We start from the raw sequence: 123,304 nt of genomic DNA on the forward strand, positions 1-123,304 counted from the left end.
GTTGGGGTTGTCAGCATTTGTAGGCCTGGTGATTCTTTTGGATGTGGAATAATTAAAGTATGCTTGTTGACCTGATGACAAAATGAAAAATATAAACACAAACAGTATGCTACATTTGAGTATATGTTACCAAGTAAAAAGGAATGGAAGCAAAGACCTGCGATGTATACTGGCTCCTTGGCTCCACAGGACACACAGCGGTCTGCACTCTCCACTGCAGAGAATTCCACCAAGGCCTGACGCTTGAATGGCATCATCATCACATAACTGAAAACATACGCACAAACACCTGGATAAGACATGGACTGCTGAAAACTGTCTCCCCTTTATACAAGTTCCTTTGACGGGTCACTCTGGCAGCTATACTGCAGTTTTCTAATCTTATAAACAGCACATTTGTACAATGACTGAAACCAGCTTGTTGAATGAACAATGGGCTGTGAGGTGACTCATGACCATTGATTAATAATCATGAGTCCCATTCACAGAGAGTTGGGGAATGGCTGCAATCACAGCATTGTAAGATGGTGACAGATGTACCCTTAGGCCCCCTCCTCGATTCAGAGATGGTCTTTCCCTTTTCACGTAAATGGCCTCCTTGACTCAAACCAGCGTTGCTTCCTGTCCAGGATGTTACATCCTCATCATTGAAAGAGTGTCCACTGGCCTGTAGTGTGAATAGACTGCAGAGTCCTGGCCTGACGAGGTGGCTCTTCTGTGTTCTGCCATCCTCTTCGCCAGAGGTTGTTTGGTTTCCCCGATGTATAAATCATTGTCCTGGCACTTAACAGCATGTTATGTTACTATGTTACTATGTTACTATGTTACTCTGTTTGTGTCGGGGGACCCGATTCTTGGGGTGGACCGGTTTTTGGTGCAGTGTGTTTTGGGGTTTAAAAGCCACAGGGACGAATTGAGGATCAAAGCCAGAAACTTTAAGATGTTATAGGTGACAGAGTTGATCATACAGACAGTCGGTCTTAAAGGTGCACCCTGTTTATGTATCTTCGGTAAACTGTACAGACTTAGTGTAGCTTCCCCTGGGTACAGCCTGCTGTATGAGGTCCGGTCAATAGCCTTGTCTTGTTCTAATTGCTTCAGACACCCTCTTCCTGTAACCACTTCCTAGGTCCCCCTTTAGGGGCTCATAAGTATTTTTGTCACTGAGCAAAGACAAAATTTTCTCAGGAACATTTTGTCACTTTGTCTGGTTTAGCAAAGGTTGGGGAAACCTGCAGTCAGCTGAGCCTGAAGAAGTCACTTAGATAAGTGACAAAATGTTTCTCCCACTGAAAACGTCCAGATGAACAGAATCAACCTTTTGAGACTTACTTACCTGGATGACTAAGCATGCACCAAGACACTGTAAGCTTCAAGTCTCCCCACAACAGTATCATTAGAAGGCATAGCATATATCTTCACTAGTATTAAGATGATACCTAGCTTTATCTATCCATTAGGCTAGATAATACACATCAGTTAAACTGAAGAATGGTCATAAAGACATGGGTGACCTCGAATTTCCTGCTTTTAAATCCAGATAACATGGACGTTATTGTACTTGGCACCCAAAATCTTAACCAAATGCCTTCTCTGGACGACGTTACCTTGGCACCCCTTCACAGACAACGTCCAGAATCAACTTTCTGGGATTCTGGAAAGAATATTCACAGAAACAGCCCAGAAATAGTTATGACAACTTTTTAGCATGATACTCAAAAAGAACAAAGGTCAGAATTGCTGCCATCATCACTGATCTAAAAGAAGTAATTGATGCTGTTTGAGGACGCTTATAAGGCCATTTCCAAACAGCATGAAGTCCATCATTCCACAATCAGAAAAATTATTCACAAATTGAAAAAAATTGAAGACAACTGGCAGTCTTTCCAGTCTTCCAGATCCATCCATCCATCCATCCATCCATCCATCCTCATCCGCTTTATCCGAGGCCAGGTCGCGGGGGCAGCAGCCTAAGCAAAGAGGCCCAGACCTCCCTCTCCCCAGCCACCTCCTCCAGCTTATCCGGGGGAACACCAAGGCGTTCCCAGGCCAGCCGAGAGATATAATCTCTCCAGCGTGTCCTGGGTCTGCCCCGGGGCCTCCTCCCGGTGGGACATGCCTGGAACACCTCACCCAGGAGGCGCCCAGGAGGCATCCTTGTCAGATGCCCGAACCACCTCAGCTGGCTCCTTTCGATGTGGAGCAGCAGCTGCTCTACTCTGAGCCCCTCCCGGATGGCCGAACTTCTCACCCTATCTCTAAGGGAGAGGCCAGCCACCCTTCGGAGGAAACTTGCTTGTATTCGCGATCTCGTTCTTTCAGTCACTACCCACAGTTCATGGCCATAAGTGAGGGTAGAGACGTAGATCGACCGGTAAATTGAGAGCTTCGCTTTTACACTCAGCTCCCTCTTCACCATGACGGACCGGTGCAGCGTCCGCATTACTGCAGCTGCAGCCCCAATCCGTCTGTCGATCTCCGGCTCCCTTCTCCCATCACTCGCAAACAAGACCCCGAGATACTTGAACTCCTCCACTTGGGGCAGGAACTCATCCCCCCCTTGAATCGCTACCTTATCGTGGGTTTGTGTGTCCCAGGGATCCCAGGGGCTATGTTGTCTGGGGGCTTTTGCCCCCTGGTAGGGTCTCCCATGGCAAATTGGTCCTGGGTGAGGGACCAGACAAAGAGCGATTCAGAAGACCCTTATGAAGAGAACATCGAGGGAACAGTTTACCCTGCCCGGGATAGGGTTACCGGGGCCCCGCCCTGGAGCCAGGCCCGGGGAGGGTGCCCGAGGGCGAGCATCTGGTGGCCGGGCCTTAGTCCATGGGGCCTGGCCGGGCACAGCCCGAAGAGGAGACATGGGCCCATCCTCCCGCAGGCCCACCACCCGCAGGAGGCGCCATAGGGGTCGGGTGCATTGTGTACCAGGTGGCGGCCAGGAGCGGAGGCCCTGGTGGACTGACCCCCGGCTGCCAAGACTGGCAATAGGGACAGTCTTCCAGATGTATCTGCAAATTCACCCCAACGTCAGACTGTGCAGTTCTCAGAGAAACTGCAAAAACCCAAGGGCTACATCTCAGACTCTGCAGGCTTCAGAACACATGTTACATGATTCAGTTCATGACAGTCCTATCAGACTGTCATGAAAAGACTGTATAATTATAGCTTGGAGTGATGATTTGGGCTACTTTTGCAACCACAGTAGCTGAGCACTTTGGAAATAATTGAGACCACAAAACCCCTCTGTATGTCAAAGTATTGTATAATCAAATAAAAGGCCATCTGACCAACAGCTGAAGTTTAGTCAAAATTGGGTCATGCAGAACAACAACAGATATGTTACTGCTGTAGATAGGGGATGGCTGAAAAAAGAAAGGTCTTAAGACGTTGCAATGGTTCAGTCACTATCCAGAGCAATGCTGGAGCCCCGTCAAAGTGACCATCAGTTTTAATATGATATGTAAATACTGTAGTAGTTTTCTGACAAATGCATGCAGTTAAATTGTTGAAACAGTGTAGTTTCTAAAATGAAACCAATGAGCAGTTCCTTTTGAAACACCTGTGATTTTCTCTGTTGAATATTTATTATTGCTCATTAATTACACAAAAGTCTTTCCTATCTGATTACCTGATTAATCAATGGAGAAATCCCCAGAATACTCAATGACTAAAATAATCGATACCTGCAATCATCAAATGCATTCAAGGACACTTTCAAGTTTCAGATATCTTCAAAGCAGAAACACTCGAATAGTGTACACACTAGTTGCTGTCTCACCATATGGGTCCAAACTTTTCCAGGGCATCTATCAGGTCTGCCTCCACCACAGCCTCACACAGACCCCGAACGTGCACCACGGGACTGGGAGAGATACGATGGGAGTCCTCGCCATTATCCTGGAACACACACAGCCAGTCAGCCACAGTTATTCAATGATAGATGGACTGGTTCTTATATAATGCCTTGCCTCGGAAAAGGCCCATCTAGAGGAACACAATTAAAAATTCTGTATCTGATAACCCTTCAAATACAGCAGACGTTGTGTAAAAATGTACAATTTATCATCGGACAGAGACATCCTGCATTTAGTGCCTAAACCTGACCAAATTGATATAAAGATTAAATACAAATATTTCACAAACTGCTGTGAGACCACGTTGAACATTTCACGTGTTTCCTTTCTGGAAGTAAAAGACTGAAGAGTGATATGAGGAAGTAAAATGTGTTGTTGTTGCTGATTGTTTTGCCCGTCATTTAGTCAATAGGCCTATTACCAAATTGAATAATGAACTACAACAAGTTTAATTCAAATTCAATTTTATTTGCATAGAAAAAGTCTATTAGCACAAAGTGAGTGAGAAAGGTGACTGAAGAAGAAACACTCAATGCATCATGGGAGTCCCCCAGCAGCCTACGTCTATTGCAGCATAACTAAGGAAGGATTCAGGGTCACCTGGTCCAGCCCTAACTATATGCTTTAGCAAAAAGGAAAGTTTGAAGCCTAATCTTAAAAGTAGAGATAGTGTCTGTCTCCTGAATCCAAACTGGAAGCTGGTTCCACAGAAGATGAGTCTGAAAGCTGAAGGCTCTGCCTCCCTTCTACTTTTAAATACCTTAGGGACAACAAGTAAGTGCGAGAGTGAAGTGTTCTCTTGGGTGATAGAGTACTATAAGGTCTATCTCAATTTAGAAGCCTATATTAGAGGTTATCCAGGTCTTTGTCTTTAATACATTTCTGCAATTAGGAGGTAACACATACCTCCTAATTGCTATGTGTTATCTGGCATTATAGACCGATAAAGCTGGGTGTCATCTGCATAGCAGTGAAAATGTATGGTATGCCTTCTAATGACACCGTCAAAAGAAAACACTGAATAATGTAAACAAAACTGGGCCTAGCACTGAACCCTGTGGAACTCCATAATTAACCTCAATATGTGACTCTACATGAAAAAAGGAGTCTATCGGATAAATGTGATACAAACCACTGCAGCGCAGTACCTGTAATACCTACAGCATGTTCTAATCGCTCTAATAGGATATTATGGTCGACAGTATCGAACGTTGCACTGAGGTCTAGCAGGACAAGCACAGAGATGAGTCCACTGTCAGAGGCCATAAGAAGATCATTTGTAACCTTCACTAAAGCTGTTTCTGTGCTGTGATGAGCTCTGAAACCTGACTGAAACTCTTCCAATAAGCCATTCCTCTGCAGATGATCTGCAGACAACTACTCTTTCAAGGATGTTTGATATGAAAGGAAGGTTGGAGACTGAAAGAAATCCAGAAAGAAAGAACACCGCAAATAAAAAGGCCTCCACGGCAAAGACAAACTTTCAAAAAACAGAAAGTCTAGCAAAGTGTTGCTCAAGACCAGTTTAAAAATGACAAGAAAGTCTGGCTCCTTGGAAGGAAAATATACATGAAAATGAGAAGTAGCTTAAGACTTTTACACAGTAGTGTATATAAGTGTATAAAACACCTAAAATAAAGTTTTTTAAAAGAGTGATTTTTAAAGCAAAATGATGAATTACAGCCATTTTTATATGCAGTCCCTTATATTCTGAGGCACAAAGGAAAATATATCGAGTTTTTAAATACATTGATATATTTTTATACAAGATATGAGATGTGACAATATCATTTATATCAATATAGTCTATGTTACGTTATAATTATACTTGTGGAGCCGCAAGTTTGCCTCTCTTTCGTCCACTTCTGTCTCTACGCCTCGCCTCTCTCCTTCACTGAACATGACTCCCCATCGCTTCACCTGCAAGCAACGACAGGACGGACACAGCAGCTATCAAAGAGGAGCTGCTCGGTAAAAAGAAAACATTTGGAGATTACTATTTTAGTGCTACAGCGTTACTCTGTTTAAAGGGATGTTAACGCTATAGTTGCATTACCCGGGGCTATCTGTGGTAACTCGTTAACAGAGATTTGCCGCGTTAATGCAGTTATGACGTTAACGTCATTTTAACGAGATTAACGAAATCTGAAAAATCGACAGTGCGCCTCATGTTTGAATTCTGCTTGTGCTTACTGACCTCAAACCGATTTTATGTGGTAGGAGCCTCGCGGAGTAATACATATTGTGCTTCAACGTAATATTGTTGCTAATTATTTGGCATTATTGCAGCAAACCAGCCTATGAAATGGATGAAACACATCATTACTGGGTTCCAGCGCTACACAAGGGCCACTCCGAAATCCTTGCTTCAAACATACCACCATGCCAATCAGATTACTTCTTGCATGTGAGGGTGAAGGGGTGACCCTTCTGGATAAGACAGAGAAGGTTTGCTGTGTTTGGCGAACAGTGTGGTAGTAAAACCAGGGACAAATGAAAATCGCTACTGTTAAATATTATAAATATAAAATATGTTAAATATTAATAGCAGTAATTTTTCAGAAGATACAGTAAATTAAGTAGTGTTAGTAGTGGGTGATATCATGTAAATGCTGTCATGTGTAAACATTGTCTTTTATAAACTATAAATGACATCATTGTAACTGATGTGATTTTCTTTAAAGTGGTTTTAATTAAAGAAAAAAGGCAAACATTTGTTTGTTTCTTTATTCAACTTTTGAACAGTGGGACTCAGTCAGTACATATTCAGTAAATGTACATATACATATATAGTACATATTCAGTAAATGCAAATTATTTACACAGCAGTGCACTACAGGCATAAATCTAGACCCCTAGATAAAACATTATGGGTCATTCCCACAACCCACAGCTTTACTGTGTTCCAGCAAAGTATCCAATAGCAGTGACGACTCCTCCACAGTAGCAGGTGGGATTTTTCTGTTTTGAGGACGGCTCCTTTTACCTGTCACTACAGATGGTCTGTTTATGTTTTGATTGAGAGCCTTTTTTGGGCAGCTGAAGAGGAGACGTCTATCTTATGGCCAACCTCTGGCTGTATCTTGGTCACATTACCCAGCAAACCCCAGTATGAAGGTTCATCTGTAACAGTCCTGGTGCCATCTTCAACCTTCCCTGTGATGCTCACACTGACCCATGGCTGCAATGCTGGTTCATTCAGTCTTTGAGAGTGCAGGACCTGAAACATACAAAGTTAATTTAAAGACAAGAACTATAATGAGCCAAGGCCGACACAAATGTGTTTGATCTACTTTCTAATCCATTTATCACAAATGTAACAAAGTGTTTAGAAAGTTAGCACATACATGTCATTTTTCATTTCTTTATGTGTCCATCTATAGAACGCTGCAGGTTATAGTGTAAATCTGCCTGCAGAAAATGAACCTAAAGTATGTAATGCAAGGATGTCATCACTTTAGAGATGGAGAAAGCATAAAGTTTGACTTTAAGTGACAATTATGGACACGTAATATGATAAGGAGATTCTGCAGGTCATTGATCAATGTATAAAACTAAAATAAAATTTACTTTTAGTGACACACGATACAAACACGGAAGCAAGATGTATAATTAGGATTATTTATAATAAATATGAATAAATTAGTGTAATTTCTTTAACCATAGAGAATGAATAAATCCTTCAGGACAATGTCTCATCAATGCACTGAACTCACTGTGTTATCCCTCTAACAGCCTCCACATGTTCTCACTGTAGTTTCCCCCATGAATGAATTTATGCTATCACTAATCTGAATGTTTGCAGGGAAATCAAACGCATTTTACTCGCAGTACTCGAGCTGACTTACCTTTGTTTGAATGACGACGTACTCACAAATCTTGTACCCAATCTTTGGTGAATTGGATGTGTCCCTCCAGAGATCTATAATTGCGAAACTGGTTCACCTTGCATGCGCTGACTCCACAGACAAGGTACGAGAATATGTCAGGCTACGTCAATAGCAGTTGGTCTTCGGGGTTTCTACTCCACGGCCGTATTTCAAACAGGTCCACATTTCCAATGCACGCTATTTTCTGCAAGTACCGTCTCTTTGCATCCGGACGCAAGCTGTCTCTGTACCGTCCTTTTTCTTTTAAACTGCTTTTAAGCATGTTTCTAGCAACCGTCCTTCCAATACAGTGTCTTCGTTTTGATTTGTGGCCCAGAAAAATGGCGCCACGCTCCCACAATAGCTTGCGGCGTGACTTCAACTCCAAAGCCCTACAAGGACCACAAATGGCACCTGTAAGAGACACGGTTAGGAAGCGGATTCAAACTCCAGGCTGTCGGTCACGCAGTAGAACTTGGGAACAGAGCAGCTGTGAAATCTGTGTTTGTTATTATGCTCAGTGTCTGTTAGTTTACATTTTGACTGCACAGCTTTTTGTTGTGCACAAAAACAACATAGTTTTATTTTATTTATGGAGCATTATTATTTAATAAATATTGATCATTTATTTCTGAGTAATTGTTTCATGTACATCTGCGCTGTATGTTAATAAAAGTGCCTGTGTGACATCTGGGACACAACTTTGACTAAGAACTCTCTTTTCGTATATCGCCATCCAGCTAAAGAATATCGAGATATGAATTTTGGGCCACATCAGCCACCCCTACCTACAACTTGTCTGACATAGAGTTGATTAGCCTGGAACTGATTCTGAGCAAAGTTGCATAAATCAGTCTGCTGAAAAGTTAGACCCATTAGGGTTCATTAGGATAGAGAAAAAAATCTGCCTGTTCAAAGATGAAGCTAATAATATTACTCAACAATGGTATAAAGTGTGGAATATATAAGGTTTGTTTTCACAGCCAGTGTGTGGAATGCAGGAGAAAACAATCTAAATGTAACGAACTCAAATGTCTCACCTGTCAGAGGTGCCTGGTGACAGGTTTGTATATTTGCACACAGCCGGTGCTTCAGTGTGTCAGTTTATAATGGATGAACCTACTTGCAAAACCAGTCAGTGCTGCCTGTACGAAAATTAATCAGTGGAAGTTTGAAACAGTTGGGAATATCTTAATGTTTCGCTTTGAACCAGGAAATCAGGGGTCAGTGAAGGGCAGCAGCACTGGGATAAGCCAATCATGGAAGAAAGGTTTTGCTGTCACTGCTGAATTTAGGGGTAAGTGAAAACCAGAGGACAGAGAGAGAGATTCTAGTCACATGTTCAGTTTTCTCAACGTTTTTGTATCTTGTATATTTCCTCAGACATTCTCTTGTAAATTGTAATGTGCTCCCTGCTATATTGATATCATTATCTTTCTACTATCCAACCCATCCCCCGTCCTTCCTCTTTCTGTCCTTCTCATTCACATTGACATTCCTTTTAATCTATTTATAGAGGCAGATGGCTCATCTAAGTGTTTGGAGAGGAAAAACAGGGCATGAGACTAAATTTTCTTTCTGTTGACCAGGCTGCTGGCTTCTTTCTTTCAGGCATTTGAACAATGAAGCTATTATGTCTTTAACTACATGGCATGTGAACTGTTAAGGCTTTTATGAAGAAAAACACAGAATTATCATTTCTAAACTGGGCTATGCAATATTCATAACTGTAAAGTACTTTGATACAGGATTATATGCACACCTGCAGCTTGTTTCAATAAAATATGAAATAACTATAAGTTTCTCCTCTGCAATGATTTTATTTGCCGAACACCAATCAGTACCAGTATCAGCTGCTCTCCAATGAGTCTCTAACCCTGTGGATGAACTCCAACTCCTGTTTGTAGCAACAAAGCTAAATATGCTACTAAGAATAACTTTCCAGGTTATCTTCCCACGTCTCGGTAGGAGAAAGCATACAGCATTTAAGGTCGATGTTCCCATATGTGTTTTATTTCCCAACTACTCTAACAAAGAGGTTCAGATTATTATTGAGATGCAAAATGCTTCATTGCTTTAGTGACTGCATGAAGTCTTAATAATTCACACATATACATTTTCCTTCAGTGGGTTTTCTTGATAATTACTGTTGTAGCCTAGTCTCTGCTATCCTCCTTATACTCAAACCTAACTGTTCTGAGCTTTGATTATGATCTGTTAAATAAAAAGTCCAAACTGAATCCTCAATAATGTTGCTGTTAAATGCCCTGTGTACTATTATAAAATATTAAACAAGACCAACAGAACTGCTTCACTTACTTGACAGCCTGGTTCACTTGCTTTACGTACTCTGACTGCACACTGTGGGCTCACAGCAACAGCTTCCAGATTCAGCTGCCATATCTGAAACTCCAGAGCTTTTTATTAGCTTAGCTGATGAAGAAATAATCAAGCACCACCCACGGCCGCCCGTGTTACAGGTTCTGAGTCAACTGTCCACTGAAAGGCACTCTGGGAACTTCAGATGTACCGCTATAATTGTTCAATGATTAAGACAATGTTTTTGTTCACCCCCTTTAATTAAAGCTGAGATGAGCAACACAATAGCAAAATGACATCTATAACAATGATGCTGTGATAATATTTTAGTTCATCAGATAAACAGCACATTTAACAACACTGCGTTTGTGTTTTTAAACCAGGCACCATGTTTAGTGTACCAACGAGTTTGGCCCCAGTCACTGGCAGGGTTCGGGTGATGCTTCTCCTAGTATGACATGGACTTTACTTAGTTCTAATTCAGTTCCATGCCAGTTTTGTGCACAACTGGTCCTTTGTTAATTCAACCAGCTTTGGTGCTTAGCAGCTAAGCTATCTGGCCACTCCTAATGTTCCTCTCCGTTTCTTGTTTGAATTTCTCCTTGTGTTTCTTGCCTATTACTCAAACTGATTTTGCTTGGTAATTCAATATTTTTTTTAATTTTGTTTTGGGCTCCTCACCTTTATTTGATAGCGCATTGATGATTAACAGGAAAGTAGGGGGAGAAATTGGAGGAAGATATGCAGCAAAGGGCCTTATGTCTCAGTCGAGCCTGAGCTGCTGCATTCACGTATAAGACTATTATTATTATTATTATAATTTTATATGCATACATATATATATATACAGGGAGTGCAGAATTATTAGGCAAGTTGTATTTGTGAGGAATAATGTTATTATTGAACAACAACCATGTTCTCAATGAACCCAAAAAACTCATTAATATCAAAGCTGAATGTTTTTGGAAGTAGTTTTTAGTTTGTTTTTAGTTTTAGCTATTTTAGGGGGATATCTGTGTGTGCAGGTGACTATTACTGTGCATAATTATTAGGCAACTTAACAAAAACAAATATATACCCATTTCAATTATTTATTTTTACCAGTGAAACCAATATAACATCTCCACATTCACAAATATACATTTCTGACATTCAAAAACAAAACAAAAACAAATCAGCGACCAATATAGCCACCTTTCTTTGCAAGGACACTCAAAAGCCTGCCATCCATGGATTCTGTCAGTGTTTTGATCTGTTCACCATCAACATTGCGTGCAGCAGCAACCACAGCCTCCCAGACACTGTTCAGAGAGGTGTACTGTTTTCCCTCCTTGTAAATCTCACATTTGATGATGGACCACAGGTTCTCAATGGGGTTCAGATCAGGTGAACAAGGAGGCCATGTCATTAGTTTTTCTTCTTTTATACCCTTTCTTGCAGCCACGCTGTGGAGTACTTGGACGCGTGTGATGGAGCATTGTCCTGCATGGAAATCATGTTTTTCTTGAAGGATGCAGACTTCTTCCTGTACCACTGCTTGAAGAAGGTGTCTTCCAGAAACTGGCAGTAGGACTGGGAGTTGAGCTTGACTCCATCCTCAACCCGAAAAGGCCCCACAAGCTCATCTTTGATGATACCAGCCCAAACCAGTACTCCACCTCCACCTTGCTGGCGTCTGAGTGGGACTGGAGCTCTCTGCCCTTTACCAATCCAGCCACGGGCCCATCCATCTGGCCCATCAAGACTCACTCTCATTTCATCAGTCCATAAAACCTTAGAAAAACCAGTCTTGAGATATTTCTTGGCCCAGTCTTGACGTTTCAGCTTGTGTGTCTTGTTCAGTGGTGGTCGTCTTTCAGCCTTTCTTACCTTGGCCATGTCTCTGAGTATTGCACACCTTGTGCTTTTGGGCACTCCAGTGATGTTGCAGCTCTGAAATATGGCCAAACTGGTGGCAAGTGGCATCTTGGCAGCTGCACGCTTGACTTTTCTCAGTTCATGGGCAGTTATTTGGCGCCGTGGTTTTTCCACACGCTTCTTGCGACCCTGTTGACTATTTTGAATGAAACTCTTGATTGTTCGATGATCACGCTTCAGAAGCTTTGCAATTTTGAGACTGCTGCATCCCTCTGCAAGATATCTCACTATTTTTGACTTTTCCGAGCCTGTCAAGTCCTTCTTTTGACCCATTTTGCCAAAGGAAAGGACGTTGCCTAATAATTATGCACACCTGATATAGGGTGTTGATGTCATTAGACCACACCCCTTCTACATACATATACATATATATACATATACATATATATACATATACATATATACACACATACACATATATGTACATACATATACACATATATACATACATATATACATATATATACATACATATACATACATATATACACATATATATACACATACACACCCAGCACGCCCCTGCGGGCGGTTTATCCTTCAAGCTCGGGTCCTCTACCAGAGGCCTGGGAGCTTGAGGGTCCTGCGCAGTATCTTAGCTGTTCCCAGGACTGCGCTCTTCTGGACAGAGATCTCCGATGTTGTTCCCGGGATCTGCTGGAGCCACTCGCCTAGCTTGGGAGTCACCGCACCTAGTGCTCCGATTACCACGGGGACCACCGTTACCTTCACCCTCCACATCCTCTCGAGCTCTTCTCTGAGCCCTTGGTATTTCTCCAGCTTCTCGTGTTCCTTCTTCCTGATATTGCTGTCATTCGGAACCGCTACATCAATCACTACGGCCGTCTGCTTCTGTTTGTCTACCACCACTATGTCCGGTTGGTTAGCCACCACCATTTTGTCCGTCTGTATCTGGAAGTCCCACAGGATCTTAGCTCGGTCATTCTCCACCACCCTTGGGGGCATCTCCCATTTTGACCTCGGGACTTCCAGGTTATACTCGGCACAGATGTTCCTGTACACTATGCCGGCCACTTGGTTATGGCGTTCCATGTATGCCTTGCCTGCTAGCATCTTGCACCCTGCTGTTATGTGCTGGATTGTCTCTGGGGCATCTTTACACAGCCTGCACCTGGGGTCTTGCCTGGTGTGATAGACCCCAGCCTCTATGGATCTTGTGCTCAGAGCTTGTTCTTGTGCTGCCATGATTAGTGCCTCTGTGCTGTCTTTCAGTCCAGCTTTGTCCAGCACTGGTAGGATTTCTGGATATCAGCCACCTCCTCTATCTGCCGGTGGTACATACCGTGCAGGGGCCTGTCCTTCCATGATGGTTCCTCGTCTCCCTCCTCTTTCTTGGGTTTCTGCTGCCTGAGGTATTCACTGAGCACTCGGTCAGTTGGGGCCATCTTCCCAATGTATTCTTGGATGTTCGTTGTCTCATCCTGGACTGTGGTGCTGACACTCACCAGTCCCCGGCCCCCTTCCTTCCGCTTAGCGTACAGCCTCAGGGTGCTGGACTTGGGGTGAAACCCTCCATGCATGGTAAGGAGCTTTCTTGTCTTTATGTCAGTGGCTTCTATCTCCTCCTTTGGCCAGCCTATTACCCCAGCAGGGTACCTGATCACGGGCAGGGCGTACATGTTGATGGCCCGGATCTTGTTCTTACCATTCAGCTGACTCCTCAGGACTTGCCTGACCCTCTGCAGGTACTTGGTGGTTGCAGCTTTTCCAGCGGCCTCTTCATGGTTCCCATTCGCCTGCGGGATCCCCAAGTACTTGTACCGTATTTTCACGACCATAAGACGCACTGTACTAAAAGGCGCAGTCTCAGTTATGTGTGCCATTACTGTATTTAACACACACATAAGGCGCACTGGATCATAGGGCGCATACAAGTACCGTATGCGTATTTAAAAATAAAGCGGGAGCAAACCTGAGTTCGGTACCTTACTCACATTTTTATTACCAGTAATCGTCATCATCAACAACACACAAGCATACAAGTGTGCGTATTTAAAAATAAAGCAGGAGCAAAACAAAGTTTGGTACTCACATTTTTATCATCAATCAAACCCATCGAAGTCCTCATCCTCTGTGTCTGAATTGAACAGCTGCGCTAAATCGCCATCAAACATGCCAGGTTCACTTTCTTCACCGTCAGAGTCACTTTCCGTGCCGTGCGGCTCCTCGGAAATGATGCCGGCTTTTGCGAAAGCTCGAACAACAGTGCCAGCAGACATGTTAGCCCAAGCATCTACAATCCATTCGCAAATTGTGGCGTAACTCGCCCGGCGCTGCCTTCCACTCTTGGTGAAACTGTGGTCTCCATCGGTCATCCATCGCTCCCAGGCCGCTCGCAGCCTTACTTTGAACGGGCGGTTCACACCGATGTCCAGCCGTTGGAGATCCTTTGTCAGGCCTCCCGGAATGACAGCAAGCTCACAGTTAATTTGTTTCACTAGTTTTTTCACATCGGCTGTGAGATGGGCACGCATAGAGTCACAGATTAAGAGCGATGGTGATGCGTGGAAAAAACCACCTGGTCTCCTTACATACACCTCCCTCAGCCACTCTTTCATCATTTCCTCATCCATCCAGCCCTTTTCATTTGCCTTAATGATGATTCCTGCTGGAAACTTCTCTTTAGGCAAAGTCTTTCTCTTAAAAATCACCATAGGCGGCAGTTTCTGTCCATTAGCATGGCAGCCAAGCACAACAGTAAAAGAAGACTTTTCATACCCCGTTGTGCGTATCGCTACCGTGCTGGTCCCCTTCTTCTCCACAGTGTGACTCACCGGGATGTCAAAAGTGAGCGGGACCTCGTCCATGTTTGTGATGTGGCTGGGCTGGATGTTTTTGTCGCCGATGTGTTTGCTGCAGTAGGAGCGGAAGTTGGCCAGCTTTTCCTTATAATCCGCTGGAAGTTGCTGCGCTACCGTAGTCCTGGTCCGGATGGAAAAATGGCACCGTTTCATAAAAAGTGAAAGTGAAACTGCTTTTAGCCGAATGGTGACCGTCGAAACGCTTCTCCCGCTCGTTCTTTGCTCGATGATCCACCGCTCGAGTCTTTCCTCCAACTCGAGCCACCTCGCCTTATGTCCGCGAAAACTCAGCTGCGTTTTCTTGACCTGCCGGAGCTTGTTTTCTAGCTTCCTCCATTTGCGAACCATCGATTCGTTAATCTTAAATTCTCTCGCCGCTGCTCGATTTCCATGTTCCTCCGCGTAGCTGATGGCCTTCAGTTTAAACTGTGCTTCATAAGCGTGTCTCTTTGCCATTTTCAGGGTTGCGCCCACACTTCACCCTTTAGCGTTCTCATGGTGTTCTCTACTACGTCCTCCTTACAACACACAGGGCGCACTGCGCTATAGGGCGCGCCGTACTTTTTGAAGAAAATCTAAGACTTTTAAGTGCGCCTTATGGTCGTGAAAATACGGTAACTGTCCTCTATGTCTGCAATGTTGCCTTCTGGTAGTTCAATCCCCTCAGTTCTGACTACCTTCCCTCTCTTTGTTACCATCCGACTACACTTCTCCAGTCCGAACGACATTCCAATGTCATTGCTGTATAGCCTGGTAGTGTGGATCAGTGAATCGATGTCTCGTTCACTCTTGGCATACAGCTTGATGTCATCCATGTACAGGAGGTGGCTGACAACTGCTCCGTTCCGTAGTCGGTATCCGTAGCCAGTCTTGTTAATGATCTCACTGAGGGGGTTCAGGCCTATGCAGAACAGCAGTGGGGACAGAGCATCTCCTTGGTAGATCCCGCACTTGATGGTGACTTGTGCTATGGGCTTGGAGTTGGCCTCTAGTGTTGTACGCCACATCCCCATTGAGTTCCTGATGAAGGCTCTTAGGGTCCCATTGATCTTGTACAATTCTAGGCATTCCAGTATCCAGCTGTGGGGCATTGAGTCATAGGCCTTCTTGTAATCAATCCAGGCAGTGCACAGGTTGGTCAGTCTGGTCTTGCAGTCTCGGCTGATTGTTCTGTCTACCAGTAGCTGGTGTTTTGCGCCTCTGGTATTCTTGCCAATTCCTTTCTGTGTCCCGCTCATGTATTGACCCATGTGCCTGTTCATCTTAGCCGATATGATGCCTGACAGGAGCTTCCATGTAGTACTGAGGCAGGTTATTGGTCGGTAGTTGGAGGGGACCGGTCCCTTCTTGGGGTCCTTGGGGATCAGGACCGTCCGGCCTTCAGTTAGCCATTCCGGGTGTTTCTCGTTAACTAGCAGCCAGACGCTCGTGGAGTGCAGTCAGCTTCTTTAGCCAGTAGGCATGAACCATGTCGAGACCCTTTCTTGGATATCTGCCACTGTGATGGTTACTGGACCCTGTTCAGGGAGGTCGCTGTGGTCTGCCCTCAGATCCTCTAGCCACTGAGCATTGCCGTTATGGGTTGCATCCTTCTCCCATATGCTCTTCCAGTATTGCTCCGTCTCCAGCCTTGGTGGTGCTGTTCTCTTATTGTTCCCTTGCCACTGAGAGTACACCTTTGCTGGTTCTGTGGAGAACAGCTGGTTTATTCTCCTGCCTTCTATCTCTCTGGTGTACCTCCTCAAGCGGCTGGCCAAGGCTGTGAGTCTTTGCTTGGCAGTTTCCAAGGCCTCAGGTATGGACAGCTTGCTGTATTTCTTAGGCACCTTATTTATATATATATATATAAAAAAAAAAAAACACCCAGCACGCCCCTGCGGGCGGTTTATCCTTCAAGCTCGGGTCCTCTACCAGAGGCCTGGGAGCTTGAGGGTCCTGCGCAGTATCTTAGCTGTTCCCAGGACTGCGCTCTTCTGGACAGAGATCTCCGATGTTATTCCCGGGATCTGCTGGAGCCACTCGCCTAGCTTGGGAGTCACCGCACCTAGTGCTCCGATTACCACGGGGACCACCGTTACCTTCACCCTCCACATCCTCTCGAGCTCTTCTCTGAGCCCTTGGTATTTCTCCAGCTTCTCGTGTTCCTTCTTCCTGATATTGCTGTCATTCGGAACCGCTACATCGATCACTACAGCCGTCTTCTTCTGTTTGTCTACCACCACTATGTCCGGTTGGTTAGCCACCACCATTTTGTCCGTCTGTATCTGGAAGTCCCACAGGATCTTAGCTCGGTCATTCTCCACCACCCTTGGGGGCATCTCCCATTTTGACCTCGGGACTTCCAGGTTATACTCGGCACAGATGTTCCTGTACACTATGCCGGCCACTTGGTTATGGCGTTCCATGTATGCCTTGCCTGCTAGCATCTTGCACCCTGCTGTTATGTGCTGGATTGTCTCTGGGGCATCTTTACACAGCCTGCACCTGGGGTCTTGCCTGGTGTGATAGACCCCAGCCTCTATGGATCTTGTGCTCAGAGCTTGTTCTTGTGCTGCCATGATTAGTGCCTCTGTGCTGTCTTTCAGTCCAGCTTTGTCCAGCACTGGTAGGATTTCTGGATATCAGCCACCTCCTCTATCTGCCGGTGGTACATACCGTGCAGGGCTCTGTCCTTCCATGATGGTTCCTCGTCTCCCTCCTCTTTCTTGGGTTTCTGCTGCCTGAGGTATTCACTGAGCACTCGGTCAGTTGGGGCCATCTTCCCAATGTATTCTTGGATGTTCGTTGTCTCATCCTGGACTGTGGTGCTGACACTCACCAGTCCCCGGCCCCCTTCCTTCCGCTTAGCGTACAGCCTCAGGGTGCTGGACTTGGGGTGAAACCCTCCATGCATGGTAAGGAGCTTTCTTGTCTTTATGTCAGTGGCTTCTATCTCCTCCTTTGGCCAGCCTATTACCCCAGCAGGGTACCTGATCACGGGTAGGGCGTACGTGTTGATTGCCCGGATCTTGTTCTTACCATTCAGCTGACTCCTCAGGACTTGCCTGACCCTCTGCAGGTACTTGGTGGTTGCAGCTTTTCTAGCGGCCTCTTCATGGTTCCCATTCGCCTGCGGGATCCCCATGTACTTGTAACTGTCCTCTATGTCTGCAATGTTGCCTTCTGGTAGTTCAATCCCCTCAGTTCTGACTACCTTCCCTCTCTTTGTTACCATCCGGCTACACTTCTCCAGTCCGAACGACATTCCAATGTCATTGCTGTATAGCCTGGTAGTGTGGATCAGTGAATCGATGTCTCGTTCACTCTTGGCATACAGCTTGATGTCATCCATGTACAGGAGGTGGCTGACAACTGCTCCGTTCCGTAGTCGGTATCCGTAGCCAGTCTTGTTAATGATCTCACTGAGGGGGTTCAGGCCTATGCAGAACAGCAGTGGGGACAGAGCATCTCCTTGGTAGATCCCGCACTTGATGGTGACTTGTGCTATGGGCTTGGAGTTGGCCTCCATGTGTATGTATATATACACATATATATATACATACACATATATATATACATATATACACATATATATGTGTATACATATATATGTGTATATATGTATATATGTATACATATATATATATGTATATGTATACATATGTGTATATATATATATATATATATATATATATATATATATATATATATATATATATATATATATATATATATATATATACACACATATATATATAGAGTTTAACTGGGAAACATGTCACGGTTCTGGGTAATGTTGACCCAGCTTTCTGTTTTTCATGCTTTGGTGTTTTTCTAGATTATTATTTATGATTTGATTTATCAGTGATACTGTTTTGATTATGATGATTATTTAGTAGACTTTGGTCAGTGTCAAGTCTGTCTCTCTCTGTCTAGTCCGTGTCTTAGTAAAGTGTGTTTTGTTTCCTGTTTTACTTTGAAGGTTCTTGTTCCTGTCTGATGTCAGTGTTCCAGCTTTGCTCTCCCTGTCTCGTTAGGTCTTATTTCTCCCAGCTGTGTCCCCCTTCTGTCTCTAATTCCTTGATGACTCCCTCAGTGTATTTAAGCCCAGTGTGTCTTTGTGTCAGCGTCACGTCGTTAACGTCTGTTCACCCTCACTTGCTGTGTGTTGATTTCCAGTCCTCCTGCATCTCAGTTTAGAGTTTTGTTTGCTTTCGTGAGTTTTGTTTTATCTTGATGTTTTGTTCCAGCAATAAAGCTGCATTTTCAGTTTAAACCTCGTTTCCTAAGAATCCTGCATTTTGGGTCCACCACCTGCCTGCCACACAGCCGACCATGACAGAACAGGCAGCCCTCTACACCCTGCTGCTAATGAAGCATACTTTGCTCATATCATGCAGGGGTGTTTCAATATAACACAGAAGGCAATTAAGCCACATGAGCATTGCTTTGATTAGAAATGTATTTATGTGTGGGAACAAATTTACAAACAATATAATCCTAAAACCCCAGTTAAACACCTAAACTCCTTAGCGATTCAGTCCACAGTTTCGTTGTTGGACTCTACTAGAACCTCCAAACAGTTTTCACTGAGCTCCTGAGACTCACCCATTCCTTCGCAGATGTTTGCAGCAGCAGTCTGCATGCCTAGGTGCTTGACCTGTGGCCACAGAAGTGACTGGAATGCCTCAACTCAATGATTTGGATGGGTCAGCGAATACTTTTGACAGTGTAGCGTAACATTTACCAACACTGTGGCTAACACTGTAACTGCATCTTACAGGCTTTTTCCACCATGTGCTGCATAGCTGCTCAAGCCCCTCGAAGACACACTCACACACACTGAGTAATAAATATCCAAATGTTTTTGTGTAATGTGTTCTTAATTGTGTGAATGCCGTAAGGCATCCACACTTTTGTGTCCCTGTTTCTCTTTATACTTTATTCTTCAGCCTTATTGTAGTTTTTCACCATTCACATTTTAAACTGCTCTTTCTGCTAATGCCAGCTGCATCTTTTTGTGCTCATAACTTTTATACTTTTGGAAATATTTAGCTTTTTATGCACTTTTTGGCCCTTTGAAATGAATGGGACCACACCACAAGTGTGATAGCTGGTTTAGCTCAGCAGAGTGAGCCATGTTGTAGCTCAGTGAGAGGAGCAGCTGGGTTTGAATCATGGCAGCATGTTTTCAGCTGACAGAATTTCAGCTTCTGCAGCTTCTTTTTACCTGACTGTTTTGCTTTGTCAATATTGCTGCTAAATGATTACAATTCTGCAAAGTTTTCATGATTTCAGCAACTTTTCCGATATCCACTTCAGCATCTTCACCTCCATTTCCAGTCTCTGAGATATCAGTGAGACGAGCAGCCACCCTGAGCCAGGCAGCGCAGGTTTGACTCCTACCCGTGGCTGTTGCCACACATCTTCCCCACTCACGCTCAGTCTGCTTTCTTAACACTCTTCAGTTTTTCAAATAAAGCTGTCTTCAGCAAACACTTTAGCTTCTACACCTCTTTTCAGCAGATAGTTGTGCTTCTTCTGCATTTTTCCACTACAAATGCAAATTCTTCTAGTGTGAAAACGTTGTTCTTAAACTGTGGATTACTAGCTAAGTGCAAATATGGCCAAAAAAGGCTAATTTTACTGTTTTAAAAAAATTCAATATTTAAGTAATGTGATACCGACCCAAAGCAGAAGCTTCTTATCTAGTCAGTACAAGGAGCGTCCCAGAAGGTTTTTCCAGCCTAAGAAGAGCCTTGAAGGCTGTTCACAGATCAGTTGTAGTTTCACCATATCCTGAGTCACTGTCAGCTGACAGCTGACAGCTGACTTCAGCATCCCTGGTTGGCCACCGAGGCTGATTTTTGACTCCTATCTAGAGTGGCCTCACCGGCCTTGCTACACAGCAAATTCAAAAGTGTTAAATGTTTTGGTGTTAATAGTCTTCTTGCAAAAGTAGAGTTAATTTTACTCTAAGCAGAGTCACATTCTTTTAATGTAACTCTGAGGTGTAAAATGATAGTAGTTAAAATCGAGTGTTAAAAATGAGTGTTTCTATGTCAAATCTGAAGGTGTTACAATGGAAACATTAACTCTTGACCTCTTAATCAGAATCAGAATCAGAATACTTTATTGATCCCTGGGGGAAATTATTTTTTGTTACAGTGCTCCATTATAAACCAACATTAAGACAAGACAGACAATACGCTAACTAAGAATAGTACAATATATACATATATATACATACATACATAAGTCACTCATAAATAAATAGCTGGAAAAGAAACATGTGTAGTTGTAGCAGCAAACAGTGTGTTAAGTGGATGCGTTGTACAGGGAGATGGCCACAGGCAGGAAAGATTTCCTGTGTCGTTCAGTGGTGCTTTTCGGTAATCTCAGTCTCTCACTGAACGAGCTCCTGTGACTGACCAGCATGTCATGGAGTGGGTGGGAGGTGTTATCCAACATTGTCTTTATCTTGGACAGCATCCGCCTCTCCGACACCACCTTGAGGGAGTCCAGCTCCATCCCCACAACTTTGCTGGCCTTACGGATCAGTTTATTGAGTCTGTTGGCATCTGCTGCCCTCAGCCTGCTCCCCCAGCATGCAGCAGCATAGAGGATCGCACTGGCCACAACAGACTCATAGAAAATCCTGAGCATTTTCTGGCAGATGTTGAAGGACCTCAGTCGCCTCAAAAAATAGAGACGACTCTGGCCCTTCCTGTAAAGTGCTGTGGTGTTTTTAGCCCAGTCCAGTTTATTGTCAATGTGAACTCCAAGGTATTTATAGTCCTCCACAATGTCAACACTGACCCCCTGGATTGAAACAGGGGTCAAGTGTTTCCTGGTCTTCCTGAAGTCCACGATCAGTTCCTTGGTCTTTGCCACGTTGAGCTGCAGATGATTCTGCTCACACACGTGACAAAGGAGTCGACCACAGCCCGGTACTCTGTCTCATCATCCCTGCTGATGCATCCAACCACCGCAGAGTCATCAGAAAACTTCTGAAGATGGAGGTCTCTGTGCAGTGGCTGAAGTCTGTGGTGTAGAGGGTGAAGAGGAAGGGGGAGAGGACAGTCCCCTGTGGTGCCCCTGTGTTGCTGATCACCTTGTCAGACACACACTGTGGGAGACGTACATATTGTGGTCTTCCTGTCAGGTAATCAACAATCCAGGACACCAGAGAAGCATCCACCTGCATCGCTGCTAACTTATCACCCAGGAGGGTCGGCCTGATGGTGTTGAAAGCACTAGAAACGTCAAAAAACATGACCCTCACAGTGCTCGCCGGCTGGTCCAGATGGGTGTAGACACGATTGAGCAGGTAGATGATGGCGTCCTCTGTTCCGAGACGAGGCTGATAAGCGAACTGAAGGGGATCCAGATGTGGTCTTACTATGGGTCGCAGCTGGTCCAGGATGAGCCTTTCCAGGGTCTTAACTCTGAACTCCTACAGGGGCTATGACACCAATAGAGTAAATTCACAGACTCCGCCCCCAGCATGGCTCCAATCGAAGCTGAAGTGAAGCCGTTTCAGAACATTTTGCTCTACATATTTGAGTTGTTTGCCATGCTTGGTAAGTCATTTTTTCAAAGATTGTTTCAATTATTTCTATTAGCTTTTACTTCTGTGGCTCTTTGGAGTTGAGACAAAGCTGTGTGAAAGGCATTAGCCATGTTGCTCGCTGATAGCATAACATTCTGTTTTAGCTAGCTGAAAGGTATTGTTTGCGGGCAAATACCACAGCCTTGAAAAAAGCTTGCATGTGAATTTTCAGTCAAACTTTTGGTCAAATACACCTAAAACAATGTCTAGAATGTGAAATGTTGGTATAATGGTGCTACTTGAAGCCTGAAAACGATCGCCCATAAAAAACACGAGCAAAAAGCAGTAGCTGACGTCCTGACTGGATTCTACGTTAGCATAGATCCCTCCAGAGTTTTGTGCACACGGTTTAGGTAAAAATGAAAAAGGTTGAGGTTTTACATTTAGTTCAGTATTACCTGTTGCCTGTGTCCTTGTCTTTTGGGAAAATACTTTACACAAGTAATGGCTCAAAGAGGATTCCTTTTTTTTTTTTTACTGTGCTGCAATTGTTTACTGGATTATTTGTGCCATTAATTAGTGTCAACTAATTTTTATTCAATCTCCACACAGGATATGCTTGTGAAGATGGAATATGGGGGAGAGCAGAAGTGCGTTGAAGTTCCACAAAGTGATGAATGAAGGACATGCATATTGTATTGAAGAAATAAGTGATGAGAATGCTGTTATTTGCATTTACCATGTCAGACCTTTTGATAAACAAAATTCTAATGAAAGTGAGAACATGTACACTGTTACATCTTTCAGAAAATGTTTTGAAATTGTGGTGCACAGTTCAGAATAAATGTTTTTCAAAAACCATTGCATCTTTTTAGTAAATGTTTATTTCCAAAAGAAATTTCTAGGAGTTCAGAACAGTAAAGTTCCCGCTTTTTAGAATGAATTAGAAGATAACTCTTACGTAGTTAAACTAAAATACTCTTTGAGAGTTAATATATAAACTCTTAACACCAAGTGTTAAATTATCAACTCCAGACAGATTTGGTGTTTAACACTAAATCAGAGTTAACGTACCAACTCTCCAAAAAGAGTTAAATTAACGCTCTCTGGTGTGGACCCATATAGACACTTTAATAGTGTTGAAGTCAAATCCGACAGTGTTAATTTGGACATGCTGGATTTGCTGTGTAACAGGCCATCATCCTCAGGTTCTCTGTTTTTACCCTCCTACCTCACAGGTTTGGCACTTACCCCGTCCTCCTACTGCCAGGCTGTCCTTCTGAGAACGTTCACTCTTTTGCTCTTGAATGATTAGTACTGTGGACTTTTACTACAGCATTACTGATGTAGATAACAAACAGCCTGCTCTTGTATAGCACCTTTTAATTTTTAAAGCTATACAAAGCAGCAGAGCTGTGGAACAACAAACTGGAACGCCATCCAGTTTAACAGAGGTTAATGTCTTTCCCAAGTACACTTGGGGAGACACAGCATATGGACAGGCTGATTACTGTTTAACTACATGAGATTAACCTGGTACAGTTTATATGTGTTTTTAAAATATTTGAATATTGTAGATCAAAGTAAAGATAAGGCTTCCTGGACAAAACTGCTTCGAACATCAACCTAAAGCACACTACAGCACAAAGTGCGACATGTTTGTATTTTTCATCTGTGGCTCCCGTCTGTTTGTTTATAATTAATGTTTTTATTACAGCGCTTTTCTTCTGTACTGCAGAGTCTGTGCTGCAGCCTGCACAACTCCCACTAAAAGCCACCATCTTCTCACTGCTCAGCCTGGAAATCACGCTCTTAGTCATCAGCGCGCGCACACACGCACACACACACACGCACACACACACACGCACACACACACGCACACACACGCACACACACACACACACACACACACACACACACACACTTTTAATTCCCCTGGCTTTGGGAATTTAAAGTGTCTTTAACAGAAAGTGAATGAGTTGTAATGTAAAATTGTAACTCCTGTTACAAGAATATAAACTTGAACAATACTACACCGAGTGATGATTCAAGGCCATAATGAAAGGCTACAGTATACTCACTTCTACCCACACACTGTACACTCCTTCAAAAAGTAATCTATTGTTGCTCTCAGTCAGTCTGGGGAGGGGATACGAGGCCATTTCCACACAATGTGAAGTCCGACTTTCTATAGTAAGAACTAACAAGTATATCAATATCAGGTATTTAAATACTTAGGATTCTCAACCTTATGGCTTTAGACTGAGTCAGAGGTGAATGTCATCACAAACCTAAAGTAGGACAGTTGCCTCTTCAGGGCTCGCAAAATTTCAAAGTCCCTGGTAGCCCTTCGGGCAGGGACTCTTCAGTTTTTGGTAGCCCAAAATAAATTTAAGTAGCCTGAATAAAAAAGAGAGCAATTTTTTGATTGATGTTTTGTTTCTGTTACAATATTATACATTAAAGTATAATATTGTAAAGGAAACAAAACATTAATCAAAAAATTGTTGAAAAACAAATGACAACATTGTATAAAAATTACAATCATCAACTCAAATACTTGGTTCTAATTGAACAGAAATGTCTATGAACTTGTAAGAACTGTGTAGGACATGAATCAGTCTGTGTCAGAGCCTGAATTTGAAATTTCCGCTGAAGTCACGGGTAAGAGACAAGTGGAACCAAGATCGAGGCCATTTGGTTTGTGAACTTTGCAAAGACTGCTACATTGTGCCAGCGGTAGTTCACTCTTTGCAACATAGTAGCTGTTCTAAACAGATTTTTCGGGTTTATTTTTAGTATGTTATTTGCAATTGGTGTTTGTTCTGGGAAAGATATTGCAGACTGAGCAATAATGCATTTCTTGCATTTCTCATGCGTTCTAATGGGGGCCTTTCTTAAAATGACTGGTCCCAGTAACAAAGGCGCTTGTCGACTCAGAAATCGAGGGAAAACCAACAACACACCCGGCAGAACATTATGTTATTTACACGGGTGCACATAAGTGGTCCGCATGTGCGCATTCGCTGTCAAAATAAAAGACGCACCAGATAAGAAGTTGCAGTGCGCGTTTGCGTCCATATAAAGGCAGTGTCTTTGTCCTAGAGTGGGATTTTCACGGCACATTCTGCACCACATCTCTGTGCGTTCATCATTTGTTTGAAGCCAGCTCACCTCCTGCAACCACTTTTCCGAGAATACGCGCTTCTTTTGTGTGTGTGTGTATGTATATATATGCGTTTAATCTTGTTCTTATTTCATTTATTGTTTCTTTTACTGGGATCCTATTTTTAGACTTTCAACTGTATACATGTGCTCTGTTCTGACTCTAATTAATGGCTGAAGCAACACACAGTAGCAGCGCATCCATTTTCTTAATCACCCTCTAATGATGAAATGACGTATGTGTAACCGTGTACGTGCATGCATACCTAAGTATTCGGAAACTAGACTACAAGCATGTAATGCTGATTACATGCAAGGTGATCCCACCTTCACTCAGAACCCAGAATGCGTGTGTGTGAATGTTCCACTCTAATACCCCCGGACGCTGTAATGGTGAGACAACGAGAAAGGAAACAGTCATATACATTACATCCTTCTACCCAATTAAAAAAAGCCCTTCTCACTTCTCTATTTACTCTGTTGGTTGTTTATCTCAGCAGAGAGCTGCATTCTTCTAACCCAGCTACCCAGCCCACACAGTCAGCAGACCACAGACCCACTTTAATAACATTTGTCAGCTTGCTGGGAGTCCTTTAGCCGACACACAGCTAATGCAGAAAAATGTTTGTTTGTTTTGTTTTTTAACATTTTAAAAACTAGGCTTGCAACAGTGAGATTTACATGAAATGATAAAAGCTAGAGTTATTCAATTATTAAAAAAGGTTTGGTCAATAATGGCATTATAGTTATTTAACACTATTACTCACTGACATGACTAGTGACTGAACTGATGTTAAAAAGTATATCTGCTTGAATTTTAAATACATTTCAACTACAAATATAGCAAAGTCAAGTCTTCCTTAGCAACAGCTTCCTTACAAATATAATGTTTCAAATAGGAGAGAAACTAATATAATCTGGCTTCATCACAATCTCACAGAAGATACTGCTGCAACGCTGGCTCCTCAATCAGCAGATACATCAAAGGCCAGACTTACTGCGGAGGCCAAATTATCAGTCTCAATACAGATGTAAGTGCAAAATTCAACAATAATGGACCGACTTGTAAATGGTGATACAAAGAACAGTGCAATGTAGCAGATCAAAAACATACAGCAGTGATGAGGCAATGAGTGATGTGCTGATATAGGTACAGCCTGTTATGTGCAATATGCCAAAATAATTCTGAGTAAACAAGCACTCTATGTATGCATTTCATATGAAAAGGAAGGAGCAGTTCATTTACTGCCTGCAAGCGTTGACAAAGCATACAATATTTTTGTAATACTGTGTCATCAGAAATATAGTTATTGGAAATGGTCTTAAAATGTTGTCTTGTCACTTTATAAAACCTGAAGTCTGTGTAACTTGTAGAAGAACATTTCCTGCCAGATTCAGGATCCGACCCTGACCGACCCAGCCTCAATAAAGGTACTGCAGTTGTGGCACATATGTATTTGTGCATATTAATTTTTAATTTCCTGCACGGTGTGTGATACTGCAGGTATTTATTATTGTTGATGGACGAGGACACACAGCCAACTGTAAGTAAACACAGAATCTGCAAACTTGTACGCTGGCGAGAGCAAGTCTTCAAATCAGATTTGATCAAGTTAAGGCACGAGGCACCTACCCAGCTCAAATACTGGAAGTCAATTCAGTTTCATTTGGTTTTTACTTATAATACACCAGATCAAAACAATCATGAAGGCAAAGGTGGAGACTGGGATAGTAGAACTTAATAAATGATGTTCACGTGGTCATGAAATGTTGCGTGATGTGGTGACCGTGGCCATGTACTGGAAAGGTTTGTACCCTACCCGATGTCTTATTTCCTGCATATTTATCATCAAATGCTTTAGATAAAAAAAATATTTTATTAGACAAAAGTAACCTGAGTAAATGCTAAATGTAATTTTAAATACTGATTGTATTTACCAAAGGGGAAAAGCCATCCAAACCTACCAGCTACCAGGCCTACCATGTTACATTTTGAATTAACTGTTTAACCATATATTTTGAAATGCTAAGTTCAAATTTGATTAGCTACAAAGCTAATTTGACAATGTGAGGTAGGCTAAACAATCAAAAAGCAACACATCATGTCACGATCTAAAATTAATTTGAGAACAAATAAGAAAAAAGTCATGACATCTATTAGTCAGGAAAATGTTACAAATCCATTTCTTCAAAGAACAACAGTGAGAGTTATTATCAAGAAAACCTGCCCAACAGTGGCTGACCCCAAGAGCCCCTCACCAAATCATCCAGGAGGTCACAGAAGAACCCAGAACAACATCCGAACAACTCAGTCAGTGTCAGTGTTCACGACTCAACCATAAGAAAGAAACTGGGCAAAAACTGGGAGAGAAAACCAACCAAACCAACCAGAAAACCAATACTGACCATAAAAAATCCAAAACAAAGGTTCATCCTCACATATTCAAAAGCCCATCTTGCTCCCCAAGACTTTGGGAAAGTTTTCAGGGGACTAATTAGAGAAAAGCAGGACTTTTTGGAAGGCTGGTGTCCCGTTACAGCTAGCATAAAACTACCCCAGCATTTTATAACAACAACATCGTACCAACAATCAAACATTGAGGTAACAGTGTGATGGCCTGGGGCTGCTTTGCTTGGAATCATGGATTCTACTCTGAAAATCCTGAAGGAGAATCTCCAGCTCCAGTTCATGGCCTGATGATGAAGAGCATTTTGGTTATGCAGCATGATCTGAAACACATCAGAAACTCCACCTTAAATGGCTTAGAAATAATAATAATAAAGCTTTGAGTTAGAGCTGGGCGATATGAGATTTCTTCATATCACGATATGTTTTTTTCATTTCAGGCGATAACGATATCTATCACGATATCAGCCAAATAACTATATTTGTAAGATTTAAATGTGCCGTTGCTCACAAGTAAAATGTGAAATAATCAGCAGCTTGTTTTTATTTAAATATTTATTTCCCATAATAAGTTCAACAGGGTAGATGTACTTAAGGAACATGAGACTTTTTCAGATAGATAAAGGCAAATATTGCAAACTACACAAAAGGCAGCCGCTAAAGCGTTTAAGTTTCAAAACAGAACAAACAAAACAGACTAAATTGTCAATTCCACTTAGAAACAAAATATTAATTCTAAAAATAAATCTTAGTTTGTTTTACAGAAGAACAGACAAAACTGACTAACTTTTGTCAATATCAAATAAACTGAGAACTAAAAGGAAATTCTCAATCTCTCCTTGTTGTATAGCTGAGCTTTTCAAACAGTTTTAACAGTTACTTTAGTCTGACAAAAGCCGAATGACGAATTAGCGCTTCCAGTCAGAGACTGAGGCTACGTCCACACGTACGCGGGTATTTTTGAAAACGGAGATTTTCCGTTTTCGTTTTAAAAAATAATCCCGTCCACACATAAAGGCAGAAATGAAGGAAAACGCTGCTATGAACATGCCAAAGCAGCAGGTGGCGCTAGATTCCTAACCGTGCCGAAATGTTGGCCAATCAGAAGTCTAGAAGCCTCGGTGGGAAAAAGTAAACAAAGCTGGGGCATAGAAGCAGAACCGAGTCGTATGTGTGGACGGACAGTAACTGTGTGTATATGTGAGCATTTAAACACTGCAGAGAGTACAATTAACAGTATTGTAGAAATTCATTTCACCGAAACAATAACGCGGCGCACAGTGTGACGCATGCACCAGTTTATTGTATTTCCAGACTTGCTTTCGGCACAATTTACAGTGCACGCTACTCTGTTTTTTGTCAGACTTGAAATAGCCGAAATACCTTCACACTACGGAACTTCTATGGCTCTTCCGTTCGACAATCTCTCCGGCGTTGGAACCATCATCTGTTTTCTCTTCGGTCACGCTCGGTTGATTTTTCTAGTCGGCACACTCATTTCCTCCATTACCCGCTGGCTGCTTCCCAAACAAACACACGTGCGGCTTGGCACTTGTGCTGTACGTTACAAGTCACGCGACGTGACGCTGCGGCTGTGATTGGTTCGGCTCTGCGCTACTTAATTTGGATTGGCTGGTCTTTTTTTTTTTTTTTTTTTTTAAGAGGTCTATCGCGATAGCTTAATTTCTCTATCGAGTAAAAGTTATATCGCGATACATATCGTTATCGTTCTATCGCCCAGCTCTACTTTGAGTGGTCTAGTGAAAAGTCCAGACTTAAATCCAATTGAGAGGCTTTAGCATGACCACAAACAATTCCATTCAGTTTTATTTATATGGTGCCAAATCACAATAACAGTTAGGGTTAGTAAGGTGCTTAAATTGGCCATTCATACTCGAAAAACGTCCAATTTGTCTGAATTCACACAACTGTGCAAAGAAAAATGGGCCAAAATTCTTCAGCGTGAAATGAATGTCTTGCCAGTTATCAGCATCACTTGAAACAAAGGGGTAAATACTTTTTCATGGCACTGTAAATATCAGATGGACTCAACATTAGCAGATACAAGAGACACTGGGTGAATAACCAAAGAGAAACCAGGACATCTGTGTTAAACCCAAATTTAGGCTTCTGAGTTTCGTGTGGGAAACGTTAACAAGTCGATGATTTGTACTGAAAAGCCAGTGACCTGAGAGGAAACCACAGCATTGCAAGGAAATACACAAATACACAACAGACACCATAGAGTGGAAAGAACCGAATATTCAACATCAAAAGTCAAACGGGACATTTTGCACATTTACCACCACACACATTTTATCGGACAATTGCTTTGGCTGAATGAACACAGGCGTCACATTGAAAAATTGGCCTGGATTTATAGCTCAGGCTCCACTGTGTCGGTGATGTCGGCGCCGACATATGTGTGACAGGTAGATGTCTCTTGGCACAGACTGCATGACAGCGCGCGCGCACATGCGCGCGGCTCGCCCGGCTCGGTGTGTGATGCTGTGCCGCAGGGTACCGTTAGGTAACATTTTTGCTCTCCTTACCCTCAGCCCTGCTCCGAATTGGCTCGCGCTCCACCGGGCCCGATTGTCTGTCGCCGACTCTCCGTTACCGGGTAGCGATCCGGAGTCCGAATCCTCTCCTTCCTCCAGCTCCTCTTCCCCCTCCTCTCTCTCATCCGCCTCCGTCTCCTCTGTTTTGAGCCGTTTAGCCGCCCTTCCGTACTCCCCTTCCTCACGCTGGCCGGCTTCTTCTGGAGTAGACATGCTCGGTGGTGGATCAGGTGGACGAAGCGACAGTGTCTGCAGCTGGTCACTCTGACACGTCCATGCCGAGAATGATCCTTTGGTACCTGTCTCGTCTCACGGGTCCTTTCCACGGATGCGTCTGTCTCTCTCCAGCGCCAGTGATTTTCTATATATATGTCCCGCCCAGTGCCTTCTGTTATTGGTGAAACTGGTCCTGCGCCTTACAGACACGGCGTGTCATTGGTCGGAATCGAGTCGTCAACCGACAGGCTCTCTCCAGGCTATGCAGAGGAGTGCACGGAGGGAGCGGAGAGGAATGGTGGGTAACATACAATGCAGGGAGAGGCAGACTGAAACCACAGAGCGCTGGAAAAAGCAGAGAGGGGGGGGGGGAGAGCATCGGTGTGAATGTGCAGCATCATGAAAGGAAAAGTCATCTTTATCCTCTGTCATGCCCGGATTACCCAGAAACATGGTGGGATTTAGGAAAACAGCTCATTGTCGCATAAACATGTTTTTAATTTCCTCACATTACATTTACATTTAGACAGGTGAAAGGTTAACCCTAACCCTTATGTAGCCCTCTGAGAGCAGCGTAACCTATCCTGACTTGGTCTCCAGCACAGGTACTGACTGAAATCCCCAAATCCAACTGAACAGCCTTTTTGTTAGACGCCTTTCCCAGTTCAATCTGTCAAAGTTCACACGTAACGGTTAGTTCCTCTAAACAAGAGCAAAAAGCGGATCTTCTCAGTTCCTATCTTGGGTATCCTTTCTGCACATAGTTCTGGTTTTGTTCCTTTTCCATTTCAACAGTAATGACAATAAGTGTGCCATTGCATAGGCACACTTAATAATAATAATTGTATTATTATCAGTAGTAGTAACACTCTATCACGTTTTCCAAACTATTTGTCAGGTCTTACTCACAAAGATTCTAATTATTATGCTGAACTCAGTCTGCTATTTTATTTTTAACTGCAAGCTTTCTGTCAGCATATCTTGAACATAACAGAAAAACTAGATAGTAAAAACAGACACCCTCATTCAGAGATATTATCAAATCATAACATCATGTCAGCACTGCCTGATGCGTCGATGTGGTCAGCAGCCTTATTTCCTGTTGCTGCATGGGAATGTACAGTCACCAACAGCCAGAGGTATTTTAATGTGTAGTCTCACCCCCGGCAGTCACTTACACACTGTTTTGGTAAGAAAAGAAGAAATGAGGTTTTACAAAAAGCCTTAACTAGTTTGAACGACAATGCCGTCGTTCAAACTAGTTATTTTAGTAAATAGTATAGGGACGGCACATTGGTGGTGATTAGAGTCTTGGACATGTCAAAGATTAGCCACCGAACTGATATGATTGGATTAGTATTTTTTGTGTAATAGCAGATACTCCCTCTCAACACCTTTGTGGTCAAAACTGCCCCATTGAAACCAAACGTTTGAATCCCTCTGCTGTTCCAGTATAAAACCACAGATTCTGTAATGTCAGCATGTCATTCTGAAAACAAAAACTAGTGATATTTGACATTTTTACTGCAATCCACCAGATTCCCCATTGTAGGCCAATGCAGGAAATTCTTGTATTTTTGCCAGTTATATTATGGAGCCGTGCGACCACCAGACTTGTATCGACGCGTGTCTGAATTAGTGAGAAGATGCGTGCATGTGTGCGTGCATGTGACGCTGTGTAAATGTGTAAACATGCACTGATCATTTCAGGGGTGAAGAAAGGTCATCTTGGAGCGATGTGCTGTGAAGTGGCGCTCGAGCAGCGACATGGCCTCCTGCCCTTGCTGCACTCTAGCATGCAGCTTGGCTGAGGGGTCATTTCATTAGTGAGCAGAGAAGAAAGACCTGCAGCAAAGAAAAGGAGAAAAAATGAAGAAACAGTTTAGTGCAGAAGAGGGTTTAGAGAAGGTCATGCAGCCTTTACCTGTCAGGGAGCTGCAGGACTCATCAGAATAAGACAAGCTTAAACGGAGAATGCATACTGCTCAGCGGAGAGCTCCACGTCTGTGAGCGCCTCTGACACTTCCCATGAACATGGAGAGGACTCAGAGGATCCTGCCCATCCTAACAGTGAGTCGACATGTCATGTCCCGATGTTTGATCTGAGGGTCTGTGAGATACGCTGTCTGTCTTGACCTTTTCTTCACTCCTGACATGATGCAGTTGATTTTGCAAAGGACAATGTCATGGTCCTGGGTCGTGTGACCCAGTGTGTTATGCTTAACCTATTTTGATGTTTATTGTTTGCTTAGGTTCTTTAAGGTAGTCCAGTCCTTTTTGTAATTATGTTACCCTTGCATTACGTCTCCCTTGCCCTTCGTGTGTTTATGTCTGTGTGTCTTGTACTGTCAAGTTCATGCTGTCAGTTATGTCACCTCCCCCTGTACTACGTCTCCCCGGTTCATGTCTCATGTTTCCTGTTTTACTTTGAAGGCCTGTCTGTGTATTCAGCTCACTCCTCCTGTCCTGTCTTTAAGTTCATGTGTGTCAGCTGTGTTCCCATGTGTGGCCACTTCCCCTGATCATCCCTCATGTGTATTTAGTCTCTGTGTTTTTTACAGTCTGTGTCGCGTCGTCTGTGTTCCCACCCTCCATGTTTCCATGCCCGGTCTGTTGCATTCTAAGTCATAGCCTTACCTTAGTTCATTCCCAGTTTAGGTTTCTGTTTAGTTATTGCTTTTGTGCTGCCCTTATTCTTGTTTGTTTCTCTTGCGTTACCAGCCACAATAAAAGGCTCGCTTTTGTTTAAAGTTCACTCCCGTCTGCTCACTTGTGTTCGCACCTGGGTCCACCACTCACACCACCGCACGGTCTGTCACAGCGGACCGTTACAGACAAGCCTACACAGGAGGCGTTCAGTGAGTGTCAGGATGAAGTGATGTGGATGTCCAAGAGATATCATACGTGGAACTTCTCTTTTTTGTTTATAGTTGTAGGAGGCAGACCACATGGTGGCCTCTTGACCTGCTCTTCAATCGCATTGATGTCTCCACCTTCAATGCTGTTGACTGCTGTGGATCCCTCCTGAAACCAGCAAAGAACATACACATGAAGGTTTTCTTAGAGGAGCTGGGGATATCCATGGTGTCCTCTGGGATCGTGCAGAGAAAACACCTGCCATGCTCAGTATCTGCTGCTGCTATAGCAGTAGAGTTACAGCCCGCTGCTCCTGCCTGCACAGAAAACAGACACTGCTGGTTCTGCACAGGCCTAAAAACAAGGTCCTTTACCAACTGCACAAAGCGTAACAAGTGCATTTGTAGAGGATTCGCAGCAGGTGAAATACTGCAGGCCTGTTGGCCTACTGCTGGGAAAAAGCACACACACACACACACACACACACACACACACACACACACACACACAGATACATATCAGATATAGATATATATGTATAGAATAGAATAGAGTAGAATAGAATAGAATAGCAATTTATTGTCATTGTGCATGTACAACAAAATTACGGGTGCTCCATCTGTGCAGGCACTTTGGAGAACAAAGTGTTTGAAGTAGTCCAAAGGACAACAACTTAAATAGCACATCCCATTTGGGATTTGGCAATAGGACACACAGAAGAGTACCAGTTGAGCAAACTGGGAAAATGGATTGGGACTGAAATCAGCTGGTCTGCAGGGTTGCTAGCTGATCTTGACTATGAAGTTTGCTAGAACAGTATTTCTGCTATGCTCAGTATCTTTTGTATGTGAGCAAAAACCATAAACCACCCTCTGTCTATGGTCTGTCTGTCTGAACGATGTAATGCCTGTGCATGCCTTCACAGCATACTGGTTTATGACCCAAAGTTTAAAGTGGGGCAGACTTGTGAAAGGGTTTCAGTTACATTCAAGAGCCAATGGTCACATTATGTGCAAATTATTTGTGATTTTCATAATTAACTAAAAAAAATAAGGCAAAATAAATAACTACTTGAATCGCTTCGCTAATACTAATGTGTACTACTGGCAAGCTACTAAAATATCTAGTTAAACTACTAGTTTAATGTCAAGTTCTCTACTCTGCACCACAGAGGTTGTGCATTAATTATAGTGACATTGTTCTTCAAGTGATCCTAATGTTTGAAAGGTGTGAGGCTGAATGAGGCTGAATGAAAGTTGTTTAAGTCGCTGGTTAAAGGCCCATGCACAACCCTGCTGCACTGTGGTTTGTAATTCCTCTCTTACTACATGTGTGCTTGGCTGCTTGCCTATGCGGTCTGAAACTAATGTCACAAACAGAATAACACAATATAGCCGAGCCATTTCCTGTTCCTCCTTGTACACACGCTTAATCATAAGTGTGTGGTCCTTCATGCAGCCTGTTTTCACACTCATGCTGTGATTCAGATCAGCTTTCAGGCAATTCAGCCTGCTGGACAAGACTAAAGCTGAAAGACGAGACTGTTAATATGATCCTTTCACTTAATACTTTTAATAGGGTGTGATTCACTTGCTCACCTACAGACACACACATTATTATTAGATGGGAAGAGGAGAGACTAATGGTTTCAGCAACTATATCAGCTAGCTTACATAAATACAAAATGTTACATGTATAATTTTAATTATTCTCATTCACATGTTGGTTGGTTGTGGCACAGCTAGTTCAGGTTTTAAATGATATGTTTGATTTCTTGTCCAAGTACAGACTATACATGAGATACATGAGAATAAACTTGCTACACAGTTGTGCTAAAGCCTGCCTGCTCAGGTCAGATGACAAAGGTGAGGATTGTAGAAAAAGTTGGGTTTGGGTGCTCAGTCAGTAAAAAAGCACTAAGTATCAAACCCTGTAAATAGGACATTCCCAAAGGCAGGCAGAGTTTTGCACTGTTCCCTCACAGTAAGATGCTCCTGGGCTAAAAACTGTGATTGTACAGATTTCCTTCATCGATGTTTGTTTGCAGGCCGAATGACTCGGGGGAAGAAGCGGTTTGTGAGTCTGGACCTGAGGAACCTGATTGACCTGAGGTGCCATCCAGAGGCGAAACAAGTACTTGGTAAGCAGGGTGCAAGGGGTCAACTATGATGGCCCCGGTTTTCCTGAGACAGGAGGAGCTAGCAATGGCCTGCAGGGGTGGCAGAGGACAGCCAGTGATTTTTTGACCAGTGTTAATTACCCTCTGTGTAGGTTTCCCGTTCTCAGTTGTGGCAGCAGCAGCTATTTTTCCTCAGGACACGGTGGAAGTGCAGCCATTGCTGTGCCTTCTTTACCAGGGTGATGGCTTTGTGGGTCTCCGGAGGCGGAGATGTGGGTGCCCAGAAATGAGAGGGGACTGGACCTGTCTGTGCCTCCTGGAGTCCACGATGAGTTCTTTTAAGCATGTTTATTTTCAGGCCATTTTCTGAGCCCCAGAACAAATTCTCTACCTCTGCCCTGTACACAGTTTCATCTCCATCAGAGATGAGCCCAACCACAGAGGTGTCATCGGCGCACTTGACGATGTTAGGCGGGTGGCAGTCACAGGTGTATATGGCGTAGTGTAAGTGAATGAGAAAACAGCCCTGTGGGGATCCGGTGCTGAGTGACAGTGAGGGGGAGAGGTGGAGGGAGAGGTTAATTGGTATTTCTAATTTGGCCATATGGGTAAAAATGAGCATAAACGCCACTATGTCCATGGGGTACCCAGCCTTTGCCCCCCTGCGTACCTGAGAATGCTAATCTGTTATCTGTATACAGAGCATCATATATAATACACAACAAAATATGATGCTGGTCAAACATTTCCAAATAAAAACAAAATAATTCTGAAGCCTAGCAACTAGCCTAAATGTAGCTTAGAGATAGATATCACGAAGAAGAACATTTTCTTTCTGTCTCTTAACAGATCCAGAATCAAGTGAACCAGTAACCTACTGGTTCTGGTACAATGTTGCTGTTGACGGGTTGCTGCTGCTCTTGCTCCTGATAGTGCTGGAGGGCGATCTCAAAACAGTAACAATAAAATGCAAAGACTGGTGACAGCGCTTGAAACCATAAGGCAACAGATTTTAAAAAGTGTAGGAAATAAAATAGACTCTGCCTGTGACTCACTCTTCCTCCTTCCATCTCCTCTCATCCATCACTCTCCACTTGCTGTCCATCTGAGAGCAAGGCACAATTTGCTATTGCATTGATCTATTATTTAATTTTCCATACTTAACAACTCTCACACCTAATCCATGATAAATTAGTGATAGAAAAATTTTATACATCCAAAACACAGTAGTTGTGTTTATTATAATTTTTTATACTTGAATACCTCTGCAATGCAATGACTGGTACATGTGTTATTGTTACCTGTGCCTTTAAACTAAATATGTTCCCTAAAACGGTGGACAGAGCTTCAGAGCCCTGACAGCTGTACCCAGTTAGCTAGCAGCTAATGACCAGCACACCTGTGCAGTTAATAAAAGGACAGGTAATGTTTGTCGCGCTGTTTCACACACAGCACGCTCATTTATTTCAATTCGCCAGTTGCAACAACCAACAGTTGACCAATGTGTGCATAAAAACCTAATACTCCTGTGTCAGAATTCTGACTTTTTTCTCAGAATTCAAGAAAAGAAGAAAAAAAAAAGACGTGCCCACTTTTTTCCCCCCCAGTGGCCCTAATCCTCTTCCGTAGTGCTATAGACTACAGTGTACGCTGTTTCATTTGCATCAGTCTGCGTCTCCCAGTTAATTTGTGTGTTTCCCCTACATCTCTGCACTGCTCAGGTGGCAAAAACTGCGCGTGGTCCTTGCGAGCTCGTTCCCGGCTCATAACCACCATGCTCTGCTGTCAGGGGCGAGTTTTGGTTATTATTCATCATGTGACTGATGACAGCCAAATCCTTGTATTTAGCAAAATTGTGATTAATACCTAAACGTTATTGTTGAAGGGCACAGACAGGACTCCACATGCACACAGGGCGCTGGTGCCTATCTACTTCTAATTACCCTCATGTGTATACATACTGCCATCTTCCTGTCAGCCTTTGTTTCATTGTATGTTGGCCTACTCGTGCTTAGTAAGTTGTTTGGATTCTTTGCATTTTTCTTTATGGACTTTGCATTCATCTGCATTAATGGTATGCCTTCAGTTAATTTAGCCTTTTTCTGCATTCACACCTTACATCCAGAGTTCAAATCACAAATGTAATGAGGATGTCTGCAGCAAAATCACTATTAACCAGAATTTGAAATTAACTGTACAGCTGGATGCTTTCAATGTGGAGGAGCAGCCCCTCCTTAATGACTGAACTGCTCACCCTATCGAAAGGCTCATCCACCCCTCATACAAAGCTCATTTTGCCCTTTGTATGTTTGTATGTGTTATTCTTATGCATTTAAAAGAACTAACAATAATTGTTTCTCAACAACAATGCTCCATCCTGTGGCAGATGGCTTCAGAACATACTGGACTCAACAATTTAGCGGCATTGGATATTAATTAAAATGTAAAACTATTAGAATAAATGACTAGTGCGTTTAATACTGAACACATCGCAAATATATAAATTTGCCCTTCAAGCTTTAATATATGCTTTACTATATTAAATATAATGTAAAAACTGAAATAAAACTACTGAAAATTAATGAATGAACAGATAAAATAAACACATGAACAAGAGGAGCCTATGGAGAATTTATAGAGCACATCTTTTCATCAAGTCTATTTACATATATAAGACATTACATGTAAAAATAACCCAGAAACATCAGAAACAACTTTTTCTTTCTTACAAAAGTCTTTTTATTAGGCAACGTTTCAGTGCAACGTACAATACAGAATACTTCAGAGTGTTCACATTATGGATTCCTCCCCGCCACAAAGAAAGAAAAAACAAACAAACAAAAAACCAAGCCCCTGCTGGCTATTCACAGACAATAGTTGTCGGTCTTTCAAAGAAGTCCAGAAAAGGAGACCACAATTTATAATTTTTTTTTAATCCACGAACTGTATATCTAATTTTTTCTAAATCCATACAAGTCATTATATCTTTTACCAATTGTGCATGTGAGGGGAGAGAAGAATATTTCCACTTGAGTAAGTTAACTCATCTGGCCAACAGTTAGTTCCAAAAGTTAGCCAATGAAGGCCAGGACCACTACATGTGAATCAGTGTACTAGGAGCACCCCTACACCTTCTACAGGTTGGGCCCATCTCTGGATATATCTGCGCCGACTTGGCCCTGGACCAGTGCACACGATGAACTATCTTAAACTGAACAATATCAAGTGCGTAGCGAGCACACACTTGATATATTGTGAACTTGGTCAAAGACAGAATCCCACAGTTCATCTGTGATATGAAAGTTAAGGTCTTGTTCCCATTTAGATTTGATGCACTATTGAAGAAAATTGTAAATTGTAAATTAAATTGCACAGAACTGATATTGTGCCCTTAGAAGTTGGTTTGACCATTAAAATTATCATATGGAGGTTTGTCTGACCCTTAAAAACTGAGCAGCTGCAATGCCAAATTTGGTAGATAGTTGAGAAAAACTTGCAAATTGTCCATCTACATATAAGTCCACAAAAGATTTAAAAAAGGATTTGGCACTCAGGATGGGAAGGCATTGAAATACATATAAAGATTTTGGAAGTAGCATCATTTTTACAGAGGTAATCCTGCAATAGTCAGCGTAGGAGGTAACAAGACGATGAAAACGAATGGATGCCGACTGGGTGAAAAAAGAAGGACGTAATCTGTGTTGCGCAGATGGAAAGAGGCAGAACGGGTGAGATTACTGATGTGAGATTTATATGATAGTGAGCTGACTAGGATGACACCAAGGCTCTTAACCTCAGTCATTCTAATTACCAGAAACCTCGAAGCACAGGCCGAGGGGGCGGTGTGGCAGAAATTTTTCACACCAGCCTATTAATTAATGAAAGACCCAGACAGACTTTTAATTCATTTGAAAGCCTGATGCTTAGCCTCGTCCACCCCAGCTGTAAAACTCAGAAACCAGTCTTACTTGTTATCATCTATCGTCCACCTGGGCCTTACACAGAGTTTCTGTCTGATTTCTCAGACTTTATATCTAATTTAGTTCTGAGCTCAGATAAAATAATTATTGTGGGTGATTTTAACATCCATGTAGATGCTAAAAATGACAGCCTCAACATGGCATTTAATCTGTTATTAGACTCAATTGGCGTCTCTCAAAATGTAAAAGAACCCACCCACCACTTTAATCACACTCTAGATCTTGTTTTAACATATGGCATAGAAACTGAACATTTAACAGTGTTTCCTGAAAACCCTCTCCTGTCTGATCATTTCCTGATAACATTTACATTTACAATAATTGATTACACAGCAGTGGAGAGTAGACTCTATCACAGTAGATGTCTTTCTGAAAGCGCTGTAACTAAGTTTAAGAATATAATCCACCCACTGTTATCATCTTCAATGCCCTGTACCAACACAGAGCAGAGCAGCTATCTGAACACTACTCCAACAGAGGTCGATCATCTTGTTAATAATTTCACCTCCTCACTACGTACGACTCTGGATACTGTAGCTCCTGTGAAAACTAAGGTCTCTAATCAGAAGTACCTGACTCCGTGGTATAATTCTCAAAGAAAATAAGAACAACCCCAGGTTTCTCTTCAGCACTGTAGCCAGGCTGACAAAAAGTCAGAGCTCTGTTGAGCCAACTATAACGTTAACGTTAACTAGTAATGACTTCATGAACTTCTTCACAAGTAAAATTTTAACCATTGAAGAAAATAAATTCTTATAAATATGCATTATGCATTAATATTGATCATTAATATGCAAATCAGCAACCACTAATCAAAGACCAGTGGTTGCTTTTACTGTGAGATTTCCATCAGTAATGGGAGACATTTAAAAGCTGATGTGTACCGTAAACCTACGCATACGGGTCAGTATTTAAGGTTGACTCTCATCATCCACTGGAGCACAAACTGGGTGTCATCAGGACGAGCAAACACAATCCCCAGTGACACAGCAGCCAGGGAGGTAGAAGAACATCACATCAGGAAGGCCCTGAGTATATGTGGTTATCCCAGCTGGACATTTGTCAAAGCTGGGAAGGCGCCAAACGTAAGCTCCAGCTGCTCCAGGAGAGAAGGACAACCGCTGCCTAAGCGAAAACCCATAGTGATCCTGTATGTGTCAGCATTTTCTAAACACTGCGTCTCTGTGGCAGTGGTAAGGTAGACCCTACAATAATACATACAGAGGAAAACCCAACACTCATATGACCCCCTATGAGCAAGCACTTTGGTGACAGTGGGAAGGAAAAACTCCCTTTTAACAGGAAGAAACCTCCGACCGGTTAATAACAAGTATGATTCAATGCAGAGAGGTCTGTTAACACATAGTGAGTAAGAAAGGTGACTGAAGAAGAAACACACAATGCATCATGGGAATCGCCCAGCAGTCTACACCTATTGCAGCATAACTAAAGGAGTACTAGTGTACGTAGTGCCGATGTGAGCCTAATCTTAAAAGTAGAGATAGTGTCTGTCTCCTGAATCCAAACTGGAAGCTGGTTCCACAGAAGAGGGGCCTGAAAACTGAAGGCTCTGCCTCCCATTCTACTTTTAAATACTCTAGGAACAACAAGTAGGCCTGCAGAGCGAGAGCGAAGTGCTCTAATAGGGTGATATGGTACTACAAGGTCATTGAGATAAGAAGATAAGATAAGATAACTCTTTGTTGTCATTGCGCAGTCATACATAGTACAATAGTACAATGAAATTGGAAAACCTGCCCACGTCGGAACTATGTACAACACAACATGACACGACACAGTAACTTAACTTAGTAATAAAATGAAGAATAAGTTTGTTTATTATTGTTATTACCCCCCCAAAAAAAGTCCAGGGAGGTAGCCAATCAGGTCAGCTGTTTGCATTGATCAGGGCTACTGCCCTGTTGTAAAAGCTGTCCTAGAGTCTGTTTGTCTGGGACCTCAGCGGCCTGAACATCTGCCAAACGGCAGCAGATTAAACATCTGGTGTCCGGGGTGTGTACAGTCCTAAGGATGCTGTCCCTATTGAAACAGCGCTAGCTGTACAGGTCCTTCAGGGAGGGAAGAGGATGTCCAATGATTTTTTAGGTCATATTAATGACTATGGATAAAGTGACTAAAGTGCCTTTTTGTGTGCCTTCGTGCAGCTGGAGAACCACACACAGATGCAGTATATCAGCACACTTTCAATGGAGCAGCTGTAGAAGACAATCAGCAGCTCCTTCTTCAGGTCCGTATTTCTGAGGATTCTCAGAAATTGGAGATGCTGTTGGGCCTGCTTCAAAACCACAGGGTTGTTAGAGCTCCATTGGAGGTCTGTTTCTATGGGCACACCCAGGAACTTGAAACTGGAGACCCTTTCCACACACTCCCCGTTAATGCTGACAGGCTGCAGCTCAGACTTCCTCCTTCTGAAGTCAACTACCAGTTCTTTTGTTTTGGTGGTATTGAGGTCCAGGTTGTTGTCTGCACACCAATCTGACAGCCTCTGAACCTCAGCTCTGCATGCTGTCTTGTCTCCCCCAGAGATGAGCCCCACCACAGTGGTGTCATCTGTGGACTTATTGACTGTGTTGTCTGGGTGGGAACTAACACAGTCGTGTGTACAGAGTGTACAGTAGGGGACTCAGTACACAGCCTTGTGGAGAGCCGGTGTTGAGGCTGAGGGCTGAGGGAAGTTGAGGCCCCACTCTAACTCTCTGTACACGGTCTGAGAGGAAGTCTCTGATCCAGCGGCAGGTGGTAAAAGGAAGTCCAATATCCAGCAGTTAGTGGATATTGTATATTGTATATTGACAGACTATTAGTCTGTCCGGGAGTATCGTATTGAAAGCAGACCTAACGTCAACAAAGAGCAGCCTGGTGCAACGCCCCTGTTGTTCCAGGTGAGAGATGGTGGTGTGGAGCGTTGTAGCAATGGCATCTTCAGTTGATCTGTTAGCTCTGTATGTGAACTGGAGCGGGTCGAGTGTGGGTGGCAGGCAGGACATGATGTGACGTCGGACCAGTTTCTCGACGCACTTCATTATAACAGGTGTTAGAGCAACTGGTCGGTAGTCGTTGAGGCTGCTAATGTTGGTCCGCTTTGGCAGTGGGACAACTGTGGCCGACTTTAGGCACGGCGGGATGCAGGACTGGGACAGTGAATTCAATTCAATTCAATTCAATTTTATTTATATAGCGCCAAATCACAACATAAGTCGCCTCAAGGGGCTTCATAGATACAGAGAAAAACCCAACAATCATATGACCCCCTATGAGCAAGCACTTTGGCAACAGTGGGAAGGAAAAACTCCCTTTTAACAGGAAGAAACCTCTGGCAGAACCAGACTCAGGGAGGGGCGGCCATCTGCTGCGACCAGTTGGGGTGCAGTGAAGTGTTGAAGATCTTAATGAAGACTCCAGCCAGCTGGTCTGCACATCAGATAATTTTTTTTTTTTAAACGTGAGACATTTTAAATGAGAATAAGAAAGTGTTTCCTTGTGCCCCCCTTTCCCTTTTAATGCCCTACATGGACCCCTGGCAACACTTTGCTAGAGCCGCCCCTGCACAGTTACCAGCTGTCAGATACTTAGAAAAGGATCCTGGTGTTATTTGTCTCTCAGAAACAGTTCATAACTTCCCTTCAACTCATTCATGTCACCTAAACCTGTTTCTCCATCACAGCTCTGATGATTCAGTAAGGACATCTCCTGGTTTCATCTTCATGTTTCCCTCTCACCACATATCCAAACCGACATCATGACCAGTAGCTTTACAGCTGTGACTCCAGCAAACATCAGCTGATACTAGAAATTAATATTAAATAAATTCTAACAACAGCTGATCAAGCTTAAACGTGCTGCTGTTGTTTAGCGCGACATCCGCTGGTTTCCTCTTTCTGGCGCAAAGTGGGCGATAAACAAACAAGAGAGAGAAGCTGATCAGCTGATCATTGATCAGTTTCATGATTGAAGTAGAAACAGGAGAGGGAGGGGGAGAGAATGAAAGGAGAAGAGGCAGCTGTGCAGCATAAACACAGAATAACTCCAGCTTTGTGTCTTTTTCATTGTAGCTGAAGTCCGGACAAACTGTTCCTTTTCACCTCAATAAGAAACACGTAATATTTTCTCTGAATACGAGACGATTCCGTTTTTTTACGGGACGGTTGGCAACTCTACTAACTAACCTTATGAACAAAATAAAGTTCAACATCAGTAACATGGCACCACCCAGCTGTATAGAAACTCCGTCATGCTAGCTAGCACGCAGTACGAAAAAGTCAGCATAACGAAAATAAACTCCACCTAAACTTGGTTCATATCTGACCCAGATGGACTGCAGGTCATAACTTCTTACCTGAAGTTCAGTTCACCTGACAGCGGCCGCTTCGGGTCTCTCCTCTTGCCTCCCTTTTCCTTCATCCACCTGCTGGCTTCCACCACTTGCTAATGTTATTGAATCTGTGGAAGCTCCGCGACAGCCACCACACGAAGTAACGAGTAACGAGCCTATCTAAATCCCAGTAACGAGTAACGCGTTCCCGGTTTTGGCATAATAACTAGTTACCGTGCTCGTTACCACAATAATAAAGTAGTTACTGTAACGCGTTACTTAATAACGCATTAGTCCCAACACTGGTCCAGCATGAAAATCATGTTTTTCTTGAAGGATGCAGACTTCTTCCTGTACCACTGCTTGAAGAAGGTGTCTTCCAGAAACTGGCAGTAGGACTGGGAGTTGAGCTTGACTCCATCCTCAACCCGAACAGGCCCCACAAGCTCATCTTTGATGATACCAGCCCAAACCAGTACTCCACCTCCACCTTGCTGGCGTCTGAGTGGGACTGGAGCTCTCTGCCCTTTACCAATCCAGCCACGGGCCCATCCATCTGGCCCATCAAGACTCACTCTCATTTCATCAGTCCATAAAACCTTAGAAAAACCAGTCTTGAGATATTTCTTGGCCCAGTCTTGACGTTTCAGCTTGTGTGTCTTGTTCAGTGGTGGTCGTCTTTCAGCCTTTCTTACCTTGGCCATGTCTCTGAGTATTGCACACCTTGTGCTTTTGGGCACTCCAGTGATGTTGCAGCTCTGAAATATGGCCAAACTGGTGGCAAGTGGCATCTTGGCAGCTGCACGCTTGACTTTTCTCAGTTCATGGGCAGTTATTTGGCGCCTTGGTTTTTCCACACGCTTCTTGCGACCCTGTTGACTATTTTGAATGAAACGCTTGATTGTTCGATGATCACGCTTCAGAAGCTTTGCAATTTTGAGACTGCTGCATCCCTCTGCAAGATATCTCACTACTTTTGACTTTTCTGAGCCTGTCAAGTCCTTCTTTTGACCCATTTTGCCAAAGGAAAGGACGTTGCCTAATAATTATGCACACCAGATATAGGGTGTTGATGTCATTAGACCACACCCCTTCTCATTACAGAGATGCACATCACCTAATATGCTTAATTGGTAGTAGGCTTTCGAGCCTATACAGCTTGGAGTAAGACAACATGCATGAAGAGGATGATGTGGACAAAATACTCATTTGCCTAATAATTCTGCACTCCCTGTACATCCACACATATGCACATAGAAAAAGCAAAAAAACAAAGCACTGAATGTGAGAAGCAGTGAGCCTTGTGTCTGTGCGTGCCACCATCTTGCTATTAAAGGGGCCTGATTATTTAAGACCTTGTATGTGAGGAGCAGGATTTTGAATTCTGGATTTAACAGGAAGCCAAAACAGGAGAAATCTGCTCTCTCGTTCTAGTCCCTGTCAGGACTCTTGCTGCAGCATTTTGGATTAGCTGAAGGCTTTTCAGGGAGGTTTTAGGACTTCCTGATAATAATGAATTACAGTCGTCCAGCCTGGAAGTAATAAATGCATGAACTAGTTTTTCAGCGTCACTCTGAGACAGGATATTTCTAATTTTAGAGATGTTGCGCAAATGGAAGAAAGCAGTCTTACATATTTGTTTGATATGTAAATGTAAATGTTATCAGGAAATGATCAGACAGGAGAGGGTTTTCAGGAAACACTGTTAAATGTTCAGTTTCTATGCCATATGTTAAAACAAGATCTAGAGTGTGATTAAAGTGGTGGGTGGGTTCTTTTACATTTTGAGAGATGCCAATTGAGTCTAATAACAGATTAAATGCCATGTTGAGGCTGTCATTTTTAGCATCTACATGGATGTTAAAATCACCCACAATAATTATTTTATCTGAGCTCAGAACTAAATTAGATATAAAGTCTGAGAAATCAGACAGAAACTCTGTGTAAGGCCCAGGTGGACGATAGATGATAACAAGTAAGACTGGTTTCTGAGTTTTACACCTGGGGTGGACGAGGCTAAGCATCAGGCTTTCAAATGAATTAAAAGTCTGTCTTGGTCTTTCATTAATTAATAGGCTGGTGTGAAAACTTGCTGCCACACCTCCCCCTCGCCCTGTGCTTCGAGGTTTCTGGTAGTTAGAATGACTCGGGGGTGTTGATTCATTTAAACTAACATAATCATCCTGCTGCAACCAGGTTTCTGTAAGGCAGAGTAAATCAATTTGTTGATCAATTATTAAGTCATGTACTAACAGAGACTTGGAGGAGAGAGACCTAATATTTAATAATCCACATTTCACTGTTTTACTCTTTGGTTCAGATGTGGATTCTTTATTGTTCTTTCTTTGTAATTGTTTATGTTTAAGTTGTTTGTTGATGGTTTTTAGTTTGTTTTTTGTCTGTTTGGGAGCTGACACAGTCTCTATGGAGATGGGTTTTTGGGGGGGGGGGTAGCAGGAGGAGAGAAGCTGCAGAGAGGCGTGTAAGACTGCAACTCTGCTTCCTGGTCCCAACTCTGGATAGTCATATTTTGGGGGGTTTAATAAATTTGTCCATATTTCTAGAAATGAGAGCTGCTCCATCCAAAGTGGGATGGATGCCGTCTCTCCTAACAAGACCAGGTTTCCTCCAGAAGGTTTGCCAATTATCTATGAAGCCCACATCGTTTCTGGGACACCACTCAGACAGCCAGCAATTTAAGGAGAACATGCGGCTAAAGATGTCACTCCTGGTCTGATTGGGGAGGGGACCAGAGAAAACTACAGAGTCCCACATTGTTTTGGCAAAGTTACACACCGATTCAATATTGATTTTAGTGACCTCCGATTGGCGTAACCGGGTGTCATTACTGCCGACGTGAATTATAATTTACGTTTACCCTTAGCCAGCAGTTTTAAATTTCCCTCAACATCGCCTGCTCTGGCTTTTGGAAGACAATTGACTATGGTTGCTGGTGTCTCTAGCTTCACATGTCTCAGAACAGAATCACCAGTTACAAGAGTTTGATCCCCGGCAGGTGTCTCGCCGAGTGGGGAAAAACGGTTAGATACAAATGACTCTGCAGTCTATTTACACCTACAGGCCAGTGGACACTCTTTCAAGGATGACGATGTAACATCCTGGACATGGAGGAACGCTGGTTTGAGCGTGGAGTCAAGGAGGCCATTTATGTGAAAGAGGAATGGAGGAGGGGGCCTAAGGGTACATCTTACAATGCTATGATTGCAGCCATTCCCCTACTCTCTGTGAATGGTACTCATAGCCATTAATCAATTGTTGTTGATCGGTGGCCATGACAATTTGCATATCAATTATCAAGAAACTGACCTCACAGCCCATTGTTCGCTATTGGTGCTGATTTCTGTCATTATGCAAATGTGCCGTTTACTGTTTGTACGTTTATACGGTTGGAAACCTGCAGTCAGCTGAGACCGAAGAAGTCACCTGGATGAGTGATGAAATGTTTCTCTCACTGAAAACTCTACATTCAGATGAACAGAATCAACCTTTCTGGGATTTCCTTACCTGGATGATTGAGCATGCATTAATACATCTATACAGAACGGGACCAGCCTACCAGTGGATTTAAACGCAGGACCTTCTTGGTGCGAGGTGACAGCAGTAACCAGCCACGATGCCAGCCTCTTCAGAGAACACATTGAAACAAAGCACCAGCACGAGAGAAATCGCTTGATCAATATTGTGTTTAATATGACAAGTATGGCACATCATCATAAATCAAATTATAACAGTTTGGTCATGTTGAACTATGAAGGTTTTTTCTTTATCTCATCAGTTCTGTGATGCTCAAACTAAAACAAGCTTAACAAAATATTGTAAAATGTTAACAAAAATTATATTCAAAATAAAAAAGCAGACTTTTAGGAAATGAAACAATCTGCTGCAAACGATGAAATTTTCTTCTTTTCTGTCTGTCAGATCAGACAGTTGTGAAGGTGTAGCGAGTTATGTGATGGTAGTTCTCTCCAGGACGCAGAAGGCAGTCAGGAAATGAAGGCTGAATACACACACACACACACACACACACACACACACACACACACACACACACACACACACACACACACACACACACACACACACACACACTCTATTTTAATTCTCATTAGTCTGTTTAACCAAACAAACAACCAAACAGCAACGAGGAAACTTGTTTTCACTGCTGTTCAGTAAGCAGTTAATGAGTGTTTGCATACTGTTTGATTTGGGGTATTGGCCAGGGTTTGATGGACTGGTGGGGTAATGTGTAGAAGTGCAACCACAGCCATCAGAGATGTGCTCAGTCAGTATGAGAGATAGAAAGAATCAGTGGTGTGACAGAAGGCTCTGCAACTTCCTATAACACACCCCAAAGAATACTTTCCAGTGTTGTGGCAGCAGTCTTCACTTTGTCTTTGACCAGGTAATAAAAACAAAAACAAACAATGGTCACCATGTAGACATAAGCATATTGATTAAGGACAGACGGAATAAATCATGAAATTACAATCAGATATTACTCAGCTGTTGGTGAAATAAAAGCAGGAAATTAATTTCCAGGCAGGTCATTATACCAAATTGGCAGTTAGATAGGATATGATAAAACAATGAACCAGATCATGAACACACTGGTCGGGTGTTCAAGGTATCTGAGCTGCTAATGTCTAGCCCACCCTCAATGCCACCGTTGTTTCTTTTGTTTTGTTTTTTCAGCCAGTCAGTTTAAGCATCTGTGCACCTTCTGTCATCAATGGAGGTGCTCTTTGTCCATATGGGTACAGACCTCATTGAGCCATACAACTGTAGTGCACAGGGCTAATGTTATCATAGGGCTTTGGAGTTGACGTCACGCCGCATTGCATTGTGGGAGCGCAGCTCCATTTTCGGGGTCTACGAATCAAAACAAACACACTGTGTTGGAACGACGACGACAAGAAACATGCTTAAAAGCAGCTCAAAAGAAAACGGACGGTATAGAGACCGATTGCGTCCAGAGGCGAAGCAGCGGTACTTGGAAAAAAATAGAGTGCATCGCAAATCTGGACCCATATGAAATACGGCAGTGGAGTAAAGACCCAGACGACTTACCGCCACTGTCCTACCCCGATATCTTCACGTATCTTGTTTGTGGAGTAAGCGCTTACACAGCGAACCAGTTTCGTAATTACAAGTCACTGGAGGCGCACATCCAATTTACAAATGGCTGGGTGCAAGATTTGGCTATTTTCAAGCCGCCAAACTCTGAGTACGTCGTCAAAGTAAGTCAGCTGGAGTGCACCGAGTGAAATAGCCATTTTCCACCCCCCACCATAATTAATGTTACACATTTATCATTTAACTGCTAAAATAACGTTATCATATTATATGCCCGTAATTGTAAAGTACATGCAAATTAACACATTGATAATCGGGCAAATTATTAACGCCAATTTGTGTCCTTCCTGTCTCATTTCATTTATTGTCTTTACATCAACCAATCAAGTCACTCCATTCGATGTTTGATCGCAATTTCTATAACTTCCGAGACGATGATATTATTCAGCTATAAAGTGTGATGTGAACATATTTAGAACTTACCGGAATGAAAATGTCTTGAGCACACCAGCTGATATCTGGAGACGTAACAGAACTTGATATCAGCTCGTCTCACGGCTGCTATCCAGGCTAGACGCCTTCGTTTGGTAATATCCGATACATGAGCTCCTTCATGTTGCTTCCAGGTTGGGAAAGCATAAAAAGACAATCCAAACTTATTCCCGTGCCGGTCGTAAGATCGAACATTGCAGCCGAGCACACAGCAAGTACGAACCATGGCTATGCTTTGGCTCCTTACTTTGACCCCCAAAATGGCAGATCGGGCCAAAATCCTTTCCACGCCCACCCCTGTGACATCACGCTCCAAAGCCCTATTATCAATATCCCAAAGTAATGCAACCTCACAACATTTCTGCAGAGGGAGTTACATGGACACTATTTCAGGTTATCCTCAGAGCTGGAATCCCAAAGGAGATTCTGAGCAGACTAATGGTTAATTACGTCTGTTTGGATGACTGTTTGTCAGTACCACACATACGGTCTGGTCGAGTTCTGAGGAAGACTTTGAAAGATCATACATGACAATGGATGCAATCAGGGAAAAGTGACTATATAAGATAAGAGATAAGATAGAACTTTATTAATCCCTCGGGTGGGTTCCTCTGGGAAATTCGACTTCCAAAAAGCACAGCAACGATATGTATGGACTGTGATACTTATGAGCTTGTCTTCTCTGACAGAGGTGTAGCAACACAGATTTCAACCTCCTAAAAGTTTGGAGAGGCAAAGCCCGTTTCTCCGAGGAGCCTGCTGAATGACTTTGGTATCTGATAAGTTGGGGCCTCAGGTGCCAGATTGCCAATCACACTTTGCTCATTTGTGATGACCAACTTATACCATCCAAGAGAGCATATGTTTGCATGCCACAACAGCATTTTGCTGTCTACCCTACCAGGAGGCATAAACCTAGATAATATATATACCTATAGACTTGCCAAAGTGTGACAATGCATTCAAGAGTTTAGAAGTCAATGAAAAGTAGGCGTGAAGGAATTAAAAACTATTCTGGAGATGGGAGCAATCAAAGAGTCTCAGACAGATGAGTCTCTAGAGAGCTCTGCAGATTAACGTGAAGGATATGTTACATGCCTATCCATGTAAGGCCAGGAAGTGAACTTGACCGAAGGCTAACTTCCATCTACAAGAGAAAAAACACAACACTGAGTTTCTATTCATCATACCTGGTTAACAGCATCAGGCCAGTTCTGCGTCTCCAGACAGAAGGAGCTGTGCTTCCTGTACCTACAACCACACTTTCCTGCGATGGAGCCATCCAGGAAGTTGGCAGTGTAGAACTGGACTCCTGGCTGGTTAGTAGAAACCTCTAAGACACGCCCACTTGCTGGGTGACAGACTCTTTAAAATGAATAAATAAATAAACAATTAAGATGAGACTTATTTGTCCTCCTTAACTTCAGTGGATGTCACATGTGTCTACAGTATGTTTTAGAAAATGACTTCTGTGTCAAACCTGGCAGCGCGTTTCTCTGTCCATGGACCTCCGGGTGATGACAAACAGAAGTTGTGGTCAAACCCTGGGCCTTGAAGTTCCTTCAGACGAGGGCCAATGAGAACTGGTTCTCTGAGGTCAAAGGGTGTGTCTTTCACCTCTCTGATCTCTCCTGTTAGTATTTAGCAAATTAATTCATGACTTCGTATCAGGAATGTTAATTAATGTCACACAATCGATTCTATAAAGGTGAATTATTGCAGTTACGAGTTATTTACTGGAGCATTAAGATATATTAAATGACAAAAAGTCCATAAGTAACATGTTTAGCAAACTAAATCATTTGCTAGTGAGCGTTCTGCACACTATCTTTGCTGTACCTAGTACTTAGCTGCATCTCGCACTACAGGCACGTTCCTCTGCTTTATCACCATTGTCCAGTGGTTTCCATCAGGAGCTTGTCTGTATCTGAAAATCCCACAGGATCTTAGCTTCGTCATTCTCATCCCCACAGTGACCTCTGGGAGGTTTCTGAATTACTGTGATAGAACGCCAGCCATACAACAAGTCCAAGAGCCAATCAAAGGCCTCCAAACATTATGTGGCCTTCACATGAGCTCACGAACGGTGGGTTTGGTTTATATAGTTAAGCACCTGCATACTAAAGAGGAAAATAACTAGAATTTGTCATTTCTGGAGAGACTGCAGTGGGATTGTAAAAATTCAAACTTGCATGTACCAGATGGGTCAGTTGTGAGAGTGCCACAAACATGGAGAGCCACACTATGGTGAGACACAGACGAAACCATCCACAAATGAAACTCAAATGAGGGAGGCAGGACATCAGAAAAGACCCACTTTTCTCTCTGTCAGTCTGTGAGAGCAGCGCTGCACCAAAATAGCTTGTTGCTGTAGACTGAACAAAAGTGTACCTAACAAAGAGGCACAGTGTTCTTTTACTGTCAGTAACATTCAGCACATAGCTCTATGCTGAACTGAGGTCAGGAGAGCGAGTTCAAAACTGATGTCTTTTTCTTTCTTTCCAAAACTGGTTGGAAAAATTAAACAGGGAGTAAACGGGAGCAGAGGATGACTGAACCAAATGGCTCCAGTTCAAAAGTTACACATCTCTGGGCTTTGAGGAAGGACTCGTTGAAAAAACGACACATGTAGCTACATCTTGAGGGTAAAATGATCACTGTAGGGTGAAAACTGTGGTCACAGCGGCAGGTTAAAGAGAAAGTTTTCAGCCGAGATTTTCTGCCTGTCTCACACTAAATCACAGGTGTTGAACTCCAGTTATGGGCTCAAAATGTGGTCGTAAATATTTTGTACTTGTAAATCAGGATTTGTATGTGTAAAAATAATTTGTGTGTGCGTAAAAAAGATTTGTGCATGGACTTAGCCAAAAAAAACCCTGCAAGTGACAAGTACGAATTTTGACCCCTATTTCTCTTCCTTTCATCTGATTGGTCAATGTCATGTCAATCACAAATGTAACAATCCAATCAGAGAACAGCTGGGTTTGGCTGCCGGAGGGGCGCTTTTTTGAACTGCAGGTCCTTGAAGGGTGATACAGTTTGGAGGATCGCTATATAAATATCCGATAGCAGCTAGGTCCCCTAACTTTCAGCAGCTGTTGAAAGGAAAAAGTTGTGCTATATCAGTGGTTAGAAATACCATTAATACTTTAGGATTAGTTTAACACAAAGTCAGGGCTGACCCAGGACCATTGCTGTGAGTCACAGTGCGCGCAGCATAAAGGTCCTTTCACATCGGACGCAGGATGTGCTGCTAATGCTAACTGCTAACTAAAAGCAAAGGATCCAGAATTTGTTGCGCTGGCTGCTGAGCTCTGTGGGTTTTTGCAGCAGCTCTACCTCTACTAGATGCACCTGCTCCTTGTCGTTTCTATCTCTGACTTTATGTCCTCTACAAGAGTTTGTTTTTTTTGCTGGTTCTTCAAATGTTCAATAAAAACATGTATGCTAATTCATAACGAAGAAAGCTTTGTAATGAAGACTGTCATTTCCAAAACACTGCCCGCCCCCACCCCGCGGTCCGCAGCGCTGTTGAAAAGGCTGTGGAAGTCCCTGTATTAAACACGTAGACCTGTGACACAAAAATCACCACACTCGGACGACCACAGACTGTTTTCCTTAGTGGTGATGAAGGAAAACGCTGGGTTGGCATGTAAAAGAGCATTTATTCCCTTCAAAGACCTGCAGTTCAAAAAAAGCGCCCCTCGACAGCCAAACCCATCTGTTCTCTGATTGGATTGTTACATTTGTGATTGACATGACATTGACCAATCAGATGAAAGGAAGAAAAATAGGGTCAAAATTCATACTTTTTTTTTTGGCTAAGTCCACACAAATCTTTTTTACGCACACACAAATTCTTTTTACACATACAAATCTTTTTTACAAGTACAAAATATTTATGACCACATTTTGAGCCCATATCCAGTCCTCGAGGGCTGCTGTCCTGAAACTTTTCCATGTGTCCCTGCTGCAACACACCTGCCACCTTCAGCATTCAGTCAAGTTCTACAGAGTCTCGCTAATGACTAGAGATGGCACGATACCACTTTTTTATGTCCGATACCGATATCATAAATTTGGATATCTGCCGATACCGATATGAATTCGATATAGTGTTTTTTGATCAATGGAACTGTTTTTTTAATATCTTGCTGCTTTTTGTATAAGTTCATACTCAAGTTTTAAAAAACAACAACAACAACACTAAAGCTATTCTGTTATACCTGTATGTAAAAAATACACTGCACCCAAAATATTTCATAGTTCAGCAAAACTGATCAATCTAATAAACTTAAACCTGCTCCATCCTTCCTATTCTGGTGTTTTAAAGAGTACTTAGCAGAAATATTAAGCAACCTAACTAATAGGGCTCTAAAACTCCCAGCAAAAAAAATAAAAAAATAGGGAACCACCCCCCACCCTCCACCTCATGATGCTTAATCGACATAATCAACTTTAATTTGATGCAGTGTGAAAAAAATGCACGGAAATAAATTATTTTTCAAGAAATATTAAATAGATTCAACATCTTTCTTCAACAGAACTGCAGACTGCACAGATAGTATCTTCCCAAAGGAAAAAATACTATAGCTTACTAGGGTATATTAGACTTAACAGTTACTATATACAGTAATGGACTTCTATACATTTTAGATCAGATGAAAACTTTGGGTGTAAGATTCGGATTATTTATTAAAAGCTAGACATTTTAAATGAGAATAAGAAAGAAAAGTATGTCTTTGTGCCCCCTTTTCCCTGTTCATGCCCTATCGGCCCCCCTGGCTAAACTTTGCTAGATCCGCCCCTGCACAGTTACAGCCGTCAGCTGTAGAAAAAGATCCTCGAGTAGAAAGTAATATTAAATACATTCTAACAACAGCTGATCAAGCTTAAACGTGCTGCTGTTGTTCAGCCGCTGGTTTCCTCTTTCTGGTGCAAAGTGGGCCAAAAACAAAGAAGAGAGACGGAGTCGCGACAGAAAAGCCGATCAGCTGATCATTAAGCAGTTTCATGATTGAAGTAGCAGCCGGAGAGAGAGGCAGTCGCTCCATATATCGCTTGTTAAGCTTAACGTGGGAATGCTTTGCAAACACTCAGAGATGAACTTACACACTTGCTTTACTTCTCTCTGGGATAACTTTGTCGGAGATGAAATGCCGGTTTGGTAGCGAGGCTACAAATACTCACAGCCGCTCTATCACGTGATGCACACTGCTGCGACGTGCTACAGTTATGAGGCGAGTTACGCCGTGTTGCAAGTTTTGAAGTTTTGTGAGGTGCTTTTCTGATATTTAATGGATTGGATTACATTTTTTATTTCTCTCCGATATCCGATCCAGTAATTTACGTCGGACCGATACCGATACGTAATATCGATCGGTCCATCTCTACTAATGACCTACTTGTATTCAAGTGTGTTGCAGCAGGGACACGTGGAAAAGTTTCAGGAGGACTGGAGTTTGACACGCCTCCCACTAATAAAAACACATACTGGAATCACTGCTTTACAACAATCCCACTAGAAAAAGAAGTTGCTGATATCCTGAAATCCTGTAAATGGCTGGACAGAGCTGAAAGCTGACAGTATAGAGAACAACCCTGGAGGCACAGGAACAAGCCCTTTCCCCCAAATCAGCAGAGGCTGGGATCTACCACAGGAAAGACCCCAGATACTGTGCAAAGATGTCCCTGAGTCGAGCACGTAACAGCACATAATGTACATTTCAAATTCCTTTAATTTTAAATATGTTTATATTGTCTATCCTGTAAAATAGTCAGATGTCTATTCATATTAATGTACAGAATTCACCTGCTTGCTGCTACTACTGCACATTCACCCAATGTATATATATATATATATATATATATATATAATGTTCTTCCTCTACCCCCCCCCCTGCACATGTAGAGGAGCGTGTCAGGTTACTTTTCACTGTGTGTTATACTTGTATAACTATGCATGTGACAAATAAAGAACCTTGAACCTTGAACCAGGGAGCGAGATGCTAACGGGCAGGGCATACGTGGAACGCCAGGAGAACATGAGAAGCTCAAGGACTGAGAGGGGAGCTAAAGAGTCAAATGGATATGTACTTTAACTGATTATAAAGTCTGCAGTCTTGTTCCCGAGACAGTGTAACTGAAGTGATTTGAAGCACCAAACTGTCAGAGACTACCAATATGCTTGTATGCTTTTGACAGATTGATTAATTCTATTTGCTTATTTAATGAGAATTTTCCTATTATATCATTCAGTTTTATATTTGACATCTGTTAAATAAACCACTTCATTCCATTGACTTTTGCAGTTAAAGAGGATTGAAGTAAATCTTTACCTGTAGGAATTGATGTGTCATCCACAGGCAGGTACGACTGTGCAGTGATGGACACCTGATGGTCGTAGATATCTGCTACACCCTGGAGCACAGATAAGATTTTTCAGATCATCTGTCATCCTCTCCATACATATAGCCACGTTACTCATCTTGATGTGAGGAGGAAGGGGTTGATCTGTCTGAGACTCAACCAACACTCACTAATACCAGAACATCCTGCCAAAATAGGCCTGCCTCCTCCTTTAACAGTTTACGAAATAAAATTGTGAAAAACTGACTGAGAGTATCAGTGTTTGATATCACGAGTTTAAGTTAATTTAGGGCAGAATGCTATTTTAGATTTCTCATTGGAATCACCTTTAAATCCATATAGTATGTAAAAGGAAATGATGTCATCAGTAAACAGGAAGCTAGATGGGAGGTTGGGTTGTATTAAAGACGGAGCTCATATGTTTTCATTGTTATATCTGTACATCGTGAAGAAGTAAAAGTGATGGTGCCTCGTAGCAGATGTTGCAGTTTAACCTTTCCCCGTGTCGTTACTGTGGATATTGGACTTTTTAACCAACAGGACTCAGAAAGTTCGGGTCAACGACTCTCTTTCCGGTCTCCGTTCCACCTCCACTGTTCTCCTGTCACTGCTGTCAGGCACTCACAACACCACGGGCCCGCTGTGCAGGAGTTTGTAGGGTGGTGTGACGGCTCCAAACTCGAACTGAACGTGAGCAAAACCAAAGACATGGACTGGCTGCTTCAGTCACCACCACCATCCATGGGAAGCCAGTGGAGGTGGTTGAGGAGTACAAATACCTGGGAACCATCTTTGACAACCTCCTGAGATTCTCTGCTAACACAGAGGAGATTCTCAGGAGGTGCCACCAACGGCTACACCTCCTCAGGAAACTCAACTCCTTTGGAGTCAGCACAGCCATCATGATGACTTTTTCCTACGCCTTCCTGGAAAGCATCATGACCTTCTCCATCAGCTGCTGGTTCCACTCCCTCAGCCTTCATACAGGAACAGACTGCAGCGCACTGCATCAGTGTGCTCTACAGTCATTGGCCTGTCAGAACTCTGGCTCAGGTTTTCAGCAACAGGCCCTCAGACAGGCAGCCTGATCATCAACGACCCCTCTCACATTCTTCACCCCGCATTTCAGTGGCTGCCCTCTGGGCGACGCCTCCGCTGAGGAGCGCCACCTTTGTCCCCTTAAGCAGCTCTGCTTTCTAACTCCAATAAGACCATTTCCCACACCAGAAACATAAACTACTCTACACTCTTTTTATACTGCCCACACTTTATTCACTTACAGTTATTTATTCAGTCACTTTAATTTAACAGCTTTGTAATTTTAAAACTGTGTATATTCTGTGTATTTATTATCTCACTCTTATTGCCTGCTTACGCCCTGTCCTTAGCTTCAACGTCATGCTGCTCTGTTGTATCTTAACTGCCCCTTGGGGATAAATAAAGTCTCTGATTCTGATTGTGTTACTGTCGTTACACCTGTGGACCAATAATCAGAGTGTGGATGTGGGCAAGGAGTTTAGAGGACTGCCCGTTCATAGCAGAGGCAACACACTGAAACCACACTTCCTAGTGGGCAAAATATTGTTTTGTAAGCCAGGAGACTAGCAGTGCCAACCACACAAACACCACTGTGCAGAGGCACCCAGAAACGTGTCCATGTCACTTACCTGTCCGGCCAGGTTGAAGTAGGAATGGTTGGTGAGGTTGATGGGGGTAGTTTTGTTAGCCTGTGCTTGGTATTCAACAGTTAGTTCTTCCCCCTGAGCAAACAAGTTCAAACTCAATATCTGTGCTGGCAAAACAAATGTCTGAGTATCACTAAACAGCAACGTCGAATTAGCTCTGCCAAAAGGAAATTTGGGATGCAGTAGTATGAATTCATAACCAGATGTGTCTACCTGCAGTGTGTAGGAGACAGAGACCTGAACTTCACCAGGATAACCCTGGTCTCCATCTGGACTGGTAAGACTCAGCTGCACACCACCTTCCACTGCTGCAGCAAGCCAGATAGCCTGCAGAAGCAAACACACATGAATCGTGGAGTACACAGGATACATAAAGTGCAGCTTACAGAGCTCAGTAAAATTCAATCTACAGCTGCCAACAAGTAGGTGTTGTGAAGTGATGGGTGTATATTTCACTCTGTGAGACCAACCCTGCTGTTTTTGATGTGTGAGGGTTTTCCTGTGGCGTGGATTACACATGTAAAAAAGGGCAGTGTGTCCAGTCTTCTTTTCAGCCATTCTTTCATTTGTTCAAATTACAGGTGGAGCCAGAAGGAACTCATCAACATGAAGAACAGAATCGGCAATGCCAAAAGCCTAAGAAGAGCTCTGTACAGTAGTTTAGTGTTAAAAGCCTGTGTCGGTCATTTTAGTCTAAACCCAGAGAAGGAAGCCCCTTAAAAAACAAAACTAGTTGAAGAATTATGGCAGGACTTCTTTGAGCAGTCTTGTAGGATTGGGGTCTAAAAGACATGAGAATTTGTGAAGAAGTTCATGAAGTCATTACTAGTTAACGTTAAAGGGATGGTTGGCTCAACAGAGCTCTGACTGTTTGTCAGCCTGGCTACAGAGCTGCAGAGAAACCTTCTTATTTTCTTCAATCAGTGATGAATAGTAAGATGTTCTGGCTTTACGGAGGGCTTTCCTATAAAGCAACAAACTATTTCTCCAAATGATGATGATCTTCTACATTTGTGACACACCATTTCCTCTCCAGCCTACGAGTCATCTGCTTTAGGCTACATGTTTTACAATTATACCACGGAGTCCAGTACTTCTGATTTAAGGGTTTTTTCACAGGAGCTACAGTATCCAGAGTCGTACGGAGTAAAGCTTAAAATTGTTAGCAGGATAATTGATGCCTGTGGGAGTCGTGTTCAGGTAGCTGCTCTGCACTGTGTGCACAAATTGTCACACATTACAAATAATGGTCAAACACTTAGCTGTGATTGGTGAAACATGTACACAGAGGGAAAACACATCATTTATACAGTTTTCCACAAATTGTGCTCCATGTTAAGATTGGAGCACAAACTAATATTAACCAGACCTCACCTTGTTGAAGCCTCGCAGGCCTCCATGCAGCGCATTTGGTCCATTGTTAAGATCCAGCTGGTACTCCTTTCCCTCAAGGACAAAACGTCCCTTTGCAATCCTGTTTGCCACACGGCCCACCACAGCGCCCAGGTACCGCTTATCTGATACATAACCTGACAACAAAGCATAATACTTCTTATTGATATATGGAAGCTGGATATTGTAGTGGTAAGACTACACACTTTTGGGGCGGGAGTCACAAGTTCGATTCCCACCCAGTACTGAAAATTCCTGAAGAACTTGATTCTGTACTGGACTCAGCCGTGAAAACTGGGGACCAGAATAAGGACCAGACTGGTGCACTCTTGCCTATTTCATGCAGACGTGTTAGCTGGATCTGTGATGAGAGGTGCAGCGATGTGCAGCATGCAATGTTGAAAAAAAACTGGAGTCCTCGAAATCAAGACAAGTGATGATGTTTCAGCTTTCGTATATTTATAGAGAAGACTTATAATGGCCGCTATTTTCTTTGTGAATCTTTGTTACATGGCAGTTTATTACAAGTACCATTAGTGTTAAAAGAGACAAAGGAAAAACTAAACACTTGACACACTGGAAAGTGGCGGTGAGACAGAGCTGCAGGCCGTACTGCTAGTGACACAATAAGTATCAGGAATATAATGTGCACGTTTCTGAAAAACACTGCTGGGCGTTGTAAGAGGTTAAGATCAGTGAGCGCATCACCAATCCAATATATTAGTGACAATCATCTCTTTACTAAACAAATAATGGGTGTTTCCAGGGGTGGGAAAAGACACAGAAAGTCTACTGCATGAGCTTCACTTTAGCCGTCGCCTGATGTTCAGATTCATGTGAAGCAAAAAACAACCCACGATCACGTCTGCCTGCACTAGAGAACCTGAACAACAGACATCACTTTCAGGAGTTTGTGCTTAAATTAACCACTTTAATCATCTCATTGCTTTTTATACAATTAAACCGGTTTATGTGCAGATAACAACACAAGTTACTTTCCCTCCTACCTTCCAGGTTATCATAGCCAAGGACTACATCCTCCATTTGTCCATCGTTCCCTCTGTAGCTCACTGATCTGATAATGGCACCTAAGGTTAGGACTTCCACCTTCACCTGAGGAGACTGGACAACCCACAGGTCCACGGCGCCCTGGCCAGGCCACTCTCCCCATGGATGATGGCTTACCTGAGTCATCTTGGAACGAGCACAGGAACAGAACATAAGCTTAAAATAATGGTTAAAATGTTACTTCACATTTAACTCAAATAAGTTTGGTCAGCTCTTACATTCCCACAGGCTCAATATATCTTGTTCTAGCTCACAATAGAGTCAGCAGTTTGTACAGAGGCTACGAACATCTGTGTGAAGCCTATTAATGCTCACTGGACTGTGCGCAAAAGAGTCAAAATACCAGCTTACAGTATTCCCACGTGTCTCTTACATACACACCAACACAGATAGTAAAACCGGTGTTGAGCCAAAAAGTGACTGTCTGCAAAAAACTGATTTCCGGTATTTACCAAAAACGGATTGTTCGTATTTAAAGTGCTATAAGTAACGTGTTGGGCTATAATATGTGAAACATATGTCAACTGCATCCCTCATGGATGACATAAAGTCTGGAGCCACAACAACATTCGTGTAACAGTAACAGCAGTGACTTTTATATAACCTTTATTTCTGCAGTAAAAAAACAAATCTCATTAACATTAACAATGTCTTTTGTAAGAGCAGCGCTGGCAGCAAATATTACGATAGTTCTGTAAAAGTATTTGAAGTGGGGATAAAGGAGCGGATTGGTTATAAAGTACAATAACACAGAGTTGTAAAGACACTTGACAAACAGATCATTTTTAATTCTACATGTAACCTCTTTGTAAACGCTGTTCACCGAAGTCTATTTACCAACATACGTGATGATATTACACGTGAAAAATACACGGAAACATTGGAAATCAGTTTTTGGCAGACAATCGCGTTCTGGCACAACAAGTTTGCTCAGTTTAGCGTATACAGGATATGACGCTCAACCTCTCTTTACAGTCAGCAGTTATTCAGCACGACACGCTCCGAGCAGCAGCAGTACACCCGCGCGTTCTTACCTTGAATACTTCACGCACTCATTACTAGACTTTGGACCTGGTCGTGTTTTCCTGCTTCCGTTACTGATGACGCAGACGCGCAATGGGTGACGTCAAAGCTACTGGGCACGCCCACGTGGCGGGCAAAAACTATGTTTTTTAGTATAATATAGATTTTTTTAACGCGTGCACGTAAACAGTCGCTCATTAATGGCGTGTATATAACAGAAGAAGTATTACTGAGAAGACTGAAAAGCTAGTCTCTGTGTCGACTTTACTCACAAACTGCCTGTAATATCAGTTCCAGCTGATATGTTTGTTAATAACACAGCTGATGCCCACAAAATGTAAGAAAAAAAACAGGACTAACGTAGCAAAGCGCTGTATTTATGTGCTAAAACCCAAATGATGGCATTCGGGTGCCAATTAAAAAAAATGGAATAATTTTTCCACAGAGGAATTTTTCAGCACTGACTTTTTACATTTATATATTGTTTAGTTTGTTTTAAATATCCATTCATCTTCATCCGCTTTATCCGAGGCCGGGTCGCGGGGGCAGCAGCCTAAGCTGTTTTAAATATTCAGGTTAAAAATAAGCCTTAATGAGGTATTTTTCAAAAAGTTACTTATTGATGATAATGTTAGTCTTTATTGATTTCATTATCATCTGCTTATGCACACATGTTGATGACTGAAAACATCTCCACCAGTTTACTCCTTGACACCTTTAAAGGTAAGAAAAATATGTATAATTGTAGCTATATTTCAATTAACCTCAGCACTCTGGAGGACGCAAAGAAGACCCGGACAGTTTACAGTGGTGTAATGACGAGCACGTCGAGCACATGGGGAAACCAAACAAGGTGCCGTGTCTGTGAAGTTTCTCAGTCATCCAGGTCATCATAGTTTAAGGAGCTTTAAGGAGCTGGACTTCTTTAAGTTGCATGAAGACGTTTCACCTCTCATCCGAGAAGCTTCTTGAGTTCTAAGGTCAAATGGTGGACAGTCCCAGATTTAAACCCAGTGGGAGTATCCCCACCCCAGTGTGTGAATGGGTGGATGACTGGATATGTAAAGCGCTTTGGGGTCCTTAGGGACTAGTAAAGCGCTATATAAATACAGGCTATTTACCATTTACCATGATCCTCTACCTAATCACATGAGCCAAGGAGTGAAAACGGGTGGCTCTGAGTCAGAATTCTCACATTGAAGGCAGAATTCTGAGGTTAAAGCCAGAATTCTGAGAAAATAGTCAGAACTATGAATAAAAAGTCAGAATTCTGACATTGAAGGCAGAATTCTGAGGTTAAAGTCAGTCCATTTTGTTCCACTTGGGTGGGGTGGGGGCTGGAGCCTATCCCGGCTGTCACAGAGCAAAAGGCACAGTCAATTTCTCACATTAAATTATCCAATAACATTTGAATAATAACAGTACTTTCTGAGAATTGTAATGTAAATACTATTTATTTAACATAAAACATCCACAAAAATACACGGAAATGAAAGCTACACAACAGTTTTTTGTAGAGAGTTTTTCCCCCTTAAAAAAATGCTGTTAAATCCAGAACTGAATTTAAAATCTTTCTCCTCAGTTACAAAGTCTTGAATAATCAATATCTTAAAAACCTCATAGTGCCATCACCCAAACAGAGCACAACAGAACACGTCTGCTCTGTTCGGGGTGAGTGTGGCTCTAGTGGTAGCATGGTATATCTGCTAGTTGAAAGGTCAGTGGTTCAATCCCCGGCTGCTTCAGTCTGCGTTCAAAAGTGTCCTTGGGCAGAATGCTGAAGTCGCTCACCAATATGTTAGACAGAAAGAACTTGTACACATAAATGTGTTGGTATCGATGGGTGAATAAGGCATGTTTGTAGTGTTGAGTGCTCAGGCAGAGTAGAAAAGCACTATATATTAAAACCTGTCCATTTACACCACTTTGGGTTTCATCATTAGTTCTTATTAACCTCTGGCTCTCTTCCACAATGTGTCTTCGTCCCCTCACCAGTCATGGCAGAGGGTTCCCTCCCCCTGAGCCTGATTCTGCCAGAGGTTTCTTCCTGTTAAAAGGCAGTTTTTTCTTCCTACTGTTGCCAAGTGCTTGCTCATAGATGGTCATCTGATTGTTGGGGTTTTTCCGCATTATTGTAGGGTCTTTATGTTATAATATAAAGCCCCTTAAGTCAGTACAGTTTAGGCTGGCTGTGGCTCAAGAGTTAGTGCATATCATTTACTTTTGGAAAGCTGAAGGCTTGATCCCTGGCTTCTCCAGTCTGTATTTTGTGTCCTTGGGTTGGAGGGTTGTCGAACTGCAGGCCTCGAGGGCCGGTGTTCTGCAGGTTTTAGATCTCACCCTGGGTCACCACACCTGAATCAAATGATTAGTTCATTACCAGCCTCTGGAGAACTTCAAGACATGTTGAGGAGGTCATTTAGCCATTTAAATCAGCTGTGTTGGATCAAGGACACATCTAAAACCTGCAGGACACCGGCCCTCGCGGCCTGCAGTTTGACGCCTGTGGGTTAGATAATGAACCCTCAGTTTCTCAGGATGCAACCATTGGAATGTGAAGCGCCTTGAGTCAGCTGTTGCTGTGACTTGGTGCTTTATAAATAAAATTGAATTGAATGTTGGAATGTCAGAAAACGTGCTTAGCCATAGATGAAAGCAGCGTATGTATAGATCCGTCAGCAGAGCTTCAGCTGTATGTTCAGTGTGTATCATGCTCTGGCCTCTTCAGAAACACAGGTCATTTCACACCAGCCAAAGAGTTGTTTCTGTTCAGTTTCTGATATTTTCTTAGATTTCAGATTTTGTTGTGTGTTGTTGTTGTTTTGCCTAAAACCCATAACATGACTGAAAAAAATGACACCGTAGAAACAAAATAGAGGAAGACACTGTATAACTTTATTGTTTTCACTCTAGAACAAAGCTTCTAAAAGGCCAAAAAAATGCCCTCCCTATAAATACAGATCTGTTCACGCATGTTGAGTGATTTGTAGTTACATCCAGAACATACTTTCACACAAATATTACATTAAACATCACAGCAAAAGTGTGCTTCACGCCCATCAGCACATTATTCACTTTATGTTGTACAGAACACACATGCTAGCCACTCCCCAAAATGACCCAGCTACAGATGCACACTGAAAAAGTGTTGCTACTACATAAGAATGTTTAGTTTATATACAAATGTTAAAAAGTGCAGTGTATTGAATATCTTCTTCACATTGTGCTTCCTTTAAAATGGATTGTAGGTATGGATATTGCTGTTATGCTCGAGCCCCATTAGTCTGTTGAGTAATCTGTAAAATTCAAAACATGGATGAGAGTAAATTCATTTAGACAGCGCCAAATCACAACAACAGTCGCCTCAAGGTACTTTATATTGTAAGGTAGACCCTACAAGAATGCAGAACAGTGACTTTGTCCAACAGGCAGTTCATTTGTTGTGTATTTTTTTTATTCTACAAATGCATCCATTTGAAATAAAATGATTTGGATCTTTTATTTAACTATATATAAATGTTTCTGTAACACTGAGCGGTATTAGCATGAGCTGTGTTGCTGATCGGACGTTCCCATCGTGCTCTGGGAAAGTCTTTATGCTACCTTTTTCTATTCTAATTTTTCTAGTTACAAAAACATGACATGACCACTAGGAAGTCTTCAATCGTAGAGCTTTTCTATAAGTCAGACAACATGACTGCAATCCTAAATATGTTAAGTGCTTCAGCCAGCACTGTGACATAACACAAACAAAATTCAAAGAAAAACCAACATCAAATGTCCTGGTATAGTTTTGCCATGGTCATCAAAGACCACGAGGACCGTGGACAGGGAGGAGCGCTGGTTTGAGCGAGGAATCAAGGAGGACATTTATGTGAAAAGGGAAAGACCATCAAGGGTACATGTGTCCCTATAAGGAGCTTGGAAAGAAAAGCATCTGGACTTCATCTTCAAGAAACTTAAAGAAGTCCAGACGTTTTTCTTCCCAAGCGCCCTAGACTACGATAGCCTGGATGACCTGAGAACCTTCACAGACATCTGTCACCATCTTACAATGCTGTGATTGCAGACATTCCCCAACTCTCTGTGAATGGTGGTCGTCGATGAGTGGTTGTTGATCAATGATCGAGAAACTGACCTCACAGCCATTGTTCATCAGTGGTGCTGGTTTCAGTCATTACACAAATGTTACTGTTTATTTTTATCGGGGAAACCTGCAGTCAGCCGAGACTGAAGACGTCACCTGGATGAGTTTCTCCGACTAACAAAAAGTGCTACGTCCAGAGGAACACAGTCAACTATCCTTACTTCGATGATTGCGCATGCATCAAGACATGTTCATCTGGGTCTTTAACTTAAGATGTAAAGCGCCTTGAGGCAACTCTCAGTTGGTGCTATATAAATAAAACTATTGAGAAGATAAATGTGATCTTTCAGAAACACACACCTCATAGCCAGAGGCTGTTCTCAGGCTCTTCCTTTGTTGCTGTTATTTGTATGTTCATCCTTCACATCTGTTGCAGTTCTTATTGGAAGAGTATATGCCATAAAGCAAGTTTTAATGTTTGAGTCCACTCATCAGAATATCACTGGTGATTTACAGACAGCCTGGTTTGATAGTAGCTGACAGGCTTATTATAAAACGTAGACTGTGTCATCTTCAACAGGTTCAACCTATCAGAAAATAAATAGAAACATCACCTCAGCTGCCACAATACAGACAAACCAGAGCATTGCACATTCACTTGTACATCACAATCTTATCCAGTAGGTCGTTTTGTTACTGGAGTAATTAAAATAAAACTACTTTAGGTCAAACAATATTGCTTCAGAATCATCACACTTCATATCACCGGCATGACAAAACAAGTTCCTTGATATCGTCAAAGTTTCTTTTAATCAGTGATGCAAACACGTCACTTCTTCACCTTCGGGATATTGAGAAAAAGGTCCGTTTGTTTGGTGAACTATTCTGGCTGCATATTCAATAACATCCGATCCATCCATTTTCTAATGCTTATCCGATTTAGGGCCGTGGTGGGTGTGAGCTTATCCCACATATGTTGAGAAGCGGGGTACACCCTGAACAGGTCACCAGTCACACAGAGACAGACAACTACGCACATGACCGATGGCCACATTAGAAGTGGCAGTTATCTAACAGCAGGGTTCTCTCTCCATACTTTGCAAAGCTGGCTGGTCAACCTGTTGAGGAATTACCATTCCCTGTTCACAAGCTGCTAGAGCCCAGCAAAGGTTTTCTTGGCTTTCTCACTGAAACGTTTACCTGACTAATATTTTCATTCTTGGTGATTTTATGATTGTTCCCTGTTAGTATCGGCTCACCAGCACGTGCGTCGGTCATACGAGCTGAGACGCTTCATTTGGTTCTTTTACTTGTCAAATCTGTGTGTACATGCAACGCTGAGGATGCTACTTTCTCTCACCACGTGCCAGCCTTTTAAAATCAAGGTTGCTGAAGTAAGAGTCGTGACCATGCTGCACTCTCTCGTTTGTGATCAGCTGGCTTGGCCCATTTGCAGAATATGTGCTGAAGTGTGAGGCTCTATCTCTACATCGGTTTAACGCTGTCTGCACTGCTGTCCTTTGAGGTCATACCGCCTTAAATGAAGGGCACTCAGTGCAGGAGAGCTTGCAGTGTCTTATGAAATTTTAACAAATATCAGGAGGCTGTCAAGGCCTCAATAGCACAAATACTCACTGGTGCATTTCCTCAGTCTGAGCATGTTCCCGCCCTAACCAGCACTGTTGGCAGCTCTTCATCTTTTTCTTGTAATTAGAACATTAACTTTGAGAATTATAAATGCTTGGTTTGTGTTCACCCAAACACATTTCTCTTCTCATCAGCTTTCTCGGCTTCAGACCAGTTCCAGTTTGTCCCATTTTTCCCCAGTGCATTTAATATGATCATTTCTACATTATTACTTATCTCTGCGTCAGGCTGGGGTCCTGTCCAGAGTGCCCCCCCGAGTATTTCAATTGTTCTTAAATTATTGGTACCGTTTACTGACATCCTACTTCCTGTGCAGCACTTGGATTAGATTACAAGCCTGGAATTGCAACGCAGAAAGAGCTTCCACTGCACCACTGTGGTGCTCGCATTCAGTGATATTCAATAACACTTTATATAACATGAACATATATTATAATAAAATCTTTGCCAATGACCGGGTACTGGAGTTACAGATATTAGCACTGAGGTTTTATTCGTAACTTTTGTGTGCCCTCCACACCTGTGCACATGCGCCTCCATCAGGTGGCTCTTAGTAAATTTCTCCATCCATCCCCTTTGGTCCAGAATACTGTAGAACTCGGTGCACCTAACATGTGTTCTCCAGTTAACTTCACCTGCCCTCTTACCCTTTCTTTTTGCTATCTTTGTGAAATGTCTACGATGTTGCTAGTCATGGTACATGACTGCCTGAGACTGGATACTTTTTCTGTGGCTATTCATTCAGTCGTTACCTTTGAGCCCCACATACATACTCATTGCAGACCATCTGATTCATAAATGTCTCATTACTACTCACAGGAAAACCTAAATAAATGAGCTTAGATGATGTCTGAATTGTGCAGTGTAAAGATAATGTTGAGCAAATCAAACACGTAACTCAAATACTCCTATAATCTGTTGCCTGCCACACATGCACACACCGGGACTAAAAAGGGCCCTTCATTTTTACAGAACAGGTGACAAGAAGCCAGTTCAATACTTTGCAATATTTGTGCAGTAAAATATCTGTCGTTTAAGTATGCCACTGAATAAGCTCGATAAATCCATTCAGCTGATGGGTCCCTGTTGCTGCAGGATGCTGGTTTAGCTGGTGTCACCCAGGAGGGTCAGTATGGAGCTGGCCTGTGAGGCAAGTTTACTGCTGCTATGATCTGTGAGTTTACTGATGCTTTCCTTCATATTCACAGAGTTCAACGCCTCCTTCATGACACCTAGAGCACACAAGAACAGAAGGAAAAGAGAAAAGTAAGAGGTTGATTGAAACAGATCAAATTATGCAGATGCACTGTAGCATATTCTCTGATCATCATTGGGTGTACAGTAGACTTTGTGTTCTTTAGAGCTTGGTTTGAATACATTACACACCTGAGTCATTCTACACCAGGAGAATCTGTGACACGCTCAAACCTGGCTCCCTAAGAATCAGCCATTTTTCTACAATAATGCTGCCGTTCTATGAAAAAGTCTTTGAAATAGCTGAGGATGCATGAAAATTCTGCTTTTTAAATTCTCTTTATTTTTTCCACCATTTAAGTACACGAGGTAGCTACACAAACATTCAGGGCTGAGAAACACATTTAGGCTGTGCAACCAAGACAACTTTGCACCAAATTGGCACCAATGTAAACACACTACTACTACTGGAAATTCAGAAAACCGAATATCTAATAACCATTTTGAATGGCCTTCGTGTCCTGTTACTATTAACATCGCTATCTGAAACACAGAGCTGAGTGACACTTGTGACGTTGTCATGGTCCCCGGGGTTGAAGGGTGTCGTCTTCATTAGGACTTCATGGTCTATTTTCTAGTCTTGTTATTTAAGTCTTCTGTTAAATTAATCACGACTTTGTGTTTATAATTACTTTCTCTTTGTCTTCAACTACATTTCCTCTCTGGTTACACTGTCTCAGTCTCCCCTTGTCCATTGTTGTCCCACATAGCTTTATATCTCCTAGCTCTGGTTTCCTGTGCTTCCTGGGTGAATGCTGCTCAGTGTCTCCTGAGCAGCGGTTGAGCAGTAACACAAGTAACGTGTTACTGTAATCCAATTACTTTTTTCACGTAATGAGTGAAGTAAAGAATCAGTATTGTAAAAAAGTAAATATATTCCTGTTACTTTCTCGTAAGCACGCTGCGTTACTAAACCGTGATTGTGTTTGTGAGAGCGTCTCATGACAGTGGCGAGCGTGCGGCGTCTGTGGCAGCAACAGACGTGTGCAGATCAACAATGGATAACATGGAGTGATGGAGAGAGTACGACCGTGCAGCGTTTACAGCGTGGACGTACTGACATAATTTTGATTCTGTAAAATGTGACAAAAACATCAGCGTCCGCCGTTCACTCTGCGTGAAAAATTAAACTTCAAATCTGAGCGAGCAGCACCCGCCGCGCTCCTGCTAAACAGCTGAACGTAGATTTAAGAGCAACAGGACTCAGTGCTGCTGAATCTTGGATTTTATTGTTTTCTTCGGGCCTCCATATTTCATACTTCCTGTAACCTGCCTGTGGGGATTTAATCTCTGTGACACTGAGCTGTAAGCTAAAAGGTGCACACGAGGTTTGCTTGCTGCATTTTTGTGGCTCCTTTGACACTGACATCACAGCTTTATCATTCTACATCCACTGGACAGAATTACTGCAATTTCTATGTGTTGCTTTAAAATCAGACACATACTGGAGTTAGCCAGGCTGCAAATGAGACCTAAAGCACTGAACTTGACCTCGACCGCTCCCACAGGATCCTCCAACATCTTCTTCAGCATGGGTAACAGGTCTGCCTCCCCAAATGGATCCTTCATAGACTCTGCATTGTTTACAGACATGCAAAAATAGGTAAACATATATTCTTTGATGGACATCATCTCTGTTCAGTATTGACATCAAACATCTTGTGTTTTGCTAAATTGCAACAGGTCATTATTGTGTTGTATTGTGTGCTGATCTGTGGAACCAGCGCTCAGTGGCACCTCTCTCTCTAAGGGGGAGCCAGGATCCCTCCCGGGCTTCTAGACTTCTGATTGGCCAACATTTCACACAGTCAGGATCTGGCATGAGCGTTTGACTTTGGTTTTAGCGTTTACACGTGGATGGAGATGTTTTTTCAAAACTGCACGTGTGGACAGGATTTAAAAAAATTTAAAACTGAAAATCTCCATTTTCAGAAATACCCCCGTGTACGTGGCCTAAGCTGAGTTGGCTGAGCGTGACTAATAACTGCATCATAAGGAGATAGTTAACATGGAGAGGAGTCTTTTTCCACTTACATTCAGATTTTCTCTTGGTGGCGGATATGATCACTGATCCAGCGGGAAGAATTTGTAACTTGGACTAATCTGAATTTTAACATGATGCAGAATTGGTGAGCATACATTATTCAACCAATTCATTAAGTCACTGATATCTGAAAAGGTAGTTGTTGATGCAGTAAGGTCAGAGAGCAGAAAACTGAGCTGCTGAGTGCTCATTAAAGATGCAAGGTGTAATCGTTTTTCTCTGGGAAGACAACACTGGACGCACAACGGTGTCAAACATTATGCATTTGTGATCAGACGTGTACAAAGTGCTTATAGAGAAGCCAAAAGTAAAACCTGTGTCCAGTGTGTGGCCACCACATGTTGCACTAAATTAAACGCCTTTGCAATGTTAAGAAATTCTGTGGTAGTGCAGTTAGAGGCACCATGAATATGTAAAGTCAGCTACCAAGATGCTTTTACCAAAATGAACAATAACAGATAAAAGAATTCATTTAAGAAATTATTGCAGGATTTGGGAGTTGATAGATTACAATATACAACAAGCTGTTTAAATAGTTCCGGGCGTTTGAGGAATGATGTGAAATTGTCCACATAGGCAATGTTTTCATTCCTGCAGCACCCTTGAACCAAATGTGCAGGTGGTCAACAGCTGAAGAGCAGTCAGAGTAATATCCTTCACACAGGCCCCAGGAGAGCAAACGGTACGGCCACCGAGCATCGCCAAGTGTTGAGCCATAGACGTGGGTAGACTCGGCCTTGAGGAGGTGGTCGATGATGAGCAGGGGCATGGCCGCATGTGAGCGCCAAGATGCAGCTGTGGCAGCAGCGACAATAGTAGTAGTACCTGGCAGAGGAAAACGGCCTGCGTGGCAGGTCTGTGGCGCCACTGCAGGGAGGCTGACACACTGGAGCTGCAGCAGCTCGTCACGCCTCCTCTGCATTCAAGTCTGTACTGGGTAGTTGTTGTTGTGTATGTGTGGCTGAGTGCAAAAGAAACAACAACTGAGAATAAAGAACAGTGTTTAAAAGTGTAGTGGTCAGGTCCGCCATGCGTCTGCTACAGCCTGGAGGAGAGAGACGGCTAGGCGTCTGTGCTGGAGCCAGGCAGCCTGGAGGAGTGTTGAAGTGGCGAGAAAGTCCGGGGGTGACACAGCTGCGACAGCCAATCCAGTGCTGAGCAGGCCATGAGAAGGAGGAGCATGTTGAGGAATGAAATTGGACCAGCATCCCTGTTGGCCAGCCATCCCATCTTCATTGTCCAAACGGTCCCCATTATCGTTGGGCTGAGCGAGGGGCATCCAGTAGCCACGGATGCTAAAGCATCATCCTGCTCTGGAGCAGACGGCCCCACAGAAGACTGAGTATGGTGGGAGACCACAGACAGCCGAGGCTTGAGGACAGAAAAAACTGACAGACAGGCTAAAAACAAAGTCAGCCTTGGTAGAAGACAAACCAAGTCAGGAGCCTTCATGGTGTGTTGATTAGCAGTGGTTGCACCGTTAACCTTGTAAAGGATGTCAAGCAGAAATTACAGTTTCAACAGCAAAAAACTTTAGAAGCCAGCAAAATATGGTTTGAAAAACAGCACAGAGGCACTAATCATAGCAGCACAGGAACAAGCCCTGAGCACTAGATCCACAGAGGCTGGGGTCTATCACACCAGGCAAGACCCCAGTGTAAAGGTGCCCCTGTGACAATCCAGCACATAACAGCAGGGTGCAAGATGCTAGCAGGCAGGGCATACATGGAACGCCATAACCATCGTGTACAGAAACATCTGTGCTGAATATGGCCTGGAGATCCTCAGGTCACACTGGGAGACGCCCCCTGGTTTTGAATACCAAGCTAAGATACTGTGGGATGTCCAGGTACAGACGGACAAACTGGGTGAGTGGCTCCAACAAATCCCAAGAATGAGTTCCGAGACCCTGTCCAGAGGAATCCTCAGTCCTGGGAATCTGGTGGAGGACCTGTGTGCGTGTAACATACAACCTGCTGGTTATGGTAAAATATTTTTAAATCCCGGGTGGGTGTGCATGGGCTGGTAGTGTTTTGACGTTTCAATCATGAGGTCATTCTATGTACAACATATTTACGTGAGCCCAAACTACTGTGATACTCTACACGTCACTCACTTCCACAGACACCAAATTACAACGTGTTGTGAACACTAACAGACAGTGTTGGGGAGTAACAGAATACATGTTAAGTATTTAAAATACAAAATATTACTGTTACAGTTACTGTTTAAAAGGTGGTATTTAGAATACAGTTACTTTGTTGAAATAAATGGATTCCACGGCGGTACTTTCCTGTTTCAGGACTGTTTGGGTTTTGTTTGTTCTGTTGTTCCAGGCGGCAGCGTTATGGTTGCCATGGTTACAGGGTGACACACACGCTCTCTGCGTCTGTGTGTTTCCTGGGTGAGAGAGCGCCTTTTTGTTGTTGTTGTTGTTGTGCTAAGCTAATAGGCCGAATGCTACAGGCATCGCCCTAAAGCATGCAGCCTGATGGGCAGTGTAGTCCGTGCTGCAGGCAGAATGGACCGCCATACCGTTATGTGTCTGTGAGCGAGGGAGGGAGAAAAAGGTACGAGCTGTCACCGAGCAGAAACGGGAGCTGGAAGCATGTAAATATAATAACAACCACTGCAGCCAAGAAGAGAGCCTGACGAGCCCAGCTGTGAGTAAGCTGTTAAGACTCGACTGTACGCCGTGTTCCTGTTTTCCTCTGAAACAATAAGCAGCCTTTCAACGCCTCTCTCTGTCTCAAACTTGACCCAGACAACAAAGTAAAGCTAGTTTTCAGCTACGAACCCGACGTATTAGCCAGCCATTAGCCTTTACTACGGTTCGGAGCCGCGGACCTTCAGTAACAGTAATAAATCACAGCAATCGTACATTCATGCAGTTGTAAACAGCATGATAATATATTAAGTAATCCAAAGTATTCAGAATACGTTACTGTCATTGAGTAACGTAACGGAATACGTTACAGAATACATTTTGGGGCATGTAATCTGTAATCTGTAGTGGAATACATTTTAAAAGTAACCTTCCCAACACTGCTAATGGAGTGCCAGGCTCTTCCTTTGATACACCAAATAATTCAAAGTCACTTCCAGACGAGACCAAACTAGTTGTCTGATAGTTTGTACTTTTTAACCAAAGCCAGTGTTGGAACGTTCCCAAATATATTCCAGAGTAATTGCTCATTCCTACCTGGAGAACCCTTCGTAGTAACACTTTGGATCCTTCTAGGATTTAGAAGCGCTGCAGAGCTTCTTGGGCCATCAGAAATCTCAGGCCCAACTTGAGAGATCTCACTAGAACTACACTCTGACATGTCTGATAAATTCAGCCGAAGAACTTGAAATTGCTTTACCAATGTCAATGGCACTTGCAATTGCCAGGGCAACCAGGGCTTCATTCTGCATGATGACATGTTCACTTGATGCCATAGAAATAAGATGCCGAATTCCATTGGCTCTGGCTACCTCACGGACAACTTCCTGTTAAAGAGAGAGAATCAGCCGATCATAAGATAATAAGTGAACATCCGACAAAGCGAGTTCGATAACCAACACAAACAAATTAGAACTTAAGCAGAGAAACATTCCCAGTAGAAGAATCTTACTCACAGAGTTCTGACTATGTCTGATGAGAGCAGCCAGCAGGCGACTGGCTTCTCCTCTGACTCCTGCATGATCCTTGGCTTCGCACCACTCCATGATCCGATCGAGTAGGTCAGCATCTCTCCCCAGCACTAACGCAGCTTCCTCTGACACACAGTGCAGCACAGGGTAGAAGACGTTTGTTTTGACAACGGTTAATAAAGACTGCCAGCTGTACATGGGGGAAAAGATGTACTGTGTATTACATTAATCGGAGTGAAGCATGAACTTTTGGTGGGTCTCCTCATGTGAAATGTAATTTTGATCCTCGCACAACATTTCTGTTGAATTAACGTCAGGTGTTTGACTTGGCGAGGTGCTTTTCCTTTGTTGTTCAGCGTTGTGTTGACGATGGCCTCGTTGATACCTTCAAATTTTCGGCCTGGATGGAAGTTTCCATACTTTAATTTCATATTTTCATTTAATTTCTTTAAACGGGCTTTCTGTTTCAGACGTGTGAAAATCTGGTAACGACTACAGAATGTGTCCCATACAGAAACCCAGAGCACTCATTATCCCAATCCCCTTCAGACCTTACACCACATGGACAGGTGTTTCACTGGATCTGCTGATACATTAGCCCCATAGTTTATTTTTGCAGGAAAGCAGTGTGTTTGTATGCTGTTTGGTGCCCAACGGTCAATAAGAGGTCTTCTACCAGAGGGAAGAATCAAAGTTATCACGTCATCAAAACTAAACAATTGTTGCTTCCAAACTGAAGCATTTTAAGCATTTTGCTCACCGTGTCCGTCCACCATCATACGCAGAGTGCCCAGCAGTTTGAACTGAACTGGGGGCATGTCCGAGCGCAGCAGCGTCTTTATTCTGTCAGTCACCCCGTCCTCCAGCATTCGCACTTTGTTGGTGGCTGGGAACACACACGTCATATTATCGACTTTCTCAGCGTTTCACTTTTACTTTATCAATTCACATTGATTTTAAGGACAAAACACATTCAGGATCATTTTAGGTTATGAAATGTACTTGAACTTGTTTCTTTTGATTGCTTAGGCAGTGGAAGCCTGTACCCGGAATGGCAAGGTTTCTGAGTGCGCTTAGTCCGGCATGTTGAACAGATACGTCTCCTTCATCTACGTGCTGCTCCAACAATGTCAGGATGTGAGGAACCACTCCGAGGTCCAGCATCTTCACACAGTTACTGTCTGACAGAAAAACAACAGTCCTCAAAACCCAACTACTTAAAAACAAACAAACATTAACATGAAGGTCATTTGGGGCTTTTCTCTCTACTGTGTAAAGCAAGAATTGGTGCACAAGTTTTAATTTTGTTATTATTTTTTATTAATTATACACACAGTCTCAAATACATGACTCGTGCAGTAGAATAACTGACTAACTGCTAGTTTGTCTGTGCCAGCAGGACTTGTGTTAGGTTTAATGTATGTGCTGTAGGTTGCCATTTAGAAAGCTAGAATGCTTCTGTTTGCTATCGAGGTAACCCACGCACATGACTACGTGCACGACATTGATAAGGGCAACAAGCAGCCTTGAGAAGAACAGATTCTACCAACAACAACCTGGCAGAGCTGCACTCCCATCATATAACCACACATTGTATAACCATGCTTGCACAGCACAATCACACTTTGTAACCAGTTATAGTAATTTCTCATAGGTAATACAGCAACATGCTTTATGAATGTTCATGTGTGTAAGCAATAAAAACAACCTGCAGGGGGAAAGCAAGTTGAAGTGGGTTGGAGACAACTGCTTCCCCCTCGCGAGTGAAAACCTGAGCTCTGTGTGACCTCGTCCCTGAGTGAGCTGTTTATCCAGCAGTATGAGGGGTAAAACTCTGACAACTTGTGTGACAGTACTCACTGGGCAGACCAATACACAAGCTACTGGACCAGAGTGAAGATCTATGAAGAACTGCAGATTTACACAACCTGGGAAGTTCTCCTGGGGCCATTTCTGTACAACTACAGATTTCTGAATCACCACTTCAAACAATTTATTCTGATATGTCCCCACTTTGTCCATGTCTGAGACCCACACTGTCCACAATGATGCAATTTTTACATTGTCTGGGGGGGGGGCTGACAAAGAAAGAAACCCAACCTTGCTCCACAACCGACACCTTCAACCGTGACTGAAAGTTGCTGCTGCCCTCATGGATGAGCCAAATGCCTTCTGGAGAAAAGGTTTATGGTCAGAAGACACAAAGATTGAGCTAAAATGTTAAGAGGCATGCTTGGAGGAGTAACGGCGAGCCTTTCAAACTGGATGTGGGCCTGAAAAAGACTGAAGTCTACCTTATCTCTCATCACATCTGAGAGTGGGTAAAAAAGTAAGAACTATTTGTATTAATGTGGATTTAATACTCAGATTTTTACCTTTATGGTTTCACAAAGGGTTAAAAAGAGGATGCACAAAATTAATATGATTTACTTTTTGCAAACGCGCATAAAGAAACTCTGTTACAGCACTTTGCATCACTGTAAACATAAAACCTTTCACCCACTCTCAGATGTAATGAGAGGTAAGCTGGGGGCACTTCAATCCCACCTTTCTTCACGGTTTGGAAAGCTCAGCTTTACTCCTCCACACATAACTCTTATCATTTCTGCACAGCAGTAGTGTAAATTAGCCTTTATACACGTAGTGTTTTGCCCATTTTAAAGAAACAGATCTTTGGGCAGCTTTCCAAGCCACTGATTTAAACCTCGTCCTCTTCCTAAAGCGCTGCCGCAGCAGGTATGGCTGGTAGGAGTGGCTCTGCAAAGCTACTCGGGTCTCGCTTTTTTTCCCTGGAGGCTAGAGGCAGTTAGAACAGCGTCCTCACTCACCGGCTCCATCCAAGCTCTGCACTGCATGCTGGGTAATGCTCATAGGATCAGAGACTGGACTTTTTAAACAGAGCGCTGATCCAGACTTCCTGTAGTGGGGTGCTGGTTCCACAGATCAACAAAACCTAAGAACACCGTACCAGCAATCCACCATGGTGCTGGCAGCGTTATGGTCTTGGGCTGTTTTGCTGCCAGTGGTAGTGGTACAAGCTGGATGGAATAATGAAGAAAGAGGACTACCTCCAATTCTGTAACTTCATCTCAGATCAGCAGCAAGACAGAAAGTTGGACACAGCCGGGTGTTCCAAAGGGACAATGATCCCAAACACATAACACGACTGGATTAGGAAAAGATAAAGCAGGCTAACAGCCCCAAACTCAGACTTGTTGAAAATTTGTGGAATACATTTCAAATCTGGATTCATCCAAGGAAACCAACCAATTTGAGTAAACTATCAATTCTGCCAAGACGATTGGTCAAATATCCATCCAGCATTATGCCAGAAGCTTGTCGATGGCTACCAAAAGCATCTGGCCGAGGTACAATATGTAAAGGGATATATAACCAAATATTAGGGTATAATTGAGTATTTTAGTATACTTTGACTCCACGTGGATTAGAAAAAAATTCAAAGTAAATTCCAACTTGTGCAGCCAATTGTTGTTTTTAAGGGTGATTAGAGATGTGTGCTCTACAACAGCGGTCCCCAACTCCCGGGACAGAGACTGGAGCTGTGTGGTTCTGGGCCGCGAGAGCTGGGGCTCAGGTGTGAGATTGGTGGTTTCCCTGGGTCTTTTCCCGTGTGTTATAAATACATTTTCTTTCTTTTGGTACCGGTACTGGTTTTATTTTGTTGCATTTATTTGCGACACCTTAAAAGCTGGTTTGTGAAAATATTGTCGGACATAAACCGGTCCGTGGCGCACAAAAGGTTGGGGACCGCTGCTGTACGAGCATTTCACCCCAGAAAAACATCACGTGATAACACTAAATACCACTGAACACAAAAAACAGTATGTTAAAGAAACTGTTAATGAATGAGAATGACTATATCGTGTTTTGATCTGTTTAAAACATCAGATTTAAAAAAACGTCCATTTCGAATTTAATGTATAAACTGTAAACTGTCTGGACAGATAGTCTGATGGAACCTTTCTGCTGAGGAAGTAGAAGAAAGTGGGTTTTTGAGATGTTTCACCCGGAAAAAAATGGGTGAAAACCAAGAAAAAGAAATCTTAAGTTATCTTAAAAAAAGTTTAGAGAGCTGTAAAGAGTGGAACTGTCTCTCCAGACTCAGTCAAAAACAGTCAAAAAGACCATGTAGTGTGTCCTTTTGACAAACATCTCACCATTCCTGGCGAAGTTGGCGATGGCCAGCGCTCCCGATAGCTGCAGTTGGGTGTTGGAGCTCTGGAGCCATGACAGAACATCCTGGTACACCAGACCTGATCCTTCACCAAAACACTTCTGCATGGACTCATCTGACACACAAACAGTCTTTTGAAAATAACTGAAAAAGCAACGTGACAAAATCACATGATTTAGATTCACATGCAGCAGTGACATTAGGTAAATCAATACACTAGTGCACCAACACCAGAGATTACATATTCGATTGGTCACAACACATTCAGTGACAAGTGCAGTGCGTTTCTTTTATTTACTAATTTTTGTTTTGTAACTCGACACAATGAACGTATTTACTGGACAATCAGAGAGAAAAATGCATCTTTCCCTGACGGTTATTAGTCCTCGTCACCAGTGATTCAAGTGTGCCTGTAATCAGTTTTAGCCAGATGATCAGACATATGTTCTACCTCCGTGCTCTTTGAGTGAAACAAAATCCAATTTTGGCACTCCCCGTTTTTTACTATTAAATGAGCCACTAAATACTTGCTAAATGTAGCTGTTTCTGAACCAATCATAGATGTTTCTTGTATAAATGCTGCATCTGCCCAATGTGATTTGAGATAAAGCAAACATCTCTTAAGCTTAATGGAATTATTAGCACCCCTGCTATGCCATGAAATTACTCTGTCCCTATATTATTAATACAGGATAATATATGTTCATATGGTATCCTTTCTTTTGTGCTTCCACTCTTTAACATACCTCTGACTTTTGCCCAGGAACAAACGTTTTCAGAAGTAACCACAAAATACCAAAATACCCCTCCCCTTGAGTAAACAACCTGTCAAACCCACCAACAAACAACACACCCCTCACTGTGATGAAATCCAGTGCTATGTGGTCATCAAACCTCATCTACAAGAACGGAGTCACAGCATGGCAGGGAAGGTCAGCGTGAGCCAAATATTCTTTGTCTGCAACTTTCTACGTGCTTTAATAATCTCACATTCTTTTTCCATGCCCTGCACCTCTGTTTTATGTTTCTCCTTCACTGCATCATCACTCGCTCACATTCCAGGAATGTCTGGAATATTCCAACGATAGTGGTGTGGTCTTTGGCTCAAGGGGCAGCGGCAGGGAGGGTGATGGAGCAGGTGGAGATGTGGTTCTAGTGAGGTCTCCTTCCCTTTTTAGTGACCTGAGACAGCAGTGAGGAGTCAGCTGCAAAGACGTCGGTGCCAAACGAAAGAAAAGTGTCTGGATCATTTACAGAGAGGTCTCAGCTGATGATCATTATCCAGAATAGGCAGAGTTAGGTCTATATATATATATTTGGACACTGACACAAGTTTGTTTTTTCCCTGTGTACCTAAACATATTCATGTTGTGAAGACTCTCAGCTTTTATTTGAAGGTATCAGCCTTTAAATTGGATGAACTCTTTAGAATTTCAGCTCTTTAACATTTGCCACTCTGGCAAATGACCAAAAACAATGGGACACTTGAGTCAAAGCCTATTTCAATGCCATGTGTGGACATTTCCTTTGTTGTTTCATTATCAACTAAGCAGGTTTGGAGTTGACTTGAGGTGGTGCTTGCATTTGGAAGATTTTGCTACGAACAGACAACATGCAGTTAGAGGAGCTCTCCATGCAGGTGACACAAGCCTCCTTAAACTGCGAAAACAGAAAACAAACACCTGAGAAATTGGTACAATATTGGCAAAACCTACAGTTTGGTAGAAAGAAATCACAGGTGAACACAACGACGCAAAAACACCTGCAGGTCCAAAGAAGACAACAGTGGTGGATGATCGCAGAATCATTGTCCATGGTGACGATTCCACAAAGAAACAGCAACTGAACGTCGCTGCAGTAAAGTCCTGGAGGCGCATTCAAAAGGAGGAAAGCCGGTGATGTCCATGAGTTCAAGGCTGCAGGCTGCCACTGCCAGCAAACGGGTTTTAATCAAGCGTTAGAAACGATTTTTTTATTTTCAGCTATTTAATTTGTCCAATTACTTTTGAGCCCCTGAAATAAAGGGATTGTGTCAAAAATGCTTTTTGTTCAACTGAATTAAAGCTGAAATTCTGCACTTCAGCTACATCTGAGTCGTTTCGTTTCACTGTGATAACGTGCAGAACAACATTGAGAAAAACGTTGTCTCCGTCCAAATACTTGTGGACCTGTATGTACACCACCTGTGCTATCAGAGGTTTGATATGGTCTGTACAGTTTTGCACCTTCTACACGTTACTTCACTCTAACAATCACAGATTAAGACACTGCTGCTCTTTCTAGCTGGTCACGCCTCTTTGATGTCTTTAGCTTCTAGCCAGCTGTTCATAATGCGACGATCTGCCTCTTCCAGTCTCTCATTTCTGTCGGCAATATCTGTGTTAACTGAACTTGTGACGTTTTCACAGCACAGACGTCCTCCTGCAGTTGTTTAAGCACACTACTGAGTTGGGACAAAGTTCAACAAAAGCATTCGATGCAATACTCCAGGCTGTTAGAACTTTCAGCGTGGTCTCTGTCACCATGCTTGCATAGCTTCTGCCCTGTTTAGCAATGCCACTCTTAGATGTCATTGAAATAAAAAGAAACCTCTCAACACTAAGGGAAACTACTTACAGACAGTAGATGCCCAATGAGAGGCAAAGCCAGGGGGAACAGAGGTTTTGCTCAGGAGCTCTGCATTATGCGAGCGTCTTGGTGAGTGGATCCCAGCGCAGTGCAATTTCAGCACTTTGTCTTCCTGTTTGTCATCTGACCACTTCTTCCTTTCAAACCTACACTAAGACAATGTTGTTGCTATGCATTACGTACCCCCTAAAAGCAGGGACACCATTAGGTTGGAGGCAATCTTGATGCTGCAGAGGTCATGTGGGTCAGACCCTCCCTGCAGACTCCGAATCATCTCGGATAAAGCTTCTGGGACTCCTGACTCTGCAAACTGTAGTTTCAGAGTATCTGGTGGCACAGAACAATTCATTTCAATTTACTCATAGAGCACCGGATCACAACAACAGTTGCCTCAGGACGACAACCCAACAAGTTTTACTGCTGTCTCCATTAATCATGAACATATGCATGAAGAAAACTAATGTTTGGACTTTATTTTGTTACTGAGCAGCACATGTGGTAAAAGTCTTTGAGTGCTTTCATAATAGGAGACACATTTTCTTAGTTCAAGTCAAGGCAATGTATTTCACAATAAATTGAAAACAATAAGCACATGCCAAGGCTGCTCTCCATCTCCCTCAAGCTTCCTACAACCCAAACTCCAGAAAAGCTGGGGCTCTGCGTAAAAAGTAGAGGAAAACCAAATACAACGGATCTGCAAATGTCGTAGACGCATTTAAACTGACATTAAAACACAGAACACTGATTTAATATTTTAGTAGCTCATGAAACGTATTAGCTCATTGTGAATTGGATGAAAGCAGCATGTTTCAAATAAGTTGGAAGTGGAGCAACAAAAGGTTCGAAAAGTACACGGTACTAAAAAGAACGTTTCACCGATCGATTAAAAACATGCCCTTACCGCTCTCTCCCAGAGAGCCCAGTATTTCCAAAATGACATGTCGGCGTTCAGCATCAGGGGCCTGTTTCAGCTGAAATATCAGTACATCTGCAACATCCAGCTGTGCCAGCGCCTCCCTTGCAGAGTCTGCAAACACATGTGGTGTGTAATCAGCTACAGAGTTAGTGACATATCATAATCACAGCAGAACAGCTGCACAGTGAATCGTTCTTTTTTCATTTCTGAAGTATTAGCCCACCTCCCTCTGGGACACCTGGATATGTTAACTGTGTAAGCTGTAATTAGTCACCCCATTAGATCACAGTAGCTAAAAAGAACTGTGGCTAAGGAGGTAGAGCAGTTCAACAGGTCAGTGCTCTGAGCAAGATACTGAACCCTAAATCTCTCCAGGTGCATGCCATATTAATACCAATACATTTGTAACGTACAGTTTGTTGAGTAGTTCGAGTGCTAAAGCATGGCTAAACTCAAATGCTAAATGCTTTCTTCTGTTAAAAGGCTTAAAAAGATTACTCTGGCCTGATGTGGTTACCACAGTGAGTGACAAAGTATTTACTGTGTCAGCCATTTATCTCTGGCATGTTGCTCACAAAAGAAAACCCTCCCTGCTTCATGTTTAGGGTTGCAGGCAGTGTTGGGTGTAACGCGTTACTGTAATTAAGTTACTTTTCCACTGAAAGAGTAGAGTAACTGATTACTGTTCATTTTTAGGTATTTCAATTACAGTTACTTACAATGTACTTGCGTTACATGGTAAAATAATTAAACTGGCTGAATATTTCATTTCAATCATTTGTCTTCTAAACGTAGAAGTAAACTCTGCCGCTTTAACATGGCTGTAGTGCAGCTGCGCGTCATTTCACACCGGTTTGCTGCACAGTCGTTTTCTACAGCGGAAGCTGTCGGACTGAAGCGAGTGGCTGTTTTTTGAGGTGGACATATTCCCGTCTCTTCACTTTTCTGAAACGAGCAGACAAGAACATTACAGTAATATGTAAAAACTATGGGCTGCTGTTCATAGCACGAGTCATCTACTGAAGCGCCTGACACGGAGCATAGACGAACACTTCTGAGCGATCCTTGTTCATCATCCATGGATAACACCGCGGCAACTCCCGCTAGGCAGCAAAACCTGATTTTACTTCAGCAGCGCAGAAAGCGTCTGAAGGTGAGCTTAAAAACGACTGCAGGCTACACTGTGGAAGAGATGCTGCCGCTGCGTACTGCAGAGTCTCCGTCTTTATTCATTATTTAAAGAGTTTAATTTCTATCGTCTGCCACTCGAGGTTTAGAGGGATTCTAAGAAGTATTTGGTTAAATTACTTATTTAGTAATTAAGTTACTTTTCTGACACAGTAATTAGATAAGTATTTAAAATACAATATTGACTAAGTAATTAGTAATGAATTACTTTTTTAAAGTAACTTACCCAACACTGGTTGCAGGCACATTAATTAAAGGCAATGCTGTAGCTGTAAAGAACATGTGTAATCACTAAAGCACTGACGATCAAACTACATCTAACAGCACTTAATACAAATAGTAAATAATCACCCATGTCTGCCAGGTTACACAAGGCCAGCAGACAGACGTTGACCAGTGGATCGTTGTCAGGATACGCCCTCATTATGGAAACGAGTCTGGGGATTACACCACTCTGGACCAACTGGTCCTGCTGGTATGCTAGGTAAAAAAGGTAGGAGACAGAGATAAGTGTTAAGGAATAAAGTGGGAGACCTCTAGATATCCATTTTTATCATTTTGTTAAAAAATGGATCTCAGAGCTTTTTCTCAGGATGCTGACAAGTTCTAAGCGTTTAACGAGAGGCAGTTCTGTGGTACACGGACTGGTTCTTATCGAGCTCAAAAATATACGTGAATGAGGTCGCTTTCTTGTTACCCGGAAGCATATGGCGCAGAGGAGCGCGCACTCAAAAACGGATCCCAACAAATTGGCGCTTTGGCGAGTACGTTTGCTGATAGTAACACCGTGTGATTCAGCTAATAACAGGGATTTCATCATTTGTGAAGCCAGGCTGAAAACACTCAGCAATCTGTGCATTCATGACTGGATGTAATACCTAGCTTAGCTGTAGCATTTGTAGCTGAGGCTTCAGCTTCTGGGTAACGAGGAAATGACGTCATTCACGTAGATTACTGATTGGCAGCGCTAACTCGAAACTTCGAGTGGCTTTTCTCAAAATTTTGAGTTAATAACTTGAAATTTTGAGTTATGGATCCTTTTTTTTTTTTTTTTTTTAGTGGCGGAAATGGGCTTCCATAGAAACTAGTACACTAAGACAGTGTACTGGCAGGCTTACTCTACACCAGTTAACCATGCTTTGAATGCTCCAGCGCACCCTGTGTAATGTTGTTGACTGTGTGCCTGCTTTTATGGCGACAGTCTCACATATTTCAAAGCATAAGTTAGCTCCTATATAACATTTCACGCTATATCAGTCCGATTATGGCAGGATCTGGACAGTTTTGGCAGTCAGGAACAAAAATAGGCATCATGCAGTTATTTTATCTTGCATAGTGCAATAATGGATGCAAAGCAACGCTGCATCTAGGAAACCTGACACATGTTCTGAAAGCAGCTCGCATGACTGATCTGTAGTTGCCTAACATGATGTAGTTACCATGACAAGAATATCATGTAGTTTGGAATTAAGATCTGTCACTCTCTGTAGCCTTCAAAAGAAATCAGACTCATCAGCACACTGAGAACGCCCTGCTGACGGAGCCAGCAGTGTCCCACCAACTCACAGTTGTCAAAGCAGATGCGCCCGATGGCCCTGCCAGAGTTCAGCAGCATTTCTTGGTCATCGCTGTTCAGATGGGGAACCAACACCTTCACCAGGCCTGCCTCGATGCATGGCTCCCTCACTGCAGCTACAACACATGCAAGGACATTAAACCTTGTAAACGCTGGTATATTTTAAATGCTATGTTGCATATGTTACTCAACAGCTATGAAGCAACCTGGTGTTTTAGTCTCATGACGCATCACTGGAGCATAAGCATTTTTTAAAAGCATCACATTTTCAGCCACTCTGTGTGGAATTTAAGTGCATTTTTTCATATCAGAAATAATATTAAAAAAAACACAACAACCTCGTACAGATAAAACGTCAACCCAGTAAGTTGAAAGTGGCACTAAACTAAACCAGTTTGGACGTTTTCTAAAGTGGCTTCATCTGTATAATCCTACACATACTGGCTTTAGGTTACTTAAAAGGGATAAAAATGTTTCCTTATACACTGCAATATATTTTTATTTGATATTTAATAATTATTGTAATTAAAAAAAAACATAGTACAAGGTCCTTAACATGAGTTAAACTGGTTTTAAGGACCTTGTAGAATCCTAAAGCTCTTCAAAGAGAACATGAGACAAGACAAAATAAGGAAGCTTATACTGTACAAACTGTTTTATGAAGCACACCCAATTTTATAGTATTCAAGTGTTCTACCTTCTCGGGCCATCTCTGCCACCACCAAAGCCACCTGGCAGCTCAGACTGCTTTTTCTCTGTAAGGCCTGAGCCAGTATGGGTAGAATACCACTTTTGGCAACGTCGATAGCAGCATCTTTCTCTGTGAATGCAAAAGTCCGTTCATTTAGAATGATAAAATTCACTGTGCAATATGTGATGTTAGTTGAAAAGTGACTCAAAAAGTTGATTCTGTTCATCTGGACGAAGCGTTTTCAGTGGGACAAATGTTTCAGCACTCAGCTGGGGGACTTCTTCAGTCTCAGCTGACTGCAGGTTTCCAACCGTAGGCTACGTCCACACTAGCCCAGATAGATTTGAAAACGCTCCGCGTCCACACTAGTGTTTTCAGTCGTTTTCACAGAGTTGTGCGTCCACACTGAAACGGCCCAAAACGCTTATGTTCCAGTCCTGCGCATGCACAAAAGCGAGTGAGAATTTGAAGAAAAGCTATCTGGAGCATGCAAACTGATATTAATCTTAAACAGGGCTGTCAAAATTGAGAGCAATCAAAACAACTGCTGTATAATGTCCTCCGCTAGCTTTAATTGGTCACTTGACTGCATCAGATGACTAAAATGTGTCATCATTTTAGAAAGTCCGCGTTTTCGAGAACGTTTTGAAAACGCTGTGGTTTTCCTTGAGGAAAACGCCGTCTCAGTGTGGACGGGAGACCAAAGCAGAGAGAAAACGATGCAGTGTGCACGTAGCCTTAGAAACGGTGCATTTGCATAATGACTGAAGCTAGCACCACTGACTAACAATGAGCCGTGAGGTCAGTTTGATGATCTTTAATATGCAAATTGTCACAACTCAATAAACATTGATCAGTGGCCATGAGTACCATTCACAGAGAGTTGGGGAAAGGCTGCAATCACAGCATTGTAAGATGGTGACAGATGTACCCTTGGCCTGACGAGGTGGCTCTTCTGTGCTGTGCCATCTGCTTTGCCAGAGGTCGTTTGGTTTCCCTGATGTATAAATCCTGGAAATCCTCCTGGCGCTTAACAGCGTACACCATGTTACTGTTTGTGCTGAGAGGACCCGATCTTCAGGGTGGACCGGTGTTTTGTGAAAATGCGTCTCAGCTGTTCCAATAGTCCTGACACATAAAGGGTCACTAAAGGTTTTCGCTTCCATCTCTCCTCGGTCGTCTGGAGCTTTCTTCAAGTGCCTTCCCAGTTGGATATTTGTCAAAACTGGGATAACCACATTCACTTAGCACATTCTTGGTATGATGTTCTTCTGCTTCCCTGGCTGCTTTGTCTGTGGGGATGGTATTCCTCTCTGATGACACCCAGTTTGTGCTCCAATGGATGATGAGAGTCAAACCTTAAATACTGATCCGTATGTGTAGGTTTATGGTACTCATTAACGTTTAAATGTCTCCCATTACTGATGGAAATCTCACAGTATAACTTAAGGCTAGCCTGCCATTTATCGACCGAGTTAATGTGATCAGTGAACTCAGCACGTCCTGAAATTTGATTTCCCCCCAGGTGTCATCCACATACCCGAACCAATGACTGGGCGGTGTGCAGGGTAGGATACCAGAGTAAAATGAGTTTGTCTCATATGCTCACCGAACAGCTGGATCTTTGCCTTCTGGAGGACTTTTGTTGCGCAGGCCCTTAACTGAAGATCTCAGTTGCAGACTTTTAGGAGTAATCCTGTTTTGGTGGCAGCTGTAGTCAGCCATCTCTCGTGCTGTTTGCTCGTACTCACGTACTAGCTTTAGGCAGTCCTTGTCAAAGTGGGTTAAAATGTCTTCATGCATGAACATTTCTCCACTCTCTGTGAATGGTACTCATGGCCACTGATCAATGTTTATGACAATTTGCATGTTAATGATCATTAAACATGGCCTAGTGGTGCTAGTTTCAGCCATTATCCAAAGGTACTGTTGATAAGGTTGGAGAAACCTGGAGTCAGCTGAGACTGAAGAAATGTTTCCCACTGAAAACGTCCAGATGAACAGAGTCAACTTCCTGGGATGTGTGTGTTATATGACTTACTCTTTTCTAGCAGCGCAGCCAGCACTGTATCCAAATGAGGCTTGAGCTCTTCTTCAATCAGCTCTGTACTCACACTAATAGCTTTTAACGCCTCACACAGAGAGTCTGCCACACACAACAAGAGTTAGCTGTTAGCTTTAGTAACACGGAAGTCAAGGTGAGCCATGCCATTTTATAGATAGCACACAACTTGAATAAGATTATGATTCTGACAACGAAGCAACTAAAAATTTGCCAACAAGATCTGGAAAATCTGTAGCACTGACAAAATAAGGAGCTGGGTTACCTTGTTACCAACACAAAATCGTAGACAGATACTGGTTAGTGGCTACCAAGCACTAAGTCCTGTATGCCTAACTTGGCATTCAGGTTTAAGTGATCCTATAATTCAATTCAGTTTAATTAAATTTTATTTATACAGCGCCAAATCCCAATAACAGTCACCGCAATGTGCTTTATATTGTAAGGTAAACCCTACTATAATATAAAAAAAAAACCCAACCCAACAATCATATGACCCCCTATGAGCAGCACTTTGGCGACAGTGGGAAGGAAAAACTCCCTTTTAACAGGAAGAAACCTCCAGCAGAACCAGGCTCAGGGAGGGGCGGGGCCATCTGCTGCGACCCGTTTATAACAGGACATTTGTTCGTATCTGTTGACAGGCTAAGCTTACAATTTGTTACATTTGGTTTTATAACCCACAACACAGCAAGGTGTTCATACACACACATAATAAATAGTGATCGTGTTACCTGACATGAAAAATAAAAAAACATACCAACGAATGGCTTCTGGAACCTTAAGAATGAAGTTTGACTGAAAACTTGTTTTGTTGGAGAAATGTTAGACTGAAATGAAAATGGTCCACTTACAGAGAGCTGAATTTAAAGACAACAAAAACCAAAGTGAAAGCATGGAATTTAATTTCATTTATATAGCGCCACAACAACAGTTACCTCAACACGCTTTATATGACAACAATACAAAGAATGCAACAATCAGAAAGCCCAGCTGTTGCACGGCAGTGAGGAAAGACATGTTTTAAAACCCCTCCTTTAACAGGAAGAAACCTCCGACAGAGCGGGGATCAGGGAGGGGCTGCCATCTGCTGCACCTGGTTGGGGATGAAGGACTGATCCTTCACAACCCAGAATGATATACAGTAGATTATACAGCTCCACAGTGAGCAGAGGGTCCGCTACAGGACGCCAGGCTCTTAGGCCACACTTATGAAGTCTGTTTCTGATTGTTTGGTCAGAGACATTCACATCCAATTAGGGCTGCTCGATTATGGCAAAAATGATAATCACGATTATTTTCACTGAAATTGAGATCACGATTATTTGACGATATTTATTTAACCCTTTAAGACCTACTATAGAACCAAGTCCACCAGAGCTTATATTATTTTTTTTACATGCTGTAGTGCCATTTGTGGGAGCATTTCAAGTTGCTATACATCAATACAACTGTTATAGCCCATATTTTAATAATATGTATGCATTAAGTCCATAGTAATTACATAAATTGCAAAAAAGTGCAATAAACTACAAAAAAAATTGAAAATCGCTTTTGTTTTGTTTACATATATTTCTACTTGGAGAAATTTAAGAGGTTTATCCCTCAAAACTTTAAATACAATAAAGTTGCAAAAAATAGTTTCCCACCACAGGAAATTTATTTTGAGTGTCTTCATAGTTTTATTTTGGAGATACAGCAATTTTTATATACTGCAGGAAAAACAAAAAACAATCCTATGCTGCAAATTTGCAAAGAAAACAGCAGGTGCATCATTTCACTGTGGGAAGTGTTACGAACAGCTGATGGAACGGCAAAGCGTGTTTCTGGAATATTATGTTTTTGTTCCTGCAAGCGCTTTTTATGCAATTTTTGCAAAGCTATATGTGGAACGAAACCGTGACCGAGGACAAGCTGATGGCATCAGATGTAAGTACAACTCCTCCGGTTTCGATTAATTGAGCAGCCCTACATCCAATGGCCTGCTGGAGGTCATTTTGTAGGACTCTGGCAGTGCTCATCCTGCTCCTTGTTGCACTGCTGACGGCTTAAAATATAAATATATAATAAAATTCAAAAATAGTGAGAAAACAGTCTGGAAAGATAAGGACTATAAACATTCAAGCTACCCTAATTAATAAAGCTTCATTATAAGCAGAAAAGACACGATGAAAAGCAGAATAATCAACAAAGCAGCAACTGAGAAAAAAGTGACAAACTGGCATTAGAGCTTTAGCCTGCGAGATTGCCGACGTCATTATCCGACAATTAAAAATGTTTTTCCTATTTTCTTCTACAAGTCTTGGCAGCGCTCTTACGGGTATTGTAGCTGATATGATGCTCCACCACATGCAGAACGTATATGAAGAAGCTGCTGGAGACCAGAGCTACTACCACTAAAAACCACACTAGAGTCCTGCCAACAACACAACTTCTTCAAGAAATCATCAGCTGAAAGTCTAACGAGGTCAGAAAGAAAAGCGTCTGGACTTCTTTCAGCTGCATGAAGACGGGACTGGGACTCTCCACCAATTGACTCTTAGAACTGAAGAAGCTTCTTGGATGAGAGGTGAAACGTCTTCAAGCAACTTAAAGAAGTCCAGAAACTTTCCAAGCTCCTTAGACTACGATGACCTGGATGACTGAGAACTTTCGCAGACATCAGCTGAAAGGTTAACAAGAACTGGGGACAAATGTTTAATTACATCAAATATCAGGAGTGAAAATCCTCCTTATTTTTAGAGTGTTTTATAGAGCTTTGTGGACTGGTGCCAGCTGAACTACCTCCAGATCAACGCCAGTAAAACCAAGGAACTGGTGGTAGACTTCCGCAGGCACAAGCATTCTCCACTGCAACCACTGAACATCCAAGGTATGGACATTGAGGCTGTGGACAGCTACAGGTACCTTGGTGTTCATCTGAACAATAGACTGGACTGGACTCATAACTCAGACGCCCTCTACAGGAAAGGGCAGAGCAGGCTGTACCTGCTGCGGAGACTCAGGTCGTTTGGAGTGGAGGGCCCACTCCTGAAGACCTTCTATGACTCTGTTGTGGCTTCTGCTATCTTTTATGGTGTGGTCTGCTGGGGCGGCAGCATCTCTGCTGGGGACAGGAAGAGACTGAACAGGGTGATCCGAAGGGCCAGCTCTGTTCTAGGATGCCCTCTGGACCCAGTGGAGGTGGTGAGTGACAGGAGAACGGCGGCTAAGCTGTCATCCCTGATGGACAACATCTCCCACCCCATGCAGCAGACTGTGACAGCACTGAGCAGCTCCTTCAGTGGGAGACTGCGGCACCCACGGTGTGGGACGGAGAGATTTCGCAGGTCTTTCCTCCCCACTGCTGTCAGACTCCACAACAAAGACTTTAACTGAACAAACACACACATCCACACATGTGCAATAACACTAAGTGCAATAATCCTTTCTGTCATCGTTGTATTTTTACTCAGTTGTATATAGTATTTGTATTTGTATTCTATTTTTATCTTATTGTATATTTATTTTATTCTACTGTATATAGTATTTTATTTTATTCTATTCTGTACAGTTGTGTAGTGTATTTATTCTTATTGTATTCTAATTTTTGCCTCATAACTTTTGCACTGTCCACTTCCTGCTGTGACAAAACAAATTTCCCACGTGTGGGACTAATAAAGGTTATCTTATCTTATCTTATCTACTATTTGCCAAATTCAGCTGAACTCCCACAACAAAATTATATTTCTCCTAATCCTGATCTTGTACAATATATAATACGACTTACATGATGCTATTTTTCCTCTTTTACCCACCAATAAACAAAGTCTTGGTTAAACTTAAACCTTTAAATAAGTATAAAGGAAACAACAGATTTTTCAGGAGCCGTCCAACACTGATGTTTCTGATGTGGTTGGATAAAGTCTGAACAGTTTACACGTGCCAGCAAAGGGCTGTGCACGCTTGCACATTTCTTCAACCAGAGGCACGGAGCATAACTCAATAACAAAGCTAAAGAGCTTCTTAAACACATACAGTCCATTTCAGTCAGACGCACACACAGAGTGCAGATGGTAATCACCTCGGCTAATCCCTATAAAGTCGATTGAAAATAGCCCGGGTGGAGGGGGCTAGGAAACGGATACACACACTTGTATGTCACGATCTAGCCCTCGTGTCCTTCTGCATGTGTAAAGACACTTATAGACTCTTCTGTGCTGAGCACTTGTTACTACAAGCCTCATTCAGCCAGTCGCACACACATTCATACAACCACTTTCTTCTATAGCGTTCATCCACACACACTCAGACGAATGAAGCGCAGGCAACTCGGCATCTTGCCCAAGGATATTTTGACATGCAGACTGCAGTAGCCAGGGAATCGATCCATCAACCTTTGGATTGGTGGACAACCAGCTGAGCAGTCAGGGCGGCACTGTGTGCATGCGTCTGTGTTAAAGCACAGGCCAACAATTTCCTAGTCAGTCTCACAATGTAATGCCAAGAAGTCCCCAGGGTGCCTATATACAAACGTGACTGCATGCATGGACACAATAACAGCAACAACTGGGAAATCCAATCCCATCAGTCCGTCCGCCACTAAATCCTGTCACTGTGATGCTCGTTGTGTTTATTCCACTGTTAGACTCCGCGGTACATTTTGGATAGTACTGGTATTATGATGGTATCTATGAGCAATGAGGACGCAAAGAAATGGTTCATGCCTCAGAGCAGCAGTCAGCAACGCCACAGACCGGAGAAGCCGCTGCACAGACGAGGCTGGTTGTTTGATTGTGTGGCTCAGCTGGTAAGTTTATGTCCATCCACTCCTGAACTGCACAGTGCTGCAATCTTACTGGCCGGTGGCACAAACAACTCACTGTTGCTGGTCTGCAGAGTGGCGCAACAGCACAGTGCACCACGCCGGCTGCAAATCGTTTTACCTTTTATACAGAGCAAGAAAGGATAGAAGCATCACACACACCGAGGATGTAGCTACTCACCAGTGTCTGTCATGGCTGCTGGCTAACTGCCTTCGCCTGCTTGCTAGCACTGAGTGCGCGTCTGTGTGCAGAGAGGCCGCCCTCCCTGATTCAGTCAGGTGTGTCCCGCCTCTCACTCTGCCTGCTTCCCTGTCCTTGCTCTTCCTCCACTAATCCTATTACCTAACTCTCCTTTTCGTTTGCCTCGCTTCACGCTGCCCTTCTCTGCTCCCACTGCGCGTGCGTTGTCTGCTCCCATCGTGTGTTCATTCTTTCTGCCTGACAAATTCAAAGTACAGGTGGTGAAAGAAAAGCTACAAACGAACAAAGACAATTATGTACAATATAACAAGCAAATCACGGTGATATTTACATATTTGATGTTTTTAAAAATATATTTCACTGTTATATATTATTGTATGTATATTTTTATCATATAAAACAAGGGACTAGTTTAGAGACTGATGGTGTAAACATGATATCACATAGAAAAGACTGACAATATCTGCGGAGTTTTTACAAATGAAATACAAATATTTCTCTTTAAATGTTTTGGGAAAACAGGCTATAACTTAAGTGCGTGTCTGTGTGCATTGCCCTTTCTGATTTTTTCTCTTTTTGCATATTTCAGATGGTCAACTTTTAATATTTGACATAAAGAACTCTTGTAAACACAAAATGCAGCGTGTGATAAAAAGGTTATCCAAACCTTCCTGACCTCGTGTGTAAAACAAAAACAAAAGCTGATTGCCCTCGAATAAATGTGTTTGTCACTCTTCATGGCAAAAAAGAAATTTGTAATAACTGGCAATGAGACTTTTTCATCACTGTACAGGAATTTTTGGCCCACTGTTCTTTACAGACGTGTTTTAGTTCACCCACTCTGGAAGGTTTGCCTGGTTAAATCATGCTTCAGTCTGATTTGTGTCCAGACTTTGACTACGCCATCCCAAATCCTCTTTTTGAGCCATTCAGAGGTGGACTTGCTGCTGTGTTTCAGATCGATCACGCTGAATAGCCCAGTGTGTTAAAGATTCATTGTCATATGCACACTAAAGAAACATGTTTCCCCCCAAATTCTTCCTTTGCTGTCTGTAACAAATACCCAAGAGGAGAAAAAACACTTATACAATAGATAAATACAATAAATGATTTAAAAACAATAGAAATAATCATAAAGGATTATACTAAATACAACAAAAAGGGGGGGGGGGGGGGGGGCAAAAAATACACATGCATATACATATATATATGTATCACCTGGATCACCAGTTGAGAAAAAAAAGAGAAAACAAGCATAAAAACCATCGTGATAATCTATGTGTATATATATATCTATGTGGTAAATGGCCTGTATTTGTATAGCGCTTTACACATCCAGTCATCCACACACTGGTGATGGCAGCTACATTAGCCACCCTGGGGCGCACTGACAGAGGCGAGGCTGCCGGACACTGGCACCACCGGGCCCTCTGACCACCACCAGTAGGCAACGGGTGAAGTATCTCGCCCAAGGACACAACGACCGAGACTGTCGGAGCCAAGGCTCGAACCGGCAACCTCCGATTACAAGGCGAACACCCAACTCTTGAGCCACGATCGCCCGATAGCATTGTGCAGCACGTAAGAGCGACAGCGCATAGTGTGCTTTGAGGTAGCAGCCAAGAAAGGTGTAGTTTGTGTCTGTGAGCACCCGTGTGTACACCTGTGAGCATGAGCACGCTTGTATTCAAAAGGTTCCTTCATGTAACGATCTGCTAGAGGGTGTGGGGGGTGTTGTGGAAGTTTTCCATTAAATAAAGCCTGCAGACGAGCGGTAGCTAACATTCTTTAATCAAACACACAAAGGACAGACAACCAAGCTTGATGAAGTCCCTGCATGACCGCGGGGCAGACGGTCAGCAGAGTCTGAGCCCAGCATGGCTCTCAGTTAAATACCTTCTCCAGGAACAAAAGGCAGGACACAGCTGTTTCACACCTCAAGGTTCACACTCCCTTGCTGCCTCCCAGAGTCCTCGAAGACACAAAAGACTCTTCCTGTGGAGTCGTCTGCTTCCCCCAACTTCCTTACTGGACCCCCCACCATTTGTCTTACTGTATGAGTGTGAGACATGTTAAAATCCAGTGGCACCAAGGTATCATACAATAAAATAATGTGATTAATACATAAGTAAAAGAAATTCCTATACAGAGGCCATAGCCCCGTCCCCCAGGGCATGAAGCAGGTATGGAGGAGATCCAGGCTCCAGACATCCAGAGGCCCCCAGAGCATGAAAGTCCAAGGAAGACCAACGGAGGGGCAACCACGCCACTCTCCTGGAAAGAGCTGAGGAGAGGCCCGGGCGAGGGGTCACCCAGCACCCACGGAGCAGAAGCCAGAGGGGGTTGCAGTGACGTGCCCCTGAGCTCCACCGGCAGCCAGCTGTGCCAGAGGGGACTGAGCCGCAGGCCCAGAGGCCGAGGGCACCCCACCCCCCAAAGGGGCCCGACCGAGCCACAGGCGCCAGGCCCCGACAAGCAGCCACCGGGAGCCGGTGCATACCTGAGTACCCAGGCGCGGACACCAAGAACCACCAAAGCACCGATGTCTGAGGGCGTCAGCCACCGGCAGGGAGAGTGGGGAGACCAGACCATATAGACACAGACATGCCTCCCCTGCACCCTGGTGACACACCTGCACCCCAAGGCCCTGCATGTGTGGGTGATTGTGGTGGAGCGGGAAGAGGGAGACAGGTGGGGGTTAGGCAAGTGGCCCCTCCCTGGGGCCAGCTCCCCCTACTGACCCCAGTAGGCACCCCCGCTCTCTGGAACCCACCAAGACCAGGGGGCCCAGGCTCATCTGGACCGGGGTCCACAGAAGCACCGCCCAGCCCCACAGAATCTGGAGCAGCCCACCCGACCCCACCACAGAGAAAACTGTACCCACCCCATCATCCACTCATCTCCCAGACTACCCAAGACAATAGACACCCAGGTTAAGTTCATTATCCTCTTCTCCTATATCTCTCCCCCACTCTCACTCTCTGGGGGAGAGTTTACATTTCGAATGCTTCAGCTTCAGGAACTGTACTGGAATCTGTGCTGCTGCAGGAACTAAAACAGGGAAGACTTAGGCTACGTTCACACTGCAGGCGAAAGCGCATCAAATCAGATTTTTTGACCCTATGCGACCCATCTATCTGATCATGGTGTGACAGTGTGAACAGCACAAATCCAATATTTTCAAATCCGATCTGGGTCACTTTCATATGTGGTGCTGAATCCGATACATATCTGATGTTTCAGAAAGCGACTGCTGTTTGATGGTCATGTTGCATTAAATCCGTCTTTTACGTCACTGACACAAGACAGACGCCAACTATCAGTGCCGGAGAAGACATCGTGAACGCTTCCTGGCCATCCGGTGTAGATGTCAGTGAAACTGTTGGGAAGACAACGTTGGAGAAACGTGAACATTTTATTTGTTCTGTATAATCTGCAGAGTCTGACAGAAATCTGCAGCTATCCTTTGAAGCACCGCTCCTCTCTAAAACAGCAATAAGGATCATTATTAGGTTATTTACATTATTAAGTCACATTAAATCCGTCTTTTACGTCACTGACACAAGACAGACGCCAATTATCAGCGCCGGAGAAGACAAACGAGAAAGCATGGTGGCGGAAACTGGAGACGGAGCGAGTCAAGGGCCACTCACTGGTTCCGACTCCATGTCCATATATACCTCTGCACCGAGGTAGCAGCCACTGCTCCAAACAAGGCCACTGTTAAAGCACGGGCTCTCTGTTTTCTCAGTGTCCTTCTTTCTCTAATGAATTTGTCAAAATTCTGTCGGTTACGACTGTGCACAAATTGATAGATTCCTGCAACAACACCTACCAGCTCTGTAGCCGCCATTTTTACTTCCGTAAACAGAGCACGTTGTGTGTGACGTCTTCTTTTGCGCATGCGGGCCGCTTTGAGGACCGTGAACCGTTCACACTAGAGCGCGTTTGCTGTCACATTTTATTTGTAGTGTGAGCAACATGACAAAAAAAATCGGATTTGATCAAAAATTGGAATTGAGCATAAAGACCTGCAGTGTGAACGTAGCCTAAGAGGCATGGCTGTGAGGATTGCCTGTTCCTGTCTATAAAGCTTAGTTTGGTTCAAAGCTGGTACAAAGGATTGTGCGTATAAGGTAATGTCCTCTGCTACCTGTTGAGTGGGCATCTGTAATCCTGACTAATGGTCAGCAGCACTTATTAGTTTTATCAGTTTCATAAAATATACTATACTAATGATTTACAACTCTGATTAATTGAATGAGTTACTATTGTCAAATACCACTGCTGCTAATAACAATAAAAATAAATAATGATGATAATAATCATGTATCAGAAGTAAAGGACCTGTCAAGACTGCGGGCAGCAGATCATGTAGAGTGCAGAGTGAGGGCAGGAAATGAACTTAACGAAAAGTGAACCATTTAATGATTCTAAAACAGTACAAAGATAAGAAAACCAATCAAAAATGAGAAACTAAAGAGAAAACCTGAACTGAAAAAACTGTAGAGGCTGGGAAACTCTGGGAACACGGATCCTGAGCGACACAGGGATAGAGGAACAGACGCTCTCACAGAGGAAACATTATATACATGTGACTAGAGTCACTAACGAAGTGGAGACATATGGGAACGCAACAAGAATATTTATTTATTATTTATGCATTTATTACTCTTCTAATGAATTCTACCCGTGTCCACCAGGGCTGGGGAGTGACCTGCAGTTTCACGCTCCTTCCACCGGATGGAGCCAGAGAGTACTTTAGCTCAGTCCTACCACTTTTTTTCCTTTTAGCTGTAATACCCTCTTTTGCACACACGGTGTCACACTCTAACAAATAAAGACCCGTGTGTACCACTTCTTCCTTTTTTCTCAGTTCTGTGGTACAGTGAGTTGAATCATTCGCCACAACTAATACAAAGCCATATCTCCATGCACGCTGGTGATTAGTGATGTGCCATACCACTGATCTCCTTTCTGATCCGATACCGAGTAAAATTCAGGGTGGTATCGATGACACTGATCCGATACCGATACTTTGTGCAAAAACTTAATGTGTTATTGTATTTCAGATTATAGCTTCGTAATGATTGCAGGACATCAGACTGCTTGTTCTTATTGTTTAATTATGAAGAATTATCATATAGAAATAAAGAACCTGAAGCTGTGTGTCGATGCTATTTGAACACACATATGTTGTCATTTAACATGTAGATACTTACCTGGACGCTTCAACAAAAACCTTCAACATTCACACTTTCCCTCGTTCACAGCAGTGCTGTGCCACACTACACATTTTGGTATCGATCCAGTACCAAGTAAATACAGGGCCAGTACTGTCGATGTGACTCAGGCAGCTAAATGGGGGAGAGTAGTGTGCCACGATTAATGAGACGAATTCTCAACTAGCAAATTGTGAAACATTTTAAACAGAAACTGGGTTTTTGGAGACCTGGAATGTTTTTGTGTCTTTCAGCACACAAAAAGCTTTGGACATTTTTCATAGTGCATGTTGGAGGTTTATTTTTCCCAAAGACATAATTAACACAGTTCAGCGGGCTACACACTGAAGGATAAAAGCAATGTATCGATCCGATACCAATACTAGTGTTGGTATCGATACTATCGATATTGATCCGCACATCTCTGGAGAAATCGGTTCAAGCTGACGCGCTCAGAAGGCACCTCCATTAAAAGCAGTGGGCCCATGGGCACTTTAGGACTTTCCATTTGGTTCTCACACTCAGGGCAGGGCGTGCACCATCGGAAAATCCGCCTGGAAAGTTATTTCCCGGTAGATTGTTAGCACCAACAACTGGGTATTTTCCTCTTGCGTGCGAGTATCACCATCAATTTTCATCACTTGGTCAAAGGCTGAGTGTAATATGTCATCACGAGACTGCTCTAGAGGAAAAGTGAAAGTGAAGGAGTGAATTACTGCAGCTGTTTCAGCGTCACATGCAGCTGAGTGCAGCAAAGTTGCTACACACTCCTATAGGTCGGGAATGCATCAAAACACACTGCCCCAACAGGTGATTAAACCCTGGCCAATGCTTTGCCAGAATTAAGGGACGCATTAGGCAGGCGCTAACTGCAGCTGTAACTCTACACGTTTGAGTTTCACAAACACGGTCAGTTCTGTACTCAGGTAAGGATCTCTCCTAGTGGTGAGACAGTTAATTAAACTCAGGTGAGCAGGAACAAAGGATGGGAAGCAAAAAAGAAAGGATCACCTCTGCAAGACAAGGGCGTGGTTCGCTGCACACTCTCACACAGACAGAGAGGGAGAGAGCAAGAGGAGAAGAGACAGAAGGGCAGAGGAGCTTTGCAACACAGTCCTCTTTGGTAACATCTGGTGGCCACAAATATGAAGAGCAGTTTGAATGTGAGTGTATCACTGAAAGCCCTGGCAGCCAAAGCCTACTGCAACATGACTAAGAGAGGATACACATTTCTTTTTATACATTTTTTTTTAGAAATTGCCCACTCTGCTGTGGACACCTTCAGTCTATATATATATATCTATATATATATATCTATATATACCCTCAGAAGGTCTGCTAGATGATGTTAATGCAGCACTACGGACGATACCTACAACCACGATTACCGACACTAACAAGCTGATCTACAATACGGCAGCAGTGATCAGTGAGATGCTTGGCTACAAGTTGAACAGCGACAAGGGGCAGTACCCTCCATGGAGAAGGAGGCTAGAGGGCAAGATCAAAGTAGCACGGAGGGAGGTTAGCCAACTAACGGAGTTGCAGAAAGGTGCGACAAATAAGGTGCATAAGAAATACAGCAAGCTGTCCATACCTGAGGCCTTGGAAACTGCCAAGCAAAGACTCACAGCCTTGGCCAGCCGCTTGAGGAGGTACACCAGAGAGATAGAAGGCAGGAGAATAAACCAGCTGTTCTCCACAGAACCAGCAAAGGTGTACTCTCAGTGGCAAGGGAACAATAAGAGAACAGCACCACCAAGGCTGGAGACGGAGCAATACTGGAAGAGCATATGGGAGAAGGATGCAACCCATAACGGCAATGCTCAGTGGCTAGGGGATCTGAGGGCAGACCACAGCGACCTCCCTGAACAGGGTCCAGTAACCATCACAGTGGCAGATATCCAAGAAAGGGTCTCCAGTATGAAGAGTTGGACAGCACCAGGGCCCAACATGGTTCACGCCTACTGGCTGAAGAAGCTGACTGCACTCCACGAGCGTCTGGCAGCACAAATGAACCAGCTGCTAGTTAACGAGGGACACCCGGAATGGCTAACTGAAGGCCGGACGGTCCTGATCCCCAAGGACCCCAAGAAGGGACCGGTCCCCTCCAACTACCGACCAATAACCTGCCTCAGTACTACATGGAAGCTCCTGTCAGGCATCATATCGGCTAAGATGAACAGGCACATGGGTCAATACATGAGCGGGACACAGAAAGGAATTGGCAAGAATACCAGAGGCGCAAAACACCAGCTACTGGTAGACAGAACAATCAGCCGAGACTGCAAAACCAGACTGACCAACCTGTGCACTGCCTGGATTGATTACAAGAAGGCCTATGACTCAATGCCCCACAGCTGGATACTGGAATGCCTAGAATTGTACAAGATCAATGGGACCCTAAGAGCCTTCATCAGGAACTCAATGGGGATGTGGCGTACAACACTAGAGGCCAACTCCAAGCCCATAGCACAAGTTACCATCAAGTGCGGGATCTACCAAGGAGATGCTCTGTCCCCACTGCTGTTCTGCATAGGCCTGAACCCCCTCAGTGAGATCATTAACAAGACTGGCTACGGATACCGACTACGGAACGGAGCAGTTGTCAGCCACCTCCTGTACATGGATGACATCAAGCTGTATGCCAAGAGTGAACGAGACATCGATTCACTGATCCACACTACCAGGCTATACAGCAATGACATTGGAATGTCGTTCGGACTGGAGAAGTGTAGTCGGATGGTAACAAAGAGAGGGAAGGTAGTCAGAACTGAGGGGATTGAACTACCAGAAGGCAACATTGCAGACATAGAGGACAGTTACAAGTACCTGGGGATCCCGCAGGCAAATGGGAACCATGAAGAGGCCGCTAGAAAGACTGCAACCACCAAGTACCTGCAGAGGGTCAGGCAAGTCCTGAGGAGTCAGCTGAATGGTAAGAACAAGATCCGGGCCATCAACACATACGCCCTGCCCGTGATCAGGTACCCTGCTGGGGTAATAGGCTGGCCAAAGGAGGAGATAGAAGCCACTGACATAAAGACAAGAAAGCTCCTTACCATGCATGGAGGGTTTCACCCCAAGTCCAGCACCCTGAGGCTGTACGCTAAGCGGAAGGAAGGGGGCCGGGGACTGGTGAGTGTCAGCACCACAGTCCAGGATGAGACAACGAACATCCAAGAATACATTGGGAAGATGGCCCCAACTGACCGAGTGCTCAGTGAATACCTCAGGCAGCAGAAACCCAAGAAAGAGGAGGGAGACGAGGAACCATCATGGAAGGACAGGCCCCTGCACGGTATGTACCACCGGCAGATAGAGGAGGTGGCTGATATCCAGAAATCCTACCAGTGGCTGGACAAAGCTGGACTGAAAGACAGCACAGAGGCACTAATCATGGCAGCACAAGAACAAGCTCTGAGCACAAGATCCATAGAGGCTTGGGTCTATCACACCAGGCAAGACCCCAGGTGCAGGCTGTGTAAAGATGCCCCAGAGACAATCCAGCACATAACAGCAGGGTGCAAGATGCTAGCAGGCAAGGCATACATGGAACGCCATAACCAAGTGGCCGGCATAGTGTACAGGAACATCTGTGCCGAGTATAACCTGGAAGTCCCGAGGTCAAAATGGGAGATGCCCCCAAGGGTGGTGGAGAATGACCGAGCTAAGATCCTGTGGGACTTCCAGATACAGACGGACAAAATGGTGGTGGCTAACCAACCGGACATAGTGGTGGTAGACAAACAGAAGAAGACGGCCGTAGTGATCGATGTAGCGGTTCCGAATGACAGCAATATCAGGAAGAAGGAACACGAGAAGCTGGAGAAATACCAAGGGCTCAGAGAAGAGCTGGAGAGGATGTGGAGGGTGAAGGTAACGGTGGTCCCCGTGGTAATCGGAGCACTAGGTGCGGTGACTCCCAAGCTAGGCGAGTGGCTCCAGCAGATCCCGGGAATAACATCGGAGATCTCTGTCCAGAAGAGCGCAGTCCTGGGAACAGCTAAGATACTGCGCAGGACCCTCAAGCTCCCAGGCCTCTGGTAGAGGACCCGAGCTTGAAGGATAAACCGCCCGCAGGGGCGTGCTGGGTGTATATATATATATATATATATATATATATATATATATATATAGAGAGAGAGAGAGAGAGAGAGAGAGAGAGAGAGAGAGAGAGATATAGAGATAGATAGACAGACAGACAGACAGACAGACAGACAGACAGACAGACAGATAGATAGATAGATAGATAGATAGATAGATAGATAGATAGATAGATAGATAGATAGATAGATAGATAGATAGATAGATAGATAGATAGATAGATAGATAGATAGATAGATAGATAGATAGATACCAAAACAGATAAAAGATTACGTTTACTTATGAACAGGTGGAAGGTCATCACTGCTTCCATGTCCCATTATGTCGCGTACTGGTTCGCTATCTCTTTCACCAAATCACCACCTAAACACACATCAGATCGTGACAATGATTCACAAGTCAGCTGATCACCTGACAGCTGAACCAAGCCTTGACACAATGCTTCTGAAGCTCAGCCTCAGCTTCAAACAGGTCATGACTATAACCTAGGTACTCCCAAGGTTTAGTATATTGTTGTGAAGTTGGAAAATGATCCTGGAAAAATTGTGAATAATATAAAGTTCGAATAATTGTCACATTGTGGTGTGATCTTGACCCGATTTTCACCAAAGTTAAATCAGCTCCAGCTGGTATTGGTATCTTGAAAAAAAAAAGTGGTCTGCTAACAGACAGACAGACAACCAAACTGAAGTGAATACATGCTCCAGCCCTTTGGGGGGAAATTACACTGACAGAATGTGTTGAAACATGTTCTGAAGTGTGTGAGCCGACGGGGAGTTAACAGGAAAGAGTTTCACCAGGGGTTTAAAGAGTGGATTTACCAGTTTTTTAACTAATGAGTAAAGTGTGTGCGTTTTCAAAATGAAATTGTAGTTTTTGTGAAAGTTTTAAAAGATTATCTAAAATACAGAAAGCAGTTTGAACGCACACTTTCCTTTAACGAGTCAGGGTTCATCTCTGATAGTGATGAACAAAGAATTATTTAGCTGTCTCTTTGTTGTTCTGAGATATTCCTCCTGCCCTCTCGTTCACACGTTCCGCTCGCAGCTATTTTCAGACAGAGAGCTTCAAAAGGCTGAAGAGTGGAGTCTGAGTACAGCCAGTCCTGCAGCTAAGGTGACATTTCAGATTATGTCTCATGATTTCCTCATATATTTTTACAGTATGACTGTATGGGTGTGTTATTTACTCTGAAAGCTGTTGTTACAAAGCTGGCACATGATACCACGCACCGTACCAGTGTTATTTGTGCTGATGCCGCCTCCCTCAGACAACAGCAGATGTTAAGACTTGTCCTGCATTCTCTCTGAACACCATGTAGACATAGACCAAGTAGAAGAGAAGCCGAGCACATACTGAGGATCGAGGAAGGCGAGGCAGAATGAGACCAAATGACTGTAGTGATGGACATCTACTTCGCCACCTTAAAAATGTTCTTCAGATTAAATTAATGTATCTTAGTGATGTGCACTCCACTTATAATCTGACATTCCTTTAGTTTTTTTTCAACGCGAGGGGTCTTGAGTACTCCATTAGGCAAAATCTGTGTTTCTATTCTGTAAAGGGCAAGTAGATGACAGCATGTTAATTTCAGCAACGCATATCGGTTGAACATTAAGATTTGACATCAGAACATTTTCACTTACAACACAAATATTTAATTCAATTTCAGGGCAAGTGGAATAAGACCGTACAGCCACCCAAGATTTAGTCTGATTGACCCAAAACCAACAATAATAATAACAAGAAAAACAGGAAAGTGATATGCTGATTAAACCTGCATTAATTGTTCTGTGTAGACAAGAAAATAGAGAAGCACAGAAAGCCTCTAGTGTGGATGCAGATCACCTGATTGAGTGGCGTGATGTTCTGGGCTGAACTCCACAGACTTACGGAGCGTGCTTGGAACATCAATAAAATACTGTAGACTGTCCAGGTCTTGTTTGCAGTCCTCCAGAGTGCTGAAGTCGAATAAAGTATGGCTAAAATCCTTATTTTTCTTATCTTCACAGGTGTCAAACTGGCAGAGAAAATTAGTGACCCATAGGGCAAAGGAATAAAACAGTCTTATCAAACTTTCTTTGAACTTTGTTGAACAGTTTTAACTGAAATTAAGCTGCAAGTCTCTACCAGCTTTGCACATCCACAGATTGTAATTTTCACCCATTCTTCTTTCCAAACTAGGTCCACTTTACTCTTTTTTTGGATGATAGATTGAACAGTGCTCTTTGAGATGTTTAAAACTTGGGGTTTGTTTTTGTTTTTATAACTTCTCCACACTTTCATCCCTGACCCCCTTAGATGTGTTCCTCAGTCTTGGTGGTGGTGCTGTTTGTTTACTAATGTTCTCTCACAAACATCTGAGGCCTTCACAGATCAGCTGGATTCATACTGGGTATCAAAGGAAGCTTAATAAATAATCACATCACATCTGTCAAACTTTTATTTGTAAAACATTTTAAACTCCCTGTAGTATTTTCCTTCCACTTCACAATTCCACAGTACTTTGTGTTGGTTTATCATGATATCCTAAACAAATACAGGTGTGTGGTAGTAATATGACTAAATGTGAGTTTTCTCCTTGGAAAGCTCCCATGGACGCCTGGGTTTTGTGACCTCCTGGATGAATCATCAGTGCAATCTTGGAGTAATTTGGTTTGGGAAGGTTCTCTTCTGTTCCAGGTTTTCTCCATTTGTGGACAGAGCTGGACTGAGTAACTGTTGGGAATCACTTTTATCTTTAAGGCTAATATCTCATAATTAGCACCACATATTTGTATTTATACTTCTTCTCTAAGGACTTTGGGGGGAAGGGTATGTCTCACTATTGAAAGCACCAGAAGGTAAACGTGATTGCAAATTGCTTGGTTGGCCTTACAAACACTGACAGCTGACCATTCCTTGATTTTCATTAGATTACCCAGTTAAATCTCTTAATGCAGCTGACTCATTCCTGGCCTTTGCGGTGAGCTCGCGCTCCAACAGAGTATAGTGTGGAAGAAATGGGGAAATGGTGGAGCTGTAAAATTGAGAATAAATGCAGCAAAGTGTGTCAGATGAACCGACGTGTTAGAAGTCAGGGCTGCAGCAGCAGCTGCACCATCAACTGTAGCAGCAACAACAAGGCTCACAGGAGGCTGCTGTTACTAGCACCAGCTGTGCAGAAGCACCCATGGTCCCAACAAAAGTGTGAGGAGGATACAGAGGAAGGTGAAATTAATGTTGTGAAAAATAAATGGAGGGAAACAATTATGAGTGGAAAGATTCGGGTAAAATGAATGTCTACTTTGACCAAGAACCATTCCTAATAGCTATAGCATGGCTTAGAAAGATATCCTATCCCAACAACTGACAATCAAACAAAATTAAATCTTTTAGCCTGCTTCAGTTTGTCAGACAGGTTCTGCTTAAGGGATTTCTTGATTCAGCAGGTGTGGCAGTACTCACACCTGAAACTGATCTGAGCTTTCCAAAATATATTGTTATTTAAAGAAATTCAGAATTTAACAAGGTTAGGCACTTTGTCACATGGGCGGGTAGATGGATAGCGTTTTTCCTTCAATAAATGAAACCATCATCAAAAAGAGTCTGCATTTTGTATTTACTAGGGTTCAGAGATGGGCAGTAATAATAATAATAATAATAATAATAGATTTTATTTATGAGCGCCTTTCAAGTCACCCAAGGACACTTTACAATAGGATAAAACACTTAGTAAAACAATGGCAGAATAAGAACAATAAAACAAAAGCACAAGATAAAATGAACAAACAGTGGATTCACAGTGAATATGCAGATTTGAACAGATGAGCTTTGAGTTGGGATTTAAACTGGGAGAGAACCAGTGTTTCTTATTTCTGGGAGCAGAGCAGCTGTAAGCTCTGCTTCCCACGGTGGTGAGGCGGAAGGAAGGTACAGCAAGCTGGATAGAAGAAGAAGAACGAAGTGAACGGGCAGAACAGGTGGTGGTTAACAGGTCAGAAAGGTAAGAAGGAGCAAGGTTATGAAGGGCCTTGAAGGTGAGCAGAAGTCTGAAAATTATCCGGAATTTCACTGTGAGCCAGTGAAGTTCCTGAAGAACAGGTGATGTGCTGGTAGGAGGGGTTCTGGTGAGAATGCGAGCAGCAGAGTTCTGAACCAGTTGAAGCTGATGGAGGGATTTTTGGGGGAGACCATGCAGAAGAGAATTGCAGTAGTCAATACGGGAGGTAACAAGACTGTGGACAAGAATGGACGTAGACTGGGTGGAAAGAGAAGGAAGCAATCTGTTAATGTTACGTAGATGGAAGTAGGCAGAACGGGTGAGATTACTGATGGGAGATTTATAGGAAAGCGAACTGTCTAGGATGACACCAAGGCTCTTAACCTGAGGAGAAGGGAAAACTGTGGAGTGATGGTGAGTGAGAAATGGTTAGCCTTCAAAAGGCTGGATTTGGTGCCAATAAGGAGGATCTCAGTTTTATCCTCATTGAGCTTTAGAAAATTAAAAAACCAGGATTTTAACTCGGATAGACATTCTGTAAGGGAAGAAGGTGGGAGGGAGGAATCAGGTTTGCAAGAGAGATATAACTGGGTGTCATCAGCAAAACAGTGAAACTGAAGATCAAATTTGCGGAAGATGGTACCTAGAGGGAGGATGTATATTATAAAGAGAAGAGGGCCTAAAACTGAGCCTTGGGGTACACCAGAGGTGACGGGGAATAGACGAGAGCGGAATGATCTTAGTTGAATAAACTGGGAGCGGTCGAGGAGATATGATTGAAACCAGGCGAGGGGTGTGTCAGAGATGCCGAGAGAGGAAAGTCTGCTTAGAAGGACAGAGTGAGAAATGGTGTCAAAGGCAGAGCTCAGATCTAAAAGGACGAGAATGGCGTTACTGTAATCCGATTACTTTTTTCAAGTAACGAGTAAAGTAAGGGATTACTGCAAAAACGGTAATTAGATTACCGTTACTTTCCCGTAGGAACGCTGCGTTACTGCGTCACTAAAACCATGATTTATTTTGCGAGAATGTCTCATGACAGTGACGTAAGCGAGTGCGACGTTCGTGACAACAGCTGTGTGCAGATCAACAATGGATCATATATCGAGTGTGGAGAGAGTATGAGCGTGCAGCGTTTAAAGCGTGGAAGTACTGACCTTACTTTGAGTTTGATTCCATAAAAAGTGACAAAAACATTAGTGTCCGCTGTGCGTGGGAAGAAAACTTCTTTTTACAGCGAAAAAAACCCCTAAACTTCCAACAAGCACCGAGTAGCTATGAGTAATGGGAAACTCACAGAGAAACTCACGGATTCTTCCACTGACCGCGGCACACCTGCACCAGGGTAAACCTCCGCCTACCCCACTCCTGCTTTACAGGTGAAAATAGAGCAACAGGACCGCTGAGTCTGTGACTTTATTTATTTTCTGCTGTGTTTTACTTGCATCTATTTGAAAGACTGAGTGTAAACACAAAAAATATTTTATTTTATGTGCTGGAATGTGCAGAAAATAGGTTTAAATGTTAAACTAATTTCTTCCAGTCAGAGAGTGTTGCATATAATTACATTTTTGCTTGATGCTAGAATTTTATCATTTCACTTCTTCATTGGTTTCAGTATTAGAGGAGTTAGACCCTGATGTATCTTCCTGGAATGGTGAAGCTATTTTCTGGAAAACTAACTCAACATATCTCCAGTAATAGAAAACTTGTATATTTTATATTATTGATTATTATCGAGTATAATTATTCTCATCTCATTGAAAGTAATATTTGTGTTATTTTTTGATTTTTATAAAGATTTGTATCAAGCCGATGCTACCACTGAGTATCCTTTTATTGTTGGCTTTGGACCATGCCATTATAATGCCATCAATCTGTTCATTCATAACTGTAAATTTAGCAACAAGAACCCTGTCCTATTTTTTACATTAATGAAGCTCTATTGCTGGCTGCATCAACCAGAAAGCTGTGAAAACAACTTGAATTGTGTAAGAAACTGCAGTTTTTATTTAAAATCTCCTGCTGTGTATTTACTTATTTATGAAAACATTATTACTGTCTTATTTCATTATATTCTCTGACTCTTAATGCTATTGCTGTGAGTCCCTGGCTTGTCTTTTAAACGTTTTTGTGTTCTTGTAACTTGTTTTCCTTCAATTATTTAAAAAAACGTTTGCAAATGATGTCACGCCACACGTACACATTACGACACCGACTCTGCAATAGAGAAGAAGAAACAACAGAACATGTTTTAGTGCATCGTCAGAAATATGATGCTGTAAAAAAGACAATGATCCAAAAGCTTGGTGATGTGAACGTGAAGCTGGACTTGGTTGATTTATTTCGTAAGAACTGGAGAAGTGAGAGTTATCAGGCCATAGTTTGTTTTTAAGGCAGACTCGTTTGTTTGGGAGGATTTGATTTTTTATCTTTATTTTTTGACATTTCGGTCCACACTCCACGCCAGTTGGTGGCGGTAATGCAGCGTTTTGCTGCAATGCTAATATATGCCAATAATAATATAAAGCAGAAGAAGACCTTTACGACAATTAATTTCTTTCTACGGTAAAACATGGCGCCGCGCAGCTAAGCTTGGTGAGGTAATGAAGCACCGAGACAAACACTGAGAGCTTTTCTTCTGCTTTTTCATTCTCAAAGTTTCAAAATATTTCCTCGGCGAGGCAGCAGCTCCCCGTGGAGCTGAGGCACAGTGAGGGGAGGACTTTCACACTACGATGGCCACGCAGGGAGGCATCGTGTTCCAGGAGAAGGTCAGCAGACTGCTCCGCGGACAGAACGGAAAACCAGTGCTCAAACCCAACAGGGCTCTGGTTCTGAAAGACGCTGTAGCGAACCGAAAACCCAAGAAAGGGGGTAAGAACATAAAGACATGAATACATCAGCGCGGCAGGATTAACGGACCGAGAGGGCTGACTGCAGAAGGCCCACCACAGGCTGACTACATGCAGCGTAGTTCAGTGTTGATGGTAGCAGCAGGGTGGAGCTTGGGGCTGTGCTCCACTCAAATTGAACTAAATGCTGCAAAAGTGACCGGATACTGATGTCGTAGAAGAATAGAAGAGCAATATTAATTGACAGATGTCTCCGCCTTTAGATGATTTAAAACGTCAGTTTGATCTGCAGGATGTTTCAGATCAATCACAAATAGACATTTTATTCATTTATTAAACGTTTTTCTCAAAGAACTACAACAGAGTTACGTTTCTGTGTTTATACACAAGTATCTGGATTTACTTTACACTTGTAGTTGCCTGTAGAAGTCCAGTTAAATGATTTATTATGAATGACTCAAGTTGGATTAATGTGTAAACACGAATGTCTTTCTCCACAGAGGCCTCTTGTATCACTGAAATGTCAGTCCTGATGGCCTGTTGGAAGCAGAACAACTTTGTGGACACTCTGTGCTCTAATGAGATTAACAGCTTTTATATGTGTGTGGAAAAGGCTCAGGTATGTCCATGCTCTGCAGAATTCAGTGAAACATGCCCATGCATTAACTGTGACTCTAGCAGTACAGAAAAACTAAGAATGGGGATGGAGAAGAGTGTTACTGTTATTTTAGAGTAACACAAATGGAAAATAAATTATGCATCATATGCAAATTATGTATCCTCGTGTGATCTTGATGTACAACTTACCTTAACCAAGTGGCAGAAAACAACCATTCCTAACAGATATACACTACCAGTCAAACGTTTGGAACCACCTTCTCATGTAATGATTTTTCTTTATTTTTCCTCATTTCTACATTGTAGATACAAACTGAAGGCATCAAATATATGAAGCAAGATACACAGGATTATGTAGCAAAGAAAAAAAAAAGATAACTAAATAAATGGATAGAAATATGTTTCATATTTTAGATTCCTCAAAGCAGCCACACTTTGCTTTGTTGACAGGGCTGCAAACCCTCGGCCTTCTCTCAGTGAGCGTCATGATGTTGTCACCTGACATGGTCACCTCACAGGTGAGCCTGTCAGCGTTCATTTGTGGAGTTTCTTGCCTTCTTATTGCTGTTGGGCCCATCAGTTGTGTTGTGCAGGGCAGGTTGGTAAATAGTTGACAGCCCTATTTGACAGATCCAATCAGCTAATAAAGAGAAACAACAGCCCATCATGACTTTAAGAACTGAAGGTCAGTCAGTCCTAAAAATGGCTAAAACTGACTGTGTGCAGTGCAGTCACAATACCATCAAACACTACAACAAAACAGGCTCACATGAGGACCGTCCCAGAGTCCCCTCTGCTGCTGAGGATACATTCATCCGAGTCACCAGCCTCAGAAATCACAAGTTAACAGCTCCTCAGGTTAGAGCCCAGATAGATGCCACACAGAGCTCCAGTAGCAGACACATCTCACCATCAACTGTTCAGAGACGGTGTGAATCAGGCCTTTATGGTCAAATAGCTGCAGAGAAACCACGACTAAGGAGAAGCAACAAGCAGAAGAGATTTGTTTGGGCCAAGAAACACAAGCAACGGACATTAGACCAGTGGACATCTGTGCTTTGGTCTGATGGTCCACTGCGGTCTGCATGCATGGTTCCCACCGTGACCATGGAGGAGGAGGTGTGATGGTGTGGGGGTACTTTGCTGGTGACACTGTTGGGGATTTATTCAGAATTCTGAACCAGCGTGGCTCACAGCATCCTGCAGACACATCCCATCCAGTTTGCACTTAGTTGGACCATCATTTATTTTTCAACAGCACAATGACCCCAAACACACCTCCAGGCTGTGTGAGGGCTATTGGTCCAAGAAGGAGAGTGATGGAGTGCTGCACCAGGTGCCCTGGCCTCCACAGTCAGCTGACCTAAACCCAGTGGCGATGGTTTGGGATGAAGGCAAACAGGCCGACAAGTGCTCAGCATCTCTGGGAACTCCTTCAAGACTGTTGGAAAACCATTCCAGGTGACGACCTCGTGAAACCCACGGAGAGAAGGCCAAGAGTGTGCAAAGCATTAATCGAAGCAAAGGGGGGATTTGGAAGAATCTACAGTATAAAAAAAGTTGAATTATTTCACATTTTTGTGTTTACTACATAATTCCAAATGTGTCCATTCATACTTCTGATGCCTTCAGTGAGAATCTACAATGTAAATAGTTATGAAAATAAAGAAAAAACATTCGACCTTTGACTGGTGGTTTACATCAGTTTTCTGTGTTTTGACATTGAGCTGAGAGTTCGGTTACTTTATAGAAGGTACAGTTACATTTCAGTGAACCGGCCAGCTCAGCAACAGCCCTGGGAGACTAGAAGCACACACCTGTGCTGCTTCCTCATTATTCTTTCTAAACTCTGAACTCCTGCAAAATGTTGGGCTGAAAGTGGGCAGAAGTGTCCTTGTTGTAGTTTAGAAACATTACTCTCATAAACACATCTGTAATAAATCTTCTTCTTCCTTCGTAGGCTGATGCGAAGAATAAAGCTGGACAGAGCAACATCCAGGGAGGACGTCTGCCACCAAAGCAAGCCACGGCGCTTCTGAAGAGATATCCCAACCTGTGCAAAGAGATCTGATACACAAACATTTTAATGCTCTTCTTGTACAGCTTTGGACTAGGACGCTCTCGGAGATGAATTTGGATTATGTCCTGGTGTGTCGAGCTGCCAGTTGCCAAACAAATAATGAAATAAAACAAATGAGTGGAATATTGAAAAGGGTGATTGTTGCTTTTACCCATTACTGTAAGGTTCCTTCATACCTCTGACTGGTAGTTTGTAATGTGCACTTGTGTTCTTGTCTTATTTTAAAACAAGTTTTAAAATATAAAGGAACTGTTTCATGTCCTGAATTGAAACTTTTTTTTTTGATTTATATTTTTTTTTATTAAGGTTTCAAAAGCAGGCATTCACAGTCTGTACATCATGTAAGCATACTTCTTGCTTAGGTTATCTGCCTTAGATACCAAAATAGTATTTTAATTTACATCCAAGTCATAAAGAGAGAATATTTACAACTATAGAAGCAATTGAAACAATCACATAATCCGAAATAAGAAAACAAACAAAACCAACAAACAAAACAAAAAAAACAAAACAAAAACGGATGTGTTGGTAGGGGGTGATCCTATAAATATATGCTCTCATACATCACAGTTATTGGTTTGTAAAAATAAAATCTGGCCTGTGAGGCGTGATATATTTGACCCAGTTTTCCCAGTATGATGTAAATTTCTCCAGCTTGTGGTTAACAGAAGCTGTTATCTTTTCCATGTTATAGATTTCCATTGTGATTTCCATCCATGTACTTACAGTGGGGCAAAAAAGTATTTAGTCAGCCACCGATTGTGCAAGTTCCCCCACTTAAAATGATGACAGAGGTCAGTAATCTGCACCAGAGGTACACTTCAACTGTGAGAGACAGAATGTGAAAAAAAAATCCATGAATTCACATGGTAGGATTTGTAAAGAATTTATTCGTAAATCAGGGTGGAAAATAAGTATTTGGTCACCTCAAACAAGGAAAATCTCTGGCTCTCACAGACCTGTAACGTCTTCTGTAAGAAGCTTTTCTGTCCCCCACTCGTTACCTGTATGAATGGCACCTGTTTGAACTCATCATCTGTATAAAAGACACCTGTCCACAGCCTCAAACAGTCAGACTCCAAACTCCGCCATGGCCAAGACCAAAGAGCTTTCGAAGGACACCAGGAAAAGTATTGTAGACCTGCACCAGACTGGGAAGAGTGAATCTACAATAGGCAAGCAGCTTGGTGTGAAAAAATCAACTGTGGGAGCAATCATCAGAAAATGGAAGACATACAAGACCACTGATAATCTCCCTCCATCTGGGGCTCCACGCAAGATCTCATCCCGTGGGGTCAAAATGATCATGAGAACGGTGAGCAAAGATCCCAGAACCACACGGGGGGACCTGGTGAATGACCTGCAGAGAGCTGGGACCAAAGTAACAAAGGTCACCATCAGTAACACACTACAACGGCAGGGAATCAAATCCCGCAGTGCCAGACGTGTTCCTGCTGAAGCCAGTGCATGTCCAGGCCCGTCTGAAGTTTGCCAGAGAGCACATGGATGATACAGCAGAGGATTGGGAGAATGTCATGTGGTCAGATGAAACCAAAGTAGAACTTTTTGGTATAAACTCAACTCGTCGTGTTTGGAGGAAGAAGAATACTGAGTTGCATCCCAAGAACACCATACCTACTGTGAAGCATGGGGGTGGAAACATCATGCTATGGGGCTGTTTTTCTGCCAAGGGGACAGGACGACTGATCCGTGTTAAGGACAGAATGAATGGGGCCATGTATCGTGAGATTTTGAGCCAAAACCTCCTTCCATCAGTGAGAACTTTGAAGATGAAACGAGGCTGGGTCTTCCAACATGACAATGATCCAAAACACACCGCCCGGGCAACAAAGGAGTGGCTCCGTAAGAAGCATTTGAAAGTCCTGGAGTGGCCTAGCCAGTCTCCAGACCTCAACCCCATAGAAAATCTGTGGCGGGAGTTGAAAGTCCGTGTTGCTCGGCGACAGCCCCAAAACATCACTGCTCTCGAGAAGATCTGCATGGAGGAATGAGCCAAAATACCAGCTACTGTGTGTGCAAACCTGGTAAAGACCTATAGTAAACGTTTGACCTCTGTTATTGCCAACAAAGGTTATGTTACAAAGTATTGAGTTGTATTTTTGTTATTGACCAAATACTTATTTTCCACCCTGATTTACCAATAAATTCTTTACAAATCCTACCAAATTCAAATTCAAATTTTATTTGTCACACACACACAACCATACACAGTATGACATGGGGGTGAAATGCTTGTAGCTGTACAATGCCCGACCATTAAATGACAGAAGAAAAGTTTTACAATATTTACAATTTACTACAAAAGTTTACAAATTAACTTAGGAATTTACAGTAAAGAATGTGCAAATAGCAGAAGAGATTATAAAGATAAGGATTATAAATTATAGGAATTATAGGATTATAGGAAATGTGTGGTGGTGCGTGTGGTGACGTGAGAGTCCAGTCTTATAGTGACGTGTTTGGGAGAGTCCAGTCCTACACCTGGTTCAGGCCCCGAATAGCCTTGTGGGAAGAAGCTCCTCCTCATTCTCTCTGTTTTGGCCTTAAGGGAGCGGAAGCGCTTCCCAGACCTCAACAGTGAGAAGAGTCCATTGTTGGGATGGGAGAGGTCCATCATAATCTTCCTAGCTTTGGACTTGCACCGCTTGGTGTAGATGGACAGCAGGTCAGGGAGCTCTGATTGAATGATGCGTTCTGCCGAGCGCACCACCCTTTGCAGATCTCGTCTGTCCTGCTTGGTGCTGTTCCCAAACCAGGTGCAGATGTTTGCCGTCAGGACGCTCTCGATGGTGCAGGAGTAGAAGTTCTTGAGCACCTTCAGTGGCAGATGGAAGTCTCTAAGTCTTCTGAGGAAGAAGAGACGCTGACGGGCTTTCTTAACCAGGGTGTTGATGTGACAGGACCATGACAGGTCCTGAGTGATGTGGACACCCAGGTATCGGAAACTGTCCAGTCTCTCCACTGGCGTGCCACTGATGATGAGGGGTTTGTAATTCCTCGCTTGCTTTGTAGTGAAGTCCACGATCAGCTCCTTAGTCTTGCTGATGTTTAGGAGGAGGTTATTCTCCTGGCACCAGGTCTCCAGGTTCCTAATCGTCTCCAGGTAGGCCGTCTCGATGTTGTCGGAGATCAGGCCCACAACAGCAGTGTCGTCAGCAAACTTGACAATGGAGGTGGTGTCGGATGTGGCTACACAGTCATAAGTGTACAGTGAGTACAGCAGGGGGCTTAAAACACAGCCCTGAGGCACTCCAGTGCTGAGTGAGATGGAGGGGGAGACTTGTTTTCCTACCCTCACTGATTGGGGTCTGTCTGTGAGGAAGTTGAGGATCCACTGACACAGTGATGAGCTGAGTCCTAGATCCGTCAACTTGGTGAAAAGCTTAGAGGGAATTATTGTGTTGAATGCTGAACTGTAGTCCACGAACAGCATCCTAACATAATTCCCTCTGCCAGTGTCCAGGTGACTCAGGGATGTGTGGAGCAGGTGAGATATGGCATCGTCTGTGGAACGATTAGTCCGGTAAGCAAACTGAAGTGAGTCGATGGTGGGAGGAAGTGAAGAAGTGATGTGATCTCTCATCAGTCTTTCAAAACACTTCATCACAATTGAAGTCAGTGCTACTGGACGGTAGTCATTGTGGCAAGCGGGCTGTTGTTTCTTTGGAACAGGAACAATAATGGACTGTTTGAAGCACGTGGGAACCACAGCTTGGGCCAGGGAGAGGTTGAAGATCTCCGTGAACACCGGTGCTAGTTGATCAGCGCAGGCTCTAAGGACCCGGCCAGGGATTGCATCTGGTCCTGCTGCCTTCCTGGTGTTCACCCTCCTGAAGGTGTTCCTCACGGCATGCTCTGTGATGACGAATGCATTTTCTTCACTGGTGCACTCCGAGCGCGCGCAGCCGTTTGTTGTTTTAATTGCTGCGGCGTCGAAGCGTCGACCATGTGGATTCATGGATTTTTTTTTCACATTCTGTCTCTCACAGTTGAAGTGTACCTCTGGTGCAAATTACTGACCTCTGTCATCATTTTAGGTGGGGGAACTTGCACAATCGGTGGCTGACTAAATACTTTTTTGCCCCACTGTATGTTTGGGCTCTCCGGGGATAACCATTTTCTGGTGATACTCTTTTTACAGGCCACCAGTGGAATATTTACTAAATGTTTATCATATTTAGGCCATTCCTGAGGTATATATCCAAAGAACATAGTCTTACTCTAGAGGGGTATTTCACATTTAAAGATATCCTGTAAGGCATTATGTATTTCTCTCCAATAATCCCTCAAGATAGAGCAGTCCCAGAAAATGTGGTAGTGATTTGCACTTTGATTTCCACAGTTCCTCCAACAAGCAGGGGAATTATCATCATAATGAGACTTCTGAGAAGGTGTTATAAAGTATCTAATTAGGCACTTCCAGCCGAATTCCCTCCACTTTCGTGAGCTGGTACACATCCACTGATACCTCCATATTGCCGTCCATTCTTCCTCTAATATTTTTATCCCTCCTTCCTTCTCCCATTTTGTTCTAATATATGAAGTCGAATGTGGTTTCAAATCCATTAGACCCTTATAGAGACATGTTATATATAAAGTTATAGCTTTTTATAAACAGTTCCATCAAGCGTGTGTTTATCATTGTTACGTTTCTCATCTTCGTGTCAGCATAGTGCCTTAACTGCAGATATCGATAGAAGTCTTGTTTTTCTAATGAAAATGTCTTTCTAAGCGTGTCAAAGCTGAACAATTTTCCATCTTTCATTATACTGCACAGGGCTGTTATGCCCTTACCTGTCCAGTCCTTGAATCTAGAATCCAATTCATTAGGTTTGAACTCTGAGTCGTAAGCACACCATTTAAGAACTGTAATATTGGTCTCGAGTTTATATTCCTTTATAATAGTTCTCCATGTTTTAAGGGTTCTTTTCACCCACAGGTTATCAATGTTTTTTATATAGGTTTGTAGATTATTGTCAGCTAGAGTTGCCTGAATAGGAATAGACAGCATTTGTTCCTCAGTGGTTTTCCATTGGGCAGTGTATGATGGGTTACACCAGCATATTATTGCTCTCATCTGCGCTGCAAAGTAGTAGTATCTGAGGTCAGGGAGGCCCCATCCTCCCTTTTGCTTAGCCAGCTGTAGAGTTTTGAGGCGAACCCTTGGTCTTTTACCTTGCCATATATATCTAGATAACATTTTGTCCCACTCATTAAATTGACTTTGGTTAATCTCTATTGGTAGGGTTTGAAATAGATACAAAAATCTTGGCAATACATTCATTTTAATAGAATCAATTCTTGAATTAAAGCTAAAGAAAGGAATTAAGTTCCATCTTACTATATCTTCCTTTATTTTTTTGTATAAGGGTAGGTAGTTCTGTTCAAATAGTTTTGTAAGATCTTTCGGTAAATTTATGCCTAAATATTTAAAACACTCCGTTTGCCATACCAGGGGATAACTACATTTTATTTCTTCTGGTGGGCTATAATTATATGAGAGTAGCTGGGTTTTACCTATATTAATTTTATAGCCTGATAATTGGCCGTATTGTTCAAATGATTGCATCAGTTTGGGTAAAGAATATGTTGGGTGTCCAAGGTAGACCAAAATGTCATCCGCATAGCAAGCCAGTTTATATTGCATCCCTTTGATAGAAATTCCCTTAATCTCTTCGTTTTGCCTAATGAATTGAGCTAGTGGTTCCAAGTATAATGATTAGATTAGATTAGAGATTAGATAGAACTTTATTAATCCCTCGGGTGGGTTCCTCTGGGAAATTCGATTTCCAAAAAAGCACAGCACCGACAGAAGTTACAGTTACAGAATATTATATATATATATATATATATATATATATATATAATACACACACACACACATATATATATATAAATACAGAGACAATATAAATAAAATATACGAAGGGGATAAATAGAATAAATAGGAATAAAAAATAAAAATACAAGTGAATTGCACATTTCAAGTATTGAGTCTATTGCACTGTTGACTATTTACAAAAGGTATTGCACAGTGAGGTGAAGAGGCACTACAGCTTAGTTGTTCCCTCCTTTGTCCTCCTGTTTCCCCTCCCTCTCCCCTCCAGAGAGGAGTTAAACAGTCTGATGGCGTGTGGGACAAAGGAGTTTTTAAGTCTGTTAGTTCTTGTCTTGGGGAGAAGCAACCTGTCACTGAACAGACTCTTCTGGTTGTTAATGGCCGTGTGCAGAGGATGCCCAGCATTGTCCATAATGTCCAGCAGTTTCTTTAATGTCCTTTTCTCTGCCACTGTCACCAGAGTGTCCAGCTTCATGCCGACCACAGAGCTAGCCTTCCTGATCAGTTTCTCCAGCCTGGATGAGTCCTTCTTTGCTGTGCTGCTCCCCCAGCACACCACAGCATAGAAAAGTACTCCAGCAACCACCGACTGGTAAAACATCCTCAGGAGCTTCCTGCAGATGTTAAAAGACCTCAGCCTCCTGAGGAAGTACAGTCGGCTTTGGGCTTTTTTATACAGGTGCTCTGTGTTGCATGACCAGTCCAGTTTATTGTCCACCCACAGCCCGAGGTACTTGTACTTGTTGACCACCTCCACCTCCTCCCCCTCTATCTGAACCGGCAGTGGACCTTCTCTGGACCTCCCGAAGTCCACAACCAGTTCCTTAGTCTTTGAGGTGTTGAGTTGCAGGTGGTTTGTGTGACTCCATGCGACAAAGTTCCTCACCAGACTTCTGTACTCCTCTTCCTGATCATCCCAGATACACCCCATGATGGCTGTGTCGTCTGCAAACTTCTGAATATGGCATAATTCAGAGTTGTAGCAGAAGTCAGAGGTGTACAGGGTGAAGAGAAGAGGGGACAGCACAGTTCCCTGTGGTGCTCCTGTGCTGCTGACCACAGTGTCAGACGTGATGTCCTTCAGCCTGACGTACTGTGGCCTGTCGGTGAGGTAGTCGGAGATCCAAGCCACCAGGCAGGGGTCCACCTCCATCCTGTTCAGTTTTTCCTGAAGCATACAGGGCCGGATGGTATTAAAGGCACTGGAAAAGTCAAGAAACAGGATCCTGACCGTGCCTTTTCCCCCATCCAGGTGTGAGTGGGCTCTGTGTAGGAGGTACAGGATGGCATCCTCCACTCCGACACCCGCCTTGTATGCAAACTGTAGTGGGTCCTGGGCATGTTGTACCTGTGGTCGGAGGAGGTTGAGGAAGAGCCGCTCTACAGTCTTCATAAGATGTGACGTCAGTGCGAAAAGTAACGGTGACCATGCACAGCCCTGTCTAGTGCCCCTTTTTAGGGTAAAACTGTTGGATAGGCATCCATTAATTTTAATCCTGGCTGTAGGATTGTCGTATAGAGCTTGTATAGTTTTAATAATCGTATCATGAAAGCCAAATTTATATAATACCCTGTAAAGGAACTTCCAGTTGACGGAATCAAAGGCTTTTTCAGCGTCTACACTCATCACAATTGCTTTGATTTTATGTTTTTGTATATGGTCCATAATATGTAGTGTCTTTCGTATATTGTCCTGTGTTTGGCGTTGATGTATGAAACCCGTTTGGTCGTTACATATCAGTGTTGGTAGGAACTCTTCTAGCCGTTTGGCCATGATAGATGTGAAAAGTTTATAGTCCACATTAAGAACGGAGATTGGCCTGAAAGATCCACATTCCATTTTATCTTTGCCTTCTTTTGGTATAACTGAGATAATTGCCTCCTTCCAACTGGGGGGCATTTGTGCCTTTTTCAAGACCCAATTCAATGTAGGCAGTAAAACAGGTATCAGTTCCTTTTTAAATTCTTTATACCACTCTGCCGTGTAACCATCTGGTCCTGGTGATTTACTTAATTTAAGCCTATTAATTGCAGCTTTTAATTCTTCTTCAGTTATGTTCATTATCATTGCTTGATTTTGTTCTTCATCTAAAGTGGGTAAGTCTAGAGGGTTCAGGAAGCTATCAATCTGAGCTTCAGTCCCGCCAGGGGCTTCAGAGTATAGGGTTTTATAGAATCTTTCAAAGGCTTCCTGTATTTCATTTAATTTATTTTTTATCACTTTTGTACTTGGGTCCCTAATTTTATAAATTGTATTTTCCGCTGTCTTTTTTTTCAATTTCCACGCCAATATTTTGGTAGATTTAATGCCACTTTCATAGTGTCTCTGTTTCAAAAACATTAAATCTTTCTTGATTTCTTGTGTGGCTAGATGTCTGTTTTTTCTTAATCTAATTTGCAAAGTGGTTTTATTCAGTGCAAAGATCCTAAGTGGATGTGATGGAATTATTCTTCTTGGGTTGCACGGCTCTGGCCGGAAGGTTACTGCTATCGCTGAACACTGAACCCATCGTTCCTGTGGAAGCTGATATTGGTGGTCAGCAATGTCAAAATTCAATCAGCCAGAGAGACTTGCATTAAGTACCAGTAAACAAGGTTAGTGTGTTTGATGCAGATATCTGATTGGATTTGAACACTTAAAAAAACATTCACAAGTAACTGTCTCTGACCCTGTCTGTGGCTTAACCTGTACTTACAGTATTTTAACAACAGTGTAAACCTAACGAAGCTGATCACGTGAGTGTGACTACTGCTGCTTCAACCTTACAGGCTCTATTAGCTGGGTTCTACCATTTGTGGACAAGTTACTACCAGTTCACACATTCCTCCTCCTCCTCCTCCTCGTAAAGCTCGGTTATGTTGGTTGGGTGTGCGTATCTCGCTTCCATCGACGCCCTTGCACTGCGCCACAGTCTGAAACTGATATTTTATCAAACACTTAAGTGTGTGTTCAAATGTAACTTTTTGAAGAGTGTTTATATGAAGGCTGCATTTCATGCACTCTTCACATCAGAGTATTGCTTTGGAATCCGTTTTGTAACACTGGCTTTGTGTTAAAAGATTTGAACTAGCAATATATTGTAACTCATTACAAAATATTATTATTGTGATAATATTTGTATATTTCAGTATCTGCTGATCTATTGGAATTTTACAACAATCTCTGGGGCTGGACTTCAGCCATGGAGGGTCCAGGTTCCCAGCTTAGCCATGAGCTGCTTTCGCACTGAAACACCTTCAATGCAACAGCTGTACGGGGGGCTCGGTGCCCAGTCTCAGGTGGAGATCATGATTGCTCCCCCCTGACATCCTCACGTCCCACTGTGTAGTATTTGTGTTGTACACTGAGATACTAGATGTTGGGTATCAGAGATTCCATAGGTCCCACATCCTCTTCATGTAACACCTTTAATTTTTTTGTATTACCTTATTTATTCAGTTACTGTAGTTGGTGGCTTGTGGGCATTTAGTAAGTCTAAACAAATCTATATAAATTCGTTACTTTGATCTTATTTACTGGATAAGTTATTGTAAATGATTTGTCATGACAAACACAATCAGAACTAAAACTGAATAATAAAGCTTTACAGTTATGCATTAGATTTAAAATTCTGTCACTGCTTTTACTTCACTGACAACACTATTTTAAGCTAGATTGATTTTTAAAACGTGGTTAATATGACGCTTTGTTTCTATTGACATTTAGCGAACCATGTTGAAAGTGTGGATTTGTTTCATGTTTTGTCTAAGGCACAGGAAGCATTTGCACCCGCCGCTGTGAGAACATTTTTCTGTTGCATCCCTGTTTATCTGCACATCATTGTACAAACCATTTCCTCCCTGCTTATCACTTCCTCCCAAATATCCACACTCAACAGGAACTTTCTTACAGTCCACAGTAATTACTGTTTCATACACACCTTAGGGCTTCTTACACATTCAATTACACCACATATATTATTTATTTACCTAATTATCTAAAAAATAACTGAATTATAGATTAAATATACACAAACCCCAAGTACAGCCAGTTTTAGTATATTCCCTGTTGTGTCCAACACTTTTAAATGTGAGGCTTATCGTATTAAAAAACACGGGAGCTACGAGTTACTGAGTCAACATTACTCTTAGCTGCTGTTCACTGGTATTGCACTAATGTTGCTCAGAATAAGTTTGTGACAAACGTTCCAAGTATATCTATTCAGTGACTGCTTTTGGAAAAAACAAACAAACAAAGGAGCCTCTGTCACGGCGACGGATGGCCGGTACTGAATAGGACTCAGGTGCAGAAACCCAGAGCGGAGACAGTAGATGATTTAACAGTTTATTACGGTTAAGTGCAAGGGGGAAAAAAAGGGAAACGTGGCAAAGACAGAAAATGACGAGACGTGGAGCCTTGGTGTGGCGTGCCCAGGGGAACGTGGCTAGGGCGAGGGAACGAGGCCTGAGAAGTGGAACGGAGCTGAGTGGGGAACAGTCACACTGAGGGGAGAGGATATAGAAGTTAGGCAGGTAGTGAAGGCAGCTCAGAAGTGGCCAGTATAAGAGCAGCAATTCTTACTTGCAGTTAGGGACCTGGAGTGTTTGAGAGGGGGGTGATGAAGATCCAGGGGAGGCTGAGTGGCGTGGAAAGGCTGACCTGAGATCCGGGGCTCCAGATGGAGTGTGATGGCAGGAGGGCAGGCAGGTGAGGCACAGAGGGATTTCCAGAATGAGCACTAGGTATTCCGAGTCCGGAGGTGGAGTGAGCCAGGGTGGGTACAGCAACTGTAGTACAAAAGAGTCTTTGTTAGTAAGATAAATCACAGCGAGAATTTGAAACACAAGACCTGTTACCAACATGGGTTGATGACGAACTGGCAGTGAGTGAACATCGATGTGTGGTTTAAATCCCTCTGGCTTGATTGCCTGCAATAGGCTCCAGGTGTGCAGGAGCTGGAGTTGGCCCTGCCCAGGGGCGGATCCCAGGTCAGTTCAGGAGCCTAATGGAAACTCCAGCCACCCACCGTAGACCATGACAGCCTCGGCGTGGTTTTGTGGTTCAGCCCACGTCGATGGCTGTTAGCACTGAGTGGTCCTGAGGATGTTCGCTTCTCAGAGTCTTTTTAGGGTGTTTCTGTGGGATCTCCGAATCTGTTGCTTCTTATCTTTGTCACCTATCTCTACGTATTGTTTTAGTTACACAATCTGTTCCAAACCCCCAAACTGTTGCTGATATACCGTTTCTTAGCACCTCCACGCCTGTAGTTGCCTTCATTATCAGTTAGAGCTCCTGCACATTCTTCTGTGGTGCACTGCAATAAATTTGCGGTACTGCTTTGGCCATTCTCCCTTTAGTTCCCCTGTGGGCTCATTTTGTCCCCAACACTACTTACATCTTTATCAATCCTGATATTTCTGGTGATCCAGTTTATTATTGTAATCATTAGGCCTGTCTCTACTGCTATGAATATGTGGTACGTGTGTGTTGTGTATGTGTGTAGGAGCTGGTAATGCTAGCATTAACAGACAAGTACTGCTAGCTTGGAAGTCGTAGTGGGTTTAAAGAAAAATAAATACACTCCCCTTTTCCACAAATCCCCTGTGGGAGCTGGAGTGGGCAAATTGTTTACTTGGAGGTATTTCTTTTTACCTTTTCATTGTCAGATGCGCGACACAGGAACACGCGGTGTTAGAGGCATCTGAAGCCTCAGCCCAAAGACGGAGATGATTAAGATCAGGGTCGTAATCATCCTCGTTTTGTTTTGTTTTTTCTGGCAAACTTTCACAATCAGTGCCAAGTAAAACGCAGCTTATCGGGCTCTGCTTATCTGTCTGATCCAGTCCTGTTCAGAAGTTGTAGCAAGCAGAATAATGGTCTGAGGGAGGGAGGGGAGATGTTGAGGATAAAGCAAACACACAGGCTGGGTCTCCAACCGCTGCATCTGTAGCAAAGCATACTCAAATGATACACAACACCTAGGAAGCGACAAGGGGGGAGCGGCAGTAAGGGGAATCCCCAACCTTAATAACAATCTCCCAGAGGGACCAAGGCCCAGCAAGCCCCAGACTCAGGCCTAGTACCACACTGAGCCAGCAATGATCCAGGGAGGCAGTCAACAGGTCACCTATCACCGGGTAGAGTGTAGGAAATGTGGGTGTAGAAGACCTGCCTGCTCCTGCTCCTGCTTCTGCTTGTCTGTGTAATTTAAAAGTACAATAAAATGGCCTGATGTGACTGGTTCAGCCTGATCACAGACCTGCTGTTGATGACTTAGCTGGAGCCGTTTCATAAGTAGTGGCTTCAGTCTTTGCTGGACTGCTGTCTGCTAACAGTCAGTGCTGCCCAGCTCCTTGCCTCGAACCGTCACAAGTCTTTGGTCTTTTGGAAATTGTGAATAAATGTGTTGTTCTTTAACTGCTGAGTCCTGCATTCGACTCCTGCCTGTACATAGACCTTCACAAAAGGAACAGTTTCTTCCATATTCCCCAGTATACTGTAGGGTTCTCCACGACACACTTACTGTACAAATTTAGGAAACACTATTTACAAAACAAGTTTAATAGTAGCGATGTACCACTCAGCACTTGTTGAC

The 123,304-nt window shown here is 43.0% G+C and overlaps 4 protein-coding genes and 1 long non-coding RNA gene across 11 annotated transcripts in view; 2 read left to right on the plus strand and 3 right to left on the minus strand.

Annotated features, from left to right (window-relative positions):
* The window catches only part of LOC146656468 (heterogeneous nuclear ribonucleoprotein L-like), a 77,731-nt gene extending 46,941 nt beyond the window's left edge, over window positions 1-30,790 (minus strand). The window contains exons 1-4 of the mRNA XM_085427212.1: window positions 30,440-30,790; window positions 3,782-3,900; window positions 158-267; window positions 1-71 (exon numbers count right to left, since the gene is read on the minus strand). The exon at window positions 1-71 is cut by the window's left edge and continues 57 nt beyond it. Of these exons, the coding sequence (XP_085283338.1) occupies window positions 1-71; window positions 158-267; window positions 3,782-3,900; window positions 30,440-30,661 (522 nt within the window). The 5' untranslated portion in view covers window positions 30,662-30,790. The remainder of the gene's footprint in view (window positions 72-157; window positions 268-3,781; window positions 3,901-30,439) is intronic.
* Window positions 22,273-23,176, plus strand: LOC146656469 (uncharacterized). The gene is made up of 2 exons (XR_014914398.1): window positions 22,273-22,346; window positions 22,928-23,176. It is a non-coding gene; the product is annotated as an uncharacterized LOC146656469 (long non-coding RNA).
* A 16,851-nt stretch (window positions 30,791-47,641) lies between the features above and the next one.
* Window positions 47,642-61,163, minus strand: galm (galactose mutarotase). 2 transcript variants are annotated; one of them, XM_085427194.1, is made up of 9 exons: window positions 61,087-61,163; window positions 59,992-60,178; window positions 58,967-59,121; window positions 57,806-57,919; window positions 57,575-57,667; window positions 55,877-55,958; window positions 51,019-51,169; window positions 50,729-50,903; window positions 47,642-47,970 (listed from the first exon to the last, which is right to left on the minus strand). In XM_085427194.1, the coding sequence occupies exons 2-9, from the start codon at window positions 60,176-60,178 to the stop codon at window positions 47,893-47,895; spliced, it is 1,035 nt and encodes a 344-aa protein (XP_085283320.1). In that variant the 5' UTR covers window positions 61,087-61,163; the 3' UTR covers window positions 47,642-47,892. The 2 variants fall into 2 exon arrangements, with proteins under 2 accessions (XP_085283320.1, XP_085283321.1); XM_085427195.1 differs by having other exon boundaries at window positions 61,016-61,119.
* A 2,785-nt stretch (window positions 61,164-63,948) lies between these two features.
* Window positions 63,949-92,208, minus strand: LOC146656471 (rap1 GTPase-GDP dissociation stimulator 1-B). 6 transcript variants are annotated; one of them, XR_014914247.1, is made up of 15 exons: window positions 91,985-92,207; window positions 86,979-87,083; window positions 84,944-85,066; window positions 84,237-84,362; window positions 83,022-83,150; window positions 81,468-81,593; window positions 80,750-80,893; window positions 77,922-78,053; window positions 74,790-74,924; window positions 74,504-74,629; window positions 73,729-73,868; window positions 73,473-73,599; window positions 69,509-69,637; window positions 65,523-68,041; window positions 63,949-64,371 (listed from the first exon to the last, which is right to left on the minus strand). XR_014914247.1 is itself a non-coding variant. In XM_085427198.1 (14 exons), the coding sequence occupies exons 1-14, from the start codon at window positions 91,995-91,997 to the stop codon at window positions 67,990-67,992; spliced, it is 1,566 nt and encodes a 521-aa protein (XP_085283324.1). In that variant the 5' UTR covers window positions 91,998-92,208; the 3' UTR covers window positions 63,949-67,989. The 6 variants fall into 6 exon arrangements, 4 of the variants coding, with proteins under 4 accessions (XP_085283324.1, XP_085283322.1, XP_085283325.1 ...); XM_085427198.1 differs by having other exon boundaries at window positions 63,949-68,041; window positions 69,550-69,637; window positions 91,985-92,208; XM_085427196.1 differs by having other exon boundaries at window positions 63,949-68,041.
* Window positions 92,209-107,867: 15,659 nt separating this feature from the next.
* Window positions 107,868-111,127, plus strand: chchd1 (coiled-coil-helix-coiled-coil-helix domain containing 1). Its single transcript, XM_085427203.1, has 3 exons — window positions 107,868-108,193; window positions 108,672-108,790; window positions 110,750-111,127. The coding sequence occupies exons 1-3, from the start codon at window positions 108,055-108,057 to the stop codon at window positions 110,858-110,860; spliced, it is 369 nt and encodes a 122-aa protein (XP_085283329.1). The 5' UTR covers window positions 107,868-108,054; the 3' UTR covers window positions 110,861-111,127.
* The last annotated feature ends 12,177 nt before the right edge of the window (window positions 111,128-123,304 follow it).

This window comes from Rhamphochromis longiceps, linkage group LG13 (genome assembly GCF_057381845.1).
Source record: "Rhamphochromis longiceps isolate RC_006_pf linkage group LG13, R_longiceps_female_GT1.1, whole genome shotgun sequence".
Lineage (NCBI taxonomy): Eukaryota > Metazoa > Chordata > Actinopteri > Cichliformes > Cichlidae > Rhamphochromis > Rhamphochromis longiceps.

What these genes read in the sequence shown, in the direction of transcription:
- galm (XM_085427194.1), bottom strand. Translation starts at nt 60,178, where the DNA reads ATGACTCAGGTAAGCCATCATCCATGGGGAGAGTGGCCTGGCCAGGGC. An exon ending in TGGCTATGATAACCTGGAAG is followed by an intron (nt 59,122 to 59,991) that starts GTAGGAGGGAAA and finishes CTTTGTTGTCAG; the next exon opens with GTTATGTATCAGATAAGCGG. An exon ending in GGCCTGATGCTGTTAACCAG is followed by an intron (nt 47,971 to 50,728) that starts GTATGATGAATA and finishes GTGTGTATTCAG; the next exon opens with CCTTCATTTCCTGACTGCCT.
- LOC146656471 (XM_085427196.1), bottom strand. An exon ending in GCGCATCTGCTTTGACAACT is followed by an intron (nt 83,151 to 84,236) that starts GTGAGTTGGTGG and finishes TTTTTTACCTAG; the next exon opens with CATACCAGCAGGACCAGTTG. An exon ending in GTGTAACCTGGCAGACATGG is followed by an intron (nt 81,594 to 83,021) that starts GTGATTATTTAC and finishes ATGTGTTTGCAG; the next exon opens with ACTCTGCAAGGGAGGCGCTG.
- chchd1 (XM_085427203.1), top strand. Translation starts at nt 108,055, where the DNA reads ATGGCCACGCAGGGAGGCATCGTGTTCCAGGAGAAGGTCAGCAGACTG. An exon ending in CCGAAAACCCAAGAAAGGGG is followed by an intron (nt 108,194 to 108,671) that starts GTAAGAACATAA and finishes CTTTCTCCACAG; the next exon opens with AGGCCTCTTGTATCACTGAA. An exon ending in TGTGTGTGGAAAAGGCTCAG is followed by an intron (nt 108,791 to 110,749) that starts GTATGTCCATGC and finishes CTTCCTTCGTAG; the next exon opens with GCTGATGCGAAGAATAAAGC.